At 42.2% G+C, this 101,352-nt stretch overlaps 1 protein-coding gene, 3 long non-coding RNA genes and 1 pseudogene across 8 annotated transcripts; 3 read left to right on the plus strand and 2 right to left on the minus strand.

Moving 5' to 3' along the window:
• Nucleotides 1-13,536: 13,536 nt before the first annotated feature.
• Nucleotides 13,537-18,502, plus strand: LOC103887004. The gene is made up of 3 exons (XR_650915.4): nucleotides 13,537-15,001; nucleotides 15,560-15,636; nucleotides 16,009-18,502. It is a non-coding gene; the product is annotated as an uncharacterized LOC103887004 (long non-coding RNA).
• A 1,085-nt stretch (nucleotides 18,503-19,587) lies between these two features.
• LOC103887005 lies at nucleotides 19,588-30,003 on the plus strand. Of its 3 annotated transcripts, none has more exons than XR_650917.4 (3): nucleotides 19,593-22,290; nucleotides 29,096-29,266; nucleotides 29,720-30,003. It is a non-coding gene; the product is annotated as an uncharacterized LOC103887005 (long non-coding RNA). The 3 variants fall into 3 exon arrangements; XR_650916.4 differs by lacking the exon at nucleotides 29,720-30,003 and adding an exon at nucleotides 29,521-29,566 and having other exon boundaries at nucleotides 19,595-22,290; XR_002523911.2 differs by lacking the exon at nucleotides 29,720-30,003 and having other exon boundaries at nucleotides 19,588-22,290.
• A 1,740-nt stretch (nucleotides 30,004-31,743) lies between these two features.
• Nucleotides 31,744-56,945, plus strand: LOC116276389. Its single transcript, XR_004185889.1, has 2 exons — nucleotides 31,744-34,318; nucleotides 54,995-56,945. It is a non-coding gene; the product is annotated as an uncharacterized LOC116276389 (long non-coding RNA).
• Nucleotides 48,922-91,902, minus strand: ANKRD46 (ankyrin repeat domain 46). Of its 3 annotated transcripts, none has more exons than XM_003903029.4 (5): nucleotides 91,788-91,902; nucleotides 61,884-61,985; nucleotides 57,909-58,246; nucleotides 56,239-56,397; nucleotides 48,922-50,914 (listed from the first exon to the last, which is right to left on the minus strand). In XM_003903029.4, exons 3-5 carry the CDS (start codon nucleotides 58,217-58,219, stop codon nucleotides 50,698-50,700), a joined length of 687 nt encoding a protein of 228 aa, XP_003903078.1. In that variant the 5' UTR covers nucleotides 58,220-58,246; nucleotides 61,884-61,985; nucleotides 91,788-91,902; the 3' UTR covers nucleotides 48,922-50,697. The 3 variants fall into 3 exon arrangements, with proteins under 3 accessions (XP_003903078.1, XP_021798233.1, XP_021798232.1); XM_021942541.1 differs by having other exon boundaries at nucleotides 91,604-91,808; XM_021942540.2 differs by lacking the exon at nucleotides 91,788-91,902 and adding an exon at nucleotides 62,798-63,450.
• Nucleotides 80,031-81,381, minus strand: LOC110743985 (annotated as a pseudogene).
• Nucleotides 91,903-101,352: the final 9,450 nt, after the last annotated feature.

Below are 101,352 nucleotides of genomic sequence, written 5' to 3' on the forward strand. Positions count from 1 at the left end.
GGCTGAGGCAGGAGGATTGCTTGAGCCTAGGAGTTTGAGACCAGCCTGAGCAACATAGTGAGACCCTGTCTCTACAAAAAAATAAAAATTATCTGCGGTGGGTGGCACGAATCTGTGGTCTCAGCTACTCAGGAGGTGGAGGCAGGAGGATCACTTGAGCCTAGGAGGTTGAGGTTGCAGTGAGCTGTGATTGCACCACTGCACTCCAGCCTGGGTGACAGAGCAAAATCCTGCCTCAAACAGAAAAGAAAAAAAAGTGTGCGTGAGTAGTTTAAACATTCATGGGAAATGGAGTGGCGTGGGGGATGAAGTGTGTTTCTTCCTCTATTTTCCAATTCCTTCACCTCTTATCCATCAAAGTAAGGATATGATATGATTTGGCTCTGCATCCCCACCCAAATCTCATCTTGTAACTCCCATCATTCCCACGTGTTGTAGGAGGGACCTGGTGGAAGATGACTGAGTCATGGGGGCAGGTCTTTCCATACTGTTCTGGTGATGGTGAACAGGTCTCACAAGATCTGATGGTTTTAAAAATGGGAGTTTCTTTGCACAAGCTCTCTTTTTGCCTGCTGCCATCCACGTAAGATGTGACTTGCTCCTCCTTGCCCTTCTGCCATGATGGTGAGGCTTCCCCAGCCACACAGAGTCTTTCCTTTGTAAATTGCCCATTCTCTGCTATGTCTTTATTAGCAGCATGAAAACGGACAAATACAGGATGTAATTTTCAGACTATTTTAAAGATAACAGCATCTCAGTCATAGAGCTCTTTTAAAATTAACTGTGAATACAAATAATTTTTCAGATGCTACAAACATATTAGTATGTTTGTGGAGAAGTTTGTTGTCATTGTCTAAGGCCCAGGTATAAGTGGGGCTTTGTTGAGATTAAGTCAGCTGATGAAGGCTCTTATTTTTACTTCCATCTTTTTTCACAAGAATGACACTTAAGGACAGTTTCCTTCTTAGGATGCTACACTGAGAGCGTCTCCCAGGAGGGGAGCAAATGTTGTCCCTAGCTGATTCTGTGTGGAAGTTCTTGACTTGGTCTGCTTGTGTTCCATTCTGCTACCCAAAGTCAAACCTAAAAATACAAATCTGAAATTATAGCCAGTACCAGGATATAAAAAAAAAAAACAAGAACCAATAAAACCATTTCCACTTCTTTGCTAGAAGAGAAAGTCATCCCCAAAGAGAGGATATGGATGCTTAGGTTTCAAAGAAAGGCCAAGAAAGGGTAACCCAGCACAGCAGGGGGAAGTTTTTTTTTGGGTGGGGGGGGGGGGGGGGGTGGAGTGCTGACTTCTCACACTTCTAAGAGGTTGCTAAGCAGGGCATCTTATGAAATGCCCGGCAATGGAAATCAGCCAAGTGTTCCCAGGGAGGGGGCCCTCTCCCTGTCCCGGACTCCCCTGGGAAAATAGATCTTAACAAAGCTCTTGATTATTTTGCCATGTCCATGATGTAGCATTTTTCCTGGAGTTGGAAAACAGCTGAGAACATTGAGCAAGTCCTTTTTGCTCCCAGATAATTCCTTTAGTTTGGTTACCACTTTTTTGAAACTAGGGACTGGCTCCAGCCTGTTCCTTACACGGATAGCACCTCTAATTTGGTTTCAGTTTGATTCATGCCAGGATCTAACTCACTATGGAGCTCAACTAAGAATTTTACAAACACTTTTTGATGCTAAGGATATGTGTCTCACAACCTAGACATCTGGACATAATGTCAAACAAATATTACCCAACACAAAAACCAGTTGGATCTGTTTGTGGTTACTTCAGCCCTGAGCAGTTCCTTCTTTAAAGGTTCTGACCTGATAAAGTAGTTTTGGGCCCCATCAGGCTGCTGACTAGGTGAGATAAAGCGATCCCTGAACCATTTGCTCTTTTTTTTTCAGACCTACACTCTGAAGCTGGATGGCCCAGCCCCTCCCCCAGCACAAAAACTTTGCGTGATCCTGTCTGTTGAGATGCTTTTCTGTGGGCCAGATTCTCCACAAAAGCAATGCAGGATTCGGATATGACGCTCGTTTGCTTGGAGATCCAGGTGGTATTTGGAAGCGGCTTGCACAATCGCATCCCCATAGGAACTTACCTCCCATGTGCTTTTGGGAAAGTTTCCCACTCAACTTCATCCACCCTGAATATAAGATAGAGGTCACAGTGGTTGATTCACCAGCATTTTCTAACCAAAGTTTCTTTACATGGTTTTTATATTACCCACAATCCTATTACGCCAATTACACTCACGATGCATACAAAGAATCATTAAACCTTTTTCATGCAAGATCTCATTTCCTTCTCATAACTGCCCTGTGAGCTGGGTATCACTGTTATTTTAGTGGGAATGGGTAGGGAAACTGAGGAAGAGTATGGTGTGTTAGCTTCCTCAAGAGCACACAGTTTATAAATAACAGAGCCACCACTAACCCAGGTCTGTCTGATCCCCAAATTCATGTTCTTAATTATGGCCCTAGGGTGCCTGTCAAGTCAAGGTTAATGATAGAGAAAACAAACCCAAGTTTTATATAACTGATATGAGTTACGTGACATGAGAGGCTCACATGAATAGTTCTTATTCATCCCGAGATCCCTCTCTTGGGGTCATCTTTGTCCCTTTCCCAGGATGCTAGAGGGCACAGGACTCCAGCTGGAGGAGGTAACAGAGTGAAGGTGTAGCTTAAAGATGCAGAGCGGTGAGAAGGGAAGGGGAATGTAGAGGGTAGAAGGGTGATTCTTGGGGAAATTCAGGGAGTGAAGGCCTCTGAACTGCATAAAAAGGGTCAAAGACCATCAGCTGAGGGATCATCTTGGAGCAAAGCTGTTGGTGCTGCCAATATGACCAGTGCTTTGACTGTGAGTTCCAGAATGTCCAGCCACCAGCACCCAGACACCTGAGGGGGTTGTGATAGCAGAGTGGCCTGGTGGGCTTCATGGAGGGGGTTTCTCCGTCCTATATTGCCCTGGCCTTAGCAGTCTGAGAGAGGTTTATGCTTTTTGAGGGTAGATTAGACTCCCTAGCTCTGTTTCCACCCCTACCCTTCCAACAGAAACTCACAGAAACCTCTCCCACCCTTTCTGCTTTGACCACACAGCAAAGGACTCCCCAGAAACAGCCCGAGCTTGTTGCCAGTGAGGCTGAAGAGCAGAGCGCAGCAGGGTCTCAGATTACCCAGACTTCTTTCCCTCGTATCCTCATTCTGCGGGACATTTTTAGTGGCTTATAAGTTTTAGCATAAATAATTAAAACTAGGTTAGCCTTGTCAGAGATGAACAGATGCAGCATGAGCTATCATTCAGCCTTGGAGGGCATGTGGGTTTTGTGTTTCTTGCTGATTCATAAACGTTGGTGATGCGCAGGCCCCCATTCCAAGGGTCACATTCCTGTATCTGTTGCACAGGACTGTGAATTTTATCCCCTTTAACCAAGCAGCTACCTGGACCCGAGGCAAGCTGCCACTGCCAGTGTGCCCTGGGGCAGCTGTGAGCTGTAAACCCATGGGTCTGGGTTAATGTTTGCTGATGTTTTTACCTTACCTGATAGGTGGATGGAATTTGCCTAATGATTGTGTTTCCTTGAAAAGTTAATCAATGTCTAAGTGAGCCAGTCACAGACCACCTCAGAAGTACAGTGAGGTTGGACTCCCAGCACTTTTCCCCCAAGGTCATGTCCCTGGGGTCAGAGTGACAGGAAAGTTGCAGTGAGCAACATATATGACCAGAGGGACCTGGGGGCTCTCTTAGTGGTGGGCTGCTGCACTCCTTGTGCAAAGCTCTGGAGTCCAGATGTAAGGGGCACACCCACAAGGCATAATGTGGCCTGGTCCACCAGCACTCCCAGCCATAGCCCTGCTTTCTTCGGGCCCCGTTATCACTTTAAATAGGGGACCTCTGTGGCCACGTCATCAGGCCTTTTCATCCTGGGGTTGTCAGCCAGAAGGGACCCCTTCCTTCCTGCAAACACATCTCAAGCATGTATGCTGTGCCGGATCTTTACGATACTGAGAGGAAGAAAGCGGATGAGATTCAGCCCTCAAGCTGCTAATAGTTGCGAGAAGAGAGGCGAAAAGGCAGTTGCAATCCAGGGCACTTCAGGGAGCTTCAGCAGGGATCCGGGGGCTGTGGAGAGCAAAGGTGCAGCCCCGAACACAACCTTGGGGATCGGGGAGGCCACTCAGAGGAGAATGATGAAGTCTGAGCAGGACCTGGAAGGCAGATAGGGAGCTATCAGCTTGGTGAGTGTGGTAATCTCCAAAACATCTGCATCCTAATCACTGGAACCTATCAATGTCACCATATGCGGCATACAGAACATTGCAGATGTGACTGAATTAAGGGTTTTGAGGTAAGAGTTTGTCCTGGATTATCTGGGCAGCCCTGCATGTATCACCGGGGTCCTTAGAAGAGGGAGGCAGAGGAAGATTTGACCACAGAGGTAGAGAAGGCCTTGTGACCTCACTGACGGAGACTGGAGGGGTGTGCTTTGAAGCAGGAAGGGCTCACAAGCCTTGGAACACAAGTGGCCCCTAGAAACTGATGAAGGCAAGAAAACAGATTCCATCCTCAGAGCCTCCAGAAGGAGCCAGCCTGGCCATCCCCTTGACTTCAGCCCTGTGAAACTGGTTTCAGGCTTCTGGCCTCCAGACCCTGACCTACTAAATTTGTTTTTTGTTTTTGTTTTTGAGACAGAGTCTCACTCTGTCACCTAGGCTGGAGTGCAGAGGCACTATCTCAGCTCATTGCAACCTCTGCCTCCCCAGTTCAAGTGATTCTCCTACCTCAGTTTCCCAAGTAGCTGGGATTAAAAGCAGCTGCCACCACGCCCCACTAATTTTTATATTTTTAGTAAAGATGAGGTTTCACCATGTTTGGCCAGGCTGGTTTCGAACTCTGACCTCAAGTGATCCACCAGCCTCGGCCTCCCAAAGTGCTGGGATTACAGGTGTGAGCCGCCACACCTGACCTGTTTTATTTTAAGCCACAAAGTCCGTGGAAATTTGTAACAGCAGCAATAGGAAACTGATCCAGTGGGGTGGGGCCAGGGGATGGGGGTGACCCAGGTGGAGGGAACGACGGAGCCACAGGCTGGGCATGACACATCTTGTTACCCATGCAATGTTGGGGTCAGAGAGTGGAGAGAGTGCTGTGGGGAGAGTGCAGGCTGAAGAGTTACCGAAGGTCAAAGTCCTGACTTATGAGCCAAGCCATCAATTTGGGATTTCTACTGAGGGCACCGGAAGTCATGAGGAGCATCTGAATGGTGAGTGAGGAAGATGTGTCTGGCCAGCACTGTGGGGCCCCAGTTAAGGAGTGGGCAAGTGGCATCACACTAGTCAGAGAGGCCCCAAGGGAGGCTGTCGCCACTATTCAATCCCGGATCTGCGACTCTAGAGCTCCACTAGAGTTCCAGGCTCTCCTCTGAAGTTCCAAGGACCTAGGGCAACCCCATTGCATTCCATAAACTGGAGTCGTTCTTGACTTGTATAGGGTTATCCAAGTTTGTTCTTTATGATCCTTGCCCACAAATGGCGCTGGTGAGGCCTGAATTTTTGAGATATAAAACTAGGCTGTTCAGGTGGATTTTTCCAACTGTAGCTTGTGTGACCAGAAAGAGGAACCTAAATAATTTGTGAGAGCAGCTGGGTCTGGGAGTGGCAGGCTGAAACTTGGGGCCTACGAAGTGAGTTTCCATGTCTTTATCGGCCCCAGTCAGATATGAATCTATGGCTCAGGCTGTCTGGTTTTTGGACCCTTTATTCAGGTGCCAAGAGCCTAGCCAGCATGCAAGTTTTCTTGTACTCTTCTAGATGCCTGTAAATAGAACTTGCCACCAGGGCTACTAACCTAAATGCCTACTGGGGCAGCCAAAACACAATAGAGAGTGGCTGGACCTGAGAATCACTGGAGAGTTCTCATCCTGCCCAAAAGCATTTAAATCCGAATGTTCAAAAAATACATTTGAGGATCCCATTCAGCCTTCAGCCAATTTTGTAACCCTGGTGAGACTACACCCTTGTCAAAATCATCCTTCTCTCACAGTCTCATTAGGAGGCAGGTATTTTAAAAGGAAACCCCACCACTGTAGGATTTTTTTTGTTTTTTTGTTTTGTTTTTGAGACGGAGTCTCGCTCTGTCACCCAGGCTGGAGTGCAGTGGCCGGATCTCAGCTCACTGCAAGCTCCGCCTCCTGGGTTTAGGCCATTCTCCTGCCTCAGCCTCCCGAGTAGCTAGGACTACAGGCGCCCGCCACCTCGCCGGCTAATTTTTTGTATTTTTTAGTGGAGACGGGGTTTCACCGTGTTAGCCAGGATGGTCTCAATCTCCTGACCTCGTGATCCGCCTGTCTTGGCCTCCCAAAGTGCTGGGATTACAGGCTTGAGCCACAGGCCCCGGCCTTTTTTTTTTTTTTTTTTTTTAAAGTTGATTTGTGGTATAGGGGTGGTTGACAAGGAGCAGCTGGTTGGGGCAGGTGTTAGCATTTTCCTGATGTACAGGTCAGAGCATTCTGACATCAGCTCTCACTCCTTGCCACCTCCAGCTGCACCAGCCAAGGTTTAGGCAACTTTTAAAGGACACTTTAATAATAAACTAAACCACTTAGAAATCATTGGTTCAATACATGAACTTAAGGCTGGGATATGTGCCCAAGGAGAAAAGCATTTGAGAAAACAGGCTTTTTCTCTGAGGCAATGGTATTGTGGTAGCCCTTCAATCATAGATAAAAGACAGGGAAAGCTTCATAACAGGATGTCCTTATTTAACCAAATGTCTGGGGGTGCTCTCAGCCCAGTGATTGGACTCATGATAAAGTTTTAGGCAAGCTCACTTACAGGAGTAAGGGAAATAGGTGGTGAGGGAAGGTGATGACAATGAAGTAAATTAGCAAAGACCGAGAGGCTTGAAGACCAAAATTTATGGCTTCTGTTTATAGTTTTGGCATCTTCAGTCTGGCAAAAAGTCAGTAGATAAATTAAAATGTAATTCTAAAAACAAAATCCATTAAAACTGTAAAGAAAACAGGAAGGAAGAGCAGGGGGAAAAGAAAAGATTAGACAAACTAAAAAATAATAAATAACTATATCAACAACTATATTAAATGTAAATTAACTAAAACACTACAGTTAAAAGTCAAGGATTATCAGATTGGGAAAAAAATCAAGACCCAATTTTATGCTATCTACAAGCACAGAACAAATATAAAGTCAGAAATGGGTTATAAATGTAAGGGTGGAAAAAAAGATATTACCTAAATTATTTTATAAAGTAGAATAGGAGAGAATACTTCCCAATGCATTTTATGAGATCATCCAAACCCAAAGAAGGCTGATACCTGATACCTAAACCAAAGAAGGCTATTATAATAAAAGTAAATTACACACTAATATTTTTAATGAATATGGATATATAAAATTCTTAACTAACTACTAGCAAGTTGAATCTCAAAAGTAAAAAGACAACTCCATTAAACATGGGCAAAAGATGTGAACAGATACTTCACAAAGGAAGACATAATATCGGCTAATAAGCGTGTGACAAAGTGCTCAATGCCATTAATCATCAGAGAAATATTAATTAAAATCATAATAAGATACCACTACATACCTACCTGAGAGGCTGAGATTAAGAAGACTGAAAAACTAAATGTTGGAAGGATGTCATGCAACCAGGACTCTCACACACATCTTTAGTAGGAGTGTAAAATGCCAAAACCGCTTTTGAAAAAATGTCAGTCAGTTTCTTATAAAACTAAACATATGCATACCCTACAACTCAGCAATTCTACTCCTAAGTATTTATGTAAGAGACATAGAAACCTATAACCTCAAAAACGTTGCACAAGTTCACGACAGCAGCTTCATTAATAATAACAAAAAAGGAGAGACAACCCAAATGTCCATCAACAAGAGAATTGGAGCACGAACTATGCTATAGTCATATAAATGAAATAACATCAATAAGAAAGAGGAATTAACTACTTTTTTTTGAGACAGGGTCTGGCTTATTCACTCAGACTGGAATGCAGTGGTTCAATCACAGCTCACAGCAGCCTCAACCTCCCAGGGTCAAGTGATCCTCCCACCTCAGCCTCCTGAGTAGCTGGAATTATAGGCAGGCACCACCATGCCCCCAGCTAGTGTATATATATATACACACATATATATATGTATTTGTGTATGTGTATGCGTGTGTATATATATATATACACACACACATACATAGTAGCGACAAGTTTTTGCCATGTTGCCCAGGCTGGTCTTGAACTCCTGGGCTCGAGCAATCAGCCTACCTTGGCCTCCCAAAGTGCTGAGATTACAGGCATAAGCCACTGTGCCTGACCTGAAATGAACTACTTTTTAAAAACTTTTCTTGAGAAGAATAAAACATTAAAATACTATTTTATTCAGTGACAAAATCACAAAAGAGTAGATACTGAACAATGTCATTTATATGAAATTCTAGAATAGGCAAACCTAATCATTTAAGGTAGAAAAAAAGTCAGAACAGTGTTCTGGAAGTGGGAATAGGGATTTAGGTATTTGGGAATGCTTTCAGGTAATGGAAATATTCTGTATCAGATGAGGATTTGGGTTACACAGGTACGTGAATTTGTCAAATCACATTGAATAGACTTATGATTTGTGCATTTGAGGTTTTGTAATTTATTTATTTATTTATTTATTTATTTTTATTTTTGGAGACGGAGTCTTGCTCTGTCACCCAGGCTGGAGTGCAGTGGTGCAGTCTCGGCTCACTTCAACTCCACCTCCCAGGTTCAAGCAATTCTCCTGCCTCAGCCTCCCGAGTAGCTGGGATGACAGGCACCTACCACCATGCCCGGCTAATTTTTTGTATTTTTAGTAGAGATGGGGTTTCACCGTGTTAGCCAGGATGGTCACGATCTCCTGACCTCGTGATCCACCTGCCTTGGCCTCCCAAAGTGTAGGTATTACAGGCGTGAGCCACCACGCCTGGCTGAGGTTTTATAATTTTTTAAAAAAGAACTGCTGGGCCCAGCACTTTGGGAGGCTGAGGTGGGTGGATCACTTGAGCCTAGGAGTTTGAGACCAGCCTGGGCAACTTAAGGAGACACATCTCTACCCACCCCAAAGAAACTTAGCCAGGTATAGTGGCATGGGCCTGTGGTCCTGGCTACTCAGAAGGCTGAAGTGGGAGTATTGCTTGAGGCCAGGAAGTTGAGGCTGCCGTGAGCCATGATTGCACCACTGCACGCCAGCCTAGGTGACAGAGCAAGACTCCATCTTAAATAAATAAATAACAAAATTAAAAAATACAAAACAACCATTCACAAACATTGAACTTTAGATAATGATATGCATGCTAAAGTGGTCCAGGATACTGAGGTCTTCCACTCACTTAGAAATGCATCAGAAATTAGGATGGAAGGATGTTTGGATAGATGGTTGGATAGACAAAGGATAAAGCAAATACTGTAGTGAAATGTTAACAAATGTACAATCTAGAGATAAGGCATATGCATGATTGCTGTATAATTCAACTTTTCTGTATGTTTTGAAATTTTTCATAGTAAAATGTTGGGGAAAAGGAATAAAAAATGTGGTTAGGTGGGAAGAAAAATGAAGAGACAGTTTTAGAATATATAAGAAACCAAAGGAATATATGAGCAAAGTGAGGCATATTGAGAGGTCTAGGACACAGTTTCCAAATCTGCCTGTTCCCCAAAATATCCTGGAGAGCCTTTCAAAAATATGGATACCTCAGTTCTACTCGTAGAAGTCCTGATTAAGTAGATCTGGGATGGATCTGGGAATCATTTTTAAAAGCTCACTAGTTGATGATCATCCATATTGGTTGTTGGTCTAACAGGCCACACATAGTTGCTTTTCTCTACAAGGAGTATCATGAAAGATACTATGCACAAGCAAAATCAATCGATATTTTCATTTTTAATAATCTCTCTTCCCCGGGCTAAACTTACACTTTAAGGACAGTGCAACATTGAGCAATTAGTAGCAACACATTTCAGCTCATTGTCACTCCAAGTGTAATAGAGTTGGGCTGTCAAAAGCTAGCCCTCCTCATTCACTCACTCAGAGGAGTAGTGGTGATGCCACTGTCAGTTAAGACTACTGGGTGATGCTGAAGAGACTGTGTCAGATGGTAGATAAGATGGGTCCCAGCACGTCAGACCTTAATCCTACAGAGAGCTGGCATGTGAGAGAGGTCAGGCTGTCTCCTCATTGCCCCGACACTGTGTCAAGCTAACTCCCACCACTGTGTAGTTTCCCCAGGCTGAGGTCCCTCTCCACTCCTCCCCACCTCTCCCAAACCTTCACACTCTTCAAGGGCTCCCTTTTCGTTAAGAATCCCCCAACTCCCACTGGGCAGAAGCTTATTGTATTGATAACCAGCACAATGCCTAGTCTGAATAATTCCTTTAAAAAAACATATAAATTGGCCAGGTGCAGTGGCTCACACCTGTAATTCTAGCACTTTGGGAAGCTGAGGCAGATGGATAGCTTAAGGCCAGGAGTTCAAGACCAGCTGGCCAACATGGTGAAACCCCGTCTCCACTAAAAATACAAAAAAATTAGCCAGGCGTGGTGGCATGCACCTGTAATCTCAGCTACTTGGGAGGCTGAGACATGAGAATTGCTTGAATCCGAGAGGCAGAGGTTGCAGTGAACTGAGATTGTACTACTGCACTCCAGTCTGGGCAACAGAGTGAGACTCTGTCTCAAAAAAAAAAAAACAAAAAACTAACTAATTGCTATTCTATCACATTCATACTTCCTGTTCCTGTGCAAGATATGGGAGGTGTGGTGAACATTTGTGATTGATTTTGGCTGCCCTGCATCTGAACCCCTTCCTATGTTTGTGAAATTCTGTGCCTCATGCATGGGTGCCCACCTCCCCCTAAAAACCAGAAACTTCCAGATACTCTATTTCCAGCTTCCCTTGCAGCTAGGATGTGGGCATGTGGCTCAGGACTCTGGTCCCAGACTTAGAGTTGACAACTAATGATTAAAAAGACAGGGATTGTAGAGAATCTGCTCAAGTTTCAGTGGCAGCCGGGGCAGAGGCTGCGGCTGTGGTGTGCAGAGTACAGTGCCAGGGTGTGGGTGGTGCAAACCCTGGAGTCCTGGATCTTGCTGTGATGACAATGGGGTTATTCCTTATTCCTGTACTTATTCCTGCAGTGTTACCCAGTGGTGCTTCCTGCTGTACAGCCTCTCATAGTTTCTGCCTTTTTCTGAGCCTAGTTCCTCAACCTTTCAGTTACATATTTACTACTAAATTTCTTTTCATTTCAAGTCAGGTAAAGTTGCTTGCAACTGAGTACTCTATGACAAGTAGATTTCAACTATAGAAGTATGGAAGATACTGAAAAATTGAATATTTAGGATTCAAAGTAAGGCTCAGAATCTGAGCCTTTGAGGCCAGCGGCTGTTCTGCATAGCTTTTGTAGGCCAGCAGAGAGGCTGGCCTGTAGTGAATGCTTGGTAAATGCTTGTTGATTGATTGAGACATGAATGAAGGTGATTTGCTTTTCATGAGCATGAATGAGCATGATCCTCATGGGCCAATCATTTGCACTTCTTCCCATGCTTGTGTTATGTGCATTTCCCAGATCCAGCAAGAGACCCTTCATTTTTGGTTGTTAGAGCATTGTCCGAGGGCTATTTCAGCCTTTCCTGATTTCCTTTTGGACTTTGACTTATGAGAAAATTGTACCCAGAGGATTTAAGTTTTCTCCAGGCCACATTCAAATACCTACTCTTCTTTTAAACTGAGTGATCCCAGGCCCCAGTCAGACCCTGCAAGAGGCTCAAAAATCCAGGAGTCCAGAGAAGCAAGGTCAGCTCATTTCCAGCAAGTTCCTTGGTTAGGCACCTCCCCCTCACCTTGAGTAAGTGAGAGAGGCCATCCCAGTCACTGACTCCCACATCATTCTGCTGGAAACTGGGAGGACTTGAGGGACAGCTGTAGACAGAAGCCATACATGATGCCTCCAAGCAGGCCCACAGGGCATTGCCAAATAGGCTGTTTGTTGAGTAAGACCTGGCCATGACCTTTGCCATGGGATAGCCTCTCCCCGTGACATTTATGAGGACCAGAGTCCTTGTGGGAGTTTACCAGCCACACCAGAAGTATACCAAGGACAGCTGATATAACTCTAATGCTAGAGAACAATAGCCAAAACTGCCCACAGAAGTTCTGTCTGGCCATGTCATTATTAAAGGCCCTCAAGGTTGACTTCATTCGCTTACCAGTGTAGGCTCTTTCTCAGAAAACTCATCTGTGCTGATGTCTGCCTTTCCTGAGTCATACCAAGGGTGTCCCTGCCTAGCCGAGAATCTATGAACAGTGAACATGAATGAAACAGCTTCTTCTGCCTCCAGAAACCACTGGAGGAGCCATGTGGCTGGGTGATAACTAAAGTGTCTGTCTCCTCTTCTCTTTACTTTTGTTGATACAGCCTGGACCCACGCCTTCATCAATCTACTGTCAGGAATAGATTGTGCACTTTCTGTGTCCCAGTGGGTGGCCCCCCAAAATAGAGCAGACAATGCCTGGCCTGCAAGGGTACTGGTTTAGTTCAACAAATATCCATAGAATGCCCACTTAGGCAAAATGGCATAGGGTACATTGCCAAAATCAGGGTTGACTCAGCCTGGAGCCATGAAGTGGGTCCAACAGGTCTCTGAACTGAGGCGGGAGGCCCCAGGACCCCAAGGTATGCTGCAAGGCCCTTGATGACAGCATCTTGTGCCTAACACCTGACCACATCTGAGCCACTAGAGACAGTACCTGATAAGGATGCAGATGCCTGGGCCCTGCCTTCCAAAGTTCTTGTTCAGTAGGTCTGGGGAAGGCCAGCAATCTTCATTTTAACAAGCACCACTGATGGTTCTGATGCAGGTGGTCCAAGGACCACACCTGGAGAAACTTCCACCTCTAGGGGCAACTAGGGTAAAAATTTCACCCAAACCTCCTACGGTCACAATATATTCCCCCCAACAAAGGAAGCAGTAACTTTTGGCCACAGCCCCTAGAGATGGGATTCGCCTGGGGTTTCTACCCTGTCTTCTGTCCAAGGACAAAGTGTGCCTTACCCCACAACTGCTTTGTGGTTAAAAGCTTCTATTGAGGGATGGTTTATTTACTTCTAGCCCTATGAAGCAATATAGCGGAGTTTTTGTTCCCTTTGAATCCCAGAGTGGAGGACTCTGCTTAAGTACTACCCACCTGGGTCTGGTAAAAGCTACCCCAAACCAATGGTCCTGAACAAGTAATATGGTTTGACTGTTCCCCTCCCTATCTCCAAATCTCATCATGAATTGTAGTTCCTATAATCCCCACGTGTTGCAGGAGGGACCTGGTGGGAGGTAATTGAATCATGGGGGTGGTTACCCTCATGTTGTTCTCATGATAGTGAGTGAGTTCTCACAAGATCTGACGGTTTTATAAGGGGTTTTCCCCCTTTTGCTTGGCACTTCTTGCTGTCACCATGTAAAGAAGGACATGTTTGCTTCCCCTTGTGCCATGATTGTAAGTTTCCTGAGGCCTCCCAAGCCATGCAGAACTGAGAGTCAATTAAACCTCTTTCCTTTAGAAATTACCCAGTCTCAGATGTCTCTTTATTAGCGGTGTGAGAATGGGTTAACACAATGAGATAGAACTTAAATCCCCTGCAGGCTTATCAGAGGAGGCCCCATGGAAGACCATGGACTTTGAACAAGGTGCAGGTAAGCCTAGACAAAATGCAATGGATCAGGGATTTCAGGCGGGGAAACCAGCGGGAAGGAAGCGGGGCAGGTGGAAGTGGCCCTCAGTTCCTGTGTGGGCTCTGGCAACAGGAAGCACACAGAAGTCTTCCCTGCTGGTAGGGAGAGAAAGGAGCAGTAGAAAGGGTCCTGAGCTGGAAGGACCAGCAGCCACTGCAGACTGCTGATGGAGGCAGTGCCAGGGAGGAAGAGGGCAGTGCCTAATGGTGTCCAGGCCTTGGCATGCAGGATGCAGTCCAGGCACTGGTACCTGGGAGAGTTAAAACTGGGAGAAGGGGAGACAGCAGGGGGTTCTCACAAGGAATTTGGAGCAGAGGCCCAGGCAGGGGGCCATCAAGGTGGAGAGGACTGAACCTGGAAATGGAAGCTTTCCAAGTCACACATTGAAGAGTATCAGCAAGATCTTAAGCCCTGGAACAGTGATGGATGGCATCAGGACAAACTGAGGTCAGTGAGTGTGTTAGCAGCAGAATACCCAGCTCCAAATGGCACAAACTCCATCTGGGATGGAGAATCTAGCAGAAGACCTAGGAAGAATTTGAAGAGGACTCAGAGGTGAATTAGGGATGCTTGTAGCTTTTGTGTGAGCAGTGCATTACCGGGGTGTAGTAGTCCCCATTGAAGGCCCAAGATTCTGCCTCTAAGGCTGTAACTCTGCTGAATCCAGCTCCTGAGAGGCTATCCAGAGCAGGCAGGAGGTCAGCCGTCAGTCTGTGGGCCTGGTTTTAGAGTCAAAGTGAATTTCCAGTGGGGAAGACCAAAGCTAAAGTCCATCCCCCAGAGGATGAGAGAAAAGAAGCCTGCAGCTCAGGCAGCTTAGGGAGTCTGTGGCAGCAAATGAACTCTGGACCTTGAAGTGGGGAGAGCGAGTCCTATTACCTCACCACAGTGCTCAGATCAGCTCAGAAACCAGGTGGGCACACAGCTGTGACAGGTGGGAGATGATTCCATTGGTACCTGGGATACCAGATTCATGCTGGGAAGTAGGATGGATGTGGCGGTTTGCAAAAGGCTTTGTCTTCTAAATTGAGGACACTGGATCACACCCCAAGAGAAAGGGGAGCTCCAATGGAAAAGCCATCTGCACCATGATGCTGCCTGTTACTTGACTGAGCGTTCCTGCTGCCCAGAAGCTCCTGTTGTCCTCCCAACTGATGGGATGCTCTTGGACAGTGATGCCAGCTGGAATTAAGATTGGGTTTCCAAGGCCACTGTGACCAGCATGATTAATGTGAGTATCGCCAGGTCTTCTCCTCCCTATAGGCCCTGTCAACATGGTTGTCCCCATAGCCCTGAGCCCAGCTTTTCCTGGTTTTCTGCCTCCTTTAGCAATCCCTACTGCTAGGGCTCCAATATGCCTCAGCCAGAAAGCTGTCATCTCTTTCCTGGGAACATTCCTTAAGAAAGAACCATCATGGGGTTGGATGGAACTAAACTTGCAAAGAAGGTGATGTGTAGCCAGGTTGGAGTGTGGAGTGTGGGGTCAAAGATGATGGCATTCTGTGTGGGGATGCAGTGGTAGGAATGGAAGTGAGGAGGAAGAAATGAATTCAGGGGGCAGCGTGACAGAAAACACAGACTTTGGTGACTACGTGTGAGCAGCTGTAAACTGATAAGAAGAAAAGATGTCTCCAGCATGTTTGGGTTAGTGTCATCAACCCATGGGTCCTGCCCACAGCAAGACTTGGCCCAGCCACAACCCCCTGTCTAGCAATGTGGAGATAGATGCTTTCAACAGAAAGGGCTGGAAATCCCACATGACAGCTGAGCTCTGTTCTGCCTTTGACAGAGTCTGATGCGACATGGAACATCTCAGGGAAGTGCCTTGCTGGCTTCGCCCACCTGGAGCCTCAAGTGAAGTCTCAGGTGGGAGATGTTGATTTGAGAGGCCTGGGTATAAAAGTAATCCCAAGAAATCACACGATAGAATAATTCATCTGAGGCACAAAGAGGGAGAAAAACAAGAACAGAGCCCCTTAGCAGGGCACTCACAATAAGAAGAATTAGGAAAAGAAAAGGGAACCTGGGGTGACACAAAACTGGGGGAGTCTGTTATCACAAGGTAGACGGCTACCTCTAGTTGGACAAATTTCCATGGACCACCATGCAATTTCTGGAGATGCCACCTTTGATCCCCTCTTCTCCCTTTGCTCCTCCCCCATCTCCACACCCAAAGTGCACATTATTCAGTTGTCTGTCTGCCCCTAAATCAACTTGACTTCTGTTGTTCCTTGGCAGATTCGAAGACCAGCCTTCATCGGAGTTGGGGTGGAAGCTACACACTTGTATCAAAGGTTGTAATCCCAAGTCTGGTCCTGTTTTCTGCGAACAATATAATTGTAAACACATTGAATGCGCCTGAATGGGATTCACATAACCTATTCAAAGGTTAATATCACAAGACTGATAGTGAGCTGGAAGCTCTGAAATGTATTTGTGCTCAGGGAAGATATTTGCTAATGTTTGGCTTTTATTTCCCCTGGAACTTGTACACGTCAGTGAGGCCTGGAGATAATGAATAACAGCATGGACAATAAATTTTAAAACAAACAAAATAAAAACTCAAAGAACATTAATGTAGACCAGTGCTAGGATATGATGTGTGTTACAAGAGAGCAATGATTACTCCTTGGTGAGCAGATTCTATTATCTGCTTCTTAGGAGCAGTAGGTGGCTGCCTCTTGATTGTATTAGTCCTGGAGTTATAAAAACCTCAATCCTTTGCATTGCAAGAGTGACACATGGGGCGAGTAGGCAGGTAAGAGAAGGAGCAATAAGAGGAAGAGTAATGGGATCTGTGGCAGGGACTGTTGGCTTTCCACTAAAACCCATTCTCTCCTTTTTGCCGGGCAAGAGCTAGGCAGTATTCACCAGCCCCTCTTGCATTTGGGGTGGCCACAAACTGAATTCTGGCCAGTGGAGTGAGGGGCTTCTGAGACAGCAGGCTGCCCCTTCCACACTCCTGTTCCCCTTGCAGTAGCTCAAAGCCCCTGGATGTTGATGGAATCATAGCTGGAAAAAGCCTGGGTCCCTGAGTCACCACACAGCACAGAGCCGGCTGCTGCCCTGGAGCCTCTACGCAAGAAGGTGGTCTAGAAATACACTTCCATATTTCAGCCAGCATGCCTTGGGATCTTTTTTTAATGGTGGTTCAGCCTACCCTAACTAAAGCAGGGCCCACTCAGCACGCCCCACTCAGCGATTCTGGAATGGGAGCAGGGTCCACCGAAACTCTGCTTTTCAGAGAGCTCACACCCTAGGGGAGAAAAGGTGAGGACACTGGAGCTGCCAGTCAAGACCCAGGATGCCAAAATTAGGGCCCCTAAACACAGCAGGGAGGGTGAGTTATCCTCTTGTGAGGTGGGAGGAGGGTCCCCGTGAGCAGGGCTCTTCTTGAGCCACACCTGGGTCATGAGAAGGAGAGATGCTGAGTGTGACGTGTCATTCAAAATGGTGTCTGGAAACTTGAGTTTGTTTCTTCAGTGGAGGGCAGCACAGGTTAATCAGACAAACCAGCCATCAACAGGCTTCCTTTGAGGAGCTTGGTAAGAATGGAAAACCCGGGGCTGACGGGCTTACAGCGCTTACAGAGCAGCACAGTATCAGGGGCCCAAGGCACCAGGAGCTCCTCTGGAAACTGGCAGGAATTGCTGGGGCAAAGCTGAGGTGACGGTACCCCTGGTGATGGGACGGCAGAGACCCTCCATGGTAGAGGGAGTGGCGAGACCCCAAGGGACAGTGTGCAAGGACTCTGATGGCAGCAACAGACTCCTCTAGGAGCTGATGAGAAAGGCCTGGAAACCCAAGACTCGTCCCTGAGGTTCAACTCCTACCCTGATCATCTCCTCCAAGATTCTGTGACCTGGGGAAGTCAATAGTACATTTCAACACATGTGAAGTCAGCATGTGAATGACATTCCAATGCTGCTTGTGGGGTCACCCCTGCAAAGATGAACTCAGTGGAAAGACCTTGCCAAACCGGAAGGAAAACAAGATACTTTTCTCCAAAATACTCGTTCAATAAATATTTACTTAGGCTTTACAAAGACAAATAAGACTTGCCCCGCCTGTTAGAGGTATGCATGTCGAGAAAAGGAAGGGGCGATTCACTAAGAAAAACGCATTCAGGGAGGAGAAAGAAGGAAAACATATAAAAATTCAGGTCATATTAGAATAATGTATATTACAATGAGTTTGACTATATTTCAGAAATTTCCCAAAATATTCCTTTCAAATTTGATTGACATTCTAAACTATTTAGCTTGATATAAATGAGATCTTTGTGCACCCTCAGCAGGAACTGCATCTTAGCTGGTTTTAAATCTCAACAATCACTTTCCTGCCTTGGAAAAGGTATGAACCAGGCCACTTATGTAGAATCCAGGTGGGTTTGAGAGCAGCTTCAGCTGAATGGAGAATGACAGGGAGGCTGAGGAACGGAGGGAGGGGACCCTGGGCTGTCACACCCCGGGGACTTAGGAAGGTTCTTGCTCTTGCTGGAAGGGTTGCAAATCCCTAAACCAAGTAATCCCGTTAAAACATGAAACATCCAGAGTAAAATTAAGTTTAAAATACTATTTGCAAAGTCAAACATGGTCTTACCATGGGATCCAGGCATCACACTCTTTGGTATTTACCGAAATGTGTTGGAAACTTCCATATAAAAACCTGCACACAGGCTGGGCATGGTGGCTCACACGTGTAATCCCAGCACTTTGGGAGGCTGAGGTGGGCTGATCACCTGAGGTCGGGAGTTCGAGACCAGCCTGACCAACATGGAGAAACCCTATCTCTGCTAAAAATACAAAATTAACTGGGCGTGGTGGCACATGCCTGTAATACCAGCTACTTGGGAGGCTGAAGCAGGAGAATCACTTGAACCCAGGAGGCAGAGGTTGCGGTGAGCTGAGATTGTGCCATTGCACTCCAGCCTGGGCAACAAGAGTGAAACTCTGTCTCATAAAATAAATAAATAAATAAATAAAAATAAACCTGCACACAGGCCAGGCGGGGTGGCTCACCCTGTAATCCCAGCACTTTGGGAGGCCGAGGCGGGTGGGGTGGATCACGAGGTTGAGAGATCGAGACCATCTTGGCCAAGATGGTGAAACCCCATCTCTACTAAAAATACAAAATTTGCTGGGCGTGGTGGCACGCACCTGCAATCCCAGCTACTCAGGAGGCTGAGACAGGAGAATCGCTTGAACCAGGGAGTCGGAGGTTGTGGTGAGCCGAGATCGCGCCACCGCACTCCAGCCTGGCGACAGAGTGAGACTCCATCTCAACAACAACAAAAAACCTGCACACGAATGTTCATGGTAGCTTTATTCATACTTGCCAAAACCTGGAAGCAACCAAGATGTGCTTCAATAGGTGAATGGGTAAATAAATTGTGGTACATTCAGACAATGCAATATTATTTGGTGATTAAAAAAAAGAAATGAGTTAAAATCTTGAATTTCTTTTTTTTTCTAATGAGCTATGAAGCCACAGAAAGACTTTAAATACATATTGTTAAGTGAAAGAAGCCCACCTGCAAAGCTACAGCTATACATGACTGTATGATATTCTAGAAAAAGCAAAACTATAGAAACAGTGAAAACATCAGTGATTGCCAGGGGTTAAGAGGGAAGGATGAAAAGGTAGAGGACAGAGGATTTTAAGGCCGGTGAAACAATTCCATATCATACCAGAATGGTGGATATGTGAGCTGGGGTTCAGAAAACAATACCCCCAAATGAACGCCTCAGAAGCAAAAGTTTCCCCTGCCCTCCCATCCCTGACCTCATTCTCCCCCGAGGTCAGCCATAGAAATCAGAAGTCCTTTTTCCCAAGGTGGGTCATAGAAACTTTCAAACCCCCTTTCCCCAAAGCCAGTCATAAAACCTAAAAATGTTACTCTAACTTCCACCCCCCGACCACCCTTCCGTGTGCAAATGTGTCATAAGGAAGTCATCTGACCCGCCTTGTTTGGTGGTAGGTCATGAGACCCCCATTCCAGAGAGGGCCCTGCCCCGTACCCAGCAGGAAGCAGTGCTGCCCAGAGAGGCCACGAGGAATCTAGACAGGGCTTGTGGGGGGCCCTACTCCCTCTATGGGGGTTAGATCATTCCCTTTTTTGTCCAATCACATTTCTACATATTTTATTGTGCCTAAGCATAGAAGTGGGCAGTGTCCCCTGCATCTCTGGGTCTTCATTCTGAAGGCTCCCCTGTCATGTAAAACTATGATCAAAGAGATGTGTGTGCCTTTTCTCCTATTCGTCTGCCTTTTGTCAGTTAATTTTCAGTGAAACTTCAAAGGGTGAAGGGGAAGTTTTCCTTGGCCCCTACACACGTCATTACAAGCCCATAGAGTGTACAATACCAAGAGTGAACCTTAGTGCAAGCCAGGGACATTAGTCAGTAATAATGTTCCATGCTGACGCACAAATGAAAGTTATTTTATTTGTGTGAATAGGAGAGCTGACATGGTCTGTATTGATGCCTCCTGGGCAGGGAGGTGGTGGGCACGGCCCAAGAATTCTGACCTGCCAGCAGCCAGGCAGGTCTGCGTCCTGGAGCTTGACCAATTCCGCTGCCCAAGTTCTGGCCACGGGTCTGCAGCCCCCTGGCCTTTGCCTGCATAAGCAGGAGGTGAATGAGAGAGAAGCAGGACTCACACAGGAGGCAGGAGGAAGCCACCGGGAAGCTCACTGGCTCCAGGGGCAACAGATCTGGGATGGGGTCCCAGTTCTCTCCTTCCTCATCCTTGAAATGGGCAACAATAGTACTTACTTCATTAGAGGTTCTTGGAGCACAGTCCCTGGCACACTGAAAAAGTTACCAATTCATTGTTCTTAATATATAATGTCTTCCTCATGGGTTTTTGGGAAGGGATAAATCATAGGTGAGAAAATATATACAAAAACCTGACCGAGGGAAAACCTAGCTTACACGCAAGAAGCGGCAGCTTGGTGAGCACACTGCTATGTTGTATTGTGCACAGTCAGGACATAGCCAAGGACTGACATGGGCGCTCCCGTAACCCATGTGTGGATTCCTGTTAGGCTGTGTTCACGAAGGTTGCGATTCTAATTTTTTAAAATCTGTGGATAAAACAGCTACCAGAAAATCCCGTTTGGTTTTGCATGTTGTTCTTTGGCTTTGGTGGGCAGCAATCATGTCAGTTGCATTTCCCAAGCTAGAGCTCTGAGGCTTAGTCATCCCCCTCCCTGGCTGGCTTCCATGCTGTCTGCAGTGGGAGCATCTTTTATGAGATGACTGGAGGGGACTTCATAGCTGTGCCGCCTGGGGTGCTGGTACTGCCAGGACTGCAGGAGAGGGATGGTTGCTATTAATCCTCACAACAGGAGGGCCCAGTGGGCTGTCACAGCCCAGGCGGGGAATCACAGGCCTCCCTGGGTGACCAGCTGTCCTGGCTGCTACCAGATTCAGACTCCAGCCGGCTTTCCCTGGGGGCAGAGATGATCTTGATCTCTGGGCAGCTAGGCTTGGTTTCCTTGATATTTGTGGCTCTGCATTGTTGGGGCACAGGATGCAGAGCTGGGGATAGCTGAGCTTAAACTCCTGCTGCTATGGAGGGCTGCCTCCTTGCCCTGAAAGCCCTGGGAGCCCATTTAAAAACACAGGTCCAAGGAGTGATAACATGAGGGGCAGCACCTCTGGCCCCTGATAGGGAAACCTGTCCAGTGGTACGTGCACAAGCAACGTCTCCAAGCATTCCTTCCAGACAAGGCAAGAGGCCCCCAGGTGAGATATGTTAGCTACACCCTGGTTTGGTCTGTACTGCAAATATGTACCCAGTGATGGGGCCATTAGCTATTTGGCTCCTATGTTGCTGTGATGAAATTTACAAAGAATATTCATGGGGAAAACAGCTCCCATCCATGGGCAGCAAGGAATGTTGTCCAAGATTTACTTGGACAGGTAAGACTAAGGTCTCATCCCATCTCCAGCAGTTCTGTGACTTTTTACTGAACATAGGGAGGCAAGAAGGGAAATAAGCCTTAGTTAGCCTTGGGGAGAACCAAGCCAGGTCTATTTAGGGTCACCACCCTCACTGAACTGCCCTCCACTGGAGGCTGTGCTAGGAACTGCAGGACATGAGCTCAACATCAAAATAGTAAAAATAGTGGCAAATGTTTAGGAGTGTTCACAACATATCAGGTGCCACAGCAACCTCTGCAGGAGAGGTGAGCAGGGCTAATATTTAGCAGGTGCACCCTTGTACTGGCTGCCTGCCATTTAATAGGTTAGTGCCTCAGCTGGTTATTGAATATTTTCACCATCGGCCTTGGGTCCTAGGATTGGTTCCCATTTTACTGATGAGGAAATCGAGGTTAAGAGAGGGTAGCCGACTTGCCTGAGATCACACAGTCTCGTGTGTGGCAGAGCCTTGGATTCCAAGCCAGGCTGTCTGATCCCAGATCTTCACAGCTGGCCTGCACCTCCACGGCACCCCGGACATCCCCCTGGAGCACTGGCCAGTGAAACAAACATGCGCTGGGGAAATGCCTGGGTGAGTGTGCTGTCTTCCTTGCACAGAGACGGGCCTCTTGCAACCCCTACTTTCCTACTGTGGCTGGGGTGAGGTGGCGGGTAGAAGGGCATGGGTTGTAGCTCACTGTCTTCTTCAGGAGTCCCACAGTGGGTAGGAGCACCAGCTCTTCAACAAGAGAAGACCATTAGGCTTCAGGAGGGAGAGGGAGTTTTTTTGGGAAGGAGAGGACCAAGAGAAATGAGGCACAAGCGAGATCGGCCCTAAGGCTTGTCCTGAAAAAAGAACATCATCTTCTTCTAAGGTCCTGAGGGTGGGATTTATCTGACACATTCTTCCACATGCTTATTGCAAGATGAGCATTGTGTTAAGTGCTTTGCATGCATTATCTCATTTAAACCAAAAGCAACCCGGTGTGACTGAGTGACTATGTGATGTCCATGTTACAGATGAGGAAAGGGAGGCTGAGAGAACTTCAAGGACACACCACTTGTGAGTGGCAGAGCTAGGATGCAAACCAGACCTGACTGCTGTTAAAGCTTGTGATGTCTGTCGTCATTCTTCTATACTGTCCCCTCATAGGAAGTTCAAAAACAGAGAGGGTGGGATTTGGTGTTTGGCTTTTGTTTAAATTTATGTTTTTATAGATATATTTCCTTGGCACATGCTATGAACCAGGAGCATCCATTTGTTATTTAACTGATTTATTAAGCCTTTTTAGGGGCCAGCCCAGGTTCTGGGCACACACTGGGGAAGGAGAGCTGCTGCGGTCCCTAACTCATGCCTCTTGCGGCAGTGAGTGGGTGAGAAGAAGGAGGAGGGGAGGAGGTGGTGAGAAGTCTGCTTCATATTATTCAGTTTCCTGTGAGCCAGGCACCGTGCTTGGTGCTAAGTGATTATATCATTTAGCCCTCCCAATAGACTCTCAGGTAGACACTCTTATTTCCACTTTTTTCCATTTATAGATGGGGAAATTAAGACTTAAGAAACTTAGGTAATCTACCCAAAGTCTTATAGCCAATACATGGTAAAGCTGAGATTTGAACTCAAGTATCTGACTCCAAAGCCTGAGTTTTTTCACTTTCTCTCTCTTGCGCTCTTTTTTTTTTTTTTTTTTTTTTTTTGAGACAGGGTCTCACTCTGTCACCCAGGCCCGGAGTGCAGTGGTGTGGTCATAACTCACTGTAACCTCAAACTCCTGGGCTCAAGTGATCCTCCTTCCTCAGCCTCATGAGTATCTGGGACTACAGGTACACACTACTATGCCTGGATAATTTTGTAATTTTTTGTAGACAGGGTCTTACTGTGTTGCCCAGGCTGGTCTGGAACTCCTAGGCTCAAATGATCCTCCTGCCTTAGCCTCCCAAATTGCTGGAATTACAGGTGTGAGCCACTGTGCCCGGCCAAAGCCCGTGCTTTGATTTGCTACCTAATCTTCCTCCCTTTTGTGTGTAATGTTAACCCCAAACCTGCAGGGTAGCCATTATCAGCCTCATTTAACTGACAGGGAAGCCCAGTCTCAGTGGGGAGGCTGCGTGCCCAAGGTCTTGCTGGGTAGAATGGGATTCTGGGCTCAGGCATTCCAGGACCAAGTCCAGGGTGTGCCTGTTACTCTGCAATCCCTCTCTGTGACAAGAGCCTCGCCGGGAACTCGGGGGTGAGGGCCCCCCCAAGCCTCGTGGCTGGACCCCATTCCAAGCGTTAGTGTAACAGAGGTTGTGTGCGGGAGTCTGTTGTGCTCCTGGTGTGTGGCTGGGATTTTCAGAGGTGTCTCGAAGCGCTCTAGGAAGACAGCAGGGGGGCCATGGCCGCAGGAGTGAGTGCAAGGGTGGGGAATACAGGGAATCCCTTGACCAGAGGAGACTTCGGAGGCACTTGTGCTGTTCGCCTGAACTCCGCGTCCGTGGCCTACCCTGTGATTGTCATCATTTCTATGTGAGAAAAAAGCGGCTACTGATTCACAGTGAAAGGAAACGGACTAGGTTCTGAAACTTCCTGTTTGTCTGGTATCTGCAAAGATATCTGTGTTATGCAAATACCCTGACTCCCCAAAACTGCAGGTGTGTACAAACACACACACACACACACACACACACACACACGTCCCCTCTGCTTGGCCCCATGCGGTGGGTCTCCTCTGTACCCAGTAAACTGAAACATGACTCTACTAACATAGTAGCCAGGACATTGGGGACTCTGCTGTCGGAATCCCTGATCATAGGGGTAGCAGCCTTGGCCTTTGGCTCAAAGAACTTCACAGATGCCCCTTGTAGGCAAGTCCTGGCTCCGGCTCTGGGCCCACTGCAGAGCCTGGGAGTGAGGCAGGCAGAGAGGCGAGGGGGTCTTGCCCAGGCCCAGGAACTCCATTTTCTCTCAGCTGCATTCCTCCCTTTCCAGGCTCCCTGACCGTGCTGAACGCAGCTCCCAAGCAGGGGGAGAGTCCAGATAATGACAGATGTTGATTGTTTCCTATTGGTTCACTGTGTCCTTTTGGCAGGCCTTTCTTTCTTTCAAAATATATTCAGGTTTGAGCCTAGCACTGCAGCTTGCTGATTGGGTCTATGTTTCCATAGAGCAGTGTGACTTGGGGTACAGGCCTGAGACCCAGCCTGCCTGCGGGCTGCTAGCTGGCAGCTACCCCTGCACTGGGAAGCTTTTTAAACAGCTGAATGTAAGCTTCAGCGTTAATAGGTGAAAGTGAAAATGACATGTGACTTCTAGACAGTTCTCATAGATTCAAAATAATTGTTCTCTGTAATGAGTAAAATAACACTCTTGCAACAGCTGAATGCTTTTCTCACATTCTGAGTTGCCCGAATTAGGGGAAATGGGTATAGATGGCTGCAAAAGGCAGTTTTGTCAGCTGTACACCTTTTTACAATTCTATTTCATCCTTTAGTCTCTTCCTGCCCCACCCTAAGACCCTCATCTGGAAAGTGGGAGGATGGCTTGGAAGGCGATGAAGCTGAGGTTGCAGGAAAAGGAGTGATCGCCTGGCTCAGAGCTGGGCCCTAAAAATATAGGCCAGCGCCTGCCTCTTGTGAAAGGGAGCGGAAGGAACAGGGGCTGAGATGGCTCAAACTGGGTGGAAACAGCTCTGCTGTTTAGAAGCTGTATGATCTTGAGCAACTTGCTTAACCCTTGCTAAGCCTCAGTTTCCCTTCCTGCAGAAAGGGATTACCGTGGGGACGAAAGGGGATCCAGAACCGGGAGCGGAGGATGGGGTGGGTAAGTGGAAGGTGTCATGACCACCCTTTCCGAGGGCGCCTCAGTCACTGCAGCCGGTCACATGGTGCCTGAAACTCGTTTTTCAGAGTTGTGCTGGTTTGTGGAATGAAAAGGGAAGCCAGGCTTCCTTCTTACTAGCTCTGACTGCCTTGTTTTAAGGATCCTTCACCTTCCCCAAGGATGGGATAAAGCCTTCCTGTAGAGCAGACCGATCTTCTTTATCCCTACAGTTCTCCCAACATGGCCATGGCCCTAGGGGCTGTTTTGACTCTTACATTTATATATCACTCCTACTTTCCCAGCCAGCAGGATAGAAAACCTGAGAAGGGAATTCTGCCTTATAAACATTTCTTACAGACAGTGCAGACAGGTTGTTTCTCTTTTACCAAGGAAGCTTAGGGCAGTTCTGGTTGCAGGAATGTTAAGCACTGATAAAGAAGAGAAGATAAAATCTTCACCCTCCAGGGCCTGGCATTTCCCCATTCCTGAGCCCTGGCTTCCCTGTCTGAGATAGAGACTGTCAGTCACCTACCAATTCCCAATTTCTCTTTCTGCTTTACCAAAAGTACTTGATTTGGGATGGGGGTAGGGGTGGCAGGCAGCAATACATCCAAGTAAAAGACTATACTTCCCAAATCTCTTGAAACTAGGGACAGCCAATGAGGTATAAATGAAAATTATTGGGGCTGGGGTCCTAAAAGCTTCTCTTTTTTTTGAGACAGAGTCTCACTTTGTCATCCAGGCTGGAGTGCAGCGGCAGCATCACGGCTGTAAAATCAAAAGTGTCAAAGACAGGTCTCAATCAATTTAGAAGGCTTATTTGCTAAGGGCACACCCTTAACCTCAGGTGATCCTGACAGCCTGTACCCAAGGTGGTTGGTGCCCAACTTGGTTTTATACATTTTAGGGAGCTTAAGGCATCAATCAATATGTATAAGATGTACATTGGTTTGGTCTGGAAAGGTGGGACAACTGAAAACTGGGACTTCCAAGTCTTAGGTGGATTCAAAGATTTTCTGATTGGCAATTGGTTGAAAGAGTTATCATCCATAGAAAAGAATGTCGGGGTTATGATGAGGGGTTTTGAAGGGAGGAGAGTAGAATGAGGCATGTCCGACTCCCCCTTCCCATCATGGCCTGAACTAGTTTTTCAGGTTAACTTTGGAATGCCCTTGACTAAGAGGAAGGGTCCATTCAGATGGTTGAGGGGACTTAGAATTTTATTTTTGGCTTACGTGGCTCAGTGCAGCCTTCACCTCCTGGGCTCAAGTGATCCTCCCATCTCAGCCTCTTGAGTAGTTGTGACCACAGGTGCGTGCCACCATGCCTGGCTTTTTTTTTTTTTTTTTTGGTAGATATGGGGTCTTGCCATGTTGCCCAGGCTGGTTTTGAATTCCTAGGCTCAAGTTATGCTCCTGTTACAGGAAAGGGGTCCTGATCCAGATCCCAAGGGTTTTAGCTGGCTTCTTTACAGCAGCCTGTTTTATCAGCAAGGTCTTTGTGACTTGCATCTTGTGCTGACCTCCTATCTCATCCCATGACTTAGAATGCCTAACCTTCTGGGAATGCTGCCTAATGGGTCTCAGCCTTATTTTACCCAGCCCCTACTCAAGATGGAGTCCCTCTGGTTCAAATGCCTCTGACACTCCCACCTCAGCCTCCCAAAGTGTTGGGATTACAGGCTGGAGCCACTGCACCGGGCCTTAAAAGCTTCTTAAAGGGATCTAAGAAATGTGCTGTTCACTCTCCCCATCCTCTTTCTTAACCGTAAAACACTAATGTAATGGCTGGAGTTCTAGCAACCATACTGGGCCATGAGGCAACCTTGAAAAAGGAAGCCACAAACTAAAACATTGACTCTCAACCTTTAATGCTGAGAAAAGAAAAAGTATCCCCTGACATCCGGGAAATGGCCTGACACTTTGAGCTAGGGCTTAATCTTATTAAAAGCTTGCCTGGCTATTTTCACAAACACTGTTGTCAGTTGCCACTCTGCAACTGTGATGAAGAGGTCAAAAGAGATCCCTTCAGAACTCTGTCTAAGCACAAACAAAAGACCCCAGAAAATACTAAACACACGCCCTCCTGGCTCATTAAGTGACAAGGGCCTCCTTATCAACTACAACTATAGGCTTGATCTTGTCTGCTGTCCTTAAAGATAAGATTTACTAACATACCCAGCCACAGAATTGTCCCAGTTCCAGACAGCAGACAATGCAGAGCAAGCCCTCCCCTCCTAGACCCTCCCCAAATTCACCTAACCAAAGCCCAAAGCCTATAAGTCCTTTCGAACACCTTTTTACTGAAATGGTTCCCCCATGGTGTCTTCCTCGTGGCAACCAGTAATAAGGCCAACTTGTTCAACTACCAGTTCGCAAATAAATCACTTGGGGATTTGTTAAAAGGCAGACCATGGTTCAGTAGGTCTGGAGTAGAGTTCATTCTATGTTTCTAACAAGCACCCAGTGAGGCACTTGCTGCTGGACCATGGTCCCACTTTTGGTAGCAAGAGAGTTAAGGGTGGTGGATTAGAATGCTGGACATACTTAACCTTGACCGTGGGACCACTGTATGCATCCTGTTCTGTTTCCCAGGGAAAAATGCCCATATTTCATGTAAGCCACCACTATATATGTTTGCTATCAGCAACTTAACCAATACATTGTCCTTGTCCTTAGAAAAATGTGTGGTTACAGGCAGGTGTGTGCAGGCCTAGACCAGGCTTGGGGATTTATTGACAAAATGTGGTGCCTTTGAGGTGAAACCACAAGTAATCAGAGAAGCCGAGTCACTCCACTTAGCGGACTGGTGGAAAATTCTCAAATGGTCCAAAGCTGGCCCCATGTTGGGCTGAGGACTAGAGACCTCAGAGGCTCCACCTGCCCGTCCAATTGCAGGTGTCTGGGCCTGGCCCCACCTCGCCTTCCCGCTCCATTGCTCACTATTCCACACCCAAGGGCACCATGATGTTTTGTATCTCCTTGCTTTGCCTTTGCTCTTCCCTTTGCCAGGGATGCCCTTCCCACCTTCCTCCATGTGGCTAACCCTCCCTCAGCTCTGCTTCCAGGGTGTCTCCCCAGGTCCCCAAGGGCTGGCTAGGTGCCTCTTCTTTGCTCCCAGGGCATACTGTGCCTTTCTCTGCCCCAGCTATTTCCAAGTTGTGTAGCAGTTATTTGTTTTGTGGTCATCTTCTCATTGGTTGTCAGCTCTTAGAGGGCAGGGATCATGTTTTGGGTTATTCATCACTGCATCCCTGGCATAGTCCCCAACACTCGAGAACTATGAAACTGCACCAAAGGCTCCAGCTCCCCTACAGCCTGCCCTTAACCTTGACCCATTTGAAGGGTGATTATGAGACAATAGTGAAAGAAACGCTTTTCTAATGTTTTCCCCATTTAGGTTATGTGAAGTTGGCAGTTCCCAAGGGCTTTAGGCATGAAGCTATGGGTCATACCCTTTGGAAACTTGGTCCCCAAGAGAAATGTATGCTTCTGAAAACCACAGGTGCATGAATCAGTGTTTAGTAAATGACTACTAAACTGAAATCAGGACTTATCTATATCTTGGCTTCTCAAACTTGAATATGCTTATCATCTAGATAGCAAAAGCATTCCTACACATTGAGGCCTGCCAGCGTGGGTGTCACCCAGGAGCCACTCGGAAAGGTTCATCGGAAACCACCCCGGACCGACTGAGGCAGAATCTCTGGGGGCGGGACCCAGGCCTCAGCATAAAAACTCCAGGTGACGGAACAGCTCCCACCTAACAGGTGTGTTGACATTGTTGTAGGTGACTGACGTGGTTTCCCATCTCACAACTCTACCTCCACTAAGAAAAGTCATGGAAAATTGAGACGTTGGGCTGAGTGTGGCTCATCCCTGTAATCATTAGTGCTTTGGGAGGCTGAGGTGGGAGGATTGCTTGAGGCCAGGAATTTGAAGTCAGCCTGAGCAACATAGTGTCTCTTCAAAAAACTAAGTTTATTCTTTCCTCTTTTTTAGTTTTTATTTTTATTTTACACAGCTCACCGTGGCCTTGACCTCCCACGCTCAAGCAATCCTCCTATCTCAACTTCTCAAGTATCTGGGAGCACAGGCATGCACCACCACACCTGGCTAATTTTTTTCTTCTTTGTTTTAAAGAGACAGAGTGTCACCATGTTGCCCAGGCCCTGTTGACCAGGGAAAAAAAAAAAGTTTGTTTGTTTGTTTGTTTTTTTAAGAAAAAGAAAGAAAAGAGACTGAGAAACCACAGAAAGAAAGAAGTGCTGATGACAATGCCTGCTTGCTGATGGTTCTGATGATCATAGCAGCGTACATTTTGTATGCGTGAAGCCTGTGGCTATATAAACGTGTAGGGAAATATTTGTAAGGAAATAAGCAATTAATACAATAAGCTAAAATCACAGTTGCTGGACTATGACTGATTTTTCCCCTTTCTGTCATTTAAAATTAAATATTTGTATGACTTGTATAATAGAAAAATACATGTATTCAATCTTAAAAAGATATTCTTGTTTTACACTTTACGGCACAAAAGAAGTTGTGGGTTGGGACGGTTCAGTCTCCTTGTGACAACTCAAAAACGGAGACCTTAAGCCTTTCTCAACCAATGTTGGAGGACAGACAGGCATGTGAGGTGACAATGCCATTAGGGTATTTTTTGGAAAAATTTTAGTGCAAGACACAAAAGCCAAATTCAAACTGACCTGAGCCAAAATAAGTAGGAAAGAGAGAAGTGGGGACGGGGGGAAGAAAGAAAAAGAAAAGGAAAGAAAAAGGGAGAAATGTCAAAAGGCAAAATTACAACAAATTTAGTTAAATGATTGAATTAGTTTTTATTTGTAATTCATGAATTGGGGCAACATCTCCTCTAAAACTTTAGGAAAAGTGTTCTGATGAGCTGAACAGAGAAGCTTGGCTTTTTAGGCAGAAAAGGGTGAAGAAAGCAGACACAGGGAACAAAAAGCAGATTGGTAAGCTCAGGTTACTTCAGGTTACTTTCCTTAGGAAGATTAAAGTAGAGGGGACTTCCTTATCCTGCTGGTTACAACTGGCCTGTGTGGGGATTTGCATATTATCTCTCTCTGTCTTGAGTTCTGGGAAGGTCTGATGGCTTAGTTTCAGTTTGGTGATATTGAACTTAGCATGAGTGACTCCATCTTGGTTTGGTCCACTGAGGCCTCCTGCAGGAGCTCAGCCCAAATCAGTGACCTCCTATAAATTTCATTCAATAGAAAAGGAAGGAAGGAAGGAAGGAAGAAAGGGAGGGAGGGAGGGAAGGAAGGAGGGAGGGAGGAAGGGAAGAAGGAAGGAAAGAAAGAAAGTTGCTTATAAATTGCTTATAACTAAAAAGACCAGCTGGACCCAGGAGCTCTGAGGTTGCTTTCAGGCCTCTGTCCATCTCTTAATTTTCCATCCTCAGACAGGCTCTGCCCTGCATTACAGTCTAGCAGTGTTGGCCAAAGGTGACTGGCTGGCCCAGCTTGGGCTATATGTCCTTCGCTGTGGCCAGAGAGATGTACCTCTGTGATGGCCAGGCTTGGGTCACATACTCCCTCCCCTACCAGAATCACATGAAAAGAGGGAAGAAGAGCCGCTTTCCCCCAAAGGAAAACTGAAGTGCTATTGTCAGAGGGGTTGCTGGGCAGACCAAAAAGATGACAATATCTACTCCAGTCGCTCGGGTTGTTGGTGCTTGGCAGATTTGCCCCTACGTCACTTTTCAGATGTGGATAAGACTGAGAGTGACCACAGGCTTCCGAGAGGAAAGCTGCCATCAGGCGTGTGAGGGGAGGGGGAATTCTTACTCACCAAGGTTAACACTGTGCACACTGTTCTCCGAGGAAGTGGGAATTTCCACATGGTGAGTTCCTTTCCCTGTACAATGAATTACTATCTTGATGAGAAACCCGTGGGCAGCTGGTTGAGAAAAGTATTCTCTGAATGAGAGGGAATTTACCACCTTCCTTTCAATGGTGACAGGTTTTTCTGGTGTCACCGCAGGGTGTGGATTGATTCATATACAAATATACACATCTATATAGATGCCATTCTGCTAGCCTCTGCAAAATACATGCCTGGAGACCATTTCTGCTGCCCAGGAGATGTCACCTTTGTCACCACCACTCTCTCTTCACCACTTCCACACCCTGCAAGGGCCAGGTGTGTGGGTGGGGAGCTCCCAAGCTGGAGGCCAGATTAGAGGTCTCTGTGTGGTGGGGATGGGGACGGTGGGGTGGGAATGGGGTGGTAAGCCACTGGTAGTGGTCCAAGTTCCATCCAGGATCTGTCCTAGGCCTCTCCCCGGGCTGTCACTTCCACCATTGAATTTCTAACCTGGGTCTCTAAAGTTATGAATATCTCATTCCTGCATCCTGGGGTGCTCAGACCTGTCTCTCCTGAGCCCCCAGCTGGGCTTGTGGCTGTGACCATTGTCCTTAGAGTTCCATCCTCCCAACAAAGGGACAGAAGAAACACGGGACCCATTTTTCTGGATTCTGAGTTGGAGCCAAGAAATTCGATCTGCTGCTTCCTTCCCGTTGAATTATCCCCCACGGACCCTTAGCCCCTCCAGTCTCCTCCAGAGGCCTATAGCTGTCCCAGCTCCCCATGATGGATACCTGGCTCTTTCCTACCCAGAGGAAAACGCAGGCCCTTCCCCAGCCCTGCACTGAACTCCTGTGAGTGGCTGAGGAGATGAGGAGGTGTGAAGAGTGAGTGCTGGGGAGAGAGACGACCCCTGCCACCAGGTACCAAGGACTTCTGCCAGATCACCAGAACTGACACCTGGTTCCACCAGCCAGCTGTGAAGCGTCTGTCCTGACATTAACAGCAGACCTCCTACAGGGCCTAAGGAAACGGAATTGTGGGTAAAAGAAAATTTTTATTTATTTTATTTTTATAAATTTTTGGGAAGACAGTTTTGCCATGTTGCCAAGGCTAGGCTTGATCTCCTGACCTTAAGTGATCCTCCCGCCTTGGCCTCCTGTGCTGAGATTACAGGTGTGAACCACCATGCCTGGCCAAGAAGTGCATTTGTAAAAGACATGAGGAAAGGCCTGGTGGAAAGCTAACAGTGAAAAAAATTTTCAACACTTGCTGTAGAAACTAAAGAAACTCACAATAATTTGCTCTCTATTGGATCATTTCCATCAACACACAAATAAATACCTCTTATTTTTTCCATCTTTAAAAAAATGCCTTCATTATAAGTGATTCAACAAATAAATAAATGAGAAGGGAAAAATCTTCTCTATAGAGGAATTCCAAATAGCATATGTAGATACTCTCCCCTCCAGGAAGCTGAGCTTAAATCCACTCTCTTTGAGAGTGGACTGGATTTAGTGACTCACTTCCAAAGAGTAGAGTATGGAAAGGGAAAAAGTAACTTTAGAGCCAAGAAACCCAGCACATACCTTGTTAACCAAATGATGGTTAACATCACCACTGATAAGTCATGTTAGTATCATGCACCTGCTGATACGATCTCATGAGAAGGGCACTTCCCAACTGTGGTATTCTTCAAATCTATTGAATAATAAGAAAACATGAGATAAACCCAAATTGAGGAACATTCTCCAGAATACATGACCAGTATTCTTCAAAGCCCTTAAGGTCATGATAAACAAGGGAAGACTAAGAAATGATCACAGATAGGGATGACTGAGACATGATGACAAAATGCAGAGTGGTATCCTGGAACAGAAAAAAGACATCAGTGAGAAAATTGAAAAAAATCTGATCAGAGTTTATAGTTGGGCTGTTAGTATTATACCAATGTGAATTTCTCAGTTTTGACAAATATACATAAGGGAAAGCTAGGTGAAGGGCATACGGGAACTCTCTACCCTGTACTGTCTTTTCACCTTTTCTATGAATCTAAAGCTATTCCAAAGATAAGTCTATTAAAAAACAAACAACAAAAACTTCCTCTAAAATTTAAAGACGGACAATATCAGGTATTGATAAACCTGTGGAGTAACTGGAGCTCATGCCTTGCTGGCGAGAATGTGAAATTATATAGTCATTTTGGAAAACAGTTTGGTAGTTCTTATAAAATTAAAGATACATCACTAAATGACCCAACAATTCTACTCCTTGATATCTACCCAGTAGAAAGGAAATGGATGTCCACACAAAGACTTGTATACAAATATTCATCCCATTTTTCATCATAATGGGCAAAAACTAGAAACAACTCAAATGTCCATCAACAAGTAATGGGTAATCAAATTGTGGTATATGTATACAATGAAATATAACTCAACAGGAAAACTACTCATAGTTAAGCAACATGGATATTTCTCAAATATATGCTGAGCAAAAAAAGCCAGACACAGGAGCGCATCCTATATGATTCAGTTTATACGACATTTTAGAAAATGCAAAACTAATCTCAGAGGCAGAAAGCAGGTCTGTGGCTGCCTGGAGCTGGGGATTGGGGAGGTGATGATGGGAGACATTGACAAAAGGGGCACAAGGAGCCTTTTGGGATGATGTTAGTGATATATATCTTGATGTGGTGGTTACATGGATGCACACATTTGTCAAAAATCATTAAATTGTATACTTCAAATTTATTGCATGTAAATTATGCCTTAATAAGGTTGATTTTCTGAAAAGCTTTGTTTGATCCCGCTTACCTTGCCAGCTCCCCTTTTGCAAGACTCCTGAAAGAGCTGTTGATACTCACTGTCTCCACTTCTACCCCATACATTCTTTCTGAAGCCCACCCCAGCCAGGCTTCTATTCTCATTGTGCCGTGGAAACAAACCATTCTCATCAAGGCGGCAGTGACCTCCATGTTGCTAAATCCAATGGTTAGTTCCCATTTCCCATTCACATTTTATTTGACCTGTCAGGAGCATTCCATACTGTTGACTCCTTTTTCTTCCTTTGGCTTCCAGGACACAGCAGTCTGTCGGTTTTCCGCCTACCTCTGATTACTCCTCTTCTATCTTCTGTGCTGATTCTCCTTACCTCTCCACAATTCCTTCATGTTGGCTGCCTCAGGATTCCCCTTTCTGTGCTCCCTCCTCAGATGATTTCACCAAGTCCCAGGGCTATAAATTCCACCTATATGCTGAGAATTTCCAATACGATTGAGAAATTCTATCTCTAGCCAGGCCCTTCTCCTAAATTTTGACTCATAATTCCAATGGCCTACTTGGCATTTCTCTTTGGATGTTGAATAGACATCTCTAACCCAACATGTCCCAAACCAAACTGATCTTCTCCCTTAAACCTGTCCCTGCTGTAGCCTTTCCTGGGCTGGCATCTTGCAATTTGCTCAAATTAAAAATCTAGGAGTCATCCTTGACTACCCTTTCTCATGCCCCACTAGCTTTACCTTCAAAATACATACACAATCCATTGATCCTTCGGCATCTTCACTGCTACTACATTCAAAATCACATAGCAATTCTTCATTTCTCCCAAAATTAAAGCTAGTGCCCTGGCAATGGCCTGCAAGGCCCTAAGTGATCTGCTCTCTCCTTCCTGATACTTTACCTCTGTGATTTCAGCTCCCAACACTCTCATCCTTGCCCAGTCTTCTCCAGACATTCAGGTCTTTTTGTAGTTTCTCGATCATGTCTGTTGTGCTCCTGCCCACCTGACAGCCTCTGCTCTAGCTGTTCTCTCTGTCTGGGGTACGCTCCTGACCATCTCGCTCACTTCCTTCAACCCTGTGCATTCAAACTTCTCAAATCTCACCTTCTCCCTGAGGCCAGCTCTGACCGCAGAATTTAATGTAACCTGCCCTACTCCCAGCACTTCTTATTTCCTTACCTTGTTTTATTTTTCCTTTGTTTTCACAACACTCACTACTTTACAGTACATTATTCAATCTGCTTATTTATTTTGTTTACTTTTCATTGTCTATCTACTCAAAGGCAGGCAACTGTTTTGTTCACGGCTGTATCCCAAGTCCTAGAGCAGAGCCTGGTCCGTAGTAGCTGCCTAGTAGGTACTTGTTGAATGAAGTAATAAAGTTTCACCAGCAGGAGCACACTTCCTACCTCTGGCCTGTCAGCCCAGGTCTGAGCAGACTGAGACGATAGAGAAAAGGTGGATCTGGAGGGATCCTGCCCTGTCCCAGGACTGGGAGAATTGAGAGAGGCTCTGGACTCTTCCTGCATTATCTTTGGTTGTGCCTCGTGACCTCAGACAGACCTGGGCCTCTGGTTCACTAGGTTGCAGCTGTGTGTTCAGAGCCACTGCCCACTGCTTAGCGTCATAGTTCTCGGGGACCTTCCAGGAATACTCAGACGACATATGTCTATGACTGCACTGTCCACTGTAGCAGCCACTGGCCATGTGGCTACTGAGTATTTATTTGGCCAGTCCCAACTGAGATGTGTTGAAAGGGTAAAATTTCAAAGATTTAGTACAAAAGGGAATGTAAAATATCTCATTAATAATTTTAAATATTGATTACATGTCAATACTATTTTGGGTATATTGGGTTAAATAAAATACATGATTAAAATTAAGTTCACTTCTTTCTTCTTTCTTATTTCCTATTTCTTTCTTTCTTTCTTCTTTCTTTCTCTCTCTCTTTCTTTTCTTTCTTTCTTTATTTCTTTCTTTTCTTTCTTTCTTTCTTTTCTTTCTTTCTTTCTTTCTTTTTTTCTTTCTTTCTTTCTTTCTTTCTTTTTTTTTTGATGCAGGGGTCTCCACTCTGTCACCCAGACCAGGTGTGGTGGTGGGATGGTGGCTCCTGAAACCCTCGACCTCCTGGGCAAGCAATCTCCACTTCCAACCTCCGAGTAGCTAGGACCACAGGTGTAATACCAGCTCCCACCTGACCCAAAATTTTTCAATCTATTTTAGCCAGAGATTGAGGGGGCGGGGAGGTTTCAATATGTTGCCCAGGCTGGTCTCGAATTCCTAGGCTCAAACATTTCTCCCTCCTAGGCCTCCCAAAGTGCTGGATTACAGACATGAGTCACCATGCCCAGCCGCTTGTATCTTATTACTCTTTTAATGTGACTACTAGAAAATTTAAAATGATATCAGTGGCTTGCATTATATTTCTACAGAATGGTTCTGGTGTATGAGGAAAAACAACTCACATCTAGAAATCAAATCCCAAGACCCTGAAAATCCACATTTCCTAAACCCAAACTGATGGCTCCTTTACTTCAAATAATACTGAGATACAGTGAAATTCCATTAAGATAAAAGCCACTTCAGAACATGACTAACTCAGTTAATGAGGCTTTCTTTAAAAGCTTTGGCTTTGTATCCTTATATCATCTTGTGATGCTTTGCCTGAGGAAGCCCTCACAAAACATTCAGAGTCTCCTCCATTTGTTCCTCAGACATTTATTGAACTCCTACAGTATGCCAGGAGCTGGGTGAGGAGTTGGGGATTCAATGAGCCTGGCTCCAGCCTCCCTTCCCTAAGCTTCCCTCCGAACATGGCACACGTGGTGGGTCGCCCACTGAAGCTCACACGGGCAGCCATGGAACTAGGGGCTGGGTGCCTGATCAGACCTGGGCCAGTGTCAGTACAGGCCTGGAAGAGGAGCAAAGCTTGGGCCCTGAGCTCAGCCTGTGGACAGGCTGCTGGTGGCTGGCAGGGTATTCTAGAGGAAAGACTTGCAGGTTGAAGAGGTCTGCAGTATGCCACAGGACCATGTGGAGTATTTTGAGCTGGACATTTGAAAATCAACAGCTGCAGGAAGAGGCTCTTCCTGAACTCCCCTTATCTTCCTAAATGCAAAGCCTCCCCAAAGAATTCAACTATAATAAATCCCTTTCCCAGGAATTTCACAAGAAGAGAAGATTGACTCTTATCACTGAAGATAAGTCAACACAAGGTATCACCTGGATAAGAAATTGCCTGAACAGATATTGTCACAAAACTATCCCCGCAGTCCATGGAGACAATACATACTTCCCGTGGAGTCACCTAAGAATCTATTTATTTTTCCTAAGTTGTTTGGTCACGTAGAAGTTCCCCTCTGCATCTGCCCACTCCCTATTAAGATGGCATATGAGCCCCAGATTCTAACCTCCTCAGCTTTTGTGTGTGTGTGAACTCTCATGTACATACAAATTTGAATAATAGTATGTTTTCTTTTTTTCTCTTTTTTTTGGAGGCAGGGTCTCACTGTCACCCAGGCTAAAGTGCGGTGGCATGATCAGGGCTCACTGCAGCCTTGAATTCCTGGGCTTAAGGGATCCTCCTGCCTCAGCCTCCAGAGTCACTGCGATTACAGGCATGAGCCACACCATGCCTGGCTTTTTCTTTTGCTAATCTGTCTTTTGTCACTTTAATGTACAGGCCCCTAAACACTGAATGTAAGAGCATAGAAGAAAAGTTTTCCTCCCCAGCAATGGTCAGGCACTGACACTGCACATGCTGCTCAGAGGTCTGTGTGGTTTGTAGGCAAAGGGAGGGAGGCTTTGTGTTCTGAGGACTAAACGCAAGGGACCCATTGACTCTGGGAACTGTTTTGGAGATGGATATAAGAGGCTGTGGGAGAGTTTCAGGAAAGATGAGTCTGAGAGCCTGGGGAATGCCGTGGAGCTACAACTTCCTGGAGGCCAGACCCAGGGAAGAAGGATGCCCTAACAAAGCTAGGAGTCACAGGGGAGCAGGGAAGACAGAGAGGAGCTCAGTGGCCAACAGGACGTGGCACCAGGAAGACAAGTAATGAAAGGAGGGGTGGTCTAGAGAGACTTTCTCCTGTCTTCCAAGATTCTGTTATTTTGCCATATTGTTTTTATGGGATTAAAAAAATAAAGTGGGAGAATCCAGGGAGCAACATCTCTAGAAAAGTTGCCCCCTGGATCTAAGCTTTCTGGCCCTGGTCTTTCCCAGCAGGGACGATTCCCTCCTGACTTAGGGCTGAAGATCTGGACTGGGAATTATACGCTAAGTTTCTCATGAAAAGAGCAATAACATTGACCCTCTGTTTCTGCCTCTTTCTCACCGTGCCAAGTGTAAAGAAAAAAGAAAAGAGTAAGAAAGGCAAAAAGGATTCACTAGAGATTGCAAGGCTAGAGAGCGAATAAGAAATGAAAACAACAAAACGTTATTTTAAATTTGCTTTAACAGCAACTCAGAGATGCAGGTCAACCATTTACGAGAGGGAAGTGCCCGATACTTGAGGAATGGACTCTGGGCAGGAGACAATTTAGGATGAGAACCAGGGAAAACACATCCCCTGCCAACTTGCCACTGGGTCATGGAGAGTCTCCTTGGGGAAAGGGATTGCTTGAGATCTTGCCAGAACCATGCACACGTCTATCTGCTGGCAGAAGCGGGCTGCCAGTGGCGATGGGTGGGAGTGAAGGGGCTCAGCCTTGGGGGTGGGAAGTCTTTTCTTCCACCCAAATCCATTGTCTGAGTGTGAAAGTGCTTTCCTCAGCTGCAAGCTGTATTTATGGCTTCTCGGAATTTTCCGAATGAAGTAACTTTTTTCCCCAGACCGTTTTCTTCACAACTGAAATTGGATCCACACAGTCCATGGAGACAAACAAAACAGCATGACATCACCCGCCTGGGGGTTGTCATTTCAGACACCACGGCAGCCTTTTGTTCAAGATCAAATGGATGTGATTTGCCTTGTGGAGGTGGCGTCCTGCCCAGGCGGAGGAAGGGATAGTTCCTGGAGCTCCGTCTTGAGGATCTGGGAGGCCAGGAAGACAGCAGGTGCCCGGGCTGCCTGCAGGGCAGGACTGGAGAGGAGGGGACAGGTGGTAGCAGGTCGCTCTGCCTCCTAACTGCAGAGCTTTGTGACAATGCTCCATGACACAAGTCGTGACGGAGACAGCCCCATCCATCAGGGACGCTGACGTCTGTGTCCCTTCTTTCTTGCCTTCTGAGGCTCAGGAGCCCAGGACACTGACCTGGAGGTTAGACGGCCTGGACTCAGCTTCTGTCTTGTCTTGCAAAGCGTCCAAGCCTCAGTGTCCTTCTCTGTAAATGTGGGGAAGGTTAAAAAAAAAAAAAAAAAATCCCAGTTCTGTTAAGCTGCAGAGATGTGCCAGGACCAGATACAATCATAAATATATAGAACCAGAAAGCGTGGGCTTGCTTCTCCCCTGCCCATCTCAGTTCTCAACGCTCACAGGAAGGGTCCTGCCCCTCCACAACTGTCCCTGGCTTCCGATAGGGAAGGCTGGGAAGATTGGCAGGGACTGTGTTCAATGTCCTCTTGAGCTAATAATTAAGGTATTATTTAATGGAAGCTCAAAGAAGAGCTGAAGCCATCTGGGAACCCAATTACCCAGTGCCTGCAGACCTAACCAATTACACAGGAATAGAGGTTGGCCTGTCTTTCAGCAAATAAATGCTTCCAAATGCAGCACAAGGCAGAGCTCTAGATTGTGCTTGGCCTAGAGGAAGTAATCATATAATTACATTGATTATTGAGAGCTGCTGTGCACCAACACCAGCGCTGAGCGGCTTACACATTGCAGCTGATCCCCTGGTTAGCGTTACTATTCACATGTAACAGATGATGAGCTGAGTCAGGAAGGAATATACCCATTGAACAGATGGTGCACCTGAGGCTAGGGAAGCGGGGGTAGGTAACCTGCCCAAGGCCACTCCATCATAATGTAGGCTGGGGATCCAAACCCAGGTCTGTCTGATTGCAAGACCCCTGTGTTCACCACCACACTCTTCTGCCTCGCAGTCACCAAAGAGTGAGTATCTGTGACAAGGAGTGCCTTGTTTATTTTCTTATGCATCTGGTAAATGGTGAGGTTATCACCAAGTTGTGTGTGTGTGTGTGTGTGTGTGTGTGTGTGTGTCCTGTGGGGTGCTGGCTGAGGGTAGGCATGGCATCTCATCTTTTCACATCTATTCTTGTAACTCAGAAGCACTGTGTTTCCCGTTACTACTTATTTTATCCAAATTAAATGACAAAAAACATCATATACATGTACCTATTTTAAAAGGTTGACATTGAAATAAGTTGACTGTCTGTATTTATTCCATGGCTGGGAATGTTATTTGAACAGTTGTAAACCGATAAACCAAAGTTAGGCTGTTGGCTGAGTCATTAGGATTCCGTTAAAGACAATGAAGAATTTCAGCTGGGCTTGGTGGCTCACGCCTATAATCTCAGCACTTTGGGAGGTCAATGTGGGTGGATCACTTGAGGTCAGGAGTTCGAGACCATCCTGGCCAACAATGGTGAAACCCCATCTTTACTAAAAATACAAAAATTAGCTGGGTGGGCTGGCGCATGCCTATAACCCCAGCTACTCAGGAGGCTGAGTCAGAAGAATCACTTGAACCCAGAAGGCGGAGGCTGCAGTGAGCTGAGACTACGCCTCTGCACTTCAGCCTGGGTTACAGAGTAAGACTCTATCTTAAACAAACAAAAAGACAACAAAGAATTTCAATCAGTAGGAGAAAGGGGGTAAGGAGGCTCTGCCACATAACTCTGGAATTGGAATAACTTCTTTATAGTGAGAATGAATGAGCCTGTTTATTTAACAGAAACTGCATTCTGAGCAAGGTCAGGTGTTTGGTCTGTAGAACAGCATCATCTCGAGGGTGGGGAGCTCCAGGACCCTGGTATTTATAGCATTCTCTGAGCCAGGTGCAGGGAGCAAGGCGGCTGCTTACCTTCAAGCCTCTCTTCCACCTGCAGCTCAAGGTTGGGGCAGGGCAGGCCTTGAAAAGGTGTAGAATTTGTCAAGGAGAAACAGGATAGAGCTCTCTCCACTGGGGACTGGGACTGGCACTTCCCAGAATGAGAATTCCAGAATGATGACCAGACAATAGCTGAAGGTGTTCATTGAGGATGTAGTGCATTCCTGTTTCTTGTGACCAACACATACTTTTTGAAGATTATAAGAAGTTGAGTGGATTTCTGAGCTCAGCCATTAGAACTCTTTTGTAATTAGGCAAGATGATGTCACCACAGTTCTAGGGTCTTATAGTGTCAAAAATCGTGAGAGAACAGTTTCATGCTTCCTAAACAGAAAAAAAAATCTCAACCAGAAAGAAAATATAAGCTTCCATAATTCTCACTGACTCTTAGCTCTGACAGCAGTTCTATTAGAGGAATACCTTTTGAATTTTGCAATGGTGACTACCAATATTTGGATTTTTGCTCATGGAACTCAATCAAAATCATCCTCTTGAGTGTCACAGGATGTGCATTGGGCATTGGAAAATTTCATGATTGGTTAAAAAGTATACACTTCCCTGTTCAATGTAAACCTGAGATTGGCCAGTTCGGGGGTTAGAAGCCCGGGCATTTTCCTTCTCCCATCACTAGAAAGGTCTCTGGGCTCTATTGAGGCTTTCTTGAGAAGAGACTGCTAGAGTTCCCGAGAGGATGCCTGGAAGGTTCCATGGGCTCTTATAAGGCCATTGCTATGAAAAACCACGAACAGGATTTGTAACTGATAATGTAGTTATTAATACTTCTTTAGCATATCAGAAATTTTGAGATAGTATGTAGATGAGTTGACCATAAGAAGCTGGAGTTTGGTCAATAAAACACACATAACAGACATCGAGTCCCTACAGAGTACCAGGTCCTTTCAGATGTGGGTCTTCCTTCAAAGAAGCACCATGGATGGCATAATAGCTGAGCACAAAATCACTGGAGTGAGTTAGGCAGAATCTGGTTTCAAAACTGACTCTACCCCCTGACTTTAGGATACATACTTAACTTCTGAAGCCTCACTTTCTTTATGGGGATAATAACAGTATAAATGCTGGTAGGGCCTAGTACACATGCAGCACTTAAATAACATAATTATTATTTTTATTAATCATGATAGGTCTGTGAGGTTGCTATTATTTGTTTTAAACATGAAAACAGATTCAGAAAATGTATTTGACCAAGGTCAGTTCATATTAAGTCAGGATTTGTTGGCTCCAAGTCTACGTGTTTTCTTGTATAACCACAGCCTCCACTGTCTGATCCAAAATTGGAACTTACCTAAAATAACAAATAAATGTGGATTGTTCAATAAGGTGAAATATAGAACTGTTAGCTGGTTAAATATGCCTACCTTTACCCTAAATCAGGGGATCTACAAAGAGAATTACCCAAACTAAAGTTCTAGTGTAAGAATGCAAAAGCACTTTTGGGGTTAGGGTAACATTTAAGGATCTCTAAATTTTCTTTTCTCCTAAACTTGAATCACAATCTAAAAGAACAGACTGTGCTGGTGGAATTGTACTAACTAGGACTATCCAAAGTAAGTTACAGATTTTTGCCAGCTTTCTGTGCCAGTGACCTAGAAACTACTTCAAAATCTATTTTTATTTCTTATGGGCTGAAATTTCGGTGAAACGGTCCAGACAACTGTGACCCGGAGTCTTCAAATTTAGAAATTAATCCCCAAAGAAAAGGAGCAACTTTTATTGTGGCAGAGAATAATCTTCTCATAGCCCAATCATAGGGAGAAATAACTAACTCTTCAATGCCACATTTCCTACTTGCAATTTATGATATAAAGATGCAAGAGAATTAGGCTAGCAATTATTCTTGAACCTCCAAAAAGTAATTTGGCCTAGGGACACATAAAAACACAAAAGCATTCTGTAAAGCTGATGTTGCATACCATAAAATTGTAAATGTACATAAAGGGATACTGTGAAAAAGAAGAAAACCATTGAAATTTGCCAAGATGTATCTATCCATAAAATAATATACGCAAACATTAATTTGTAATGATTCCAGCAAATATTTATCTATTTTTTTAATTTAGAAGATTTACTATTGTGCATTTTAAGTAGAAATTTCCCTAGGTCAGAGCTTATGTTTAAATTGATTCTTAAACTAATTCAGACATGAAAAAATAATCCAAATTAAAAACAACAAAACAATAATAAATCTCTATGGAAAAAAGGGAGAAGAATCTATTCAACATCCTGAAAAAAGTGATTCCTAAGCAGAAACAATGATACTTTTATCCTAAGTGTTCTTCCTCTTCCTCTTCCTTTTTTTTTTTTTTTTTTTTTTTTGAGACAGAGTCTCACTCTGTTGCCCAGGCTGGAGTGCAGTGCTGCAATCTCAGCTCACTGCAAGTTCCACCTCTGGGGCTCAAGTGATTCCTGGGGCTCACTGAAGTGATTCTCGTGTCTCAACCTCCTGAGTAGCTGGGACTACAGACGCGTGCCACGACACCCGGCTAATTTTTGTATTTTTAGTAGAGATGGGGTTTCACCATTGGCCAGGCTGGTCTTGAACTCCTGACCTCAAGTGATCCAACCACCTTGGCCTCCCAAAGTACTGGGATTACAGGCGTAAGCCACCATGCCAAGCCCTATTCCCCCATCTTCACACATATTTCATTGCCTTTTCAGAGATGCTTCTAAAGATGTGGCAAAGGATACAGAGGAAAACATTGAAGAGCTTAATTAATACCTTGAAGACATCTCTGGCAGACTGGAGAAACAGGCAGTAAATTTTTTCTTTAATGCCATCAAAAAAGGCATTTTATAATCCCAGGGCTTAAGTTGACAAACGTTCCTGCAGCCATTGATCTTCTAACATGAATCAAAAGTATGCAGCAGACAATGAGCTTGAATAAATAATTGCTTTCCTATTAAGAAAAGTTTCGTGACTAGCCAGTGCAAAATGTGGTAACATCATGTCTGCTCTTGAAACCCTGGGGCCTGTTGCTCAGCTTGCTCACAGTATTTCCATGGTTCAAGGTGCTTTACAGAGAAAGTGCATTAATTGAAAAGGATTTTTTTTTTTTTTTTTGAGAAGTGGCAGAGTTTCTCAAAAGAAAATTTTTCATCAAGAGAAGGTAAGTTTAGAGTGAGTCTCCTGTTAACACAAAAATAGAAACTAGGTTACAGAAATCCACATCCTCAGCTATGACTATCAGTTTGATGAAAAGATCAAGATCAGTCCATATTTGGCCTATGAAAGTACACAGAACCCACCAGACTATTATAATTTTAATATTTAGAATGGCACACTGAGGTGGGGGGCCGGTGATGGCAGCATGTGAGGGAGGGGTAGTATGGAAGAGGGAAGAGCAACAGACTGTGTCTGGATTCAAATAATGGTTCTGCTCCTTTCCTAAGAATGGGACCATTGTGATTCAGTTCCCCTTGGTCTCCCCATCCCTCTCTACTCCAGATGACTTCTAATGCCCCAGCTCTAAAATTCTATGATTCCAGTAACTTGTTAATGTTCATTTTTCAGGCTTCATTCAAATGATTCATCAGAATGCTAGAATAGAACTCAGATCATTTGATTTCCATAGTTTAGAATAAGATCTGTTTATTCAGCTGAACATAAATACTTTTTTGGAACACAGAAAGACACAAATAAGGTAAACTGACATTTCCAGGTACGCTAGAAACCATAACTACATTTTGATTATGAGGCAACAAAGTATTGTTTCAAATTGCAAAAGGTCAATACATTTGCTGCTGTTATGTTCCAGAAATCAAAAAGTAATTTTATGGTAGTCATATCAACTCATACTAATAGCTGTCTAACTATCCACCACCCCCCATCATAATCTAAAAATAACTTAAGTAGGCTAAAGTGAACATTTAGAATGAGAAAATGAAACTAAAGATGAGGATTTAAAATACATAGGAATGAGGTTCTAGTAAATCATCATAATGACGTATATTACAGTTGCTTGTGGTGAAACCCAAATTTAGCATTAAGCTTTTCGGCATCCAGTGTGAAAGACAAATTCTACCTGATCCATTACGCAACTCCTAGAGAACATAAAATGAAAGTAAGGTAACTGCTCAGCAGAAATGCAGTTGTGTGCAGTAAGAAACAAAAGTTCCCTGTCAGGGGTCTTCATAAAGAATGGTGCCAACAGTATCCTCAGTAGCTTTCCTTTATAGATCCAATGGTCCAATCCACAGGGTAGAATGCAATTTTCACTTTAAGACAATCGCATCACAACTAAGTAGACAGGCATAACAGCATGATGGTGACAAGAGACCCCAGTTCCATATTGCTGAGTTCAAATCCCAGCTCTGCCGCTTACTGGTCATGTTGCCTTGGGCATGCTATTCAAACCTGCCTCATGTGCCTTAGTTTCTCTAATGGTGAGGTGTGGATAAGAACAGCATTTGTGGAGATTGAGTTAGTAAGTATAGCATTACCACTTATTAATGAAAAGTTCAGTAAAAGCATTTGGGCTGGGCACTACCATTAGCACAGTTCAAGTACCCAGCTCTCCACTGACCTGACTTGAACTCAAGGCAGTTTCTACAACAGTGTGGTCCCAGAGAACTTTCTGTAAAAATGGAATCTTCTTTACCTGTGCTGCCCAAAAGTACTAGAAATGTGGCTAATATAATGAAGAAAGGAATTTCTAATGTAATTTAAACAGCCACAGGTGCAAGCGGCTACTGCATTGGACAGCATATAGGAAATTTTCAACATTGCCAAGTTTGATTGGACAGTGTTGCTCTAAAACATCCTCCAAGCAATACTCTCTAAATACTGTTATCAGCTAAGCTTTTAAGGAGTGTTAGGTAATGAGGAACTCCAGATTGTAGTCCTTGACATCTAAGGAGTGTGGCCAAATCTCTGTCCCCAGGTGAATGCAGACACCTATGCCTCTGGCTGTGGAGCAGTCTGGTTGTGCTGTGAAAAGTCAAGATTGGGCAACAGAACAGAATGCCAGCCTATGTGTGCTTCGAGGGGAGCCAAGGCCAAGATCCCCCCCTAGAAAATAGTTTTGAATCTACTTGGAGCACAAAGGAATGAACCTCATCCCAAAGTTCTACTTTAGCACAGCTGGAATTGCTTCGTCCTGAACAATTTTAAAGGTGGTTTAATCAGACACTGGCCTCATTTTCCCAAAATGTTCTATTAACTTTGGGAAAAGCTACTTCCTGGTGTTCACTCCAAGATATACTATTTGGAAAAGTTACATCAAGATGACTAAATAAGGCTGAACGCAGTGGCTCACGTCTGTAATCCCAGCACTTTGGGAGGCCAAGGTGGGCAGATCACTTGAGGTCAGAAGTTCAAGACCAGACTGGCCAACATGACGAAAACCCCATCTCTACTAAAAATACAAAAAGTAGCCAGGCGTGGTGATGCACACCTGTAATCCCAGCTACTAGGCAGGCTGAGGCAGGAGAATAGCTTGAACCCAGAAGGCGGAGGTTGTAGTGAGCCTAGGTCATACCACTGCACTCCAGCCTGGGTAAAAGAGTGAGACTCTGTCTTAAAAAAGATTAAATAAGTTAAGCTATACGATGGGTCTCAGATAAGTAGGAGTTAACAATTGTCAAAATCAATAAAATGATTTCACATAAATTATGTAATAGAAACACAAAATAAAGGGAAAGAAATTTATAATAAAATGTATATTTCAATATGTAAATGCTCAGGCCCAACTACATTAGAAGAAACAACAAAATCATTAATATCTGTAGTAGAATTATGTTGATGACTTAAGTATAAGTAGCACTGCTGTCAATAACAAGATTTTTAAAAAGCGGTGCAATTCTTGATAAAGTTTTGAACAAAATGAAGTCGAATCTTCCCTTAATTATCTTGTGGCTGTATTCTTGGAAAATTTATGATACATTAACACTATACCAAATAATATCTTGTTTTAAAATGTGAAATGGCTGGGTTTTAGGTTCAGATATCTAAAATTGTTTTCTAAACACATGAATGTCCAGCAGAACATTCAAGAATCACGTGGGATGTAGAACAATCCTTTGTTAGGCTGAACTGTCCCATGTACTGTGGGATGTAAAACAACTATGGTCCCTGCCCACTGATTGCCAGGAGTGGCCCCAATCACTTCTAAAACCATTAGTCCAAGCCTAACATATGAATTCTACCAACCCCACCCCTGCCAATGACTGGTTCATCAATCCAGGCCTAAGTCAACCTGTGGAGGGTATTGGTTGGTGTGAGAATGGGGTATGTGATATAATGTCAGCCAATGAAACAGCTTAAGTTTGCATCAAAGTCCCCTAAGAGGGAGTCACAGGAAAGACGGTCTCTTCTCTACGTGGTTGTAAATGGATGTGATGTCTAAAAATTCTGTACTCATCACAGAACCAGTCGGAGGAAGCAGTCAACAAAGAGGGCAAGGCAAGAGCACAAGGGAACTGGGCTAAAGATTCTGGATGATGTCACCCTTGGGGTCTACCCTACCTTTTTATGTAAATGGGCTTTATGTGACTGGACTTCCAGTTACATATACAAATACATTTCCTATGGGGTAAGCTGTTTTGAATTTGGATTTTGGTTCTTGCAGCTGAAAGCACTTTGATACATGCATAAACAATTTCACAAGTCAAAGACTGAGGCCTGGTTTTGAAATAAAAACATCGAAACCAAAACAGCAGCAGTGGCAGGTGAACATTGTTCCTGGGCTTCTATACCAAGCGGTAAACTTATGGCAGGTGCCGCTGATCAGAAGCCTGTATGCTCCACAGGTGTGGGGTCTCCACACTGCCAGCCTGTATAGTTAGTTCATCAAGCTACAGACGCGCTGTGGAAGGAGGACCAAACACAGTTCACACCTGCAGCTTGTTGCGGGGGATGCATAAAAGGCAAAGAGCTATTAAACCTGAAAAGAAAAAATATAGCTACAGGTATTGAAGTAATGTTATTAGTATTTGTGTACAAAGAGCTCTACAGGATGCTCTGTGGACAGATGAGGTTATAAAAACAGACCAAGTCCCTGCTCTCATGAAGCTTACAATTAAACAAGTTAGAAAGAAAATCATGTTTACAGAGAAACGGATGAAGGAATGCAAAATACAAGTAATAAACCTGGGTGTGGTAAGTGGTGGGGAAGGGAGGGGTTGGGAAGGAGGCAGTCAGGTACGGTTAACTGTGGAAGACTTTCTGACAAGCCAGGGTTGGACTTTGAGTATTAAAGTTTCTATCGTTGGGAAGATGTGTAAAAAAGGAAAAAAAGTAAGTATATAGGACCACGAGTGGAAAATTTAGTAATGTCCTGCTGAAATGGTATCAGGCGAGGTTCTGAATAAACATGGTTCCATTTCCAGATTCATGAAAGACAGTGGGACAGGAGGAAAGAGCAAGCATAATTGGGGCTGGAGCCTTAATCTGGAATCCCTCTTCTACCAAGACCTACCTGTTTGACCTTGGACAAGTTACTTAGCCTTCCCTGTGTCCATTTTCTCATCTTATAAACTGGGGACATGTAGTGCTCAAGGGAGCGTAGGGTAAAATGAGGTGAGGCATGCTAAAAACTTGCATAATTGGGAGGGGCTTAATTGTGGTAGTTATTATCATCACCCTTAAATCTACAAGCAATTCACTCAAACTAGTTTGAGTATTTATAAGGCAAACATAAATGAAACTCAATATACCTATTACATTAGGTTTGAAAAAAAGCTGTGTTTTAAAAAGCAGCTAATTGCAATCCGTTACAAAATCCCCAAATTACAAGAAAAACTATAATACACTTAAAAAAAAAAAAAAAAAAAGACAAATCATAATTAAGGGATATATAAATACATTTATTGGTAGTATTCCTGAATGATGAATGCAGAGAACAGAATACAAAATCAGCACATACAAGGAACTATTAATCTTCAAAAATGCTATATACTTACATTTTGACCAATTTTGCATATTTGTTTAGATTTACAAACAAATGTAAAGCAAAGTTTTCTTCTGAATATACTTCAAATTTGAATTGTAGTGTTCTCCATTCTAAAGCCAGCTGTTTTTTGCTGTATTTACACCAACTATGATTTACTTTGTTTGTATCTAACCTAAAAGCAAGACTCTGCAAGCTGATCCTGAAGCAGCCAGTTACTCAGGAATTTTACAACAGCTATTAGAGAGAGGATAAAGCCACATGAAAGAGCGAGCCTCAATACTAGATATACAGATACAAGAGAAAACACCAAGAAGCAAAAAGAATCACAGAAATACCAATTCTATTCTAAAGCGTAATTTCTAATTCTAGCAGCAATTCAATTAGCAATAGCTTAGGTGCCTGTATTCCAAAAAACAAAACCATTAGTTCTTTCACTACAATTTCCTGACTTTACCCAATGAATAATTACCAAGCCTTCATATTTTTTTTTAATAACTCAAGAACATAATTCATACATTACAGGATCATTAACAAAAGAGGCCTTCAAACATATTGCTGAAAGCTGCAATATAGTTTGAGGGCCAGATTTCAATTTACATAATATTACCATTCATAAAGAGTTTATGACACCCAGTACAATACTGTTCAGCACGTTAACTCAGAAATGCTCCATCCATTCTTGCCATCAGAGAATTACAGATATGGATGGGATTGTTAAAAGTCTAACAGGGCCTCTAAATAGAACTGCACATGAAATAATTATGAACTATGATAAAACTGTGACAACACAGCTAGCTTATAGAACTGAATTTTTCACTATAATAGCACTACAGATTTATGACAGTTAAATATCAGAATTATTTTTCCCTGCTAACTCTTCAATAGAAAAAGGATTTTCTGACTGTAATTCTGATGAATGGTTATCTCTGATGAATAGGGTACTAGGGAAAATCGGAAAGTGAACAAAATGAACTCGTTTATTTTTCACAGATATTAACGAGCAAAGCAGTTTACAAAAAATCAAAAATTAACCTAAAAACAAATAAATATAAGATCAAATCAATCACCTTTGAACAAAATATAGCTCACTTTCAAAAGTTTTGTTTGGTTTGTGACTAGACTTAAAAATACTAAAATAAGCCGAATAGATTCTAACAATACTAATTTGCTGCACAAGATTTGAAAAAAGTACTTCAAGTTTTAAATTATCTCTTGTCCCTAGAGACAGTAAATAAAAAGTGGCTCTTGCAAAAATAAATGAAAACAAAACCACCAACAAAAACTAATCATATAAGACATTGTTTTTCTTTTTGAATACTTCAATTGGTCCTATATTAGGATAAGGTTTTGATAGCAAGGACTTCCTAGCCTCTTCCTTTATCTTCCATTCTCTAGTCATTTGTGTTTTTACCAAACAAGGCTATGTGCAGGTTTTCCTACAAAGTCAGGTTGAGTCAGAGGTAGCGTTAGGATGCAATATACTTGATCATAATATGTAGTTAGTTCAAATGAACACATCGTTATCTAAAAGGATTACAATAATTAAAAATGCAAAAAGAAACATGTACCGCCCTCACTGCTTTGCACTAAGAAAAATTCTGAGAAACTGAGAACAAACATTGGAAGCCAGGAAATAGGCAATTCATTGCCTCATCTTCCATGAGCTCCTTTAATGCACCAGTTCAGGCTGGTTTTCCACAAAGGGCAGCACCCCGCTCACATAATAGGCAATGCCAAGAGACAGCAAAGCAATGACGAAGACCAAAAGCAACACTCTCCAGAAGCCCAGATCCTCCACAAACTCCTGCCACGTGGTTCGGAAGCTGGAAAGGACCCCTTCACCTTGCTGCAGGTTGGGATTGAGGAGTGAATGGCTTTCCATAGCACTGTGGAAGAAGAAAGAGCAAAAAGGGCATTAAAAAACACAGCAATTCCAAAAACATAAAACTATAGGACTATTATTTAGAAAAGACCAAATACACACACACACACACATATATACACTCTTACATGCTTATGTATCTGAACAATATATCCTAAACTGTAAATTGCTAAATGGTAATGAGTATGTTTCTCTTGGTTTAGAATTTAGTAAAGTCAAGTTAAAAATTCTGTTAAAAAGGTCCTGGTTGGGCATGGCGGCTCATGCCTGTAATCCTGGCACTTTTGGAGGCCAAGGAGGGAGGATCACTTGAGCCCAGGAGTTCGGGACCAGCCTGGGTAACATAGCGAGACCCCATCTCTATTTTTTTTAAGGTGTCCTGAGCAGAAGTCTTGAAATAGGTTAAATGAGTTGTTTCCATCAAGATATTAAACCACAATACATTATTGTTATGTTAAATTTAGAAGATTCAAAGGGTAGACTCATAATTTAAGAATGTATTAATATGAATAATCAGACACGCAGGTGATGACACCTGAAGAGGACAGTCATCTACAAGTCAAGCAGGGAGGCCTTAGAAGAAACCAACTTTGTGACACCTTGATCTCAGACTTCTAGGCCCTAGAACTGAGAAAACAAATATCTGTTTGAGGGGGCAGTGGTGGGAAAGATGAGTAAATCTAAAAAGTCACTTATATAGTGTGTGTGAATCTTAAAGTTTAAAGGGAATTTTTATTAATTTAGTTCAATAATCTGACCAATGAAGGAATTCCTTCTTTAAGTGTAATTCTCTAATAATGGAAGCTTACTCTTCAGCCTGTTGTCCATGTGGACTCGTCTAGTTATCAGAATTTTTTTTTTTTTTTTTTTTTTTGGAGACAGAATCTCACTCTGCCACCCAGGCTGGAATGCAGTGATGTGATCTCGGCTCACTGCAACCTCCACCTCCCCGGCTCAAGCAATCCTCCTGCCTCAGCCCCCCAAGTAGCTGGGACTACAGGTGCACACCACCATGGCTGGCTAATTTTTGTATTTTCAGTAGAGACAGGGTTTCGTCATGTTGACCAGGTTGGTCTTGAACTCCTGAGCTTAGGTGATCCACCTGCCTTGACCTCCCAAAGTGCTAGGATTACAGGAATGAGCCACCACAGCTGGCCTAGTCATTAGGAATTCTTAATAGTTTCTTCCTACTGGTTTTAGTTCTATCTTGTACAATAAGACAGAATATGTTCATTTCTCTTCTGCATAAAGGCTAGTCTAATTGAAAATAAGGTAGTGCAAATACCATAAAAACACTGATTCTGGTTTTCAGAACTTTATCAATGAGAAATATGACTACCACAAAGAGAAACTGCATCTGACTCTGGTACTTGGAAGCACTAAGGGAAGAGCACCCATGGTTATGTCACAACATACAGGCCCAATAAGAGGGTATCATTTAGATTAAAGCCACAATGACCATGATCATAGGAACCAACTATCTACTGGTTATCAAAGTTCATTACTATCCTTCCTAACTCCCATAAAACAATCTCTTAAAGAGTCTCATTCACTATGAACTATGAGTAAACATGCACAACTGGCATTTTTTTAACCTACAACTTTATTTTACTTCTTGATACCATCAAACAAAAGTCCTTCAGCCTTTACCATCATTAGAGGTCTTCTCTGATCATGGGAAACTGACTTCCTAATGGGCCAGTCTACTTAACACCCAAACTTTTTTTTAAATAATTAAAACATGTTTATTCTCTGAATAAGAGATGATGTTTTCAGTGGGAATCTACAGCAATACAGTAATTTCGGACAACTTGAGAGCAAGTTTAAAAATAAGATTAGAATTTTGAGAAGGCCTAAAAGAGTAAAACCACAAATGGATAACAAAGTTCTGGAGAGGCTTAGTTTGGCCTATGTAAAATTTACTGATTATGAGTTGACATGCCCTTATACTCAAACATGTTAGGTATAAAATGAAAATTCAATGAGCATTCTCTCATTGCTCTTCAGAGCTCATGAAGCGCTGCCAATCAGGATCTTCTATAAAGACTTTATCCAATGAAATGCTTTCTACTGTCCAGGGAATATCTGATTCTAACATAATGGGGTGTGTGTGTAATCCTTTTTTAAAAACGTGGTATCTACACTGTCTTTGGGGGTTGTGTTTGTGTGTACCTTTTTTAAAAAATGTGACAGCTAAACTGTTTTTGTTATCCCACACCTACAAAGTAAAAAGGAATTAAACTTAAGAGTTTATATGGAGGAGTGGGGAAATATCTTTCATTAACTTGATTTATAGTCCCTTCTAAGGCCTGTAGAAGTTGTGCTGTCTCGGGGGACTCCTAAGAGAAATGAAAAATATTATAGTAAACACATTTAAAACCCTGCTTTATCTTCTGCTCTAGAAAAAGCTGTTACACAATTATGCCATAATGCCGTGTGCTAGCCAATCTCTTTAAACCTTTTCCTCTACTTTTTATTGAGATATAATTCACATCCCATAATATTTACCTTTTGAAACTGTACAATTCAGTGGCTTTTCATATATTCCCAAAATTATACAACCATCTCTTCTAATTCCAGCACACTTTCAGCACCTCTATCAGAAACTCTGTACTATTAGCAGTCACTCCTCCATTGCCGCTTCTCCCAGCTCCTAGTCTACTTTCTGTCTCTATGGATTTGCTTATTCTGGATATTTCACATAAACAGAATCATATAATATGTGGCCTTTTGTGCCTGGCTTCTCCCATGTAGCATGTTTTCAAAATTTATCCATGCTGTAGCATGTATCAGTACAAAATAATCATATTAATAATATTCCACTGGATGAACAGATGATGTGTATTCCTTCGTCAGCTGATGGATGTTTGGGTGGTGTCCACGTTTTGGCTATTATGAATAATGATGCTATGAACATTCATATATAAGCTTTTGTGTGGACATATGTTTCAGTTTTCTTTGGTATATTCCTAGAAGTGGCACTGCTGGTCAGACGGTAACTCTATGTGTAGCTTTTTGAAGGACAAAGAAGCCGTTCTACTTTCCATTCCCATCAGCAGTGTATGAGGGTTCCAATTTCTCCACATCCTTCAGAGCACTTGTTATTATCTTTTTTTTTTTTTTTTTTTTTTTTTTTTTTTGAGACGGAGTCTCGCTCTGTCGCCCAGGCTGGAGTGCAGTGGCGCGATCTCGGCTCACTGCAAGCTCCGCCTCCCGGGTTCACGCCATTCTCCTGCCTCAGCCTCCTGAGTAGCTGGGACTACAGGCGCCCGCCACCGCGCCCGGCTAATTTTTTTTTTTTGTATTTTTAGTAGAGACGGGGTTTCACCGTGGTCTCGATCTCCTGACCTTGTGATCCGCCCACCTCGGCCTCCCAAAGTGCTGGGATTACAGGCGTGAGCCACCGCGCCCGACCTTGTTATTATCTTTTTAATTGCAGCTATCCTAGTGGGTGTGAAGTGGCATTTCACTGTAGTCCTCATCTGCATTTTCCTAACGACATTACCTTTCAACTTCCTGATTTAAACTTCAACCACTGAATTTCTACCATGAAACTGAGGGGTAGAAGTAAGATAGGAAAACTAGGCAATAAAAGTGTTAATAACTCAATTTTTGAGAAACGAGCTTTACACAGTGTTACAATTAATACAAACTCTCATGCTGCAGTGAAATGGCAGGTATGTGAAGGAAGCAGGAGTACTTCAACTGCTCATCCAATGGAATTTTTTTTTGTACTAATCACTTCTTAGTAAGTAATCACAACTGAGGCAAACTAAGGCCAAAAGTATATTTCTGCTAAAGAGGTGCCAAGAAACTGGCTATTAACAAAATAAAGGCCCTAAAAATATTCCAAACAAAAACACATTCTTGGCTGTTTTTCATGGTAAAGAAGCTTAAAGTACTTAATGTTATTTTATAAAAAGATAAAAATAAATTTCAAGTTATTTTGGAGGAACAAATCTGTAACAAATAATAGTTAACTCAATGTTGTTAAAGTGCTTATGCCATTCTGTCAATCCAAAGTACACAGGAGAGAAAAAAAAGGGCTTGTAAATACATCTCTGACTTCTTGTTTATCTGTCAGCTTTCAGTGATCACTCATGAGGAGTATGCACTGTTCCAGAAGTAAAGCTCCTGGATTTCCTCAGGACTGTACTAAGTGCTTGAAAGTATCTAAACAAAACAGACCTAAGCTTCAGAGCGGAATTAATGGTCCCCAAAGAGCACATCAACTGGCACAGAGAGGAGGAAAGCAAAAACAGGTACAAAGGAATCAAATGAACGGTGAGCTATGAAAAACAGAGAGGATTTCATCTAGAACTCACAGAAACAAGGATCCCAATGGTCTAAGTGGACTATGTGATTCTAAATCCAAGTCCTAGTCCATCAGCTACTAGGTAAACAGCTGATGTGGGCCCTTGTTTATTCTACTTACAACCTACCGAGAATGTTGGGAAGAGACTATGGAAGCTCAGCATCCTTTTTCCTTCACGTGTATAAACTGCATGGTGGTCAATCAGACTATATGCTACTGGAACTAAGTCTGGCCTATTAACTTTACGTATTGAGCCCAGTGATGTCAGGAGAAAAGATGGTTTGCCACCTTTTTGGAGCTTCCTGAACTGTGTTCTCCATTGCTTCTAGATGAGACATGATGAGCTATTCAAGACCCAGTCAGTCACCACATCTTAGCTTCAATTACTTACAGGAGTCCAAATTTCATTAGCTTCAACTCATATGATCATCACTTTCACTTTCACATTACTGAACTGTGCATGTGTTAAATACTATCGTGCTTTCCCTCTCCTGTTTTCTTGTTTCTCAGCAGTCCACTTCCCTATCCGTGAAACTACCTTTTGGTCTTTTCTAAAATTGCCCACGTTCTTGGCTTTACTTATACTTCTCTTTTTTTTTGAAATTCCATTCTTTTTGTGACCTGTACTTAAACCAAAGCTCCAGTTTCCTTCCCTTAGATTCAGTTGTTACTATTTCTTCTTTGTACTGTCAATACAGCAGGTGGCTAACAGAACATTATGTGCACATGACATGTAGTACTTTCTGTTAATAGCTTCTCAATTGTAATCTGCAGCCATAAGGTCCTATATAAAGTTCAAGTTGCACTTAAAAGCAAGTGAATATTAAAGTTCACAAAGTTACCACAAATCCAGGTACTTAAAGTGACTTTCCCCTTAAAATCATATTATCTTGCTGGGCGTGGCTGCATGTGCCTACAGTCCCAGCTAGTCAGGAGGCTAAGGCAGGAGGAATGCCCAGAAGTTCAAGTCCAGCATGAATAATACAGTGAGAGAAAAAAAAAATTTCCGGTACCTTTCACTCTCAGCTGTCTGCATGGTCTCCAGTTTCGAGTGGGCTCCTCTGTTAAATCCTTTTACCTCCTGTTCTTCCAAAGATTCCAGCAATCGGATGACATCTTTATTTACTCCTCTGCGCTTTGCCAGAACTAAAGGGGTGGCACCTTGATGATTGCTAAAAAAAGTTCATAAAAATAAAGAAGCCATCATAGCAGTTACACTACATTGTCAGTTCCATTTTTAGTACCCATTTGTATAGATCTCAGTGAAGAAAGAATGGGCCCAATTAGGACCTACCCTAGGGCCGTGGGGAACCAAAGGAGTATTTGGCTCACTGCAACTTTTCTACCATAAGCCTTGACCAGCAGGCTGCAATCAGACCTTGCCTGATGGGATTTCTGCACAGTTCATCACAGAGGCCATTATCCTCTTACCCAAACACGTCCCCCACCTCCAGCCCCATCCTCACACTGAATGTCTCCTCAACAGCAGATTGTGGTGGACGTTATAGCCGTGTGCCTCCATTTTTTTTCTGAATTGTACTACAGAAAGTGTTTATGAAGAATAAACAAATCACCGGGGGGGGGGGGGGGGAAAGATGGGTCCAATTAACTCAAAAGTAAAACCCAGAGCTGAGCCAAACATCCAGTGGAGCTGAATTTTGAATTAACCCTTGTTTTTCTTTCTTTCTTTTTTTTTTTTAGTTCCAGGGAAAAGGAAAAAGAGAACATATAGTCAAAAAAAAAAAGTGGATAAATCTAGTTCTAAACTCATTCTTATTTGATATTTATATTTTATGAGACGAGTACTTTTTTTTAACGTCTAAGAAAAAAATGTCAAATAAGCTGCCGTGGTTCACGCAGCTATTTTAAGGAGAGAACCACATTAAATCCTGCAGTCAATTCCTACCCCATTGTGTCCTGCAGAAACAGAAGCATTTACTGTCTTATTCAGATTTAGGGGCGTTATGGCATCAATAAATTAGGGCAGTGTGTAACTGTAATTTAAAGGTCAAGCTCAGTTTTACAGGTGACTTGACATCGTTCCCACTGAAAAAGCAGAGTATCACTAAAACAAACAAAAAGCCCCATGACTTCCTCAAATTGTTCAGTATAAAAAGGATCTTGGACTCCAGGGAGATTACGAAGCTCACATGGTGCATTACATGACAGAAGGCACACAAGCGTTAGAGTCAGCGGAACTAGGTTCAAATTCCAGCTCTGTCCCTTATAAACTGTGACCTTTTCAAATCCTCTATAAACTGTGTGAACTTTGTCCAATCCTTTTTTTGTCTTAACTATCAAATCTGTAAAATGAAGAAAACACCTATCGTGAGAGCTCTTCATTCTGAGGACTAAATGAGCTAACAAGTAAACAGGGTCCAGCTCATAGATTTTCAACAAATGTTCTTTTCTTCTTCTTCCCTTGTTGTAACACTACACAATTAATTAGTAGCAGAAACTACCCACTATTTTCATAGAAAAAAATATGCTGCTTCAGCAAAAACCTAGAGGTCAGCCCCTCATTCCCTTACTTGCCTAACAGGATTACACTGTCTTCAATGCCTTTCTGAACTTATTTCAACTGATTAATGAGAAAACAAAATCCAAAGACCCGAGATAAGACTATCAGCTGAGAGACTAATGGGAAGAAATGACTAGACTTCTAAAACCATAGAGAACTTACCAAATATCAATTTTGAGTCCATTGGAAACCAAAAACTGGATAGTATCCACATGGCCACAGAGGTGAAGAGCCGTGTTTCCTTGATAATCTGTGGCCAGAAGATCAGCACCGAATTTATGCAGTAACTGGCAGATGTCTACATTCCCTCGAGCTGCTGCAAGGTGAAGGCCTGTTCTGCCCCTGCTGTCACGAATATTTGGGTCAAAGCCACTTTCCAAAAGCCGCTTGGAATAATTAAAGTCCCCATCAATACAGGCTTGTAGCAAGGGCACGTTAGTCTGAGAAGAATCATTTACAAAAACATACGACATTGTTCTGATGTGGTGGATGGAACACGCCTGTAATGAAATAGGTGAGTGAGATGCCATGAAGACAAATGAAATCAAGGCAAAGGAGTCATTTAGAAAAGCACTATTTCTCATCCTTTTTGGCCTCCTGCCTCTAATAAATTACTTTACCAAACAGAAACAACAACAAAGTTATCAATTATATTTTATTTTCCATTAAAACATTTTATTTTCTTCATATCTGCTGGATTAAAATTTTAATTACTGTAAAGCTCTATTTTGCTTTTCATCATGTAAAAAGATTAAGAGATATTTTTAAAGTTAAGCAAGATATAATAGCTTAGATTTAAGTATTACGTTGTCAGAACACATAGATAACATGATGTTTAAACATCAAAGAACTACCCATATATAAATGCTACCGCTGGTAGACATTCTTATTTAAACAAACTGATTATCTTTGATATATTTGCTTCTTCTTGTATTTGAGATATTCTACATGGTAACTAAAACTACTTGCATGAAAAGAAGTTATACTCAACAAAGACCTGTAGAATGTTATGTTTATAGCACAATTTTTTTTTTTTGAGACGGTATCTCACTCTGTTGCCCAGGCTGGAGTGCAGTGGCATGGTCTCAGTTCACTACAACCTCCACCTCCTGGGTTCAAGCGATTCTCCCACCTCAGCCTCCCAAGTAGCTGGAATTACAGGCGCTTGCCACCATGCCTGGCTAATTTTTTGTATTTTTAGTAGAGATAGGGTTTCACCATTTTGGGCAGGCTGGTCTTGAACTCCTAACCTCATGACCTGCCCGCCTCAGCCTAGAAAAAGTGCTGGGACTACAGGCGTGAGCCACCGTGCCTGGCCTATAGCACAAATTTTAAGAGAAAGGCTAAGGAAAGTAACAAACTGAATTTAAAAATCAGAGCATGAAATCAATTCAGATTATGTTTCTTTTTACAGTATTGATCTTATTCTGCTGTGCTCTGTGGTTATCTCAATATGTGACTGTGCCAAATTCCCACTGTCCAAAGACTGAGAGGTGAGGAAAAAACAAGTAGGGCTGTCTGGGAATACCAAGTCAGGACAAAGCAGCAATCTCAACCAGGTCTGATGTGAATTTCATCTCTGAGACTCATCCAGCTCACCAGTTTGCCCACATCTCTTTCACGGATGTTTCCCGGCCCCACTGGTGCACCTGAACTCAGGCGAGAGTTCAGCACCTGCCTGCTGCACCTGAACTCTCAGGACACTCTGCTCTACCAAAGTGCATACAACTAGGTCTCTCTCTCTTCCCCTAGGTTCATTTAAGAAAGACTTAAAGCCTGTCAAAAGAAACTTCGCTACAAAATTGACAAGAAAACAGAAAGGCAGACACCAATGCTTTTCTAGAGATGGCTTTTTAGTTCTTAGGTTACAAAAGCTTAGTCACAGATGGACTTGGCTTATACAGCTGATCAGGTAAAGTCTCTTTCTGAAACACTGATGGAACTGGATGCTAGACCCATCTATTCTTGTGCCTAACCTCAAGGGGATTCAGGGAAGCCTGGTTGCTGAGTTTGGTGAGATCGCTGCCCCTATTCCTTTCAACTTGGCTTCTCAGCAGAGCCATTGTCCCAAAATCTGGGGCTGCCTTACACAAGGGCTCTGCTGCTACCATGGGCTCTCTGTGGGAAGAGTGGGCATTAACATATATTGAGACTTGTTCTGAGCCAGGTGCCAACTAGGAGGTTTTAATGAATTTAATTTAATCTTCCTAACAACTCCACAGTAAGGTTTTTTTAATACCTGAATTTCAGTGAGGAGCCACTGAAGGATTTTTTGTTTTAAATTGAGACAGGTTCTCGCTCTGCCACCCAGGCTGGAGTGCAGTGGTACAATCATGGCTCACTGCAGCCTCAAACTCCTCGGTTCAAGCAATCCTCCCACATCAGCCTCCTAAATAGCTGGGACTACTATTTCAATGAGTCCAGCCCATTGAAGGATTTTAAGTCAAAGAAATGGCACGGTCTTATTAGTCTTTCAGAAAGATTACTTGGATGGCAATATGGAGGGTTTGGATTGTAGAGAAAAAGACTGGAGGCAGGGAGATCAATCATTAGGTCACTGCAGCTATCTAGGCAAGAAATGAAAACCTGATCTAAGGCAGTGGCAGGCAGAAGGGGACACACCGGAGAGGAATAGAGAAGACAGAATTAGCACAACTTAATGACTCACTGGATATGAAATGAAGAGTGAAAAGGGGCTGTTAAGAATAATTTCAAATAAGAAAAAAATATATGTTTATGATTTAAAAATACAGAGATTAAAATAAACTTCAGATTATGATACATATGATGACTTTTTTAAAAATCTGGCTGGGCACAGTGGCTCACACCTGTAACCCCAGCACTTTGGAAGGCCAAGACAGGAGGATAGCTTGAAGCCCAGGAGTTCGAAACTAGCCTGGGTAACATAGCGAGAGACCCTGTCTCTATAAAATATTTAAAAGTTAGCCAGGCATGGTGGCACATGCTTTTTGTCCCACCTGTTTGGGACGTTGAGGTGAGAGGATCACTTGAGCCTGGGAGATTGAGGTTACGATGAGCTGAGATTGAGCCACGGCACTCCAGCCTGGGCATCAGAGTGAGACCCTGTCTCAAAAAAACAAACCAAACCAAACCAAACCAAACCAACACACAGAAAAACTCAATGAGAAGAATTTACTCAATAAAATAGTCAGGAATTCTTTTGTGAGGGTAATCTAAATATTTTCCCTTACAGCAAGGGTGTCCAACATTTTGGCTTCCCTGGGTCACACTGGAAGAAAAATTGTCTTGGGCTACACATAAAATGCATAATGATAGCTGATAAGCTTTAAAAAATTGCAAAAAAAAAAATCTCAGGGCCAGGCGCGGTGGCTCAAGCCTGTAATCCCAGCACTCTGGGAGGCCGAGACGGGCGGATCACGAGGTCAGAAGATCGAGGCCATCCTGGCTAACACGGTGAAACTCCGTCTCTACTAAAAAATACAAAAAAAAAAAACTAGCCGGGAGAGGTGGCAGGCGCCTGTAGTCCCAGCTACTCGGGAGGCTGAGGCAGGAGAATGGCGTAAACCCGGGAGGCAGAGCTTGCAGTGAGCTGACATCGTGCCACTGCACTCCAGCCTGGGGGACAGAGCAAGACTCCGTCTCAAAAAAAAAAAAAATCTCAATGTTTTTTAAAAGTTTATGAATTTGTGTTGGGCTGCATTCAAAGCTGTTCTGGCCTGCAGGTTGGACGAGCTTGCATAGCATTGAATCATAAAAATGGAAAAGCTATCATAAACCTTTTTAAAAATGAAATGCCACATATGAAGTACTTTTCAAAAGGTAATGTGTTTTGGTTAAATTTTTAAGAATAATTTTTAAAATCTACTTGGCGTTTTTGATTCAAACACAGTAAGAATTCTTGTGGTTTGCAGACTAGGATTCTTCTGAATGTTGGCTCAGCAAGAAATACAAGTCTCTGTGTCTATTTTTCAGGTGAGAATAAGTGTGTATTTTGTCAGTTTCTCTGTGTCCCTGAGCAACTGCTAAACTTAATCCCACATTTAATAAGCCCAATGATAGATATTTTTCATCTTGATCACAGAACTGAATCTGCCCTAAAGCAGTTCACTGAAGGTTTCACATCTTGTGAGGAAGTCCACAGTAGTAAATACTCACGTAAGTCTAAAGATTAGATCTTTCGTTCAGTGGTCACTCAGCAGTTTCTCTGAATTCTCAAGAAGGTTCAACAAAAATATTCTGTAATGTGCTGGCAAGGATCTACAGTAAATAGAAAATTCAGTTATAACAGAAGCGTGGTGAGAAAAAGAACTCACTGTTCTATTAAATACAGACAGGTTACTGAGCCTGTAGAAATTCTCTAGAAAATCTGTAGGTGAGGCATCAACTTGTGAAACCAGAAAAATACATGATGAGTAACAAAGTAGTGAAAAGGAAGCAAAGGCCACAGACTTAATAGAAGCTGCTCTGTGGCCCACAAACAAGAAAGCAAGACAGAAAGATAAAAGAATAAGAACCAAATTATGTGCCATCAGTAAAGAACAAACTGGGCTCCAAAAATTCTCTCAGTCATTACTTGGAATTCAGAATGCATATTTTTCACATTATAAATGGAGGCTACATCCCAGATTAGTTCACAAAAGCATTTTTATAAATAAAATACTATTCATAATGGGAAAAAAATGAAAGTTAAAAAAGCCAGTACTTGTATTTAAACCAAACAGGATACATTTAAGAAAAAATGTTTCTAATCTACCTTGAATGCTGATACTTAAATCTCTTTAAATCTGTTCCCTTCCCTGTCTTTTCAGTGTGAAAGAAAACCTGGCCCAAATCTATCTGTAATCTTCTTTACATAGCCTGACCCTGCTCCCCCTTAACTGTGGTGCTGGCCCGCCCAGGCTATACCCCTCTGCACTGAGAGAGACTACAAGGGCACCCTGTCTACCCGCTCAACTCTTCTCTGGAGGGACCATGGAAGCAGGGCCATGGGCAGGCAGTAAGGACCACAAAAATAGCAATATTAGTTCATGAAACAAACATTCACTGTATGCCTGAAACGTGCTAGATACCATGCTATCAAGTCCAAATCCCAAATTCCTGGTCAGGGTGAAATACAGGTTAACTTTTTACTGGTCATCCATGCTCATCGTTATCGAATCCCTGTGAACAAATTTATATAGGGAAATAATTAATGGTATTTTATGGAGCTCCATTTACAATATGTAAGTCAGACTGTATCATAAAGGCTATCAGTGCTAAGCTGGAACTGATGACAATGGCTGACAAACTGTACGTGAGGACCAGTCCCACATGAGGGTCAGCAAATTTCACGAAGACATGATAATACACCAAACATCTACGCTCCTCATTTCCTACTTTTTTTTGTGATACTACAGTATCAATTTAGACAAACTTCATATCATGGAGCCACTTAACTTGGTTTCCTTAAACAAATATTATGTATTCACCCAAAGCCTAATATTTTTCCTCTCTTGTTCTGACAGCTAGAGCTGGGTCTTTAACAACTAGAGCCTGTCTTTAATGTATGATTTGGTTTCAATTTTCAATGTTAATTAAAATGGTGCAAGTGGGTTATTCTGGATGTGGCAGAGCTCACATTACGGAAAAAGAATAACTTTTGTTTTTTATCTAGAGATAGAATTATAGTTCATATGGCTATGCCCGCCAATAATCCTAATGTTCTCTTAAATCCACAAGAAAGACAATGCTTCTGTAATTTTCTTTTTCCTTTTTTTTTTTTTTTTTTGAGACAGAGTCTCGCTCTGTCGCTCATGCTGGAGTGCAGTGGTGCAATCTTAACTCACCTGCGGAGGTCTCCTGCATTCAAGTGATTATCCTGCCTCAGCCTCCCCAGTAGCTGGGACTACAGGCATGTGCCGTCATGCCTGGGTAATTTTTGTATTTTTAGTAGAGATGAGGTTTTGCCATGTTGGCTAGGCGGGTCTTGAACTCCTGACCTCAGGATCTACCCATCTTGGCCTCCCAAAATGCTGGGATTACAGGTGTGAGCCACCATACCCAGTCTGCCATTTTCTATGGATATTACAATGCCCCATAAGAAAATACACTTGAACAAATGACAGATTTGTGTGATTTCATATTAATATTACACAAATTCATTAGACTAAATTACTAGAAACCTGCCAAGAAAACTTCCAAGACCTCAATTAGACCTTACTCACTAGACTCTATTAATAGCTGACCTAAGAAGTCATAAAGTGAATACAAATCAGAGCACATATTTAACGACTGTCAAATGAGTGAAGAGGAGTAAAGACTTTTTTAAATTAAACTTTTTGAGATAATTATAAATTCATATGCAATTGTAAGAACTAACACAGTGATCCTGTGCACCCTTTACCCAGTTTCCCCAATGGTAACATCTTCCAAAACTATAGTACAACATCACGACCAGGATACTGACATTGACATAGTCAAGATACAGAACACTTCCATCACCACAAACCATCTCTCATATGTTGCCCTTTTATAGCTATTTCTGCTTCCCTCCCATTCCAGTCTCTCCTTAACACCTAGAAACGACTACTTAGTCTTCCATTTCTTTAATTCTGTCATTTCAAGAATGTGTAAATGGAGCCATACAGCACATACAAGAACCTTTTGGGATTGGCCTTTTTCACTCAGTATAACTCTCTGGAGATTCATCCAGGGTAGCTATGTGTATCCATAGTTTGTCCATTTTTTATTGCTGAACAGTATTCCGTGGCATGGGCGTACCACAATGTAACAGTTCATCTACTGAAGGACATCTGGTGTCTCCAGTTTTTGGCCATTGTTAAAATTTCTACAAACATTTTTTTGTATGTGGCTGTAAATCTTCATTTCTCTAGGATAAATGGTCAGGAGAACAACTAGTGAGTTGTATGAAGGCCTAAAGATTGTGACTAAAAGACTGTTGAGCATGATGGTGTCTATTTTCCCCATTCAAGAAGAACGTAAGGTCATCTTTGGAGTCATGTGTCTCAGTGTCAGGTTATTTATGGAAGAACCTGTAGGACCAAGCATTTGCAAGGTCACAGGTGGATATACTGGTATTTACCAAAGGGAGTGTTTAATAAAAACCATTCTACAAACAGAATTAGAGGCACTAATTAAAGTGTCAACAATGAACCAGTAATCTTTCAAGATTCACTGAGGACTGAGTCTGTGCCCCTGTGAATGGATGTGAAACCTAAGTAAACACAATGAAGCCTGCTTGTAGAGGTGGGAAAAGTAGGGGGGAGAGATATGTGATAGTCTGACTCTCCTGAAAGGCACTACTCTTACGAGTGTACATAGAGAGACAATTTTCTTGTCAGATGCTGTTAAAAGAACTTGATTACTCCACCCGGAACATATATGGAGCTGGACTGCCTGGGTTTGAACCCCAGCTCAGCTACTTACTAGCTGTATGACTTAGTACTCAAAAATAAGTTATTATCCTTTTCAGGCTAGCACAGCTCTGGGGAGACTGTCCTCAGCTGTACAGAAGAAAGTTGGCATACAGCACTGAGCCCCTGGTAATAAAGCAGCTTCTGATAATGGGGTGACATCTAGTGGGGAGTGAAGACCTCCAGGAAAGAAAAATAAAATAACTGGTTCCTGGCAGAGGAAAAACCACGTAGTCTAGTGCAAGAACAGCCAATATGGGAATAACCACGCCCCAGAAAGGACACTGGTTGCTGACCAGCGCCCTGGTTCCCAAGGAACAGTGTCCATGAGGAACAGTGTCCAACGACTGGTTCAGAGGCAGACTAGCTGGCATTGTTAAAAGCGGAACTTTGGGGGTCAGGTTTTAGAGGGCTGGTGCAGCCTGACACTTAAAACTCCTCACTCTGTGTTCTGTGCCACAGCCTGAGAGACTCGATGAAGATAGAGTCATTTATCCTTTCTTCACATGGCGCAGTCACTTAGATCTCGGCAACAAGAGCTTCTTATGTCAACCAGCGCGCTTGTCCCAACCCAAACAACAATAAAAAGATTTTGATGGAAGCTTGTGATTCACTGACTTGAGGAAAAGTCATGCCTAATTTTCTTTTATATCTCAAATTCTGGATCCACAATCTTAGGTCAATCTGTAAAACTTTAAGATATAATAGTATCCTTAATGGTTTACAACTAATGGAGAAAATATGTTCGGTTAATGCATACTTATAATAACTAAAAACTGTTCTATATCCAATATCAACAAGAATACATAATAGATTGATTTTTCATTTTGAAAGGCCATTTGGAAAGGCCGGACTAAGTACCACATTCTTGCTTCAAATGGACTGACTACATTATGCCTACACAAGCAATTTTGGTCAGAGATCAAAGCACCAGACATTTCAGCAAAACACAAGGAAGAAACGACACAGCTGGAAAGATATTCTATCAGATCTTATTGCCTTTGCCATTTTCTAATGTCAAAGAAAAGTACTAAAACTGAAAAAATGAATGATCCACAGTAAATGAAACCCCAAATCTAGATTCTATCACTTGGTTATTCTTATCCTTTTACGAGGATGCAGTTGTTTCAAAATACAATCTCAGAGAATTATAAAACAAAAATTTCCAGTGAAGTCATTAAATCCGTTAAACTGCTAGTACTTTAAAATTACTGTTCTTAAAACCTGAGCTCTGCAAAAATCCAAAGATATTGGGCAAGGAAAAAAGCCATGTTGAAAAGAAATTTAGCTGTAAGCAAGTAAGAATTTTAACAATTTAAAATCCTTCCCAAAACATTAACAATATATTTCTTCAGTCTGCTTATCTTCAGCAGCTATTTAAACAGTAACTATTTCTCTAACAGAGTGATCTTAATTCCTAAGGCCCACAGGCATTGAGTCTAGGGCCATACTGCTTTAAGTGGCAGGGTGACGCTTCATATTTAGTTTATATATTTTCAATGTGCCCTGCAGCCACTGTAAGTTGTCAAGATAATCAGGAGAAAACAGTTCATGTAAAACTTTGTTGCTTGTTCACAACCGTCCTAAAATTCCTGCCAGAATATGTTTCTAGAAGCCAAGAAATGGGTCTGATTTGTCTATATATACTGGCTGACTGTAATGCCTGGTACATTAATTTTTCTTGAAGTCTAGACATAGGGAAATCCAATAATTCTTTCCTGAATGTACACTCAAGTTCATTGTCACAGGATTTTAAAGTAATATTTTTTTCTTATGACTAGTTCTGCAGTGCATTGTAAAAATTTTTAGGAAATAAATATGAAAAAAGAGAAGAAACTAAAGGCTGCACACAATCAAATCAAATTCATGATTCAACCAACCATGAATCAAAAATATTCAGGGAAAAAAATTGCATCTGTACGGAACACATAAGTACACTTTCTTTCTTATTTCCTAAACAATACAGTGTAACAACTACTTCTGTAGCATTTACATTGTATTAGGTATTATAAGTAACCTAGAGATGATTTGAAGTATATGAAAAGATGTGCATAGGTTATATGCAAATACTGTATCATTCTGTACCAGGGATGTGAGCACCTGTGAATTTGGTAACTGCATGAGGTCCTGAAACCCATCCCCCATGGATACTAAGGGATGACTGTATTCTGGGTATGTACCATAATTTTATTGAATTCCTTAGCACATTAAAAGAGAATACACATTACGTATTCTCTGTTGGAGAAACAGTTACTGTTTAAATAGCTGCTGAAGATAAGCAGACTGAAGAAATATATTGTTAATGTTTTGGGAAGGATTTTAAATTGTTAAAATTCTTACTTGCTTACAGCTAAATTTCTTTTCAACATGGCTTTTTTCCTTGCCTATAAATTTGTCCTATATTTTTCCTGTCACATAGATTCATTGACATTTTTGGCTAATCAAAATATAAACAGAATTTTGTGATGCAGATGAAAGCTGTCTAATGTATGGCTGTGGAACCAGTCTCCGACCGGTGAACAGTTTTACTGTGATGACAATCTTGATGCAATGCTTTCTTTGCTCACTGCAAAACTTCTAAGATTCTGGTTTACGGTTCATCCTAAATCTGGCTGGATTTAAGTTCCTTATTTCTCTATTTTTTAGAAAATTGTATTACAAGGGCCTAGGAAGTAAATTCTCCCTGATCATATGGCTAGGACCCCAGTTTTTAACCTTTTAGTGATCTGTCCTAAATAAAGATAAAATATGTGAATATTTATTTGGATTCTTAGGAAAAGAGTTGCTCTCTTTCTGCAGGAAGTAAATAAAAGAAGGAACTAAGAATACTATCCTTTTAGGATATCCCAGTACTATGAAGAACATTGGAAGGAAAAAGTTTATAAGCAGAATCTTCTGAATTTTATTTCCAAGGCTCAATAATAACAAAAGTTCCAATTTTTAGCAACTTTTTAGAGCAATTTTTAGGCAGATATGGATCTACCACAAACACACATTTTTATTTTATATACAACTTTGTAGAAAACACACATTTTGTGTTATTTCCAACATTTTAGTCTAATGTGGCTGTGTCTAAAATTAACTTCGTGATGTCTTCAATACAAAGCTATTAGTAACTTCATAATTAAAACTATTAATGCAGTAAAAGTGAGGTTAATTTGAAGTATGTGAATTACAGAATGATACTTAAAGACAGGTCACTAGCCAGGTGCAGTGGCTTATACCTATAATCCCAGCACTTTGGGAGGCCAAGGTGGGAGGATTGCTTGAGCCCAGGAGTTCGAGACCAGCCTGGGCAACAATGCAAGACCCTGTCTGTACAAAAAACAAAAAAGGCCAGTGCATTGTGTTAAGTTCATATAATAATTAAAACTCGGTTAATCAGCTATTACTTAGATGATGTTCTGGAATTAAGCTTAATGAAAAGGGAAAAAAGAATTTCTTGTTTGTTATGTCTGGTATTACTATGCAAATAATTACTTGGCAACATCTGAGATACACAGTATTCTACATTTATTAAGTTACACTGCAGGCATAGTTCTAAGTGTTTTTCCTGTAATAACTCATTTAATCCTCATAGAAGCCCTACAAGGTACTGCATACTATCATTATAACCATTTCATGAGTTAAAAAAAAAAAAAGTCACTAAGTTTGTTTCATAAGATTTTTTGTCTAATGAATTAGCTTAGCAAATGTCTTCATCAAACATAAGAACATTAGTCTAGCATATACATTCCATATAACTCTTTACAATCATTTCATTCAAACTGAACTTCTTTTTAAATTGTAGAAACAATACTTGGAAATGTCTTTTACTTTAACTCTTTTTAATCATCTTATACAAAGTAACTTTTTAAAGTATGGAAAAATAACAATAAAATATTTTTGGAAAAATCTTCTGCTTCACAGGTGACTAAATTCTTAGATTCATTATTCTCAAGTACTTCTTACTGACTGGGATAACAAGAAAACACCTAAATTTTTCTTTCTCTTTCAGGAAATCAAAAAACACCAAACAAGGATTTCTGATACATTTCTGGCAATATTTATATTGCTTAACTATTATTTGTTTGCATTATTAAAGTTTAGTTACAATTCAACTTTTAGAAAAGGTACTGGCTTAAGACAAATCAAAATTAATTGTTCACAAAAGGAATGCTGGTTATTTTGGATATTTTATTTCACATTCTAATATCTTAGTATTTTCCAAAATCTTTACTACGTAATTTTACCATGTTTAAAATTCTTAGCAAGGGACTTCGTCCTCAGGAGGCTTCCAGTTTATTGTGTATCATTACATAATAAAGTTATTTGATTCTTTAGAACTGTTTTCTCTAGTTGCAACAGCACTTTACTTATATGGCCTAAGGGTGCCACCTTGTGGCCTGCGTAGGCTTCAAGTTCAACAGCATCTAGTATGGCATAAGGTGAGAAGACTGTACCTCTGAAGTTTCACCGTTCCATTTCAAGTTATTTACCATAATTCTCACTAACTTAATTTGTGAAAATCTAAAGTTGGGATGAAGTTCAATTTTCCTTTTAAAAAAACTTTATCAAGAAAATTAATAGCAAAAATATGATTCTAGGCCTATTCAGAAATCTAAACCTCACTAAACTCACCTTAGCAGACTGTATATAAAGTGCTGCTTAAATGGCATTCTAACTTATTAATTTATTGTGTTGTTTCAAAATATAAGAATTGTAGCTTTTGCAAAATATTCCTTATTTTCTAAATAGTCTACAAAATTTAAACCAGACTTCACCCTAAATAAGTTTGAAGGTATGAGACTGTATTCTTAGAAGAAGCTTAACTGTAGTAGCCATGTGTCGCTTAATGATGGGGATATGTTCTGAGAACAGCACTGTCAGGTGCTTTCACTGTTATGTGAACATCAGAGTATCCTTAGGTTGCTACACAAGTCTAGAGGACATAGCCTACTACATGCCCATGCTATACATGACTGTATTTCCACAAAATTCTTAGAGCTGGAAGGCCATCCAACATCATTTAACTCAATCTCATTATTTTACAAATAAGGACACTGAAACCAGAAAGGCTGTAACTTTGCTACTTTACACGTTACCCCTTATCCCCACAGGTTCCAGTCCTATTCATGATTCACTGTCGAAATACAAAATGCAGTCGTGCACTGCGTAGTAACATTTTGGTCAACGATGGACTGCATATATGAAGGTGGTCCCGTAAGATTAGAATACAGTATTCTTACTATAACTTTTCTATGTTTAGATACAAATATTCACCACAGTGTTAAAACTGCCTACAGTAGTCAGTACAGTAACATGCCGTATAGGGCTGTAGCCTAGGAACAACAGGCCATACCATATGGCCTGGGTGTGCAGTAGGCTCTTCTATCTAGGTTTGGGTAGTAAGTACACTCTGCAATGTTTACACAATAGTGAAATAATCTAATGGTGAATTTCTCAGAATGCATGTGCCTGTCATTAAGCAACGCATGACTGTACATCATCTTCAACATAATAGTTTATTTTTCACAATTCTGTTGTAATTTGTTCCTTTCCACGCTCTAGATTATGTGCTAGATGGGTACAAGCATGTACTGCATCCTTCACACAAAACACACCTAATGACAGTGGGTGGACAAGGGCCCTCCTCCCTACACTATAAAACCCTGGAGGATCTAGTGGACTTCTTTAAGGTGGGGTCTGCTGTGTGTGAAGCTATGCAAATCACTCTAGCCTACATTTACCATATATACATCTATGGCCTAGGTAAACCCTTAAAATTCAGAATTCCTTACGTATCCTTATTACACCCACATCCCACCTCACTCACTCCAACCTTCTGGGGCCCTCGTAAATAAGGATATACAATAAAAGACAACTGGACAGTGGACTAAAGAGATGGCTTAGTCAAACTGTATTTTTAAAATGGCATGTTTCTAGAACAGACGTGAAACAACTGAGGAACAGCAGAATGACTCGTATGTGTGGTATTAGATGTATTTCTTTTCTCTCCACTGGAAATGTTGATTTAATGCTGAGACTTTTGGTAGAAAAGGAATAAATAGTCTTATATCTAAGGGAGTTGAGCAGTGTCTGTGGGTTTAAAGGGAATGTGTGGCTCTTTTCCTGCTGTCCCTGCTCTGGACTGGGGGTAACCTATTTTGGGAAGGAGTCTTTTCTGCAAAGAAAGTAGGAAGTACATGCTTAGAAATGGCTCCAGATTCACAAAAGAAAAACAGAGATTCGCTGCCCCCCAGGTTTTCTAGCCTAGTTTATGAGGATAGAAATAAATAAAGGATTATAGGCAGAAGTTGTAACTTTTGGCTAGCGCCTTCTTCATGCTGCCAATTAGGAAGGGGTGGGGCAAGAAGTGGAAGACATCAATATTCTAAAGCAGAGCTCAATCACCAGTCCTGATAACTTCTTCAGTAGAGTAATAATTTCAAGCAGAAGACAATGAATTACAGCAATTCTCTTTCTGACTGAGCCCTGGCCCCTACACACAGCCTCTCCTATTAAAATGGTGAATCTGTGAGTTAGCTCAGTTTACATGTGTGTACTCAGCACATTCTGGACAATCTTTTAGAAAAGGGAATAGAGGATGACAAGTTCCTGTATCAGTTTCCCATGGAGCTATTTTTGCAAACTGCCCAGAGACCAGAGACCTGCCCATTGTGACTAACATGGGAAAGAATGGTCAAAGACTATGGATCTTAAGTTTTAATAGCTACATAGCTCTTCCAGATTTGCTGCTTTCTAGGAAATGTCTTTAATAAACAGGCTTTGTTTAAACACTGTCAATTAAAACTAATTCCAAAACTAATTCCTAGTGTTAGCAACTGTTAATACAAACCTTATTTCCTTCTAATTCTTATTCTCAATCTCAAAACCATTTAATATTTTGCCATTCGTTCTATAACAAATACTAAGGAAACTGGAAATAATATGGTAAATTTCTTTATCTCAAAAAACAATTTTCTAAATGACTTGTAGATAGGAGCAGGACACAATATAAAGCTGTTAAGAACTCGTTTTTAAAAGTCTGAACAACTGCTACTTTAAACTTTTGTCCTTGTACTCAAGAGAACTACAGTGTTAAGCAAAGATAATTATGATTTAAAAATTGTTCTTTAAAATGCTATCAGAAGATAACGGCTTCACAGTCTTCAAACAATAAGAGAGTAAATTTCCTGTTTTTAAATAAATAAATTACACTCTGAGGATTGACAAGCTTTGAATTTGGGGAAATTAACTATAATATAAAATGTTATATCTTAAGCTGTAGAGAAGTATAAGAAAAAACACACAAAAACAAATTAAAGGCAAACTTTCAGGTTTATGGTAGCTATTAAATTTACCACTAATATTTTTGCATGTCTTCTTCAGTGACAACTACCAAAATAAATCTATTCCAAATACATCTAAATATTTTATTCAAATAGTGTCCTTTCATACCATGTCTCTCTGGCCCAAATTTTTGTTTTTAATTTTATTTTATTGGATGGTTTCAGCAGTGTAATCATTTAAAGATTAACCCCAGAGTTTTTAATGTCAAAGACCTTTATCTCCACATCACTTCCATCACTTAGTTGGACTTTGCACACTTAGAACTTAACTCCACCACCCAGATCTTGACTCACAACTACCTTTTCTATTCCCTTACACTTTAGGAAATATTTCTCATTTATGTCTCTCAATCTCTCGCTTATCCTCCTTTTGGCTACCCCTAGCAGGAAGAAATCTGCCTGTACCACCATCCCTAACTCTCTTCAGCCAGCTTCTGGTCCATCTAAGGCTCAAAGCAGATCCCTTCCACTTCCACCAGGAAAGAAAATCCCTTACCCATCCATGAGATCAAGACATACAGAAGCAAGGACAATGAACATAAGTATAAAGTTGGGGAGAGGCCTAGCAATTGGAGAAAAGACTATAATCAACATCTAGAAAGAACTGAGCATTGGATCAAATCTCAGTGTCAGGATTCTGCTAACCTCAAAGTACAACTTGCCTCTCACTCTAGACAAGGCTGAAGCTAGGAAAAACAATCAAGTGATCTTAAATGATAAACAGCGAAGGCAGACTTCCAAACTTGAATCAAGAGATCCATGATCTGTGAATTTATCCAGAATTATTTTTCAGGATAAGCAATAAGTACTACACACCAATCAAAAGGTTTGCATCTTAGGTCCCAACTCTGCCATTTTCTAAGGTACTCTCTTGAGTAGTCCAACTCTAAGAGTCCCAGTTTCCTCATTTGCAAAACTGGGATAATATCTGTCTTACCTACTTCACAATATTTTTGTACAGAACTTTGAAAACTATAATGAAATATACAAATATAAGATGCCATATATTTTTTTCTTAGTTTCTTAGTAAAAGTTTCCCTCAAAATAAGTTCACTTTGAGTTAAGGGTAAAATGATTTCCACATCTTGGTAACAACAAGTAAAAAGATTTCTGCCTTGAACGGGGTCAGAGCAACTTGTAGAGTTTGGTGCTCTTTACAGAGTGAACAAGCAGAGAAGCCCAAGGAGATAATAACAGTATTGTACACTGGCACAGGAGTACGTACATAGGGCAGATCAAAGTCTCAAATGGATATTTTGCCAAAGCTTTAATATCATATCTAAAACCAGCACTCCAGAGGCTGGGTGTGCTGACTCATGCCTGTAATCCCAGCACTTTGGGAGGCAGAGGTGGGAGAATTGCTTCAGCCCAGGCATTCGAGACAAGCCTGGGCAACATAGTGAGACCCTGTCTCTTAAAAAAAATATACATATATACACATATACACACACACATATATATGTGTGTGTGTGTGTGTGTGTATGTATTAGTTGGGTGTGGTGACACGCACCTGTAGTCCCAGCTACTCGGGAGACTGAGGTGGGAGGATGGTGATATGATTTGGCTTCGTGTCCTCACTCAAATCTCATCTTAAATTGTAGTCCCCACATGTCAAGGGAGGGACCTGGTGGGAGGTGAATGGAGCATAGGGGTGGTTTCTCCCATGCTGTTCTCATGATAGTGAGGGAGAACTAACAAGATCAGATGGTTTTAAAATTGACAGTTTCCCCCACACACTCTCTCTTGCCACCATATAAGATGTTCCTTGCTTCTCCATAACCTTCCACCATGATTCCAAGTTTCTTGAAGCCTCCCCAACCATGTGGAACCACGCATCAATTAAACCTTTTGTTTATAAATTACCCAGCCTCAAGTAGTGTCTTTTCTTTTTTTTTTTTTTTTGAGACAGAGTCTTGCTCTGTCGCCCAGGCTGGAGTGCTGGGGCGCAATCTTGGCTCACCGCAAGCTCTAGTTTGTGGGTTCACACCATTCTCCTGCCTCAGCCTCCCAAGAAGCTGGGACTACAGGTGCCCGTCACCACGCCCGGCTAATTTTTTGTATTTTTTAGTACAGACGGGGTTTCACCATGTTAGCCAGGATGCTCTCAATCTCCTGACCTCGTGATCCACCCGCCTCGGCCTCCCAAAGTGCTGGGATTACAGGCATCAGCCACCATGCCTGGCCTCAAGTAGTATCTTTATAGCAGTGTGAAAACAGACTAATACAGAGAATTAGTACCAGGATTGGGGCGCTGCCATAAAAATAACCTGAAAAAATGGAAGTGACTTTGGAACTGGGTAACAGGCAAAGGTTGGAACAGTTTGGGGGGCTCAGAAGATATGGGAAAGCCTGGAACTTCCTAGAGACTTGCTGAATGATTTTAACCAAAATGCTGATAGTGATATGGACAATGAAATCAAGGCTGAGGTGGTCTCAGAAAGAGATGAGGAACTTATTGGGAACTGGAGTAAAGGTCACTCATGCTATGCTTTAGTAAAAAGACCGGTGGCACTTTGCCCCTGCCCTAGAGATCTGTGGAACTTTGAACTTGAGAGATGATTTAGGGTATGTGGCAGAAGAAATTTCTAAGCAGCAAAGCATTAAAGATGGGGCCTGGATTTTTCTGAGTGTACAAATGTGTTCACAAAGAGATAATCTGCAATTGGAATTTATGCTTAAAAGGGAAGCAGAGCATAAAAGTTTGGAAATTTGCAGCCTGACTGGTAGAAAAGAAAACCCCATTTTCTGGGGAGAAACTCGAGCATGCTGCAAAAATTTGCCTAAGCAACAAGGAACAGAATGTTAATAGCCAAGAAAATGGGAAAAATTTCGCCAAGGCATGTCAGAGATCTTCATGGCAGCCCCTTCCATCACAGGCCAGAAAGCTTAGGAGGGAAAAATGGTTTTGTGGGCTGGGATCAGGCCCCTGCTGCTCTCTGCAGTCTCAGAATATGGTGTCCAGCGTCCCGGCTACTCCAGCTCCAGCCATGGCTAAAAGGGGCCAGACTACAGCTCAGACCATTGCTTCTGAGGGTGCGGGCCCCAAGCCTTGGCAGCTTCCATGTGGTGTTGGGCCTGCAAGTGTGCAGAAGACAAGAGTTGAGCTTTGGGAACCTCCATCTAGATTTCAGAGGACATATGGAAATGCCTGGATGTCCAGACGGAAGTCTGCTGCAGGGGCAGAACCCTTATAGAGAACCTCTGCTAGGGCAGTGTGGAAGGGAAATGTGGGGATGGAGCCCCCACACCGAGTCCCCACTGGGGCACTGCCTAGTGGAACTATGAGAAGAGGGCCACTGTCTCCAGACCACAGAAAAGTAGATCTAATGACAGCTTGCACCGTGCGTCTGGAAAAGCAACAGGCATTCAATGCCAGCCCATGAAAGCACCACAGGGGCTGTACCCTGCAGAGCCACAGGGGCAAAGCTGCCCAAGGCCATGGGAGCACACCCCTTGCATCAGCATACCCTGGGTGTGAGACATGGAGTTAAAAGAGATTTTGGAGTTTAAGATTTAATGACTGCGTGGCTGGGTTTCAGACTTGCACAGGGCCTGAGGCCCCTTTGTTTTGGCCAATTTCTCCCATTTGGAATGGGAGCATCTACCCAATGCCTGTGCCCCCATTGTATCTTGGAAGTAACTAACTTGCTTTTGATTTTACAGACTCATAGATGGAAGAGACTTGCCTTGTCTCAGATCAGACTTTGGACTTGGACTTTAGGTTAATGTTGGAATGAGTTAAGACTCTGGGGGACTACTGGGAAGGCATGATTGGTTTGAAATGTAAAAAGGACATATTTTGGAGGGGCCAGGGGCAGAACGATATGGTTTGGCTCTATGTCCCCACCCAAATCTCATCTCAAACTGTAATCCCCATATGTCGAGGGAGGGACCTGGTGGGAGGTGACTGGATCATAGGGGCGGTTTCCCTCATGCTGTTTCCATGATACTGAGGGAGTGCCCATGAGATTTGATGGTTTTAAAAGTGGCATTTTCTCTCCCTCTCCTGTCGTCATATAAGATGTGCCTTGCTTACCTTTTACCTTCCCCAGGGATTCTAAGTTTCCTGAGGCCTCTCCAGCCATGAGGAACTGTTAGTCAATTGAACTTCTTTTGTTTATAAGCTATTTAGAGCAGTGTGAAAACAGACTAATTCAAATGGCTTAAGCCTGGGAGCTTGAGGCTGCAGTAAGCTGTGATCATGCCACAGCACTCTAGCCTGGGCAACAGAGTAAGATCTTGTCTTAAAAAATAGAATAAAATAAAATAAAACCAGTACTCCATACATACACTCCAAAGACACTGCTCCAAAATTCTCTGCCGGTGGTAACAATACCTCCCTAGAAACCCTGTCTTCAAATCCTTGATGCTTTCTTTTCTCCTGACACTGAATCAGACACAAAGCCCTGTCAGTTCTTTCATTGTTTTGCAAATTCTTTTTCCACTTTATTGACACTGCCTTCACTCTTAATTTGTGCCCTAACAAACAATTTTATACATGAAGTTTTCCAGTATCTTCCTAACTGGTCTCTCAGTCTCATTCTCTCTTCTGTCACCCCCTAACCCCAGTCAATCGCATGAAGCTACCATGCTCATTTTTTCATCCCATGCTTTGTGAACATCACTTCCAAGCTAAAAGTATTTTTAGTAGCTCCCATGGCCCAAGCATGGCCTTCTACTTTAGTTATTCTCCATTTCCACTTTTGCCTCTCTACAATCCGTTCTCAATACAGGAAAAAAAAATCTTCCAAAAACACAAACCATTTCCTTACCTGAAATATGTCAATGGCAGCCCAATGCATTTAAAACAGCCAAAATCCTTAATAAAGGATAAATTATAAGGCTACAAAGCCCTGATAATTTTGTTCCTGCCTACTTCTCCAAATTCATCTTTAACCATTCCCCTTTCTTGTTTTCTATACTCTACCCGTGATTGCCTCCTTTACATTCCCTGAAGCTCCTTCCTGCCTAAGGGGTGCACTTACTTCTCTTTCTGCTGGAATGTACTTCCCCTGGATGGAGAATCATTCAGGTCTCAGTTCAAATGTCACCTACTTCTCCCCACGTTACTTCTCACATCACCCTGCTTACTTTGTTCGTGTTTTCATTACAATCTATAATTTTCTTATTTATGTGCTTAATCATGATGTACACATCTCCCCAGTTTGAAAGTAAACTCTGAGTGCATGAGTTTGTCTTGTTCTGCACTATCCACAATATTTCGCATTACCTATTACACACTAAGTGCTCAACCTGTATCTTTTCTGTTAAGTGAATGTATGGTCCAAACACAAAATATGCATTCAAACAAGTCTTTCAGTGGAGTCTGGAAGTCAGTATAAATGCTTATATGATGACAATGAAAATGAAGGAATCGGCAGGGCGCGGTGGCTCACGTCTGTAATCCCAGTACTTTGGGAGGCTGAGGCGGGTGGATCACGAGGTCAGGAGATCGAGACCACCCTGGCTAACATGGTGAAACCCCGTCTCTACTAAAAATACAAAAAATTAGCCGGGTATGGTGGCAGGTGCCTGTAGTCCCAGCTACTGGGGAGGCTGAGGCAGGAGAATGGCATAAACCCAGGAGGCGGAGCTTGCAATGAGCTGAGATCGTGCCACTGCACTCCAGCCTGGGGGACAGAGCGAGACTCCGTCTCAAAAATTAAAAAAAAGAAAGAAAATGAAGGCATTCACTGAAGGTACCCAAAAAATATAACTAAACTAAAAATGTATGACAAAAATTGGGTACCAATAAAATTGATATCACATTTAAAAAGAAATCATGTTCACATGACTACTTCTTGAACATCTTTTAATGTCCGAGAAATAGGAGTATTTAGAAATAATAAACATTTGTTGACTCTTCCCATAAGCAGGTACATATTAGATAGAAATGCAATATGATATACACCTATTTATGTATCCACAAAAATTTTTAGAAATAAGAAATTTTTTTAAATTAAAAACAAATTTTAAAGATCTACTCAGAAATGAAAAAAAAAGAAAGAAAGAAATGCAATAGCAATATGAAAGCAAAACAATAGTTTGGGTATTTCACACTTATTTTACATAATATGGAACATTAGCATTAATGCTGGTTATTTTTTTTTTTTAATTCAGATTTTTTTTTTAAACAGATGGTGTCTCACTATGCTGCCCAGGCTGGCCTCAAACTCCTGCCTTAACCTCCCAAAGTGCTAGGACTACAAGTGTGAGCCACTGTGCCCAGCCTGGAATGTTTTAACAAGTTAAATATTCAACACATTTGAAGTAAAAAACAACATTTCAGAACATTAAAAACCCATAAATCTATAAAAATACAAGTGTTAAACATATATTGCCATTCTAATATAAATTAGGAAAAGAATAAAGTGAAACATTTTAAAAGAAGCCATATAAAAATGGGGAAAATTTAAATAATCACCAAAAAATTGAGAATAACATTCTGATTTCTTCAAAAGCACAATTCTGCAAAAAAAATTTTTTAAAAAACTGCATTACTAGTATCACGACTGAGCTGTGAACATATCTTTCATTATTTATCTTTTTAAAAATGGTCTTTATTTTTTAGATCAGTTTTGGGTTCACAGCAACACTGAGCAGATTTCCCATATCCCCCACCCTGCCACCACCAGAGGGTACATCTGTTATGACTGATGATCCTACACTAACACATCATTATCACCCAGAGTCCATAGTTTACATTAGGTGAACCCTAATGTAAACTATGGGTTTAGACAAATGTATAATGGGTTTAGACAAATGTATATGGGTTTAGACAAATGTATAATGACATGTATTCATCATTATAGTATCATGCAGATTAGGTTCACTGCCCTAAAAATCTTCGGGGCTCTGCCTATGCATCCCTCCCTTTACCCAACCCCTGATATTTTTATTGTCTCTATCATTTTGCCTTTTCCAGAATGTCATATAATGGAAATCATACAGTATGTAGCTGTTTCAGATTGGCTTCTTTCCCTCGTAATATGTATTAAGTTTCCTGTATCTTTTCACGGCTTCATAGCTTCTCTTTAGGACTGCATAATATACCATTCTTTGTATGTATTACAGTTTATCTGTTCACCTACTGAAGGACATCATGGTTGCTTCCATGTTCTGGCAATTATGAATAAGGCTGATGTGAACATCCACATGCAGGTTTCTGTGTGGACAGTTTTTCACTCCTTTGGCTAAATACCAAGGAATGTAATTGCTGGATAGTAAGAGCAGGTTTAGTTTTTTTAAGAAACCACCAAATTGTCTCCCAAAGTGGCTGTACCATTTTGCATTCCCACTAGCAATGAATAAGAGTTCCTGTTAATCCACATTCTCACCAGCATTTGGTGGTGGTGTCAGCATTCTAGATTTTAGCCATTTTAGTAAGTGTGTAGTGGGATCTCACTGTTTTAATTTGCATTTCCCTGATGACATATGACGTGGAGCATCTTTTTCATATGTTTATTTGCCATGTGTATATCTTCTGTGATGAGGTGTCCATTAAGATCTTTGGCTTATTTTTAAAATCAGGTTGTTCATTTTCTTTCTTTCTGTCTTTCTTTTTTTTTTTTTTTTTTTGAGTACAGGGGTCTTCATTGATGGTACACGACAAGGTAGAGCTTTGTGGAGTCTGCATGGAAATTGTGAGGAGGGGAGATTCCAAGTGTGGTGGGGGACTGAGCGTGACAGGGACTCCCCAGAAGCTGAAGGTCTCTCTCTTCCTCTTGTGTTCTCACTGGGGCTGGCTGTCGAGGAGTCTTACTCCTTGGAGGCCATATGGGTCACCACCCTGTTGCTGTAGCCAAATTCATTGTTGTATGAGGAAATGATCTTGACAAAGTGGTCACTGAGGGCAATGCCAGCCCCAGCACTGAAAGTGGAAAAGTGGGTGTCACTGTTCAAGTCAGAGGAAACAACCTGGTGTTCAGCGTAGCCCAGGATGCCCTTGAGGGGCCCTCCAACGCCTGCTTCACCACCTCTTTGATGTCATCATATTTGGCAGGTTTCTCCAGATGGCAGGTCAGGTCCACAACCAACACATTTGCAGAAGGGAACATGGAAGGCCATGTCAGTGAGCTTCCTGTTCCGCTCGGGGATGGCCTTGCCTACAGTCTTGGCAGCACCAGTAGATACAGGGATGATGTTCTGGAGAGCCCCACAGACATCATGCCACAGTTTCCCACGGAGACCATCCACAGTCTTCTGGGTCACGAGTCCTTCCACAATGCCAGAGTTGTCATGGATGGGCTTGGTCAGTGGGATTAAGCAGTTGGTAGTACAGGAGGCATTGCTGATGATCTTGAGGCTGTTTTCATACTTCTCATGGATCATGCCCATTATGAACATGGGGGCATCAGCAGAGGGGGTAGAGATAATGACCCTTTTGGCTCCCCTGTTACATAAGCCCCGGCCGAGATTCTCCACGGTCATGAAGATGCCAGTGGACTCCACAGCGTACTCAGCGTCAGCATCACCCCATTTGATTTTGGTGGGATCTTGCTCCTGGAAGATGGTGATGGGATTTCCATTAATGACAAGCTTCCCATTCTCAGCCTTGACGGTGCAGTGGGATTTGCCATGGGTAGAAATACTGGAAGATGTTGACCATGTAGTTGAGGTCAATGAAGGGTCATTGATGGCGACAATATCCACTTTACTAGAGTTAAAAGCAGCCCTGGTGACCAGGTGCTCAATATGGCCAAATCTATTTACTCTGGCCTTCTTCACCTTCACCATGGTGTCTTACAGACATGGCTTTGAGAAGAGGATGGTGAGCACTGAGCAACCCCGGCCAGCGCCCATACCCACCTTTTTGTTGAGTTTTAAGAGTTCTTTGTGTATTTTGGATAACAGCCTTTATCATATATGTCTTTTGAAAACATTTTGGGCTGGGTGCAGTGGCTCACACCTGTAATCCCAGCACTTTGGGAGACCGAGGTGGGCGGATCACCTGAGGTCAGGAGTTCAAGACCAGCCTGGCCAACATGGTGAAACCCCATCTCTACTAAAAATACAAAAATTAGCCGGGCATGGTGGTGTACATCTGTAATTCCAGGAACTCAGGAGGCTGAGGCAGGAGAGGAGGTTGCAGTGAGCCAATATCGCACCACTGCACTCCAGCCTGGGTGACAGAGTGAGACTCCGTCTCAAAAAAAAAAAAAGAAAACATTTCTCCCAGTCTGTGCCTTTTATTTTTATTCTCTTAATAGTGTCTCTGCAGAGAATTTTAATTTTAATGAAGTCCAACTATCAATTCTTTCATACTGTACAATTTCAATTAAGTGACACTCTGGGAAGGACAAAATTAAAGAGACAGTGAAAATATCCATGGTTTGGGGTTAGAAAGGAGGGAGAAAAGAACACGCAGGGCACAGACGATTTTTAGGGCAGTGAACCTAATCTGTATGATACTATAATATGGATACATGTCATTATAAATTTGTCCAAACACACAGAAAATGTAACACTGAGTGAACCCTAATCATGAAAGAAATCATGCCTTTGCTGTCGTATCTAAAAAGTCATCACCAAACGCAAGGTCATCTGGATTTTCTCCTATGTTATCTTCTAGGAGTTTTATAGTTCTGTGTTTTACATTTAGGTCTGTGATCCACTTTCAGTTCATTTTTACGACGGATGTAAAGTCTGTGTCGAGATCAAAATTTTTTGCATGTAAATGTCCAGTTGTTCCAGCATCATTTATTGAAAAACTATTTTTCTCCATTGTATCCTTTGCTTTTTTGTCAAAGATCAGCTGACTATATTTATGTAGGTCTATCTGTAGGCTTTCTATTTGGTTCCATTACCATAGCTTCACAGTAAATCCTGAAGGTGGGGAGTGTCAGTCTTCCAACTTTGCTCTCTTCCAATCTTGTGTTGGTTATTCTGGGTCTTTTGCCTTTCCACATAATCTTTATAATCAGTTTGTCAATATCCACAAAACAACTTGCTGGGATTTTGACTGGGATTGATTAGGTTGGGAAAAAGTGACATCTTGACAATACTGAGTCTTTCTATACACAAGCCTGGAATATCTCTCCATTAGTTTAGTTCTTCTTTGATTTCTTTAATCAGTTTTGTAGTTTTCCTCCTATAGTCTAATGCATATTTTGTTAGATTGCTTTTGGAGGGTGCTAATGTAAACAGTATTGTGTTTTTAATTACAAATTCTACTTGTTCATTGCTGTTATATAGGAAAGCAATTAATTTTTGCCTATTACCTTTGTATCCTGCATTCTTGCTATAATTGTTTATTAGTTCCAGGAGGGGTTTTGTCAGTTTATTCAGATTTTCTACATAGATGATCATGTCATCTGCAAATAAAGGTAGTTTTATTTCTTTATTCCCAATCTGTATAACTTTTATTTATTTTACTTTATGTTTTGAGACGGAGTCTCATGCTGTCACCCCGGCTGGAGTTTAGTGGTGCAATCTTGGCTCACTGCAACCTCTGCTTCCTGGGCTCAAGCGATTCTCCTGCCTCAGAATCCCAAGTAGCTGGGATTACAGGCGTGAGCCACTGCGCCCAGCCTGTGTGATTTTTCTTTTCTTTTCTTACTGCATTAGCTAGGACTTCCAATATGACATTGAAAAGCAGTGGTGAAAAGGAACATCACTGCTTTGTTCCTCATCTCAGTGAGAAACCTCCAAGTTTCTCACCATTAGGTATATTAGCTGTAGGGTTTTTGAAGATCTTTTTTTTTATTGAGTTAAGGAAGTTCTCCTTTATTTGTAGTTTACTGAGAGTTTTTTCGTAATCATAAACAGGTTTTAGATTTTATTAAATGCTTTTCTTACATCTACTTATAGTATCATGTGATTTTTCTTCTTTAGCCTAATGAATGTGACGAATTACATTAACTGATTTTCAAATGTTGAAGCAGCCTGGCATATCTGGGATAAATTCCACTTGGTGAGGATGCTAAGTATTTTTGTACATTGTTAGATCTGATTTGCTAATATTTTGTTGAGGATTTTTGCATCTTTGTTCAAGAGAAATATTGGTCTATAGTTTTATTTTCCTGTAATGTCTTTGGTTTTGGTATTAGGGGAATGTTGGTCTCATTGAATGAGTTAAGAAGTATTGCCTCCGCTTCTATCCTCTGAAAGAGGTTGTAGGCAGTTGGTATAACTTCTTCCTTACATGTGTGGTAGAATTCACCAGTGAACCCACCTGGGCCTGATCCTGTTTTAGGAGGTTATGCATTCTTTATTAAATTTCTCTAATGAATGAATATACGCCTATTCCGATGGTTTATTTCTTTCTGTGTGAATTTTGGTAGCTTGTGCTTTTCAAATAATTGGTGAATTTCATCTAGGTTATCAAATTTGTGGGCAGAGAGTTGTTCGTAGTATTCCTTTATTATCCTTTTAATGTCCATGGGATCTCTAGTGATGTCCTCTCTCATTTCTGATATTAGTAATATATGTCCTCTCTTTTCTTAGTGTGGCTGGAGGCTTATTAATTTTACTGGTCTTTTCAAAAAACCAACTTTTGGTTTCCCTGATTTTCTCTATTGATTTCTCTTTCAGTTTTATTAATTTATGCTCTAATTCTTATTTCTTTTCTTCTGCTTACTTTGGGTTTAATTTGCTCTTCTTTTTCTAGTTTCACAAGGTGGAAGCTTTAGATGGTTGATTTTGGATATTTCTTCTTTTCCAATATATACATTCAATGCTATAAATTTTCCTCTAAGCACTGCTTTTGCTGTATCCCACAAATGTCAGGCTGTTTTCACTTTCATTTAGTTCAAAATATTTATTAATTTCTCTAGACATTTCTTCATTGACTTACGTTATTTAGAAATGTGTTATTTAATTTCTAAGTATTCAGTGATTTTCCAGCTATCTTTCTGTTATCAAATTCTAATTCAATTCCTTTTGATCTGAGATCAGATATTGGATGATTTCTATTTTGGCCAATTCCAAAACAGCTACAGCCTCACTCATTACTTTGTGCTTGTACTCTATAGAGATGGTTAACCTATTTACTATTCTGACTATACTTTGGGGCTTTTTTTTTTTTCTCATCAGTTATTGCCAGGTGCCCAAACATGAATTTAATATATTACTTTGAGTGAAAATCAACTATGTGTTTTTAATTTCCTCAGATGTCCACGGCCTACCTAGACTCCATTCCCACCTGTTCCGCTGATACTCAGCTCTACTACTCTTCACTGCTCATATGCTCTGGAGGGGTCAGTCTTCATTATCTAAAGCCATGTAACAGATCACATTCCCCCAGCTATTGTGGTTTATTTAAAGGTGAGCAAGTGACCAGTGCAATAAAAACTCTTTGCTTGGAATGCCAGAGAAATACATTCACTTTATTTTTCTAAAAATATGGTGTGTAAATGAGATATCTAAAACTGCTTTTGTCATTTTGATATATATTTCATAGATAGCAAGTATACAGAGTGAGGCAGAACCGATAAACAGGGCCAAGCCTTGGGCTTTTCATATTACGGGTATCAAGAAAGGATCTTTTTAAGACAGTTTAAATTAGGTTTTCTGTTACTTAGAACAAAATATCTAAATGACACAGAATCTGAAGTGGTCATTACTATTTGATTTCCACTCTTATCTGTTTCTGTCATTGCTTCTTAAAAAAGGAAAAAAATACTGTTTGTAGTACATGTTCCAGCAAAAGACAAAGGTCAAAGGAAGGGTGAAGTACACTGATATTTAACTCCCTTTGAGAAGGAGCTGAATTAAGGCCTAAGAAATCTCATGTTCAGCACAGGAGATTGAACACTGACTGAGAACTTGGTAAATTCTAGGAAATAACCAAGGAGATAACCTGAAGAACAAGCTGAAAGGATATTCTTAATAAACAAGTGAAATAAAAATAAGCCTATTGTGGGAAAACTCTTTTATAAGCAATCCACAGTTTCTGTTGTATTTTAAAAAAAAAATCAGCATTAACAGTCAATGGGCAAAATACAGCCAAAAGACTGACGAGAGGGCAGAGGGGCAGATTTAAATTAAAGTAGCAGCACTGCTGGGCTAATGGAAAAAAGATGACTGATAGTAGGACTAAAACTGCCACCAAAGTTAAAATGCCTATATAAGTTGTTTCAACAAAGTCACACTCAGAACATTTTTGTTTTTGTAATTAAACTTAGGCAGGTTGGGCTCGGTGGCTCATGCCTGTAATCCTAGCACTTTGGGAGGCCCCAGTAGATCACTTGAGGTCAGGAGTTTGAGACCAGCCTGGCCAATATAGTCAAACCCCGTCTCCACCAAAAATACAAAACTTAGCTGGGTGTGATGGCATGTGCCTGTAGTCGCAGCTACTTGGGAGGTTGAGACAGGAGAATTGCTTCAACCCAGGAAGCAGAGGCTACAGTGAGCTGAGGTTGCACCACTGCACTCCAGCCTGGGAGACAGGCAAAATTCCACCTCAAAAACAAACAAACAAACAAAAAACAAAAAAACTTAAGTGAACCAAAAAAAGGCATCATAATGTAATAAAAGAAAATACAGGTTATTTAGCTAGTTTTCATATGTTTAGTTTAAAAAATAAAATACAGTAGAGTATCGAATGTCATAAAGACCCAATATGGAAAGGTAGCTAAATAAACCATTTGTGCTCTTACATTTGTTTCTGATTTACTTGGTACCATACCTAAATAACATTGTGCACAAATCTTTTAATTGATTGTATTCAGAAATTTATTAAAAGTGCCACTTACTAGTTTATTAAATGCATGCAAGTATCTGTATATGATTTCTTTGGCATATGTGTGTTTAAGGCAACATGAGAGAGAGCTAGAGACAGGAAAGCTGTCCATTTTAAAATCAAATTGGTGTATATCTCCTGTTTATTCAACATGTTTTGGCCTTGGAATTGTTTCTCTAATAATGTACTGGCAAGTCAGACATTAAGTTATTCAAGGTATCTAAACACTGATTTGGTGGAAGTGCTAACAATCCTTGTGAACAAAGATAAGCTTCAGAAAAACTGAACAGCACTAAAAAAAGGTATCTACTTTGGAAAATAATGATCCTTTGTAATTGATTTTGGTTTTAGATATAAAGTTTACATTGGTAATTTCTAATGTCTGTTTACCAGTTTAATTTTAAAAAGTACTTGGCTGGGTGCAGTGACTCACACCTGTAGTCCCAGCACTTTTGGAAATCTGGAGCAAGAGGATCACTTGAGCTTAAGGATTCCAGACCAGCCTGGGCAACATAGTGTGAAACCCCATCTCTACAAAAACATTTAAAAATAAACCTTGCATGGTGGTGCGTGCCTGTTGTCCCAGGTACTCGAGGCTAAGGCAGGAGGATCACTCGAGCCCAGGAGGTGGAGGATGCATTCAGCCATGATTGTGCCACTGCACTCCAGCCTGGGCAACAGAGCAAAGCCCTGTCTCAAAAAAAACACAAGGGAAAAAAAAAAAGTACTTAGCCAGGCACAGTGGCTCATGCCTGTAATCCCAGCACTTTGAGAGGCTGAGGTAGATCACTTGAGGTCAGGAGTTAGAGACCAGCCTGGCCAACATGGTGAAATCTCATCTCTACTAAAAATACAAAAATTAGCCGGGTGTGGCGGTGTGTGCCTGTGGTCCCAGCTACTCAGGAGGCTGAGGCAGAAGAATCGTTTCATGCAGTGAGCCAAGATTGTGCCACTGCATTCCAACCTGGGTGACAGAGTGAAACTCCACGTCCAAAAAAAAAAAAAAAAAAAAAAAAAAAATACTTTCACAAAGATATAACCATAAACTTAAGTTTTAATAATACTGAAAGTTATTTTAAATAGAAATCTTTTACAAACATCACAATAGTGTTTTTTATAGAATGCCTAGACAAAACCCAATTCTCTATTTTCCTTATAGGAAATCTAGAGAAAATCTTCAGTAGAATGGTACTAGTATGACAAATTCAAAATTATAGTCTCAAAAGTTCTTTCATTTTTAAAGGATAAAAAAAAAAAAAAAAAAGAAAGTCAACATGGAGTCAGTGAAAAAATTCTACACCAGAAGCAAAGAGGTGCACTAGATCTACATGAAGAAAAGCACACCACTGAGAATTATTTACCATAAGAAAATGAAAAAAATCCAGAAAAATATGGTGCTCTCAGGGACATACAAAAAATTAAGAACTCAGGGTGCAGGAAAAACAGTATTGGAGAAGATTGGGACTTAAAAAAAAGACTAAGTTAAATAAAAACACAACAGAAATTTAAAATCCAAATTGCAAGCAGTAAGGAAATCAGTGATGGAAGGGCCTAACTTAAGAAGCTATGCAAAAGAAAAAAGTTAGAAAGGATGTGTGAGATGACAGCAATGAGAACAAGGAAAGCCAACCAATGAAAAATTCCTGGAGAAAAAAACAAGAAGAAAACAAAAGGCACCAACTTAATATTTTCCTCAGCTAAAAAGAAAAAAAGATTTCAATGTATAAAGGACCTGTCACCTTTTAGATAAAATTATTGGATTTAAAAAATCAGTAGCTATAACCCTAAACTTTGAAATATTTTAATCATTTTACATCTACAATGCAACAGATGGCTGTATTTGCTATGGAAAAGGCTCATGTGTTCAGTCAGGATGGTGTAAATCTGGTATTTTACTGCATACCTTGATTATTTTGTATTTGGGTTTGGACATTAACTTGCTGAGGGCAGAAACAAGAACCTGAACTCATGTCTTAAGGTTAAAATTGCATTCTTTTTATACACTTACTACCTTTTGAAACTATGCAGTGGCTCAATCATGGCTCACTGAAGCCTCAATCTCCCAGGCCCATGAGATGCTTCCACCTCAGCCTTCCAAGTAGCTGGGACCACAGCTGTGTGCTACCACGCCCAATTAATTTTTAAATTTTTTGTAGAGATGAGCTCTCCCTATGTTGTCCAGGCTGGTCTCGAACTCCTGAGATCCTCCCATCTCAGCCTCCCAAAGCATTGCGAATACAGGTATGAGCCACTGCGCCCAGCTCCCCCAAGCATTTTTATGGGCTCTGAAATGTACCATGTAAAAAGGACAAGCTTTACTGGTTTAGAAAGTTAAGTATACATTATTATTATGATTAGCAGTAGGATAGCTATTTTATTTCCACCAGTCATTGATAAAACAATTCAAGTGTAGTAGGTATTAATCAGTAGCTTAAGTTAGAAATAAAAATTTATTATGGGAATGACTACAGTACTTTCAAATAACCGACATATGAAAAATTTACAGCTAACCTCTTCCAAAGAGCTGCCCATACTGCAGTCTCCAGTTCCTTTCCTCCTGTTGTCTCCTGAAACCACACTAATCAGGTTTTCTTCCTCACTATTCTCCTGAAAATGCTCTTGCAAGGTTACCAAGGACCTTCCTATTACTAAATCCAATGGTCATCTCCTCATCTTACTTGTCAATCAGCAGGAGGTGACACAGTTGGCCACTTTCTCCCTGAAATACTCTTTACTTGGCCTTCAGTACTCCATACTAGGCCCCTTTCCCTCCTACCTTCAAAAGCCTCTCCTCTGTAGTCTCCTTTGTAATTATTCATCTCTCCAATATCTGAATGTGGAAAGCCCTAGGGCTCAATTCTCATTTCCTTACACTAGATCTCATAGGCTCATGGCTTTAAATACCACCCCCCTTCCATGCAGGGGTGGCCAATCTTTTGGCTTTCCTGGGCCACAGTGGAAGAACAACTGTCTTGGGCCACACATATAACGATAGCCGATGAGCTTAAAAAGAATGCAAACAATCTCATAATGCTTTAAGAAAGTTTACAAATTTGGGTTGCACAAGCTTGCATTAGTGACTCCCAAACCTCTATTTCCAGTTGGACCTTTCTCTTCAACTCCCGTCTCTATAACTCCACTTGAACAGGCATCTCAAACCTGACTAAAACTGGCTCCACCTACCTTCACATTCAGTCTTTTCCATCTCAGTACACTGTAACTAAAGCCTTCCAATAGCTCAGGCCAAAGGCCACAGAGTCATGCTTCACCCTTTCTCTCATAAGCACATCCAAACCATAAGCAAATCCTATCAGCAATATTCAGAATACGACAGCTTCTTACTGCCTTTCTTACTACCCACCTGGTCTAAGCCACCATTCTCTCTGGCTTCCATTACTGCATCAACCTAACAGGTTGCCCGCTTCCATCCTTGCCCTTACAGTCAACTCTGAACACAGCAGCCAGAATGATCCTTTAAAAATCCCCTCACTCCTCTGCTCAAAACCCTCCAACCACCTCCCTTCTTACTCAAAGTAAAAGCAAAAGTCCTTACCCAGGCCCATTAGCTCTCTGACCTTGTCTCACCCTCCTTCCCATCGGGTGCTCAAATCTACTGGCCCCCTTGCTGTTCCTCCAACAAGACTGACGGGTTCTGGGCTTTTGCCCTTGCTTCGTATGCTCTTTCCCGAGACAGCTGCACGGCGGTCCCCGATGCCTTCAGTTTTGCTTGAGTCTTTTCCATGGCACCAGTCCTTATTTTAAAACTGCACCTGTTCCTGCCTTGGTGCTTCCTATCCCCCTTTGCTACTTTATTTTTCTTCTTAGTAACTGTTACCAGCTAACTGCAGATACATTAACTTTCACAAACTCTGTTTATTGTCCCCAACCCCACCTTCCCCCAGTGACATGTTAGCTCCTGGAAGACAAGGACTTCATTTGTTCACTCTCACATACCAAGTGCTTAGAACAGAGCCTGGCCATAGAAGGCACTCAATATATGCTTGCTACATGGATGCCGAATATGCAAATTCTTAAATCTATAATAGGTAAGGCTGAGAAGTTTGGGACTATAAAGCCCAACTTCTTTCCACAATGGGAAATACAATTTCCCTATTGACAAAGAACTGTGAGAATCCCTTGTTTTCCATAGTAAGTAACACAATTCACTCTAAATAACATGCCAAAAATTCCTTATCACTTCACAGCCTCTCTCCAATGCCTTTCCTGTATTCTGTAAAATATTAACTACCATCAAAAAATATTTGATTTCCCTCTGGTACTGCTATCATAATATTGCAAAGGCAAAGTGAACTCATTAAAAATGGTATGGAAACATAAATAATGAAGAAATGTAATAAAGTGTGTTAACAACCAAACAAATTCATCTCGATTTCAAATCAAATTGTACTGGCACAGTGAGAACCCCAGTCCAAGTTTAACTTTATTATCACTATAGTCCTTAATGAGCTAACATTTTTCTTATTAAACTCCTTTTAAACTAAAAAGGAGTTCATATAGGACTCCTGCATATAGCCATGAAAACTAAGCCTCAGAGAAAACTGTTCAGGCTACAAATCTAATTGATAAAACTCTTAGCACTACATGTCTGGCTAGATAACAGACGCAGGGATACTGAGGTAAGGAAGATGAGACCAAATCTCGCTCAGCCTTTGCTAGCTGTCTGACCTTGGACAAGTCAGACTCTCGGTGCCTCAGTTTCCCTATCTGTATAATGGAAAAGGTACCTGATAGGGTTGCTTCAAGGATTAAAGGTACTAGGTATTTAAAGCAACGGCACCGTGTCTGACATAAAATAAGCACTGAAAATAGCTATTACTAGAGCATAAAAATAATCCCCACACCACTCATATTACAGCTCTTTAAGAGGCTCCTAGGTACCACCGTCATTTTTTAAAGATTGAGAAGTGTTACTATTCAATGGCATATTTTTACTTTATTACGTTCTGTAGCCAATTCCGAATACCGTGGAACGTTTTAAAAAACAGATTTTTTTTTTTTTTTTGAGGTACTTTTGGGAAAACCTCAGAGAGAACGATCTGCTTTTTAGCATTGCACGCCAATTCAGAAAGGAAGTTTGCGATTACCCGAGCCCTAAGAGGAAGGTGTGCAAATCCTGCCTTTTAACACGGGCACCCCGTGTTAAATGTGCCATTCTGGAGAGCTCACTCACACCCCAACAGCTTGTCCCGGCGCCTGAACTGTGAGCTCCTCCAAGCACACACCGCGAAAGCACCGTCTCGCCCCGGCCGAGCGGCTGGACTTGCAGCGGGGCTTCCGCGCTCACCCCCAGATTAACCGCGAGCCAGCGCTGCCCGCGCCGCCGAGGGGTTCCCCGGACCACAGCCCTAACCCGCAAGCGCAAACGAGAAGCCTCGCAGGCCTCTTCCCGGCCCTCTTGAACACACAGACCGCGAAGAAGCCATCACGGACCCGCGGTCGCTTCCTCGGCCCGGCTCCCTCCAGTCGCCGCGGAAGGTGGGGGGAGCCGGGGCACCCTCGCCCCTCAGGGCCCTCGGCCAGGCCTACTGGACCTCCAGTGCCACAGGGACGGTGCAAGAGGTATCAAGTGGCTCTCGCCCAGGCTCTGTCTGCCCATGGGCCCCGGGCCAGTTACCTGCGACTCCAACGAGCGGCGGCGACGGGCGGAGGGGAGGGGCCAGACGGGCGCAGTCGGAGTCCCAGCTGGGCCAGAGCGGTCTCGCGCTGCAGCCCCCGGCGCGCCCCCTGCAGGTGGGCTGTCCTCACGGTGGCTCGGGCTGCTCTGAGTCAGAGACTCTGGGAAAGCTTGCTCTGAATTAGGGAAAGCATCAAAACTGTGGCTTCAGAAGAGAAAGACAACCTAGAAGAGGTTTATCCGATCTGAGTCCGGGAGCATTTCGCACTTTTCACGTCCTATTCTAAATTCACATCCAATCTCCTTAGCTAAATGGGGGCTTCAAAGGCAAGGGCAGTTTCATTAGGTGCTATAATTAATCGTTGCTGGCCGCTAGGCAGGTCTTCTATAGACCCCAAATTGACATATCAGGAATAGCCACTAATGATTGGCTGCGCTATTTCTAAAATATAACCCTGCATCTTTATTTTTTTCAAAAGCAGTTTGAATTTTTTTTCTTTTTTTTTTTTGGAGTCTCACTCTGTCGCCCAGGCTGAAGTGCAGTTGCGCAACCTCGGCTCACTGCATACTCCAAACTCCGCCTTCCGAGTTCAAGCGATTCGGTTTTAATCCTTCCATCCTACTTTGTAGGGTTCCTTGGTTTATTGCAACATGTACAGTCAAGACTAACTAAAAGCACGGTGGGACATTTATATGCTGGAAACATTCTTTCATGCAAAACTAGTTTTTTCTTTTTTTCAGTTTACCAACTCCAGTCCTACAGCCAAGACACTCCCACTGCACAGTGACCGTCCGCTGATTTCTAGCACCCTCATCCAACCAAGCCACCCTCTATGGCAAACTTGTCCAACCCATGGCCCACACCTGCAGGCTGCATGCAGCCAAGACAGTTTAGAATGCAGCCCAACACAAATTCGTAAACTTTCTTAAAACATTATGAGGGTTTTTTTTTTTTTTTAATTTTTTTTTTTAGCTCATCAACAATTGCTGGTGTTAGTGTATTTTATGTGTGGCCCAAGACAATTCTTCTTCCAATGTGGCCCAGGGAACCCAAAAGATTGGACACACCTGCTCTAGGGTATCTCATGGTTCATTCATTCAAGGACCATCTACCCCGTCCAATAATTTGTTCTTGAAAATGTCATGTAAAGGTTTAGGACTATTGTCATATTTGAGGAAATCACTATTAAATTTCTTTCACGTAAGAATTTTAAGATCTGGCCATGCACAGTGGCTCACACCTGTAATCCCAGCACTTTGGGATGCTGGGGTGGGCAGATCACTTGAGGTCAGGAGTTTGAGACCAGCCTGGCCAACGTGGTGAAACCCCGGTTCTACTAAAAATACAAAAATTAGCCAGCCATGGTGTTGCACACCTGTAATCCCAGCTACTCAGGAGGCTGAGGCACAAGAATCCTTGAACCCCAAAAGGCGGAAGTCACAATGAGCCGAGATCTCACCACTGCACTCCAACCTGGGTAACAGAACAAGACTCCATCTCAAAAAAAAAAAAAAAAAAAAAAGTTTTAAGATCTCAGGGCATTTCACATTTTATTGTGCTATGACTAATCAGCAATATTACTTGTTAAATTGATGACATTTATTAATCAGTTCGTTATTGATGTCCTCCTTGTGGTCGTGTATTGAGTTTGTAATATCTCCACTGATGCCTATAAATTATGCCAAATTAGCAAGGAAATTAAAGCTTTTCCCAATGTATTTGTAAGATTTACTCTTCATTAGTTGACTCATCCAACAATCTGAGAGCCTCTCCTTTTACTTCTGTTCAAATTTATCTCTTCCTCTTCATGAATTACTGCTTTTGATTGATATGAAAAAATTTAGGGATGGTGAAGACAGCTTTTTCTCTGATGGGATTAAAGAAGTGAACTGCATGCTGCACATATTCTATGACTCCTTCATATTACCACACCTGGGCACTTTGACACAGTGGCTGTTGGGAGCTGATATGGTTTGGCTGTGTCCCTGCCCAAAATCTCATCTTGAATTATAATAATACCCATAGGTCAAGGGCAGGACCAGGTGGAGATAATTGAATCATGGAGGCAGTTTCCCCTATGCTATTCTTATGAGAGCGAGTGAGTTCTCATGAGATCTGATGGTTTTATAAGGGGCTTCTCCTTTTGCTCAGCACTCATTCTGTCTCCTACCAGCCTGTCAAGAAATGCCTTCTGCCATGATTGTAAGTTTCCTAAGGCTGCCCCAGCCATGCAGAACTGTGATTCAACTGTGAATCAATTACATCTCTTATAAATTACTCAGTCTTAGGTATTTCTTCATAGCAGTGTGAGAATGGACTAATACAGGAGCGTTCATAGAAGCCATTGCTACACTCCAGCAATAACTTAATGCTGCATGGAAGTGACCATGAATCACATGAACATGTCCCATTAAATGCAAACCCAAGTACCCCCAACTGCATTTCTGCTTAACTGGATCCCAAAAATGCCTCTAGTCACTCCGATGTTAGCCAGTAGAAGAATACTCAGGAAGTCTGAGTGGAAAGAGAAATCTTAATCAATTGTAGGTAAAGTATTTTAATTTTGCAAGCTTTACAAAAACATATAACCATGTCAACACATTTCCAGACTGCTTCCCAGGGTCTTGGAAGGGGCCTGAACAAGGGAGGGCTGTATATTGGCTTCCTATTGTCACTGTAACAAATTATCCTAAATTTAATAATTTAAAACAAGAATTATCTTACAGCTCAAGAGGTCAGACGTCCAAAATCAGTTTTACTGAGCTAAAATCAAAGTGCGGGAAGTGCTTTCCTTCTGGAGATTCTCTGGAGAGTTGGTTGCCATGCCTTCTCCAGCTCCTAGAAGCCACCTACATCCCCTGGCTCATGGCTCCTTTTTCCATCCTTGAAGCTAGCAGTGTAGCATCTTTCCTCCCCTCTGACTTCTGCTTCTGTCCTTGCATTTCCTCTATGATTCTCCTGCCTCCTTATAAGGACCCTTGTGATTATACTGGGCACACTTGGATAATCCAGAATAATCTCCCCATCTCAAGATCTTTCACTTAATCACATTTGCAAATCCCTTTTTACCATGCAAAGCAACATTTTCATAGATTCTGGGGATTAGGATTAGCATGTGGACATCTCTGAGCAACTGTTATTCAGCCTACCGCAAGAGCCCTGAAGCTTAAACTTCATTCTCTTCAGGTAAGTCTGCCTCTTCTTACCAAATCTGCATGGAAGTGACCACGAACCACATGAACATGTCCCATTAAATGCAAACCGAAGTACCCCCAACTGCATTTCTGCTTAGCTGGATCCCCAAAATGCCTCTAGTCACTCCAATGTTAGCCAGAATTACCAAAATCTATTTGGTCCTGAGTTTTGATTGTGAGAGTTCCAATGGCGGGGGAATGCCTAGAATTACAACCGGGATAAATGTCATGAAGGGAAAGAGAAAAGATTCCTTGAGGGCAAACAATATGGGAGTTAATTTAGATAGAAGGGCAACAATGTCTTTAAATAAGTGATATTTAATCTAAGGTGCAAAGCATGAGGAATTAATTATATAATGAACAAGGGAGGTATTCTAGACAGAGGAGATGATATGTGTGGCCTGTGAATGGTGATAGCAGAAAGCTGTCACCTTCTGCGGCAGTATCTCTACCACTGAATCCTTAGCACCACCACAGTGACTGGCACATCAGACGTGTTCAGGAATATTAGCTTAGTAGTTTTCAACCTGCCAGCACGTTACAATCATGCAGCAGCTTAAAAAATACCAGTGCCAGCCGGGCGAGGCATCTCATGCCTGTAATCCCAGCACTTTGTGAGGCCGAGGCGGGCGGATCATGAGATCAGGAGTTCAAGAGCAGCCTGGCCAAGATGGTGAAACCCCATCTCTACTAAAGATACAAACATTAGCTTGGCTAATGTTTTTTTGTTGGTGGGCTCCTGTAATCCCAGCTACTCGAGAGGCTGAGGCAGAGACTTGCTTGAACCTGGGAGCCACAGGTTGCAGTGAGCCAAGATCGCACCATTGCACTCCAGCCTGGGCAACAGGGCGAGACTCTGTCTCAAAAACAAAAACAAACAAACAAAAAAAACAGTGCCTGGACCCTAGCCAAGATCAAGTTAGAATTGTTTGGAAGTACGGCCCAGATATCTACATTTTAAAAAGCTGCTCAGGGGACTCTAATGTGCAGCTAGGATTGAGTTAAGAATCGCTGTATTAGATACAATTGAGTGAATTAATGAATAAGTGAAAGGAAATATTTGCTTTGGGTAGGGTTTTCATTTAGAAAATTTTCTTATTAGGAATAAGAAAGGTTTTGGCTATATTTGTGATATAAGTTCCTATCCAGTCTTAAAAAATGCAGACAGACTTTCAAAAATATTATACTTGAATGCTCATCAAGAGACTGAAAGTGATCTAGCAACTATCCCAATGTAACTAGTTGTCTCTGTAGAAAGGAGATGTGGTCAGAATGGGGAGGGGTTTGAAAAAAATACACCGCACCTACGAAGTAAGGGGTTTTGAGCTCTACTTTCCTATTCTAGGGTGCATTTGGTTTCTGTAGTACTGATGAATGACCGTGAGAGGGAGACATGCTCCTGACAGGTGTTGCTTCCATGGGTTCCCCCATCTCTTAAGCCCGGCTAGCATGAATCAGGTGTTTTCCACAACACTGTGAGTTCTCGGGCATAACAACGGAATGAGTAAGCTACAGGAGAGGGGACAAGTAGCACATATTTATCTACACCAAAGTTAGGGTCATTTCAGTTCCCCAACAATTTTAAACATTTAAACAACCAGAAAAAAAAAAAAGCGAAGTGTTTTGTGTGCCAGACATATTTGCGAAACTGTTAGGGAAAACATTTGAAGCCTAGGAGAATAATATTTTCCTAGAGCAACTGGCACAACTAAAAAATATTCAAGCAAAACTTTCAGAAAGGGATCTCTTTTGTTAATTGCAGCGTAAACATCTTAGATGTCCTTGAGTTTCTGAAGTTACTAAGATAACAGCTGGACCCTTGGAAAGAAAGAAAAAAAAAAGATCTCAGCTCCTTGCCATAACATCCACCTGTCATTTCTCTTTCCACTTACCTACACATGCCAGAACCACACAGATTGTCACACACACACACACACACACACACACACGCAGCGAGATAATGTGATGGGATGTACATTTAGGCAAGTTACCTAACATATGGTACTCAGTTTTCTCATCCACAAAATTAGTTGCAAGAGCCTATGTGTATGCTGGATTATTTTTGTTTTATGTCAGTTTGACTAAGTTGGAAACTACATTCCCCAGAATCCCCTCTCCCTGATTAATATTCCCTTCTAAAAATTAAGGAACTGATTGTAAGGAAATACCTTTTGCAAACGTTTAAGCAAATGCTGTGTAAGGCTTGTAAAGGTGGTCAGTGAAATGCTGGTATCAGTCAGGGAAGCAGAACTACTGTGTTATGGGATAACAGATTTATTACAGGAATTCCACCTTACACGGCAGCAGCAGGGGTGCAGAAAGTGAAGGTTTGGGAGGGATTTTTCAAGGATCAGATAAAAAATCACAAACTAGTCTGATGATTCTGGGAAGCTAAGCATGGCTTGGGTCCCTACTGATGTGGAGCCACTAAGAGGAAGCTGGTGGAATGGTCTGTGGATGCTGTTGCCTCTGTGTAGCTATTGCTTCTGAGAGGCCTCCACCAAGCATCTGGTGGTGGGCCTGGGGTTCTGGTGGTCTGAAGGGCCAGCAGTCAGGAAGAGCTGAATATGGACTGGAGGGTGTCAAACGTAAGCTGGAGACTGCAAGGCACCTCTGCCTCTGCATGTCACCCTATGTGATTGTAAAAAGACCTTCAGAGGGTATCAGCCATTCCCTTATTGTCTCCCAACTTTCATGCAAAGTCCTCTTTGGGCTAAATCTAAACTGGAACCATATAGGAGAGGGGATTCTGGAAAAATGTAGTTCCCAACTTAGCCAAACTGACAAAACACAAAAATAATCTAACACACATGTAGACTCTTACAACTAAATCTGCAGATGAGAGAACTGAGTACCATGTAAGTTAGGTAACTTGTCTAAATGTACATTGGTAACTGCAGGCAGAAGCAAGCGTAGAGTTCAGATCAGAGGGGTCATCTTCCACTGCACTGTCATGCCTCCCATCTTTTGTGGAACTTAAACACTTAAGTGTTTCAAGCAGATAATCATAGAAATATTTTATGCGTCACTTCTGAGTTTCCTCCCTAGGCTAGGAGTCCATGAGTAGTTTCCGTACCATCATTATGCCTAAGTTGGACTATCTTGATTCTGTCATCTCTGGGCACCTGGGTTACAGGGGATTTCTGGTGCAAAGTTATGCTTGTGGCCACCAGATCTCAAACTGAGTAGTGAGATACGACTATCAGGCATTTTAAAGTAGTACAGTAGTCCCCCTTACCTATGGAGGATAAGTTCCAAGACCCCCAGTGGATACCTGAAGCCATAGGTAGTATCAAATACTACATGTACCATGTTTTTTCTTGTACATACATACCTATGATAAAATTTAATTTATAAATTAGGCACAGTAAAAAATTAATGAACAATTATAACAATAAACTGTAATAAAAGTTATATGAGTATAATTTCTCTCTCTCTCAGAAGATCTTATTGTAGTGTATTTACCTGTTTTCAGACCACAGTTGACCATTGGTAACCAAAACCATGGAAAGTAAAACTGAGGATGACAGCAGAACACTGTATCTTACTCGGGATTTAGAATATGAGAACTTGGATTCCAAAGTTCCTAAAAATGATACCAAAGAGCACTGCTGAATATCATTGAAAAAGTCAATGAAAACTCCAAAGTGTGTAAGAAGTGATGATGCCCACGTATTTGGTCATTTATTTTATACTTCAGAACAAGCACCAGAAATTCTGGAAGTCAATAGGCGTCTTAGTCCATTTTGTGTTTCTATAACAGAATACTCAAGACCGGGTAATTTATGAAGAAAAGATACTCTTTTTTTTTTTTTTATACAATTCTGGAGGCTGGGAAGTCCAATATCAAGATGCTGGCCAGCATCTGGGGAGGACCTTCTTGCTGTGTCATCCCATGATGGAAGGCCAGAGGGTGAAAGAGAGAGCAAGAGATCAACCTTGAAGACTCAAGCCCTTTTATAAGCAGCATTAATCCATCCATGAGGTGAGGGTGGAGCTCTCATGTCCTATACACCCCCTAGCCCTGCTGCTTTGGGAATTAAGTTTCCAACACATGCTTTTTGAGGAACATATTCAAATCATAGCAAATGGTTTGATAAATTTGCTTAGAAGCAGGCAAGGAAAAGTAACAGAATACTAGAAAAGCTCATGGTCCAGGCTCATCTTACCTTTCCTCCAGTTCCTTTCTGACCCCAGTTTCCTTTCTAATCTTGTAATATTTCAACTCCTTTGAGACCAGGGTAGTTCATGGCTTCTTAAGTCTGGGCAAAGGTAAAGTTAAGGGATCATATGGGTCCCATAAGTCTCTGGGATACCCATTCAGTTCAGATAATGAGGAGATTTGAGGATTCCAGCAATCTGTGTTGTTAAAAGATTCACTTCAACCCTAAAATGGAACTTAGCTTACCCCAGAGACTTATACTGAACTGAAATCTTAGGCTTAGAGGGATCTTAACTCTCACATTAGCTCAAAACAAACTCCTGGCAATCATTGAAACAGAAGCAAAGCACATCTCCTTCTCAATCTTGAAACATATGCCAGGAGCTGTATTAGACTTTGCCTCAGATCTGCTCTCCTCGTCTCAAAACACTGACCCTGTGGTATCATTTCCACCTTTACAAAATTGTGATGCCAATGTCAGGGTAAAGCCTGAGGCTATCCTACTCTGACTTTTGAGGATATAGTCATACTCTGACAACTATTTTCTGCAAATACAACTGAACAAACATATCTTTTGAACATACACTCCTGCCTGATTCCATTTAGGCTGCCATAATAAAATACCACAGACTAGACAACTTAAAAAGAATAGAAATTGATTTCTCACAGCTCTGGAGGCTGGGAAGTCCAAGATCAAGGCACCAGCAGAATCTGTGTCTGGTGAAGGCTTCTTTCTGCTTCCAAGGTGGTGCCTTCTTGCTGTGTCCTCATGTGGCAGAAGTTGAAAGGGCAAAATGCACTAAGGTGTTCCCATCAACCTCCTTTATAAGAGCACTAATCCATTCATGAGGGAGGGCCCTCTTAACTTAGTCATTTTCCCAAAGGCCCTACCTTTTAGTACCATCACTTTGGAGTTTAAGCTCTAACATATGAAATTTGGAGGGACACATACATTGAAACTATAGTAACTTGTGACCAGCAAGAAAGGAAACTTTTGACATTTTTATAAGAAAAACAAATAGGTAGATAAGTAATACAAATTGCTGTTAGCCTATGCATTTATTTTAAGGCAAACAGAATGAGAAAAGACTCTTAACAATGACTTCAAATTATTTTATTTTATTTTATTTTATTTTATTTTATCTTATTACTATTTTTTGAGATGGAGTCTTGCTCTGTTGCCCAGGCTGGAGTGCAGTGGTGTGATCTTGGCTCACTGCAAGCTCCACCTCCCGGGTTCAAGCCATTCTCCTGCCTCAGCCTCCCGAGTAGCTGGGACTACAGGTGCCTGCCACCACACCCAGCTAATTTTTTCTATTTTTAGTAGAGAAGGGGTTTCACCGTGTTGGTCTCAATCTCCTGACCTCGTGATCCTCCTGCCTCAGCCTCCCAAAGTGCTAGGATTACAGGCGTGAGCCACCATGCCTGGCCTGATTTTTATTTTTCAAAGACCTGAAAACTGAATTTTATATGTTTATCTGGCAGGTCACAAGAGACATTAACAAAATAAATGGAGTTAGTTGCTTTTTGTGTTTTTGTTTTGTTAGTCACCCAACAGGACTTTTTAAGTCCCAGGTAAGAGTTTGCAGTAGGGCAGTAAGGTTTTAGGATTTTTCTACAGTGAATTCACTGGCTAAGATTTCCTCATCCTATCTTCATTGTGAACCCCCAGACTGCATGCCTGTCACCTGTTTTAATTTTGACAAAGAAAAAGGGAAAACAGAGGAAGTTAAAAAAAAGGAGGGGGATTAAAAAAAAATCTATGAATCTATGACACAAACAACCCATAGTTAATTGCAAAAGAGTAATTAATACTTATATTACATGATTAGTAAAAATCCAGTTACCTGTAAAATTGTTAGGTTTAACCACTATGACTTGTATCCAGTCAATAATTAAAAATAAGCCCTAATTTATAATCTTACTATTTTCTTCCTTAATGTGGTGCTATGCAAGTCATGGCAGTGGAATCGCTTTCTCTTTGTGCGTAAGTGGGATACTTGTTGGCAATGTGCCTCTGGAGAGCATGATGTTCCACCAGCTATTGTGAGGCAACACCCAGGTATCAGTTCAATAGCTGATTTTGGAACGAAATTTGCCTTCAGGTAGCTGACTTTTACAATATACCTAAGAAGTTTAATAACTGCCATTTCACTTGCTTTACTCAGCATTTTTGTTTTCTGGAAAATCAAATTCTGAACTTCCCCT

This window comes from Papio anubis, chromosome 8, assembly GCF_008728515.1.
Source record: "Papio anubis isolate 15944 chromosome 8, Panubis1.0, whole genome shotgun sequence".
Taxonomy (NCBI): Eukaryota; Metazoa; Chordata; class Mammalia; order Primates; family Cercopithecidae; genus Papio; species Papio anubis.

Coding starts and splice junctions, on each gene's coding strand:
- ANKRD46 (XM_003903029.4), bottom strand. CDS start 58,219: ATGTCGTATGTTTTTGTAAATGATTCTTCTCAGACTAACGTGCCCTTG. Junction 56,398..57,908: donor GGACTCAAAATTGATATTTG/GTAAGTTCTCTA, acceptor AACTTTTTTTAG/CAATCATCAAGGTGCCACCC. Junction 50,915..56,238: donor CAGACAGCTGAGAGTGAAAG/GTACCGGAAATT, acceptor CTTCTTCCACAG/TGCTATGGAAAGCCATTCAC.